The sequence below is a fragment of the Ranitomeya variabilis genome, chromosome 3 (assembly GCF_051348905.1).
Source record: "Ranitomeya variabilis isolate aRanVar5 chromosome 3, aRanVar5.hap1, whole genome shotgun sequence".
Lineage (NCBI taxonomy): Eukaryota > Metazoa > Chordata > Amphibia > Anura > Dendrobatidae > Ranitomeya > Ranitomeya variabilis.
In genome coordinates, this window is record NC_135234.1 from 40,710,603 (window position 1) to 40,854,781 (window position 144,179).

Consider the following 144,179-nt stretch of genomic DNA (forward strand, 5'->3'; position numbering starts at 1 on the left):
GACCGAGGTACCCAGCACCAGATCAAAGAAGTCCGTCTCTTGAGGGGGGATGTCACTAGTGGCTTGACCCGGTGCTGTGGCCTCAGGCGATGCACAGTGCAAGGGATATCATGAAGGAACAGACACTTACTTGATCAGCAGCAGGTCCTCTCAGCTGTGATGACCCCGATCCTGGATTGATGGCTATTGTCCAAATGAAAGACTGAGGCGTTGAAACGTTTAACCAGTTTACTTCAACAAAAAGGGATTTGCAACCAATACTGTCACCGGAGTCTGTATAAGAACTCTGAATTACTTTGACCCTGTCAGGATTTCCACCTCTTATTATGCGCAGTTTTTGTATGGCCCTGCTGCTGTATGTGAACTGGCTGCCGACCCAATCTGTCTCTTCTGTGCTCTGGTTCGACGGACAACCCGAGTCCTTTTTGTCGGCTTACCCCCTTTGGGAGTACCGCTGAACTCTGTGTCTGTTGCTGCGTCTTACCCTGGTGAAGCTGATATCACCTCACTTTCTTCCGGTTGCTGTATTATATGTAACGAATATAGCCACGGATCCGGTATCCGTCTCTGCGCCTATTTTGGGTAGAAATTATTGCTACCCGGTTCTCACAATGTCCTTTTTCTCTATTCCTCTTTTACTACTATGGGTATTACGAGCCTATAATCCGTCATAGGGCTGTTAGGAGTTCAGTTATACGACCTCTCACTTTCAGCTCCTCAACCCAACTGCCAGTCCTTTTCTCAGACCAGAATAGATCAAGGGGAGTCTCTGGAGCTCCCCCTTCTGGCCGGAGATGGTAGTGCAGTCTTGCTATTTTAATATTTGTATTTGGTGTCAATAACTATTTTTGTGGCAAATACCTCTAGGGGCGCCACACACATATACAGTATATAAGAGAATTGTAGAGGTAGGCCTCATACGCATCCAGTAAAAACAATGAAGAAGGGCATTATACACACCCTGGATAAATTAAGAGGATGATGACCCACTAAGAATTTTAAACAAGGGCAGACTGTTTACATTCTAAAAATGATGAGCAAGGGCCAAAATATGACCATCTAAAGATTATAAGTGAGGGCCCCCTGATGACCGTCTAAAAATTATGACCCTGTTGATAGGATGGAGGAGGAAGACAAGAAAAAGAAGAAATCATGAAAAGTGTAACCTTTTTTTTACATACACAGTGTCTTCAATAAAATAGCACCGTAGTGCGGTATGCGCACATGCTGACTCCGGTGTCACACTGTGCAGACAACATATCAGTGTGCATGCGCCGTCATTGGGATAACGGCAACAGCTATTTTGAAATTGTAGTAGAATTTTTCAATAAAATGAGGTCGGAGTCAACGAGTGCGCATCCCGGGATATCCGGCGCTATTTTGGCGAAGACACTGTGTCTGGGAATTCTCATGCAAATTGTCTTTAATAAAATGGCGCCGTAGTCCGGTAGGAGCATGCATTGACTCTGACGCCACACTGTGCATGTGCCGCCCATTCCGGCTTTGGTCAGGAGTACGCATCCACCGTTAAATATAAGATCTGATCTGATCAGGCATAATGTTTTTAGCGATCTAGCTATAGTATGTCATATCAGTGCATCCACCCTTCTATCAGTTTAATATTACAAAAATATTATTGTGCCGTCTTAAGCATTTTTTTTCCAAACAAATCGACAAACACGAGCAGTTTCTTGCCAGTAAAGTGTCAGGGGCAAGGCGTGTTTTGCAGCACAGCTGGAATCTGATCTTCTGGCCTTTGGAAGATAAGCTGAAAGTACATTCTGGACTTTGTCCCTTATGTCATTCCACTGAAGTAATTCAATTAAGGAGAACTGTCTCACTGGGAAAAGGAAAGAATGACTGCTATGAATCGACTCACCATATGTTGTATTATTCAAATGCAGTGTATTACCAATCCACATTACAACAATTACTTTGCACTGTAGTTAGTCAAAGACATTTACATGAAAATGGATGTTGTAACAATTCATTATATTTAGGATGTGCTGTAAAAACAGATGGTAAATCATTGAAGGTCTTTAGACATTTGTAGTCAAAGCAGTATAATAAAATATGTTTTTTGCATATTATTAGCTAGTTCAAGTGAGCTGGGTTCACATACTTAATATACTGCAGTCCATTGGAGGGACCTTCAGCCTCAGCCGTCAGGGATCTGACTATCTATAAAGGCCTCAGGTCACCGAAAACAGGGCTGGTTTTAGACAAAGTGGGACCCTTGGCAAAATTAATAGGGGGTCCCAAATGCTAACATATTGAATATCACACAGTCACAGTGTCACGTGGATACATTTTGATTGTGGAAGTGGAACACCCGCCATGGCCGTGGGGTACACAGTACCGGATCCGGTACTTAAGGGGATGTCACGGCAGCGACCCGGTCCATGGCCCTGGGCGCCCATGTAAAAGGGATATTGATTAAAGTTTATGTTCATGACGCCACCAGTGGTATTCAGTCAGTAGGGACCGACGCTGCTTAAAAGGGTCCTCTGGGGTGATGTTATGGAAGCTAGATGGTATAACTTCCCACAGGGGAAGTAGGTCCCCAGGGTTCACGGTGTATAGGTGAAGATGGTGAGAAGTGCATGGAAGAACGAGGACACAGGTTGGCAGTCTTTTTACCTGGTTTACTGAAGCTTCAGGCAACCGCAGTCCAGGGCACCAGACAACAGGTACAGGCAGGGTCCAGCTGGCTTGTAAGCGAATCCAGAGTCTCCTTACCAGGTGGAAATAAATGCCTTCCTCCAAGCGCGGGGGTGTTGAAGTCCCTTACTGCCTAAGGCTTCTAATAAGGTCCTCACAGTTCCTCTCTGTCCCCCATAAAGGTTAGGACACAACCCGTATGACAGGTGTACTGGGTCTTTTTACAGGGTCTCTATCACGACCCGGGCCCTATATTTATCACTGTGTCTCCTAGGTATCAAGGCGGACAGGTGATTTACAATTGAGCTGTCCTGCCGGTTTCAGCTATGCCACTTTAGAGTTCAGCGTGGCCACGGTCTTCCGGCTACCGGAATCTGCGCTAGCCAGGGTGGTAGCCACTTCACTGCTCTGCTCCACTGGTGTCACTTCTCCTGTGCTTTCTCCCTCCTGCACTCTTTCTACAAGCTGTTCATTCTTTCGGTTCTCTTCCTCTAGGAGCAGTAGCAATTCCAGCTACATGGCCCCTTCAGACCTTCTGACACTCTATGTCTGTCTCCTCTCTCCTGGTCTCTCTGGACAACTCCTCTCTAACTTCCCCTCCTGCTAGAATATGTAAGGCAGCTCCCCTTAATCTGGGTTCAGAGCTCCCCCTTCTGGCCTGGAGTACGAACGTGTTGTATGTAAGTTATTACCTGGTGAAGGATATCCTTCATCGCTTCCAAGTGTGACATCACTCTCACCCATAGAGAAAGCAATGCCACTGTGACAACCAGGACCCTGGTTTGAGACATTTTTCTCAGTGTTCATCGACTGTATACAAGTCAATTGATGCTAATTTACCTTCTTCTTTACAGTCTCATGAGGAATGATGGGGACAGAATAATTGGTGCAATTTCTTTGTCCCCATACAGTATCACATTATCGGCAACACATCTTATGTTTACTAGTGATGAGCAAGTGTGCTCAGATAAGGTGTTATCCTCCATACTCGTTTGCTAATTGAGTGTCTTCAGCGTGCTCGAATACTATGTTCAAGTCCCCACAGCTACATGTCTTGTAGCTGTTCGACAGCCTCAACACATGGAAGGATTGCCTAAAAAATGAACAATCCCTACATATGTTGTGGCTGTTTTCAAGCACGCCGAAGACACTCTGTTAGCACCTCAGCATGATCAGATAACACCTAATCTGAGCACGTTCGGTGATTTTCTGCCGTGAACAATGATTTTTGTTCTAGCATAAGTTATCTAATCACCTGGCAAATGAGCGTTTTGCGATTGTCGAAATTTTAACACTTGCGAACACTCTTCTGCATTGCCATTTTTTATATGTGGATACTACACACACATACAGACAATCCTGCACAAACACTCAGTGTTAGGCCGGAGTCACACTAGAGCGTAATGCAGACAATTTTTTAGCGCATAGCACTCGGACCAATGTTAATCTATGGGGCAGCTCCGATCATCCGTTGGTTTCTCGGCCGTATTATAGGTGCGAGAGAAATCGCAGCATGCTGAGATTGTCACCGTATATTGGCCGAGAATCGCCAATACAAGTCTATGGGTGTGAGAAAAAAATGAACAAGACACGGACCATCAGTGTGATTTGCGAGAAATACGCACCAGTGTCCTTTAGAAAAGCCGGCAATTCAATGCAATGACAGCTTACAATAGAATAGATAGAATAAACATCTACATATAGTATATATATATATATATATATATATATATATATATATATATATATATATACACTCACCGGCCACTTTATTAGGTACACCATGCTAGTAACGGGTTGGACCCCCTTTTGCCTTCAGAACTGCCTCAATTCTTCGTGGCATAGATTCAACAAGGTGCTGGAAGCATTCCTCAGAGATTTTGGTCCATATTGACATGATGGCATCACACAGTTGCCGCAGATTTGTCGGCTGCACATCCCAAAGATGCTCCATACAAGGCAGGATGGATCCATGCTTTCATGTTGTTTACGCCAAATTCTGACCCTACCATCCGAATGTCGCAGCAGAAATCGAGACTCATCAGACCAAGCAACGTTTTTCCAATCTTCTACTGTCCAATTTCGATGAGCTTGTACAAATTGTAGCCTCAGTTTCCTGTTCTTAGCTGAAAGGAGTGGTACCCGGTGTGGTCTTCTGCTGCTGTAGCCCATCTGCCTCAAAGTTCGACGCACTGTGCGTTCAGAGATGCGCTTAGGCCTACCTTGGTTGTAACGGGTGGCAATTTGAGTCACTGTTGCCTTTCTATCAGCTCGAACCAGTCTGCCCATTCTCCTCTGACCTCTGGCATCAACAAGGCATTTCCGCCCACAGAACTGCCGCTCACTGGATTTTTTTTCTTTTTCGGACCATTCTCTGTAAACCCTAGAGATGGTTGTGCGTGAAAATCCCAGTAGATCAGCAGTTTCTGAAATACTCAGACCAGCCCTTCTGGCACCAACAACCATGCCACGTTCAAAGGCACTCAAATCACCTTTCTTCCCCATACTGATGCTCGGTTTGAACTGCAGGAGATTGTCTTGACCATGTCTACATGCCTAAATGCACTGAGTTGCCGCCATGTGATTGGCTGATTAGAAATTAAGTGTTAACAAGAAGTTGGACAGGTGTACCTAATAAAGTGGCCAGTGAGTGTATATATATATATATTTCATAGAGAGCCAGATAGCAGCATAGCCGATGATTCATTTGTCGGGTTCTGTAAAATCATTGCAGAACCCGACAGGATAAGACATGAGACATGGTTTACATACAGTAAACCATTGCAAACCCGTTACATTTATACATACGGAGGAATGAATGAAAAGCTGTCTACGCAGCCTCAGTCATGTCAGTGGTAGCCTGAGCCGCGGTGAACTGACAGCATGGGTAAGTGTTCAGAAACTTTCCCATGCTAATAAGTTCATGTCCAGTAAGGCGGGGAGGCTGCACAGGCAGCTTTTCATTCATTGCTCCCTGGTTTACAGCTCGGCCAGTAGCACTAGCATCGCTCCCGGTTGTAAACTATTTAACCCTTTGAGATGGATTGCAGCGTGGGACTTGACTGTACAGCGGACTGGTATGGGATATTGTTGGGGTTTTTTTTGGATTTTTTACAGATGAATGAGGGCTTTGCTTGGATTGAGAAGTGTAATAAAGATGCTAAACCTGTGTGTTTAAAAATAAAGTATTTTAATGAAATAATTAATGTGTGTGTGTATTTTTAAATCATTCATACTATTGGACTAATAATGGATAGGTGTCTTATTGACACCTCTCCATTATTAACCAGGCTTAATGTCACCTTACAATAGCAAGGTGACATTAACCCCTTAATACCCCTTATGCCACCCCTATCAAAAGTTAGAATTATAGGGGAATTATATACTTAACAAAAAAGTGTGAAACAACTGAAAATATGTTTTATATTCTAGGTTCTTCAAAGGAGTCACCTTTTGCTTTGATGACTGCTTTGCACACTCTTGGCATTCTCTTGATGGGCTTCAAGAGGTAGTCACCGGGAATGGTCTTCCAACAATGTTGAAGGAGTTCCCAGAGATGCTTAGCACTTGTTGGCCCTTTTGCCCTAACTCTTCACACCCCAAACCATCTCCATTGGGTTCAGGTCTGGTGACTATGGAGGCCAGGTCATCTGGCATAGCACCCCATCACTCTCCTTCTTGGCCAAATAGCCCTTACACAGCCTGGAGGTGTGTTTGGGGTCATTGTCCTGTTGAAAAATAAATGATGGTCCAACTAAACGCAAACTGGCTGGTTCAGTATGCCTTCAATTTTGACTTAATACCCAACAGTGTCACCAGAAAAGCACCTCCACACCATCACACCTCCTAGTCCATGCTTCACGGTGGGAACCAGGCATTTAGAGTCTATCCATTCACCTTTTCTGCGTCGCACAAAGACACGGTGGTTGGAACCAAAGATCTCAAATTTGGACTCATCAGACCAAAGCACAGATTTCCACTGGTCTAATGTCCATTCCTTGTGTTCTTTAGCCCAAACAAGTCTCTTCTGCTTGTTGCCTGTCCTTAGCAGTGGTTTCCTAGCAGCTATTTTACCATGAAGGCCTGCTGCACAAAGTCTTCTCTTAACAGTTGTTGTAGAGATGTGTCTGCTGCTAGAACTCTGTGTGGCATTGACCTAGTCTCTAATCTGAGCTGCTGTTAACCTGAGATTTCTGAGGCTGGTGACTCGGATAAACTTATCCTCAGAAGCAGAGGTGACTCTTGGTCTTCCTTTCCTGGGGTGGTCCTCATGTGAGCCAGTTTCTTTGTAGCGCTTGATGGTTTTTGCTACTGCACTTGGGGATACTCAAAGTTTTCCCAATTTTTCGGACTGACTGACCTTCATTTCTTAAAGTAATGATGGCCACTCATTTTTCTTTACTTAGCTGCTTTTTTCTTGCCATAATACAAATTCTAACAGTCTATTCAGTAGGACTATCAGCTGTGTATCCACCAGACTTCTTCACAACACAACAGATGGTCCCAAACCCATTTATAAGGCAAGAAATCCTACTTATTAAACCTGACAGGGCACACCTGTGAATTGAAAACCATTCCAGGTGACTACCTCTTGAAGCTCACCAAGAGAATGCCAAGAGTGTGCAAAGCAGTCATCAAAGCAAAAGGTGGCTACTTTGAAGAACCTAGAATATAAGACATATTTTCAGTTGTTTCACACTTTTTTGTTAAGTATACAATTCCACATGTCTTAATTCATAGTTTTGATGCCTTCAGTGTGAATGTACAATTTTCATAGTCATGAAAATACAGAAAAATCTTTAAATGACAAGGTGTGTCCAAACTTTTGGTCTGTACTGTATATGTCTCACTGACATATATATATATATATATATATATATATATATATATATATATATATATATATACACTGTATATATATATATATATATACTAGATTGTGGCCCGATTCTAACGCATCGGGTATTCTAGAATATGCATGTCCCCGTAGTATATGGACAATGATGATTCCAGAATTCGCGGCAGACTGTGCCCGTCGCTGATTGGTCAAGGCAACCTTTATGACATCATCGTCGCCATGGCAAACATTATGACATCTACGTCGATACTGTGCCCGTCGCTGATTGGTCGAGGCCTGGCAGCCTCGACCAATCAGAGACACGGGATTTCCAGGACAGACAGACAGACAGACAGAAAGACAGACAGACAGACAGACGGAAAAACCCTTAGACAATTATATATATAGATACTGCTCTAAAAAATAAAGGGAACACTAAAATCCCATATCTTAGATATCACTGAATGAAATATTCCAGTTGTAAATCTTTATTAATTACATACTGGAATGTGTTGAGAACAATAAAACCTAAAAATTATCAAATTATCAAAGTAAATCAAAACTAATATCCCATGGAGGTCTGGAGTTGGAATGATGCTCAAAATCAAAGTGGAAAATGAAGTTGCAGTCTGATCCAACTTCAGTGGGAATGCCTCAAGACAAGGAAATGATGCTCAGTAGTGAGTGTGGACTCCACGTGCCTGTATGATATCCCTACAATGCTTGGGCATGCTCCTGATGAGGCGGCGGATGGTCTCCTGAGGGATCTCCTTCCAGACCTGGACTAAAGCATCCGCCAACTCCTGGACAGTCTGTGGTGCAACATGATGGTTGATGGTGCGAGACATGATGTCCCAGATGTGTTCAATCGGATTCAGATCTGGGGAATGGGCGGGCCAGTCCATAGCTTCAATGCCTTCATCTTGCAAAAACTGCCTTCGCACTCCAGCCACATGAGGTCTGGCATTGTCCTGTGTTAGGAGGAACCCAAGGCCAAACGCACCAGCATATGGTCTCACAAGGGGTCTGAGGATCTCATCTCGGTACCTTATGACAGTCAGGCTACCTCTGGTGAGCACATGGAGGGCTGTGCGGCCCTGCAAAGAAATGCCACCCCATACCATTACTGACCCACTTCCAAATCGGTCATGCTGAAGGATGTTGCAGGCAGCAGATTGCTCTCCGCAGCGTCTCCAGACTCTGTCACATCTGTCACATGTGCTCAGTGTGAACCTGCTTTCATCTGTGAAGAGCACAGTGGCAAATTTGCCAATCCCATCTGTGGATGTCGGGCGCTCAGACCATCCTCATGGAGTCAGTTTCTAACTGTTTGTGCAGACACATGCACATTTGTGGCCTGCTGGAGGTCATTTTGCAGGGCTCTGGCAGTGCTCCTCCTGTTCCTCCTTGCACAAAGGCTGAGGTAGCGGTCCTGCTGCAGGGTTGTTTCCCTCCTACAGCCCCCTCCATGTCTCCTGGTGTACTGGCCTGTCTCCTGGCAGCGACAGACACAGCAAACATTCTTGCCACAGCTCACATTGATGTGCCATCCTGGATGAGCTGCACTACCTGAGCCACTTGTGTGGGTTGTAGAGTCTGTCTAATGCTACCACGAGTGTGAAAGCACAACCAACATTCAAAAGTGACCAAAACATCAGCCAGAAAGCATTGGTACTGAGATGTGGTCTGTGGTCCCCACCTGCAGAACCACTCCTTTATTGAGTGCGTATTGATAATTGCCAATAATTTCCATTTGTTGTCTATTCCATTTGCACAGCAGCATGAGAAATTGATTGTCAAACAGTGTTGTTTCCTAAGTGGACAGTTTGATTTCACAGAACTTTGATTTACTTGGAGTTATATTCTGTTGTTTAAGTGTTTCCTTTATTTTTTTGAGCAGTGTATATAGACTGTATAAATGTTTTCACGAATATTTGAGCCCATGGAACCATTATATGTCCATTTTGCAAGTCGGCGAGAAAATCTCACCATACGGTTGTCACACGGATGCTTACATGCGAGCAAATGCACACGGATGACATACGGATCACTGTGCAGGGAACATTTCTGTGATTCTCGTCCGTGTAAAACGGACCATTTTTTTTATACATTGTGTGTGACTCCAGCCTTACACACACACGCACTGAATGCTACACACACTGTATGTAACATGCACATCCACACTGTATGTTACATTTACACACATTGCATGCTACACACATACTATATTTAGTACACAAGCAAACTCTTTGCGACAAACACTGTATGTCACACACACATATACACTCAGTGCAATACACACTGTATGTTACTCACAGACTCCATGCTACACACACTCTACCTTACACATATATACAAACACTCCATGGTGTACACACATTGCACATTACACACACATTGTAAGTTGCAAGCATACTCCATTCTACACATACACTGTATGCTACATAAACGTGGTCATGAACTTGTAAATAACTCATGAAAGAATAAAGATACGTTAAAACCAAGCACACCATTGTTTTTCTTGTGAAATTCTCAATAAATTTGATATGTCACATGACCCTCTTCCCATTGGAAAAAATAAAGCTGAATCCAAAATGGCCAACTTCAAAATGGCCGCCATGGTCACCACCCATCTTGAAAAGTTTTACCCCTCCCATATACTAATGTGCCACAAACAGGAAGTTGATATCACTAACCATTCCCATTTTATTTAGGTGTATCCATATAAATGGCCCATCCTGTAGTTTGTCTTTTTATCCTTAGTCCTATGACAAGTCTTGTTTCGAGGTCGATATTGACTTTTATGATTGCTTCTTCCAATAGGTGGCACTAAAAATTAAATCAAGTCATCATTCTCTCTGAAGAGGCAATTTGCATAATTCCTGGGGAAGACATGGCACCACGATGAACTACGGGACTAAGATATATCGGAGGTGTACAGTTCTTTGCAATGATTTGCTACTTAGAGATGAGGAAAACTCTTGACATTTTAGTCAAAGTGGCTTCATTTGGACAGTTTTAAAAAATTTGGGTAATATTGAAAGTGCCCCTAAAAGACATGTACTTTGCTCTGAGGTTTTTCCTTCTCCATAACTCAAAACAAAGGGTAATGAACGAATTAAAAAGAAATAAAAGATTATACGTACTTATCTGTCCCACTGCCGTTCTCCACTCAGTCCTCCGCTTGTTTCCTCCAGTCCAGTTGGTGGCAGTTGAGTGCTTGTCCTCTTTGTCTCTGAAGAGGAAATTTGCAATTTAGTTTTCCAGAGGATCATTGCATGGCCTATAAGTCTCCTAACACTGGCATGTCAGGCATGTCATTCTCCACAAATAGAAACGTTACCACTTAGATCAAAGTTTCTTATATACACCTGCACTATTGAATTATACAAAGTTTGTTGAAAGTACAGTTTCCTTTTATCTAAACCCTTAATTAACTAACATGAAGAAAATTTAGAATCAAAGAAAGAGATGCAATGAATCCGATTGATCTTAATTGCCAATTTTTCATGTTAAAATGATGATCAAACCAGGATCTGAAACAAACCTGGGGCTTTAGTGCAAGAATAACATATAGACCACATGTTGGCCAACAGCTTATCATAAATCACCTCCTTGATACTGTATATTTCTAATGTACCATTGGGAGCCAAAAAGTAATTTTTTTCAAGTGCAATCAAAAGAGAGTCGAAGAAGCTTTAAGAATAACATTTTTCTCATCAGTATAGATTAGCAAATTGATTGATTTCAAGTAACAAATTCACAAAAAAATTTGGATTCACCTTTCTCTTCCATCCAGCAAAACAGTAATAGCCTGCACACAGTCCATGCCATTATAGGATTATTATGCAGGCAGCCAATCATGTCCAGAGGGCATGATTAAAAGATGCAAGTTAGGACGCAGGGGAAGAGAGGTCCCTCTGGACTAGTCCTGCCTCATTAGAATATGCAAATGCAGATTAAAGGCTGATTCTTCAAACACTTCAGCATTAGGAAGAACCTAAAGCACCTTATTAGAACACATAAATCTGCACCCATACCTCAATAGTAGTGATTTTAGACAATTGGAGGTCCTGAATGTTTCCTCCTAACTCTATTTTAATTAGCCTCTGGATTGTGGGTGTGAATTCAATTTTGGCAGAATTTGCTCCTCAATTCCGACCACCGATCTTATCTCTGTAACTTCTGATGAGCATTCTAGTATATTCACCCCTGTATCAGAACAGCACGGCAGACATAATGACGAAGGTGCAGATAATATGAAATACAGTATATATTATGACAAAGAAAAATTTACAATGGTATAATTGTTCTCTGCTCCCAATAGTGAATATCTGAAATCTGTGGAAAATAAAAACCGTTCAATTTCCTAACAGCGCTACCACAGGGCAAAGTATTACACATTTATTACAGTGCTCATTCAAATCAATAGGTCATCTGTGTAAGCAGATGTCCTCCAGATCGCGTTCTGTGTCCCAGCTGGGGCTCTCGTTTGAAATCCCCTGCAAAATAGGGTTTAGATGCATGCACCGACGGAGCTATAGACTTTTGTGGTGACAGCACAGCGAATGTGAGCTCTGTTGTGCATCATTTTTGGGAGTGCATGCCTACTGGAGGTGGGTACTTAGATGTATGGACACTCGGACACTCAGACACTCAGGCAGACACTTCGGATGTATGTCCCGACGGGCACACAGAACATGATTTGCTCAAAATTACTCACCTAAAGTGGCTGGGGCAATTTTACCATTAGCCGAATATTGAATCAGCTAAATAAGACTCAAATGACATTGGATCCCCATAATGCATTGTAACTATCTCATCACCTGGTATAGCACAGCCAAACAGGTATAGACTGTATAAAAGCAGAGGCAGGAAATGCAGAAGCCATTTTGTGGTGAGTCTGTGAGATAATGAGAAGACGTCACTGCTCACAGCTTAGCGGCTAGCACCCTACACATGAGATAGATGTTGGCTGAACAATGGTTCTGCTGGCAACTACCTCAGCCATCTTTCACATGTGCAGGAGTGCTCACTCTGCCAAGTACTCCTGTGTTATTTATGAGAGTGCTGCTGTCAGACATCTCTGCTTGTGGTAGGTTATCTGTAGTCCAAAATCAGACATGGCAGCTCCTTATCTTCACCAACAATTTTCTGTTAGGGACCCTCTATTGGAATGTTGGATGAACCCGCAGGTGATGTTAGTCTAATGTGTATGGGCACCTTTAACTAGGAAGTTAAAGCCATAAAACACTGAAGAAACTGTACAGATAGTGTGTGACAGTACATCAATGAAGAAAATTAGTGTGCAAGGCTTAAATAAAAACAGTGCTATGTATATTTTTCAATTAGAGGTGTTTTCAATTCACAATGTTTTTGTAATGCTGCTGCAGTGTAGTATAGCGCAACCTCCACCAGGGAATGCTAGTGAGTGAAGAGAGGTTGCACACACAGCGCACTAAGCAGCAGCACAAGCACCACCTAGTGGCAATAGAGTGGTTAGACGAGCCGAGTCAGAAACAGTCAGGACAAGAAGTACCAGAGGTCACAGCCATGCACGTGGTCAAATACAAAAGAAGTCAAAGCCACATGGGAGCAGATATAACCAAGACGAGAGACAGAAAACATGTCAGAAGACAAGACAGGTAACATACCAAAAAGTCCAAGAACAGGGAGAGAAAACTTAAGACAAGTGGGGTAGCATGAAAGGAAAGTCACAGGAACAGAGTAAATGGGCAGAGGACAAAGCACAGAATCAAGGGGTCAGCTGTAGGGTTGAGCGACTTTTGCTTTTTTAGGATCGAGTTGGTTTTTGTGAAACCCGACCTTCTTGAAAGTCGGATCGCGTGAAATCGGCCGATTCTACTGTAAAGTCGGGTTCCGGACCGGAACACGAAACCCAATGCAAGTCAATGTGGATTATATTTTTTCTCTCTCTCTCTCTCTCTCTCTCCCCTCCGTGCAAAGCATATGTTGTGTTTGACTGCGGAAATCACTGCAGCCCAAACGGTAATATGGCTCTATGACACCGCAGAAACCAGACCGGAACCTATGTCATCACGCTGCCCACACTCCTTAATTGGCTGAAAAAATGGCGGGGAAGGCGTCATACAAAACGCGACTTTGGCGCCAAGATCGCCGACCACGTGGCCGATCCCACGCTGGAGTCGGGTCGGGTTTCACGAAGTCGGCGACTTTTGAAAATGAACGATCCGTTTCGCTCAACCCTAGTCAGCTGCTCTAGCCTGTGAGCATGAACTATCACTGACATTGGTCTGCAGGCCACAGCAGACTAAAATAGTCACACAGAACCCAAAACGAGGCAGAGAAGGTTAACCCCCGCATGAACAGACCGGGGAGAGAATAACAAGAAGCAAGCGCCGGCCTGGATCATGACAGTTTTGATTTGCCACAAATAAAATTTCCTGGGAAAATTTGTTGAATGTACCGAATCCAAATTTCAAAAGATTTGCTCATTTCTGTTGGGCGTGCAGATTAGCTTGTCTACTTGCATACCTTTTTTTCCTAGTAGAATTGGCACGTCCTTAAAAAATTTCCCTATGGTAACCAGAAATCTAGGCCAACTGCGTGACTACCCACACTGTGGTGAGAGAGGATGAGGCACCAAACTCCTTCTCTTGCTTCTTGATACACAGAACATTTCTAGAGAGCCCACCCTAGTGTTGGCTTCAGGCACCGAGTTTTGTCATCTGCTATGCAAAGAAAAAAGGTGTGAGAACTAAAACTCCTTCCCCCATATCGGTACATTTAGGAAAAAAGTAGACTTTAGCTGTAATAAAAAAAAATGAGTTGTAACTTTTTGCGGTGGGGTAGGTCCCCAAGTTTTTGAGAACTGTTGAACTCATCTAATTGATAAATTCTGAGCAAAATATTGGAACTTTTGGGCTGAAATGGTCTACTAAGCAGAAGCAGAACATTATTAGGCACAGTGTATATTTCCGTGCTTATCCTCATATGAACACCACTATAGTGAGAGATTTAGGAACTGGCTCATAACTTTGTCTTCGGCTGCCTTATGAGAACATGGAGGGAAAGTGTGTATCATATAGAAGGAAAAAGGAAATGGCCTGGAAATGTTTAGCGTTATTGATTGATGAGACAGATAAAGTTTAGTACTAAGCTATTACCTGGCAGCATGTCCAAGTCTGTATTGACCAACTACTGATGATACTCAGCCAATTTCATCTTGACTTGCTTTTCTTTCTCAATCCTTAAATGGGTTATCTAATTTGGTCGATTTCTTTTTGTTTGATTGATGAGTCATTTAAAAATAGAAAATAAATCCACCGGTCACCTGAAATTTGTGAGAAAAAGTGTTCAAATTTTCTGCAGCGCCACCATGGAGAAATTAAAAATTCATTGTTACTCCTCCTGCACAAGTCCTGTTGATATCTGGTCCATGTCCATGTGCCATCCGTGTGTACATATGTGACATCCGTGTGCTATCTGAGTGTTCGTGTGCTGTCTATGTCCGTGTGTCCATGTGCTGACAGTGTGACACCTATGGAATTAAATGCAGCATAGAAATGAAATAGTTTTATGTATTAAAGATATTCAAGGATAGAGATGGATAGTGATGAGGAACATGATAGAAGATAGATAGAGTTTAATAGATTGATAGACAGAGATTAGTAGATAGATAGCGATTAATAGATAGATAACAGATAGATCGATTGATGCTAGATAGATAGATACAGTGGGGCAAAAAAGTATTTAGTCAGTCAGCAATAGTGTAAGTTCCACCACTTAAAAAGATGAGAGGCGTCTGTAATTTACATCATAGGTAGACCTCAACTATGGGAGACAAACTGAGAAAAAAAAATACAGAAAATCACATTGTCTGTTTTTTTATCATTTTATTTGCATATTATGGTGGAAAATAAGTACCGTATTTTCCGGCGTACAAGACGACTTTTTAACCCCTGAAAATCTTCTTAAAAGTCGGGGGTCGTCTTGTACGCCGGGAATCGCCTTGTACGCCGGGTGTATATGGTGGGTGGGGGGGGGGGGAGTGATCCTGATGACGACGAGGGGGCGTCTCACAGGAAAGTGAGTATCCCCCATTACCTTATCATAGCGCTGCAGCGTGGGGTCTCTGTGCTGGGAGCGGCGGCGGCTGCTGTGCTGTGGCGGCTCCTCTTCTGCAGTGTGGGGCCTCTGGTGCGGTGGCGGTGGCGGCGGCGGCGGCGTATCTTCATGCAGTCGGGGCTCCTCCGGCATCTCAGCCTGGAAGCCCCGCCGGCAACTCCATCGGTACAATGCGCTGGCCTCCGGGAAAATGGCCGCTGCTTAGATTCAGATCTCGTTGAGATCTGAATCTGAGCATGCGCAGCCCCCAGCGGCCGGGCCACCGCATCGCACCTATTGAGCTGCCTCCGGGAAAATGGCCACTGCTCAGATTCAGATCTCGTCTCCCGAGATCTCGGGACGAGATCTGAATCTGAGCAGCGGCCATTTTCCCGGAGGCCACCTGACCGCATTGTACCCATGGAGTTGCCGGCGGGGCTTCCAGTCTTTGAGATGCCGGAGGAGCCCCGACTGTATGAAGATACGCCGCCGCCACCGCCCCACAGCACCAGAGGCCCCACACTGCAGAAGAGGAGCCGCCACAGCACAGCAGCCGCCGCTCCCAGCACAGAGACCCCACGCTGCAGCGCTATGATAAGGTAATGGGGGATACTCACTTTCCTGTGAGACGCCCCCTCGTCCTCATCAGGATCACTCCCCCCCCCCCAAAAGGCACATATTCACCGGCCCTATAAGACGACATAGGGTGTATAAGAAGACCCCCGACTTTTAAGAAGATTTTATTTTTTAACTGGTAAAGTTGGGGGGTCGTCTTATACGCCCAGTCGTCTTATACGCCGGAAAATACGGTATTTGGTCAGAAACAAACAATCAAGATTTCTGGCTCTCACAGACCTGTTTCTTCTTCTTTAAGAGTCTCCTCTTTCCTCCACTCATTACCTGTAGTAATGGCACCTGTTTAAACTTGTTATCAGTATAAAAAGACACCTGTGCACACCCTCAAACAGTCTGACTCCAAACTCCACTATGGTGAAGACCAAAGAGCTGTCAAAGGACACCAGAAACAAAATTGTAGCCCTGCACCAGGCTGGGAAGACTGAATCTGCAATAGCCAACCAGCTTGGAGTGAAGAAATCAACAGTGGGAGCAATAATTAGAAAATGGAAGACATTCAAGACCACTGATAATCTCCCTCGATCTGGGGCTCCACGCAAAATCCCACCCCGTGGGGTCAGAATGATCACAAGAACGGTGAGCAAAAATCCCAGAACCACGCGGGGGGACCTAGTGAATGAACTGCAGAGAGCTGGGACCAATGTAACAAGGCCTACCATAAGTAACACACTACGCCACCATGGACTCAGATCCTGCAGTGCCAGACGTGTCCCACTGCTTAAGCCAGTACATGTCCGGGCCCGTCTGAAGTTTGCTAGAGAGCATTTGGATGATCCAGAGGAGTTTTGGGAGAATGTCCTATGGTCTGATGAAACCAAACTGGAACTGTTTGGTAGAAACACAACTTGTCGTGTTTGGAGGAAAAAGAATACTGAGTTGCATCCATCCAACACCATACCTACTGTAAAGCATGGTGGTGGAAACATCAGGCTTTGGGGCTGTTTCTCTGCAAAGGGGCCAGGACGACTGATCCGGGTACATGAAAAAATGAATGGGGCCATGTTTCGTGAGATTTTCAGTGCAAACCTCCTTCCATCAGCAAGGGCATTGAAGATGAAACATGGCTGTGTCTTTCAACATGACAATGATCCAAAGCACACCGCCAGGGCAACGAAGGAGTGGCTTCGTAAGAAGCATTTCAAGGTCCTGGAGTGGCCTAGCCAGTCTCCAGATCTCAACCCTATAGAAAACCTTTGGAGGGAGTTGAAAGTCCGTGTTGCCAAGCGAAAAGCCAAAAACATCACTGCTCTAGAGAAGATCTGCATGGAGGAATGGGCCAACATACCAACAACAGTGTGTGGCAACCTTGTGAAGACTTACAGAAAACGTTTCACCTCTGTCATTGCCAACAAAGGATATATTACAAAGTATTGAGATGAAATTTTGTTTCTGACCAAATACTTATTTTCCACCATAATATGCAAATAAAATGATAAAAAAACAGACAATGTGATTTTCTGGATTTTTTTTTCTCAGTTTGTCTCCCATAGTTGAGGTCTATCTATGATGTAAATTACAGACGCCTCTCATCTTTTTAAGTGGTGGAACTTGCACTATTGCTGACTGACTAAATACTTTTTTGCCCCACTGTATATAGATAGATGATAGATTATTATTATTATTTATTTATATAGCACCATTAATTCCATGGTGCTGTACATGAGAAAGGGTTATATATATATAGATATCGTTTACAGTAAACAAATTTACAGTGACACACTGGTACAGAGGGGAGAGGACCCTGTCCTTGTGGACTTACATTCTATGGGACAATGAGGAAGAGACAGAAGGTAGGGGGTGCGGCAGCTCTGGAGGTTGTGAGGCGGCAGCTCTGGTGGTGGTGACGCGGCTGCTCTGGTAGTGGTGAGGCGGCAGCTCAGGTGGTGGTGAGGCGGCAGCTCGGGTGGTGGTGAAGTGGCAGCGACTCAGGTGGTTGGTGGGGCGGAAGCTCGGGTGGTTGGTGAGGCGGCAGCTCGGGCAGTTGGTGAGGCAGTAGCTCTGGTGGTGGTGAGGCAGCAGCTCGGGTGGTGGTGACATGGCAGCAGCTCGGGTGGTTGGTGGGGCGGAAGCTCGGGTGGTTGGTGAGGCGGCAGCTCGGGCAGTTGGTGAGGCGGTAGCTCTGGTGGTGGTGAGGCGGCAGCTCGGGCGGTTGGTGAGGCGGTAGCTCTGGTGGTGGTGAGGTGGCAGAATGGTTATTGCAGGCTGTAGGCTTTCCTGAAGAGATGGGTTTTCAGGTTCCGTCTGAAGGATCCGAGGGTGGTGGATAATTGGACGTGTTGAGGCGTGGAATTCCAGAGGATGGGGGATATTCGGGAGATAGATAGAAAATAGATATATAGATAATGGATAGATAGATATGAGGCCAAAGTAAATATTCTGGGAATATTGGCCAATAGCCATAAAGGTTCCCAGAGCATGAGAACACCGCTGCACATAATGGTGACATCCTTAAGTTTACCGACGGTCACACGCATGCTCTGCTCATTGTGTTCCAGCTGGCATTGTGAGAGGTTGCAGACAAATAACGCAGCAAAAAAGCAACGTGTGAACATAGCCTAACACATAGATGTGCAAGGACCTCCAGAGCTTCTCTTTACAGAAACTCTCCTCTTTGGCTAATTGAAGAATATCCCTAATAAGTAGAGTATAATGTACAGTTACATAAATTGACCACTCGTTGGTCCATAAATTCTGATAGTTTTCTGAAAGTATTCTATGGTTGGAGAGTGTTAGATGGAATGAGGGAGGGAGTTTATAAAAAATAGGCGAAGCACAAGAGAAGTCTTATATTTTGAGAATATCAATAGATAACTAAAATTATTTTCTATAACTGGGATGTTAAAATCTGTCCTTAGGAAAGATCACTAATATCAGATTAGTGAAAATCTGTCACCAGCAGACCTATCTATCAGCTCCTACCAGGATCTGTGCTAAGTACACAGTGTAAAGAGCCGAAACAGCACAGCTCCATAGACTGTGTAGTGGCCATTCTTGGGTACTGCAGCTCAGCTCCTATTGAATGGAGTAAATGAACTGCAGTACCCAAGAATGTTCAATAGACAGTATGAAGCTGTGCTGTTCCCACTCTGTACATTATATTTTCTCTAACTTTTTCCTTTTTTATACTCTTCTCAACACTGAGCTACCCTATAGAAATGTAAAGTATAGGTTGTTCAATTTATTGGGACACCCAGAACATGGCGGCCATAATATGTAATTTGTATTTTATTAAAATTATTTTGCTTTATTTTCATAAAAACATATTATTTAGATATTCAGTCCCATGGAAGGATTTTGACTTTACACAATGTGTTTATTCTTCTGCAGGAGCCTATTATGGACCTCTACAACTGTCGGAATAGGAGATAAAGCCCGAGGGTGATTTGTCAGGTTCTGGGCTGTTTCTATGGATATGCCGAATGGCGATTAAGCTACCATGACGAGCAATCATCATTACAAGAGGGGGCTTCGTCCCCCGTACAGGGCAGTGATCAGCTCTGATTTCTGCCTGTTTGTCATGAAGTGTATCCCGCCCGGATGTTGTCTGTGTACATGGAGTATTTACTGTAGAACATCCATTCCTCACTGACTGATGCCGCGCAGAGCGAGCGATGATACCGTAACCCAGCCGGTAACAGGTCTCTTCCAGTTTATTTTCCATATGGGAACAGAACAAAGTGCGATGAATATGTCAGACAAACACTGAATACGTTAACCTTTCCATCTGTACAGCAATCCGGCAGCTGCACTCACATATTAATTATGGAAGTCTAGATTGTACGAGGAGAGAGCCGGACAGCGAGACCCTCTGCACCCACAGTACAGAAGACAAGTGGCAGATGACCTTTTCTCTTTTATGGAGAAAGTGTCTAATGCGGAGAGGTGAGAATTTCAGGGAATAGTACAGTATAGTGTGTTAACTCATTACCAGGAGCCGGCCACGATGCAGAGGCAATATATAAAAATTTATATTAGAAATATCTGTGTCTATCTATCTATCTATCTATCTATCTATCTATCTATCTATCTATTAATCTATCTATCATCTATCTATTATCTATCTATCTATCTATCTATTAATCTATCTATCATCTATCTATTATCTATTATCTATCTATCTATCTATCTATCTATCTATCTATTTATCTTCTATCTATCTATTATCTATCTATCTATCTATCTATCTATCTATTAATCTATCTATCATCTATCTATCTATCTATCTATCTATCTATCTATCTATCTATTTATCTTCTATCTATTATCTATCTATCTATCTATCTATCTATCTATTTATCTTCTATCTATTATCTATCTATCTATCTATCTATCTATCTATCTATCTATCTATCTATCTATCTATCCATCCTATATCTATCTATTATCTATTATCTATATATCTATTATCTATCTATCTATCTATCTATCTATCTATCTATCTATCTGTCTATTATCTATCTCTCTATCTAATCTCATATCTATCTTCTTTCTTTCTCTCATTTTCCATTTTTTTCCTTCTTCCTCTTTTCTTCCTCTTTCATTCTCTTCCTTTCTTTTTTCCCTAATCTTTCTTCCGTCTTCCATTTTACCTTCTTCCTTTTCCGTTCTTCCTCCTCTTTCTTCTTTCTACCTTCTTCCTTTTCAATTTCTTTCTTCCTTCCTTTCTCCCTTCTTTTTTTCTTTCCTTCTTTCTTTCTTTCTTTCTTTCTTTCTTTCTTTCGTTGTGAAGATCTTTGGGCCCAACATACAGTGGCATGTAAAAGTTTGTGCAGGTCAAAATTACTGTTCTTGTGAACAGTTAAGCAAGTTGAAAATGAAATGATCTCTGAAAGACCTAAAATTAAAGATGAGACAATTCCTTTGTATTTTAGGTACATATATATATATATAAACATATATATATATATACACAGTTGTGGCCAAAAGTATTGACACCCCTGCAATTCTGTCAGATAATACTCAGTTTCTTCCTGAAAATGATTGCAATCACAAATTATTTGGTATTATTATCTTCATTTAATTTGTCTTAAATGAAAAAACACAAAAGAGAATGAAGCAAAAAGCAAAACATTGATCATTTCACACAAAACTCCAAAAATGGGCCAGACAAAAGTATTGGCACCCTCAGCCTAATACTTGGTTTCACAACCTTTAGCCAAAATAACTGCGACCAACCGCTTCCGGTAACCATCAATGAGTTTCTTACAATGCTCTGCTGGAATTTTAGACCATTCTTCTTTGGCAAACTGCTCCAGGTCCCTGATATTTGAAGGGTGCCTTCTCCAAACTGCCATTTTTAGATCTCTCCACAGGTGTTCTATGGGATTCAGGTCTGGACTCATTGCTGGCCACCTTAGAAGTCTCCAGTGCTTTCTCGCAAACCATTTTCTAGTGCTTTTTGAAGTTTATTTTGGGTCATTGTCCTGCTGGAAGACCCATGACCTCTGAGGGAGACCCAGCTTTCTCACACTGGGCCCTACATTATGCTGCAAAATTTGTTGGTAGTCTTCAGACTTCATAATGCCATGCACACGGTCAAGCAGTCCAGTGCCAGAGGCAGCAAAACAACCCCAAAACATCAGGGAACCTCCGTCATGTTTGACTGTAGGGACCGTGTTCTTTTCTTTGAATGCCTCTTTTTTTCTCCTGTAAACCCTATGTTGATGCCTTTGCCCAAAAAGCTCTACTTGTGTCTCATCTGACCAGAGAACATTCTTCCAAAACGTTTTAGGCTTTTTCAGGTAAGTTTTGGCAAACTCCAGCCTGGCTTTTTTATGTCTCGGGGTAAGAAGTGGGGTCTTCCTGGGTCTTCTACCATACAGTCCCTTTTCATTCAGACGCCGATGGATAGTACGGGTTGACACTGCTGTACCCTCGGACTGCAGGGCAGCTTGAACTTGTTTGCATGTTAGTCGAGGTTCTTTATCCAACATCCGCACAATCTTGTGTTGAAATCTCTTGTCAATTTTTCTTTTCCGTCCACATCTAGGGAGGTTAGCCACAGTGCCATGGGCTTTAAACTTCATGATGACACTGCGCACGGTAGACACCGGAACATTCAGGTCTTTGGAGATGGACTTGTAGCCTTAAGATTGCTCCTGCTTCCTCACAATTTGGTTTCTCAGGTCCTCAGACAGTTCTTTGGTCTTCTTTCTTTTCTCCTTGCTCAATGTGGTACACACAAGGACACAGGACAGAGGTTGAGTCAACTTTAATCGATGTCAACTGGCTGCAAGTGTGATTTAGTTATTGCCAACACCTGTTAGGTGCCACAGGTAAGTTACAGGTGCTGTTAATTACACAAATTAGAGAAGCGTCACATGATTTTTCGAACAGTGCCAATACTTTTGTCCACCCCCTTTTTTGTTTGGTGTGGAATTATATCCAATTTGGCTTTAGCACAATTCTTTTTGTGTTTTTTCATTTAAGACAAATTAAATGAAGATAATAATATCAAATAATTTGTGTTTGCAATCATTTTCAGGAAGAAACTGAGTATTATTTGACATAATTGCAGGAGTGTGAATACTTTTGGCCACAGCTGTATATACGTATATATATATATATATATATATATATATATATATATATATATATATATATATATATATATATATATATATACAGGAACATCTGGATAGCATGTTGTGAATTTGCTTTTTGCTCCCTCTAGTGGTTACTAGTTTTTTGACTCTGGTTTTTCTGTCATTCCTTTTATCCGCACCTGGGTCGTTAGTTAGGGGTGTTGCTATATAAGCTCCCTAGACCTTCAGTTCAATGCCTGGCAACGTAGTTATCAGAGCTAGTCTGCTGTGCTCTTGTCTACTGATCCTGGTTCCAGTTATATCAGCTAAGTCTGCCTTTTGCTTTTTGCTATTTGTTTTGGTTTTGTATTTTTGTCCAGCTTGTTCCAAATCTATATCCTGACCTTTGCTGGAAGCTCTAGGGGGCTGGTGTTCTCCCCCCGGACCGTTAGACGGTTCGGGGGTTCTTGAATTTCCAGTGTGGATTTTGATAGGGTTTTTGTTGACCATATAAGTTACCTTTCTTTATTCTGCTATCAGTAAGCGGGCCTCTCTGTGCTAAACCTGGTTCATTTCTGTGTTTGTCATTTCCTCTTACCTCACCGTTATTATTTGTGGGGGGCTTCTATCCAGCTTTGGGGTCCCCTTCTCTGGAGGCAAGAAAGGTCTTTTGTTTTCCTCTACTAGGGGTAGCTAGATTCTCCGGCTGGAGCGTGTCATCTAGAATCAACGTAGGAATGATCCCCGGCTACTTCTAGTGTTGGCGTTAGGAGTAGATATATGGTCAACCCAGTTACCACTGCCCTATGAGCTGGATTTTTGTATTCTGCAGACTTCCACGTACCTCTGAGACCCTCGCCATTGGGGTCATAACAGTTTGCCAGGCCAGTATTAAATGTTTAATGCGTTGCAGAAGAGGGATTATAAGAAAGAAGATTCTGAGTTTTTTTTTTTTTTTTTCTTTCTTCTTCCCCTTTACCTCAGAGTGGCTATGCTTGCTGCAGACATGAATGTCCAGACCTTGATTACAAGTGTGGACCAGCTGGCTACTCGTGTGCAGGGCATACAAGACTATGTTATCAGAAATCCTAGGTCAGAACCTAAAATACCGATTCCTGAACTGTTTTCCGGAGACAGGTTTAAGTTTAGGAATTTTGTGAATAATTGTAAATTGTTTTTGTCCCTGAGACCCTGTTCATCTGGAGACTCTGCTCAGCAAGTAAAAATAGTTATTTCGTTCTTACGGGGCGACCCTCAGGATTGGGCTTTTTCGCTGGCGCCAGGAGATCCGGCATTGGCTGATATTGATGCGTTTTTTCTGGCGCTCGGTTTACTTTATGAGGAACCCAATCTTGAGATTCAGGCAGAAAAGGCCTTGCTGGCTATGTCTCAGGGGCAGGACGAGGCTGAAGTGTATTGCCAAAAATTTCGGAAATGGTCCGTGCTGACACATTGGAACGAGTGTGCACTGGCCGCTAATTTTAGAAATGGCCTATCTGAAGCCATTAAAAATGTTATGGTGGGTTTTCCCATTCCCACAGGTCTCAATGATACTATGGCACTGGCTATTCAAATTGACCGGCGGTTGCGGGAGCGCAAAACCGCAAATTCCCTCATGGTGTTGTCTGAACAGACACCTAATTCGGTGCAATGTGATAGAAAAACCGCAAATTCCCTCATGGTGTTGTCTGAACAGACACCTGATTTAATGCAATGTGATAGAATCCTGACTAGAAATGAGCGGAAAATTCATAGACGCCGGAATGGCTTGTGCTACTACTGTGGTGATTCTACACATGTTATCTCAGCATGCTCTAAACGTATAGCTAAGGTTGTTAGTCCTGTCACCGTTGGTAATTTGCAACCTAAATTTATTCTGTCTGTAACTTTGATTTGCTCACTGTCGTCTTATCCTGTCATGGCGTTTGTAGATTCAGGTGCTGCCCTGAGTCTTATGGATCTGTCATTTGCTAAGCACTGTGGTTTTACTCTTGAACCATTAGAAAATCCTATTCCTCTTAGGGGTATTGATGCTACGCCATTGGCAGCAAATAAACCGCAGTATTGGACACAGGTTATCATGTGCATGACTCCTGAACACCGCGAGGTGATACGTTTCCTGGTTTTACATAAAATGCATGATTTGGTTGTTTTAGGGCTGCCATGGTTACAGACCCATAATCCAGTCCTGGACTGGAAGGCTATGTCAGTCTCAAGTTGGGGCTGTCGTGGTATTCATGGGGATTCCCTGCCTGTGTCTATTGCTTCTTCTACGCCTTCGGAAGTTCCGGAGTATTTGTCTGATTATCAGGATGTCTTCAGTGAGTCTGAGTCCAGTGCACTGCCTCCTCATAGGGACTGTGACTGTGCTATAGATTTGATCCCAGGCAGTAAGTTTCCTAAGGGAAGACTGTTTAATCTGTCGGTACCTGAACATACCGCTATGCGTTCATATATCAAGGAGTCTCTGGAGAAAGGACATATTCGTCCGTCTTCTTCCCCCCTTGGTGCGGGATTCTTTTTTGTGGCAAAAAAGGACGGATCTTTGAGACCTTGTATTGATTATCGGCTTTTAAATAAGATCACTGTCAAATTTCAGTATCCTTTACCGCTGTTGTCTGACTTGTTTGCCCGGATTAAAGGTGCCAAGTGGTTCACCAAGATAGACCTTCGTGGTGCGTACAACCTTGTGCGCATTAAGCAAGGTGATGAATGGAAAACCGCATTCAATACGCCCGAAGGTCATTTTGAGTACTTGGTGATGCCTTTTGGGCTCTCCAATGCGCCTTCAGTTTTTCAGTCCTTTATGCATGACATTTTCCGGAAGTATCTGGATAAATTTTTGATTGTTTATCTGGATGATATTTTGGTTTTTTCTGATGATTGGGATTCGCATGTGGAGCAGGTCAGGTTGGTCTTTAAAATTTTGCGTGAAAATTCTTTGTTTGTCAAGGGCTCAAAGTGTCTCTTTGGTGTACAGAAGGTTCCCTTTTTGGGGTTCATTTTTTCCCCTTCTGCTGTGGAGATGGACCCAGTCAAGGTCCGAGCTATTCTTGATTGGACTCAGCCCTCGTCGGTTAAGAGTCTTCAGAAGTTCTTGGGTTTCGCTAACTTCTACCGTCGTTTTATCGCTAATTTTTCTAGCATTGTGAAACCGTTGACGGATATGACCAAGAAGGGCTCCGATGTAGCTAACTGGGCTCCTGCTGCCGTGGAGGCTTTCCAGGAGTTGAAGCGCCGGTTTACTTCGGCGCCTGTTTTGTGCCAGCCCGATGTCTCACTTCCCTTTCAGGTTGAGGTGGATGCTTCAGAGATTGGAGCAGGGGCCGTTTTGTCGCAGAGAGGCCCTGGTTGCTCTGTTATGAAACCTTGTGCCTTTTTCTCCAGGAAGTTTTCGCCTGCCGAGCGAAATTATGATGTGGGCAATCGGGAGTTGTTGGCCATGAAATGGGCATTTGAGGAGTGGCGTCATTGGCTCGAGGGTGCTAAGCATCGTGTGGTGGTCTTGACTGATCACAAAAATCTGATGTATCTCGAGTCTGCTAAACGCCTTAATCCGAGACAGGCCCGCTGGTCATTGTTTTTCTCCCGCTTTGATTTTGTTGTCTCGTATTTACCAGGTTCAAAGAATGTGAAGGCCGATGCTCTTTCTAGGAGCTTTGTGCCTGATGCTCCTGGAGTCGCTGATCCTGTTGGTATTCTTAAAGATGGAGTTATCTTGTCAGCTATTTCTCCGGATCTGCGACGTGTGTTGCATAGATTTCAGGCTGATAGGCCTGAGTCTTGTCCACCTGACAGACTGTTTGTCCCGGATAAATGGACCAGCAGAGTCATTTCCGAGGTTCATTCCTCGGTGTTGGCAGGTCACCCGGGAATTTTTGGCACCAGAGATCTGGTGGCCAGGTCCTTTTGGTGGCCTTCCTTGTCTAGGGATGTGCGGTCATTTGTGCAGTCCTGTGGGACTTGTGCTCGAGCTAAGCCTTGCTGTTCTCGTGCCAGCGGTTTGCTCTTGCCCTTGCCTGTCCCGAAGAGACCTTGGACACATATCTCCATGGATTTCATTTCTGATCTTCCGCTATCTCAGGGCATGTCCGTTATCTGGGTGATATGTGATCGCTTCTCCAAGATGGTCCATTTGGTTCCTTTGCCTAAGCTGCCTTCCTCTTCCGATCTGGTTCCTGTGTTTTTCCAGAACGTGGTTCGTTTGCACGGCATCCCTGAGAATATTGTGTCAGACAGAGGATCCCAGTTCGTTTCTAGGTTCTGGCGATCCTTTTGTAGTAGGATGGGCATTGATTTGTCGTTTTCGTCTGCTTTCCATCCTCAGACTAATGGACAGACGGAGCGAACCAATCAGACTTTGGAGGCTTATTTGAGGTGTTTTGTCTCTGCTGATCAGGACGATTGGGTGACATTCTTGCCGTTGGCTGAGTTTGCCCTTAATAATCGGGCTAGTTCCGCCACCTTGGTTTCGCCTTTTTTCTGCAACTCTGGTTTCCATCCTCGCTTTTCTTCGGGTCATGTGGAGCCTTCTGACTGTCCTGGGGTGGATTCTGTGGTAGATAGGTTGCAGCGGATCTGGAATCATGTGGTGGACAACTTGAAGTTGTCACAGGAGAGGGCTCAGCGCCTTGCCAACCGCCGCCGCGGTGTGGGTCCCCGACTACGCGTTGGGGATTTGGTATGGCTTTCTTCCCGCTTTGTTCCTATGAAGGTCTCCTCTCCCAAATTTAAACCTCGTTTTATTGGGCCTTACAAGATATTGGAAATCCTTAATCCTGTATCTTTTCGTCTGGATCTTCCTGTGTCGTTTGCTATTCACAATGTATTTCATAGGTCCTTGTTGCGGCGGTACATTGTGCCTGTAGTTCCTTCTGCTGAGCCTCCTGCTCCGGTGTTGGTTGAGGGCGAGTTGGAGTACGTGGTGGAGAAGATCTTGGATTCTCGCCTCTCCAGGCGGAGGCTTCAGTACCTGGTCAAGTGGAAGGGCTATGGTCAGGAGGATAATTCCTGGGTGGTCGCCTCTGATGTTCATGCGGCCGATTTAGTTCGTGCCTTTCATGCCGCTCATCCTGATCGCCCTGGTGGTCGTGGTGAGGGTTCGGTGACCCCTCACTAAGGGGGGGGTACTGTTGTGAATTTGCTTTTTGCTCCCTCTAGTGGTTACTAGTTTTTTGACTCTGGTTTTTCTGTCATTCCTTTTATCCGCACCTGGGTCGTTAGTTAGGGGTGTTGCTATATAAGCTCCCTAGACCTTCAGTTCAATGCCTGGCAACGTAGTTATCAGAGCTAGTCTGCTGTGCTCTTGTCTACTGATCCTGGTTCCAGTTATATCAGCTAAGTCTGCCTTTTGCTTTTTGCTATTTGTTTTGGTTTTGTATTTTTGTCCAGCTTGTTCCAAATCTATATCCTGACCTTTGCTGGAAGCTCTAGGGGGCTGGTGTTCTCCCCCCGGACCGTTAGACGGTTCGGGGGTTCTTGAATTTCCAGTGTGGATTTTGATAGGGTTTTTGTTGACCATATAAGTTACCTTTCTTTATTCTGCTATCAGTAAGCGGGCCTCTCTGTGCTAAACCTGGTTCATTTCTGTGTTTGTCATTTCCTCTTACCTCACCGTTATTATTTGTGGGGGGCTTCTATCCAGCTTTGGGGTCCCCTTCTCTGGAGGCAAGAAAGGTCTTTTGTTTTCCTCTACTAGGGGTAGCTAGATTCTCCGGCTGGAGCGTGTCATCTAGAATCAACGTAGGAATGATCCCCGGCTACTTCTAGTGTTGGCGTTAGGAGTAGATATATGGTCAACCCAGTTACCACTGCCCTATGAGCTGGATTTTTGTATTCTGCAGACTTCCACGTACCTCTGAGACCCTCGCCATTGGGGTCATAACATAGCATATGGGCTAAGTCTCCTTAAGTCCAGGTGGGAGACCCCAGAAAAAGTGGTGGGGAGTGAAAGGGCTAAAATCCTGTTTGACTTCAAGATCCAGACAGATAAGCAGATGTTGGCTAACCAACCAGACATTGGGATAGTCGACAAGGATCAGAAGACAGCAATGATAATAGATGTGGCAGTGCCAAGTGACAGCAACATCAGAAAGAAGGAACATGAAAAGCTGGAGAAATACTAGGAGAACTGGAGAAGATGTGGAAGGTGAAGGCAACAGTGATTCCAGTGGTGATAGGAGCACTTAGAGCAGTAGTGACCCCTAAGTTGGAAGAACAGATCCCAGGAGCAACATCTGACCTCTCTGTCCAGAAAAGCTTGATGCTGGGAGCAACAAAGTTTTTGAGGACCCCGGGAGAAAGAGTCTCACAGCCCATGTAGCATATAACACAGCCCATGCAGTATATAGCACAGCCACGTAGTATATAGCACAGCTACGTAGTACATAACACAGGCCACGTAGTATATAGCACAGCCACGTAGTATATTGCACAGCCACGTAGTATATAGCACAGCCCACATAGTATATAGCACAGCGATGTAGTATATAACACAGCCCACGCAGTATATAACACAGCCCACGTAGTATATAGCACAGCCCACGTAGTATATTGCACAGTCATGTAGTATATAGCACAGCCCACATAGTATATAGCACAGCGACGTAGTATATAACACAGCCCACGCAGTATAACACAGCACACGTAGTATATAACACAGCCATGTAGTATATAGCATAGCCACGTAGTATATTGCACAGCCACGTAGTATATAGCACAGCCCACGTAGTATATAGCACAGCAATGCAGTATATAATGGAGCCCACGCAGCATATAACACAGCCCACGCAGTATATAACACTGCCCACGCAGTATGTAACACAGCCACGTAGTATATAGCACAGCCCATGTAGTATATAGCACAGCAACGCAGTATATAATGCAGCCCACGCAGTATATAACACAGCCCACGCAGTATGTAACACAGCCACGTAGTATATAGCACAGCCCACGTAGTATATAGCACAGCCCACATAGTATATAGCACAGCAACGCAGTATATAACACAGCCCACGCAGCATGTAACACAGCCACGTAGTATATAGCACAGCCACGTAGTATATAGCACAGCCCACGTAGTATATTGCATAGCCACATAGTATATAGCACAGCTCATGTAGTATAGAGCACAGTGACGTAGTATATAACACAGCCCACGCAGTATATAACACAGGCCACGCAGTATATAACACAGCCCACGTAGTATATAGCACAGCTCACGTAGTATATAGCAATGTGGGCACCATATCCCTGTTAAAAAAAAGAAGTAAAATAAAAAATAGTTATATACTCACCTTCCGGCGGCCCCCAGATCCATCCCAGGCCTTTCGCAATGCTCCTCACGATGGTCCATTCCCAATAATGCCTTGCGGCAACAATTTGTGATCATGTAGCGATCCTGGACTCACAGGTATTACAGGGAGATGAGGCAACGGCCGGACTCCCCACCACCCATTAAATAACCATGTGATTCTTTTCTGCAGCGCATTTCAAACCGCAATTAGTTGCCCCTTCTGACGCGGAAAATTTGCAACATCCAGGAGTTACCATGTAGATGGCACACTCACACAGGTTCCTCTGCCAGTACCCTTTTATCTCTATTTAATAGCATAGTACAGTCACGGGCTGCATGAACGCTCCTTTGCCCATATAGAGCGTGCCTCTATATCCAGGTACAACATATATCCACAGGCTCTATTCAACATATCACTGTCGCCTCTCTCTGCTAACCAACATATCTTATAGTTCACTGATCTACTTGCTTCTATATGTCCTAGCATTGTTATCATTTGCTCAATGACGGTGTCACCTGACGCCTTTTCTTTACAGCACAGCACACACGTCTGCATGTATGCATAGTGCAATTAAGTACTCAATGTGTGTGTATATTTTACCCCCAGGTACCCACCTTATAGCCACTCCTATAATCTTCATAGATCTTCTCCCAGTGCATCCTTCAAGTGCCCTGGAACACTTTGCAAAGTCGATATATTAAGTATCCTTCACCTTCACCACCACGGTTCATTTTATATATATGGTTTTCATGTCTGTATCTCTATTCTTTCTCCCTTAACGATTTATATAGCACAGATCGTACCTCCATTGGAACCATTATAGCTCACTGAGCTTGTTTGGATACAATTTCTGCTGTCATTACTTATGCTTTATGCTATATGCTACTTTTGTGATTCATAAATTTGCATTATGTGACATATTCTTTTTTCACATATTTTCATTAATTTTATGCATATTTCAGTTCTTATCAAAGATTGTTCTGATGAAGGTCCTATGACGGACCGAAAACGTTCAAAAATGTTTTTTTATCTGGTAGCACAATAAAAGGAACTTCATTTTTTTCACATTACAAATGCCAAGTTTATTACAAGGAATTGATAATGCCCGTCAGCAGCGTTCAAACTGTGATTACCAAATGTAAGTTCAGGGGCTCTGTAAAAAAAAAAACCACCATCAGGTGGACCAACAAAAATGTCGTCCACAACTGCCAGGAAAATTGTTCAAGATGCAAAGAAAAACCCACAAATAACATCAGCTGAAATACTGGACTCTGAAACCTAGCAGTGTGGCTGTTTCAAGATGTACAATAAGGAGGCACTTGAAGAAAAAAGGGGCTGCATGGTGGAGTCGCCAGAGGAAAGCCATTAGTGCGCAAATACCACAAAGTATCTCACCTACAATACGCAAAACAGCACAGAGACAAGCCTCAAAACTTCTGGAACGAGTAATTTGGAGTGATGAGACCAAAATTGAACTTTTTGGGCACAACCATAAACGTCACCTTTGGAGAGAGGTCAACAAGGCCTATGGTTAAAGGAGCACCATTCCTACTGTAAAGCATGGAGGTGGATCACTGATGTTTGGGGGATGTGTGAGCTACAAAGGCATAGGAAAATTGGTGAAAGTTGAAGGAAAGATGAATGCAGCATGTTATCAGCAAATACTGGAGTCAAATTTGCACTCATCAGCCCGGCAGCTGCGCATAGGACGTACTTGTACGTTCCAACATGACAACAATCCAAAACACAAGGCCAAGTCGACCTGTCATTGGCTACAGCAGAACAAATTGAAGGTTCTGGAGTGGCCATTTCAGTCTTCTAACCTCAATATCATTGAGAAGATCTCAAGCACACAGTTCATGCTAGACAAACCAGGAATTTACAGGAACTGGAGGCTTTTTACCAAGAAGAGTGGGCAGCTTTACCATCTGAGAAAATAAAGAACCTCATCCACAACTACCACAAAAGACTTCAAGCTGTCATTGATGATAGAGAGGGGCAATACACGGTATTAAGAAATTGGGTATGTAAATGTTTGATCAGGGTCATTTGGATGTTTTGGGTTGTCATTATGATTTAAAAAGAGAAAACACAGTAGTTTGACAATAAATGGCTTCACTCAACTACTAACCATGAGTGGAGAAAAAGTTTTGGTGTTAGCATTCATATTCTCTGAAAAAAGGCCAAGAAAGCTAAAATTCTGCCTGGGTATGTAAACTTTAGAGCACAACTGTATACCAATTAATAACTTCAAGCAGAAATATTAAAAAAACATTTACTGTTGATATCGAGAATGTGGTGACCAAACTTCCTGCAAAGGGTAATTGCATTTACTGTAGTAAAATTTGCAGATATTGAGAAAGTTTCCATGGGATTGTATTTTCACATATTTTTTTCCTTTTTTCGTCATATGATATTACAATTCCTGGCAGCTCGCACATCAATGATTTTCTGGGGTTAACCTGTCATCAATCCCATGCATGTGGTTTTGACTCAGCACACAAGTGACATTATTCAATATTTAAAAAGGATTAACTAAGTACTCCTCTCCCTCTTCATTATGACCTGTAGCCCAATTTACCAGCCAGACACTCATGAGATTTCAGCAGCGTTTCCCAACTGGCATTGTCTTTATGAGCAATCCATTTGGACATGTCATCATCACTCTTACCAGAATGTTTTGCAAACTTGGATGTTTTTTTGTGTGGTTAAGTGTATTAAAAGCATCACTTATAGAATAATAAAAAGAACGGAAAATATCACTTGTGGCTGCGAGAGGTGACAGAGAACGTCTAAATCACTTTTTTTATTCTTTACTTTAGCCTAATGGACAAAAGAGCACAATAAACTTGAGTGTAAAAATGTTCAGGTCATCTTAGTAACCTGTTATTCTGTTAGTTGATAAAACACAGTTTAATGAAATATTTTGCAATTGTGTCTTTCCTTACTGTTCGTCTTGGATTGAGGAGTCTGAAATATGAGATGACCAGCTTTATTTTCTTGAGTACAATGTATACAATCTATCTCTTATTAAAATCCCTCTCTATTCTCAAGAACAGAGGAATTCTTACATTTTTAATTTTATAGTTTATTGCTAATTGCCTAAGTTATTAGCCGCGACTGCAGTCTTTCAGTAGTGCCCAGTCTCAAAGGCAAACAGCCCGACGAATGCAAGATCTCACCAACAACTCTAATTGCTGGATCTGCCCAACTTAAAATTGTTGTCTAGGACTTTTTTTTAAATATGGGCCTAAAAACTGACAGGCAGGTTCTTACCAACTACCCATCTGTTGTACCCGGTGCTGACTTAAAGCGATCACTGACCGTTCCTGCCAGCGGTTTAGTTGCTCCATTCTCAGCAGAGCAGATCTTCCTCTTTTGTCTGCTCTGTTGACTGGGCGTGACTGTCGACATCATGCCAGTAGTTAACGGTTAGCTAGCTGTGAACCAGCGCAAAGTCAGCAGTCAGACCCCATCAACAGAGCAAAGTATAAGAGAAGCTGCTGCTCTGCCAATGTGAAATTAGTGGATGCCGCTGAATTACCGACAGTCTGTGACCGGAAGGGATTGGCATCGGGCACAACAAGCAGGTAGTTAGCAATTACCTGCCTGTTGGTTCTTAGGCACATTGTAAAAAAAAAAAAGTCCTGGATAACCCATTAAAGTGCCCCTACGCTTTCAAGTCAAAGATGCCTCATACAAAAGTATCAGGACAGCAAGTGCATAGTTTGGGCCAGTAGCACTTTAAGACTGTTGATCCTCAGAAATACACAATTCCCCCCAAAATTCTCCATCTTCTCCATTCTGTCAGTCCATGGAAATCAGACCACACTCGGATGTCATCCAAATGCTGTCCGAGGGTCTCCACAGACTCAATGACTTGCATGGTCAAGTGCAATTCGAATATTAGACCAAAATTGGGCATGCATTGATTTTTTTCTTCTGACATACTTTGTCTGAGAAAAAATTGGACATGTGAAAGGCCCCTTAGAATAACATGGGGGTGAGTACTATCCATAAAAACCATGATCGTCGGGGACAGATCCTACCAGTAAAACACCGATAGTATAAAAATAGGCCATCATTGATTTTGTAATGGACATCTCTCAATATTCCCTTCTTGTTCGGTTTGTCATTTTCTACTTTTGGGAAGGAACAATTAATTATATTATTCTATTAATAATAATCCTTTGTTCTAATATTTATTAATGTTTATTATTTTTATTATTTTGCCACATACATACTGGTAATATTGCTAAAAATAACCTGAAAGTCGTATCATATCAGACTTTTTAAGAGCTGTCTGTCCTTTTACATTCTAAAAGTTGCGTTGTGTTCTAATATTAGAAAACTTTTACCAGCCACAATCCACACCTTGGACATAGTGTTAGAGTCACCAAGCCTCCGTAGTGCATCGCATTGACGTAACATGTTACTCATTTCTTTGAAATTGTGTTTTTCTAAGTTTTTTCCTGTTCTTTCGCAACGCTACTTCCTTGAAGTCACTGGGACATAAATAATAGAAGTGCAAAACAACTTTTCTAATATTAGTTTCAGCTACTCAGGAAAGTTTATAAATGTCTGCAGACTTCTTTTTTTTTCTTTAACACAGTCAATAAAAATAATTTCAATGTCAACTACTTGAAATTGCAGATAAGTTCCTCTGTTCCTTTTGCAGTCCATTACCACTAGGCATACACATTTAGTCGTGACTTCTTATAAAGCCATTTTTCCCCCCTTTGGTTTTGCTAAAAGTAAATATACCAATAACTTGGATTTGCCACATTATGATGTCTACAACTTTTTTTGATGGCCTGTTGAGTGAAAAATATTGCTGTTACTCTTAGTCATTTTGCTTCATTTTATGCTTTGTCGAGACATAAAAGCTAATGTGATGGTGGTATTTTAAGCTGCATGATCAAAATGTGTTCCCTTTTTGCTACAGAATGTCTACACCACATGGGTTTAACATAATGGAGATTAGGGATTATAACCTCTCGACCTAAGTCAGCAGTAACATCTCAGCTCTCTGGAAAAATTGCACTTATTATGAATTTGACATAAATAATTCTCATTTTTCTATTTTCCTTTTAATGATAGAAAATACGACAAACTTTAGAAAAGGTGAGACTCTTGTTTGTGTTAATGTATACAGCGACCAACTTATTCTACTGCACAATAGGCTTAACTACCACAACATGCATAATGGTCCAACAGACAAGGGGTCCATTTATCTGAAGGTTGCATTTGCAGTAGGACCCTGGAGCCTAGGGTTGCCTAAATGGTCCATTTTGGGCCATGTTAGAAGATCAGAACTATTACAAGCTCATGATAATTAAGGAGCATGTTGAAGAACATGGACAAAATCATCACCACCATCACTCGGAGGTGAAATGAAAAAGATAAAGGGGCAATAAAAAATAAATAAAGTAGATTGTCGAGAGGTTAAAGAAATTGACAGAAGACAAATGTGAAGGAGTGTGGACCAAAATAATGTTAGTGTACACTTTTTTGGAGTTCTAGAATCTCTTGAAGGGGCTTCCATTAACAGACTTTACACTAGACATTCCGCATAGCATGTCTTAAGGAATATGAGTGCCACTGAGTGGAGCAAGTTGGAACTAGTTAGTTAGCTAGTCAGGTCAATATCATAGGGACAGGACCAAGGACTAACTCGGGAATGTAGACAGGTGACTAGTTGAGATCACAGTCCATGTTCAAAGCTGTCAGATAAATCAGGAGCAATAAATCAGTGTCAGGCTGTGCTAATAACTGGCACAAATCCAAAGTCAATGACGACTTTGAATAGAGTATATTCCATAATGATTGATCTGTTTACCCAGCACTTTGCCAATCAGTATGACATTATGTGCATCATATAGAGGAATAACAGATGGTCAGTAATACACACTGCCCACCAAAAATTGTTAACTATTTACTTGCCTTTTTAACTGACAGCATGTGTGCCACCAAACAACAGAGGATTAAGCTCCTATCGATTTTTGACAAGATTTGAAGCAAACTCGTAACTAGAGATGAGCGAATTTGCTCAGGTACCCTCTTATTCGGCAAGATGTAGCGCTTGCCAAATAAGTTGCAGAGGAAACCAGGCTTCCTGGATCGCGCCGGCCGATTAGCTGATCGGCGCCGCAGTTGCATGTGTTGCGGCTGTGTCACAGTCACGACACATGCATGGAGAGCTTGTTTGTTGGGTTCTCTATGCATGTTGCGTGACTGCCACACCGCCACGACACATGCAGCTTCGGCGCCGATGAGATGATCGGCCGGCATGATCCAAGAAGCCAAGTTTCATCTACAGCTTATTCTGAAAGCGCTATAGCTTGTCGAATAAGAGGGAACCCGAGCAAATTCGCTCATCTCTACTCGTAACACCATATAATACATTGCTACTATCTTCATACACTGCAGAAATAAAATACTGTAATGGAACTGCTAAAGTATCCTGTACGACAGCAAAGCTTGCTACCTCCCTGTATATTCGGTAGTGCTTGACAATTCCAATTATCCCCAACATGTAAAGGTGCAAATTTGTTAACATACCATTGGGAAAATAATGACAGCAAATCCATACAAGATGACCATCTGTATATTCCCTTGTGAAATTAACTATTGGGTACAAGAAACATTGACAGAAAGATTGCATTGCTATATGTCAGTCTGCTTGGAATACCTGGCAATTATAGTCAATAAAGACGATTTGTACATGGGAATATGTAGTATTTCATAGTTCATGTTTCATCACATGGTCCTGACCAACTCAAGATGATGTCATTAATGGTCAGTCCATTTTTAGAGACATGGTAGCACTAGAGACCAGCCGATCACTGGGTCAGACTTTTCAAACCCTCTCAATCAGCTAATATTTTTCCTACAGTGGCATTTCATTAAATAGTTGTCACATTAAATAGGGTCATGTCATGAGTCCAGAGGGGCAGGAGAAGCTTCTTTCATTGACTTACCTCTCTGGTTCTTAGAAAGGGAAACCAAGAGAAGATAGTATGGAATTTACACAAGATTTACCCAGATGAGATAACATTTTAAATGACCAGAAAAGCTAGGGAGCTTTTTTAGTTGATATTTTGGGCTAAAAAGAATGTTTGCAAAGTGTCTAATTTACAATTGTGGACTGTTTGTCTCCTGCAGCCTTTGTGTACCACAGTACATAGCATAGTGCAGAATGAGTTGCCACTGCTAGCGAATGTTCTACCCTGATTTATGACCGTTAGAACAGAAGATGGTTCAAGAGGAAAGGGATAAGGGCTACAGACATTACAGTTAGAGGTTCTCACTGACAGTTGTATTGTTACAGTAGTCGCCATCCATAAATGACAAAGATCTCAGTATCCAGATCCCGGCAGGGAATAATTTATTTTAACACCGAACAATATAAATGAATTTTTTTTATTGTGTTAGATGAACTTTTTACATGTCATATCTTTCTTGAGTGTTAGTTTAACAATGGCCACATGTACAATTCATTCCGCAGCCAGTTATGTACTGTGATACCTAGAGGCTGTAGAAGCTAAATGATCTAAAAATGTGAATAAAAACTTACTACCATATTGCTTCTCCGTCAAAATACTTTCATTTAGATTGGTTGGCTGAAGTTGATTACAACCTAAACAGTAGAAGACTATTAGAGACTTTAGATGGCCATACACCATACACCAGATCATTTGGCCGACTCCCCCCAAACACTGCATCAGTCATTTGGCCAAGCTTCTTTATTTTTTATGAGAAAGTTGTAATCTAAGGCTGGGGTCACACTGCTTTATGGCAGTCCGTTAGAAGGACTGCATTACACCGCTGCATAACGCAGTCCATTACCGCTGCCATTAACCCCATAATAGGCATGCGCTAGTGATGTGCCATCATTCAATGATGGAGGCTCGGATGCAGGCTGCAGTGTCTGAGGCTCCGTCACCGCTAGCTCAGATGAATCATCTGCGCTAGCGGTATAGCATAACGTGATAGCGTGTATGCTATAGGGTTAAGACAGCCCTTCAATGCTTTGCATTAAACAGGCTGCATTCACGCAGTATGAACCTGGCCTAACATATTGACTGGTGACTTATCTCAGGGAGAACAATGCGATCAGCAGTCCAAAATCGTACATACCGGATCAACATCTCTTCTGACAATCATTTGGCCGGTGCTCCATAGCAGTTAGACCATCGTCCGAACCCGTTGATATCGGCGGGGAATGTTTATTAATCCAATCTACCAACAATATGTCTACTAAATTTGTCTTCCGCCCTTTCTGATTTCTAAGTTATTCTGTAACTGCCAGATAATGAGTAATAAATGACAATAACAAGAAATATTAATGAAAATTGAGCTATCAGAGCCCCAAATGTAGAAAAAACTCTAACAATAAGGAATAATTAATTTCAATATCTGTCAATAAGACTTTCTTTAGGCATAAATTGTAATTCCATGGTTTACCTTGTTTCTTTTAGCTTACCAGCTCTGTGAATTCTTGACTCACATTTAATTTAGTTAATTTTATCTATTGTCAGATTCAACATTGGTCAACGCTTTTTCTGATCCTGAAGATGTGCAGTTTTCATTAGTTATGCCATGTTACATGGGAAGAGGCTGGAAGCCGTTCTTGACGTTTCATACTTCTTTGGTCTGCTCCAAGTTCTCGGATTCAGTTCATACAGTTAATGAACATTGGTTATAACATCAATAAATCTTCACACATGTCTAACATGACATGGAACATACTAACAATTCAGTGGGGAAAAAGTATTTAGTCAGCCACCAATTGTGCAAGTTCTCCCGCTTAAAAAGATGGGATAGGCCTGTAATTGACATAATAGGTAGACCACAACTATGAGAGTCAAAATTGAGAAAACAAATCCAGAAAATCACCTTCTCTGATTTGGTAAAAAAAAAATTTCAAATTATGATGGAAAATAAGTATTTGGTCACCTAAAAACATGCAAGATTTCTGGCTCTCACAGACCTGTAACTTCTTATTTAAGAGACTCCTCTGTCCTCCCCTCATTACCTGTAGTAATGGCACCTGTTTGAACTTGTCATCAGTATAAAAGACACCTGTCCACAACGTCAAACAGTCACACTCCAAAATCAACTATGAAGACTAAAGAGCTGTCGAAGGATGCCAGAAACAAAATTGTAGCCCTGCACCAGGCTGGGAAGACTAAATCTGCAATAGGCAAGCAGCTTGGTGTGATGAAATCAACTGTGGGAGCGATAATAAGAAAATGGAAGACATACAAGACCACTGATAATCTCCCTTGATCTGGGGCTCTACACAAGATCCCACCCCATGGGGTCAAAATGGTCACAAGAACGGTGAGCAAAAATCCAAGAACCAAATGGGGGGACCTAGTGAATGACCTGTATAGAGCTGGGACAACCGTAACAAAGGCTACCATCAGAAACACACTATGCTGCAAGGGACTCAGATCCTGCAGAGCCAGATGTGTCCCCCTGCTTAAACTAGTACATGTCTGGGCCCGTCTGAAGTTTACTAGAGAGCATTTGGATTATCCAGAAGAGTATTGGAAGAATGTTATATGGTCTGATGCAACCAAAGTAGAACTGTTTAGTAGAAACAAAACTCATCACATTTGGAGGAGACCGAATTCTGAGTTGCATCCAAATAACACCATACCTACTGTGAAGCATGCGAGTGGCAACATCATGCTTTGGGGCTGTTTCTCTGCAAAGGGACCAAGACGACTGATCCATGTACATGAAAGAATGAATGGGGCCATGTATCGTGAGATTTTGAGTGCAAACCTCCTTCCATCAGCAAGGGCATTGAAGATGAAACATGGATGGGTATTTCAGCATGATAATGATCCCAAGCACACCGCCAGGGCAACGAAGGAGTGGCTTCTTAACAAGCATATGGATTTCCTGGAGTGGCCTAGCCATTCTCCAGATCTCAACCCCTTAGAAAGCCTTTGGAGGGAGTTGAAAGTCTGTCTTGTCCAGCAACAGGCCCAAAAGATCACTGCTCTAAAGGAGATCCGCATGGAGGAATGGGCCAACATACCACCAACAGTGTGTGCCAACCTTGTGAAGACTTACAGAAAACGTTTGACCTCTGTCATTGCCAAGAAAGGATATATAGCAAAATATTGAGATGAACTTTTGTTAATAACCAAATACTTATTTTCCACCATAATTTGAAAAAAAAAATCTTGCCAAATCAGAGAAGGTGATTTTCTGGATTTGTTTTCTCATTTTGACTCTCATAGTTGTGGTCTACCTATGATGTCAATTACACGCCTCTTCTTTTTAATTGGGAGAACTTGCACAATTGGTGGCTGACTAAATACTTTTTTTCCCCACTGTATGTACATAAGGTTTTATTCCCCCATAATTACTTGGGTATTCCCATCTTGTGCTAAGATATGTCATCACTATATAATCAGTGGTAGAGATGAGCGTATTAGGCAAAATTCTAATCAATTCGCCCACTTGTGATTTTTTTTTCCCAGGAAATTCGATTTACTGACTAGCTATTCTCTGTGAACTTAATGCCCCTTATTATGCTCTGGGGTCTCACCAGAATGCAAATCATAATAAATGCAATATGCAAAAATAATGAAAGTCCTTATATTTACCTCACCGCTCAACTTGCTGGCTCCTCCACTACTCACTGCCATCCTGCTGGTCCTTGTCACATTTCAGCGCCGTTGACACTGATACAACGATGTGACGAGAGTAGTATTCATGGCGGTGAGGAGCAGAGATGATTATATTATATTTTTTTAGACTTTTCAATATTTTTATTGTGACTCAGAAAAATGATGTCCGACAGCAGTCATTTAGCTCACTCTGCCAGGAAGCAAATTATGAAAAGTCTAAATGCAGATTTTTGTAGAATTCGATTAAATTAATTTCCACTTGAATTTATTCATTCCTCTCTAATCAGTAGAAGTTCAAACTCTGCAACACCCATTGATCCTCCTGAAAATGGCCTTCTTCACTTGTTTCCGAATAAATGGGCCAGACAGCAGTTCCTGGCACAGTTGGCTGGCCAGGAGCACCGATGGTAATAAAAAATCACAGATTTACTCTCAGAATCTATGGGTATCCCAAATGTTGGTCACCCAGTGATCAAAAAAGGATGGCATATTTTTTACATATTATTTTACTTTATGGGAAACAATTACATTGCAAACAGCATACACACTGTTTTGATTCAGATATGCAAGCTGGTCAGAATAGTTTTAATGTGGCCATTTGCACACTTGTGGTCATGGGCCTATAGGCATCTTATTCGCTTCTCTCAATAGAATATTGAGTGAAACAGACATGCAGCCGTAAGTATGTCTGCCCAAGCCGGCTAGCAGTCGAATCCTCACAGTGTATATGTTATTCCCTGCTAGCAATCAGCAAGCTACGTTGCTTGCCAGAATTTTGCCCTGAGTTGAGAAACTCTTTAACGTTCTCATTTGTGGATACATTTAATTAAAGTTATTGATCTGGCCCAAGACTACTACAATAATGAATGAATATAATTAATTAGGACCATGATGCACATAATATTGTAATGCCTAAATTGGTGTTTACTGACTAGTGTTGAGCATTCCGATACTGCAAGTATCGGGTATCGGCCGATACTTGCTGTATCGGAATTCCGATACCGAGATCCGATATTTTTGTGATATCGGGTATCGGTATCGAAACAACATTAATGTAAAAATGTGTAAAAGAGAGAATTAAAATAAAAAATATTGCTATACTCACCTCTCCGACGCAGCCTGCACCTTACCGAGGGAAGCGGCAGCGTTCTTTGTTTAAAATTCGCGCTTTTCTTTCCTTTACGTGAGTCCCGGCTTGTGATTGGTTGCGTGCCGCCCATGTGACCGGGACGCAACCAATCACAGCAAGCCGTGACGTAATTTCAGGTCCTTCAGGATTTTAAAATTACGTTCCGGCGTTGTGATTGGTTGCGTCGCAGTCACATGGGCGACGCAACCAATCACAGCAAGCCGTGACGTAATTTCAGGTCCTTAAGGATTTTAAAATTACGTCCCGGCTTTGTGATTGGTTGCGTCGCAGTCACATGGGAGACGCAACCAATCACAAGCCGTGACGTCACGGGAGGCTGGACACGCGCGCATTTTAAAATGGGCGCGTGTCCAGCCTCCCGGCTTGTGATTGGTTGACCGCGGCGCACAAAATGAGTGAGGATGAACTAAACCAAACAAGGGGAAACTGCCAATGTTGTCAAAACATCAATTATTGCATAATAAGTTTGGTCGAATTTGCAGGATGTGTCTCACATTCCCATGTATCACCTCTCAGCTGATGTATTATACAAGCCTCCCGGCTTGTGATTGGTTGACCGCGGCGCAACCAATCACAAGCCGGGACGTCACGGGAGGCTGGACACGCGCCCATTTTAAAAAGCGCGCGTGTCCAGCCTCCCGTGACGTCACGGCTTGTGATTGGTTAATGGCGGCCATGTTGCCGGGACGCGGACCAATCACAGCAAGCCGTGACGTAATTTCGTCACGGCTTGCTGTGATTGGTCCGCGTCCCGGCAACATGGCGCCGTGACCAATCATAAGCCGGGACGTCACTGGAGGCTGGACACGCGCGCTTTTTAAAAAGCGCGCGTGTCCAGCCTCCCGTGAAGTCACGGCTTGTGATTGGTTAATGGCGGCCATGTTGCCGGGACGCGGACCAATCACAGCAAGCCGTGACGTAATTTCGTCACGGCTTGCTGTGATTGGTCCGCGTCCCGGCAACATGGCCGCCCTGACCAATCACAAGCCGGGACTTCACGTAACCAAGTAAAAGCGCGAATTTTAAACAAACAACGCTGCCGGTTCCCTCGCTGAGGTCCAGGCTGTGTCGGACAGGTGAGTATAGCGATATTTTTTATTTTAATTCTTTCTTTTACACATTTATATGGATCCCAGGGCCTGAAGGAGAGTTTCCTCTCCTTCAGACCCTGGGAACCATCAGGAATACCGTCCGATACTTGAGTCCCATTGACTTGTATTGGTATCGGGTATCGGTATCGGATTGGATCCGATACTTTGCCGGTATCGGCCGATACTTTCCGATACCGATACTTTCAAGTATCGGACGGTATCGCTCAACACTATTACTGACTAAATGTATCCCTGATGTGCTGAGAGATTATCTTATTTGGTGCTCCAGTACACTAAGACCAAGATTCATCATTCCTTTTGCTTATTTTTGAAACAAGGGCTTGAACTCGAGAAAGATGAAGAGGATACAGACAGCAGAAGAGGGAAGAAGCTTCTTCTATGTTTGTAAACTGTAGCTTAGAAAATGTAATTGTAGGTGGTAAGCATTTCTTAAAAGGGGCGTATTGTGGGTGTTTTTGATGGTTTGGATGGTGGGAAGGTGTCTCATGTGTGGCGGTAGTGAGTTCTGGAGTATTGAGGAAGTGTGGAAGAAATCCTGGACACAATAATGTTTTGAAGATTAAAATTAGACAAATCTCCTAAAATTCTAATAGGGCAGAATTGGTCAATTCTTGGTGACCCTCTGATTGACTCCTCTTCAACTTCATTTTTCAGTGACTTTCAGGACTTCTATGTCACTGTGATGCCATTTACAAGGCCCCTCATGGCAATTAGAAAAGATCTGAATGTGGCAGTAAGAAGAAGTCAAGAAGGTCCAAGGAAAGTGAGTGTAAGGTTTGGTTTTCAATCCCTTCCCAGCCCTCAGAATCCAGCAAATAAATTTGGGGAGGGGGAGAAGAGGAGAAGAGGAGAAGAGACTGGAGATTGTGCAGAATAGGCACATGCAGGATACATATGCATATGTTTTATATATATATATATATATATATATATATATATATATATATATATATATATATATATATATATATATATATATATATATATATATATATCCAGTAAGGGAAACACATATTTGATCCCTTGCTAATTTTATGTTTGCCCACTGACAAAGACATGATGAGTCTATAATTTTAAAGATAGCTCAATTTTAACATTGAGGGGTAGAATATAAAAAATAAAATCCAGGAAAATAGCATTGTATAAATGTATTTGCATTTTGCAGTGAGAAACAAGTATTTGTCCCTCTGGTAAACAAGACTTAATACTTGGTGGCAAAACCCTTGTTGGCAAGCACAGCAGTCAGACTTTTTTGTAGTTGATGATTAGGTTTGCGCACATGTCATGAGGAATTTTAGTCCACTCCTCTTTGCAGATCATCTCCAAATTCACTAAGATTTTGAGGCTGTCACTTGGCAACTCGGAGCTTCAACTCTCTCCATAATTTTTCTATGGAATTATGGTCTGGAGACTGGCTAGGCCACTCCATGACCTTAATGTGCTTCTTTTGAGACACTACTTTGTTGCTTTGATTGTATGTTTTGGGTCATTGTCTTGCTGGAAGACCCAGCCACGACCCATTTTTAATGTCCTGACAGAGGGAAGGAGGTTGTCACTCAGAATTTTACGGTACATCCTCCATGCTTGTCAGTGGGGACGGTGTTCTTTGGGTCATATGCAGCATTTCTTTTCCTCCAAACACAGCAAGTTGAGTTAATTCCAAAGAGCTCAATTTTTAGCTCATCTTACCACAGCACCTTCTCTCAATCACTCACAGAATCATCCAGGTGTTCATTGGCAAACTTCAGATGGGCCTGCATATGTGCCTTCTTGAGCAGGGGGACTTTGTGGGCACTGCAGGATTTTAAACCTTTACAGCGTAATGTGTTAGCAATGGCTTTTGTTGGTGACTGTGGTCCCAGCTGCCTTGAGATCATTAACAAGTTCCCCTGTGTAGTGTTAGGCTGATCTCTCACCTTCCTCATGATCTAGGACACCCCACGAGGTGACATTTTGCATGGTGCCCCAGATCAATGTCGATTGACAGTCCTTAACTCTGCTGCCCGACTAATTGATCTCTCTCCTCGCTACTCCTCCGCTTCCGCCTCTGCAAATCTCTTCACTGGCTCCCATTCCCTCAGTGTATCCAGTTCAAATTACTAATACTAACCTAAAAAGCCATCCATAGCTCCATAGCCTGTCTCCTCCATAATCTCCGGTCCTCCCAAGCCCTCCTTCTCTCCTCCACAGTTATTGGCTCCTCACCCAGCCGCCTCCAAGACTTCTCCCGAATATCCCCCATCCTCTCGAATTCTGTGCCCCAACACGTCCAACTATCAACCACATTCGGATCCTTCAGACGGAACCTGAAAACCCACCTCTTCAGGAAAGCCTACAGCCTGCACTGACCCCGCTGCCTCCTCACCACTACTGAAGCTACATCCTCACCAACACTCCTGCAACCCTCAACCTATCGTCTCCTTCTCCACCATCCTGTAGAATGTAATCCTGCAAGGGCAGGGTCCTCGCTCCTCTGTATCATTCTGTAATTGTTAGTTTGCTTACTGTAAGTTATATCTGTATTTGTATGTAACACCTCCTCATGTGCAGCACCATGGAATCAATAGTGCTATATAAATAAATAATAATAATTTTGTATTTCTTCCATTTTCTTACTATTGTAACCAACTGTTGTCTCCTTCTCGCCCAGCATCTTACTCATGGTTTTGTAGCCCATTCCAGCTTTGTGCAGGTCTATGATCTTGTCCCTGACATCCTTATAACGCTCTTTAGTCTTGCCCATGTTGTAAAGGTTAGAGTCTGACTGATTAATTGAGTCTGTGGATAGGAGTCTTTTATAAAGGTGACTATGTAAGACAGCTGTCTTTAATGCAGGTAATGAGTTAATTAGGAGTGTCTAACTGGTCTGTAGGAGCCAGAACTCTTAATGCTTGGTGGGGGATCAAATACTTATTTCTCACTGCAAAATGCAATTAAATTTATACAAGTTATGCAATGTGATTTTCTAGGTTTTATTGTCACTGGTTTGAAATTAATTTGTAGGAGAGCTTATAAAGAATTGAGCAGATAGGCAGATTTTCCAGACAGAAAAATTGAGGTGAATTGGAGGGGTGTTAGAATTTTGGGGGCTGCTGTAGTGCTACACACCTGTCCAGAATATCCAAGACTAGGATTCCTTCACCGCGGTTCATTGCCTTATGTTGTGCTCCATGTCAGATTTGCAGGTTGTCTGGTATGACTCAGTGATATCATCTCCATGATCTTAATTAAGGCCCATTAGGGCACACATCTGTATCTTAGGATTGTGATTCAAGATTCTAATTTGGTGTACTCCACCTCCGGTGCACACCGTTCTAACCTGCTTCCGCACTTGCTAACTTCATCTGTCCTGCTGCTCCCAAGAGCAGATTATCGCTCCCAACATGCCACCCTGCCAGGTACCAACCATGTGCACCCACCTCGACCTGGGGCCTTCACTTCACAAGGTGAATCTAACATTTAATAGAATAGAGCCGATTATTGTGCCATTCTGAAGTCATCGGAAGTCTATGTCCAATTCTGTATATGAAGATAGGGTGTATTGTTTCTGCTTATCCCCAATGTAACCGGGGATTAGTGGGGTTTGGGAGCGTCTACGTGGTGAGCTGAGTTTATGCACAGGAAGGGGCTATTAGTTGGTACATACAGATGTATCGGAACTGAGTTGCCATTTACAGACTCAAATAAAAATGTCTATGCGGCATAAATAGGGCTAAGTATGTGGATAAGTAAGCAGACAGCATTTTATAGGATCAGCTGAGGCTATTACTATAAGTCCTGCTATATTTAGGCATAACATGCTTTCTGTATGCCCTAAGGCATCCAATCTATGGGCAGATTATCTGCATGGACCTCCAGCAGTCAGGAATTTCAAGTAATACTTTCCCATCTAAAAAAAAAAGAACCACTTTTTAGAGCTGGTAAACAAGATCAGCCTTGGGTTATAGTAAGATGGATGTTCAGGAATGCAGCTTTAGCATAGGCAGCATTTTTTTTTTCTTTTTATTCTACTTTGTGTTTTTAATAATAACCCAGACGCTTCTAAAATTAGATGGAATTTTTTTCCCTCTACGTTCTATATTTGGTAACTGCCGACCCTCGGGGTGAGTTACGCTGCTAAACATTTCTTGTTTATGCTTCGCAATTAGAACCCTTGGCATTGATTTGGAAACCTCTGTCTGAGAACGTTCTTTATAGATCATTCTGTCTATCAGCGCACATTGCTCAATGCAGATGATTAAGCAAAGGCTTTCACGAAAATCAAAAACACCAACCACATCATTCCGGCTGCACTGAGGACATGGATTTTGTGTTTCTTGATCATGCAGGAAAAGGGTAAAAATAACACGTATGCCAAGATGCTTTTGAAAGTTAAGCTTTCCCAAGACAGGAAAAAAGTGGTCAGGTGGTGACATTTAATACCGAGGTTAAGAATTACAGTCACTTGTGGACTGACATTCACCTTGAAAATATCATAATTGCAGTTGCAGCTTTTCATCTCGCCCTGGAAGAAAACTTGTTAAAATGTAATTCCCTGAAATCCCATAAAGGGAAAAAAAATTACTGCTTAATGCGAACTTTGTAAAATTCCCGGATATGTATGCAAAAAGTTTTCCGTTAAGTAGAAGTATGGTGCTGTAATTGTGGAAAAAATGATTCTCGGCTAATTCCCAATTATTCTTTAGAAATGGTAGAATTCGTTCTTTACAAAATTGGACTAATGTTGAATTGTAGACAATTGTCTTGTGAGAAAGGGAATTTTAGAGATTCAGCCATCTTTTGAGTTTGCCTGAAAGTCGTGTAACTTTTAGCCTCTGCCCCGCAATCCAAAATGTCACAAGGCCCCCTACCCATCATGTACCACTTACAAAATTGGTTTCTTTTCATGTGGCAAAGTGGCTGTTATCCCCTCTCTATCCCTGAGTCGTCAGGACCAAGATAGTACTGGAATCGTTTTATTCTTTATAGATACCTTACTTCCCTGTCTGAATGTAGTTAAAAGGAGTCTGTGAGTCAGATCAACCCAATTAAACCATTTATATGGGCATGTAGTTTCTGGGAAACTGAATAAATTGATATGGTTATATCTGCAACCCAACTTTTTTCAGGAAAAAACCCCCACTTTTTTCATAATATGCAAATGAGCTGTTAGGATCTGTGGATCGGACATAGATCTCCTCGAAAATGTGCCTCCAGAGCTTATTATAAATGAAAGGGGACGTTACCAGGGTGAGACATGTAAAAACTGACAGTCTTATATCCGGATCTACATGCTTCATACTGATATTGCCTCTTTTATTTAAAATAAGCTCTGGAGGCAGATTCTCAGGGAGATCTATGTCCGGCCCATAGATCTTACCATCTCATTTACAAAGGAAGAAAAAAGATGTCTTCCAAGTGAAGTCTGGACTCATGGACTCATGGACTTGCATGGCCAAGTGCAATCTGAATATCTGATCAAACTTGGGCATGCAGTGATTTTTCAGACAGACACTTTTCAAGTAAAAAAAAATGATGTGTGCATAGCCCCATAGCATTGGTCCAAGTGCAATCTGATATTTTAGCAAATTGAACTCAAACTCATAATACTGTCATGTGCATGAGCTCTTAGATTTACCGTGAATCAATTTTGTTTATTCATAATACAAACAGTATATAATAGAGGATTGTCAATTCATAACAAATTTTGTCACAGCTCACCTCCTCCTCCAGTACAATGACTGATAACACCTTTATATACAGTAGATAACACAGGATCCACCGTTCACAGTAGGTGATGTCACAGCTCACTTCCTCCTCCTGTACAATGACTGATAACACCTCTATATACAGTAGATAACACAGGATCCACCGTTCACAATAGGTGATGTCACAGCTCACCTCCTCCTCCTGTACAATGACTAATAACACTTCTATATACAGTAGATAACACAGGATCCACCATTCACAATAGGTGATGTCACAGCTCACCTCCTCCTCCAGTACAATAACTGATAACACCTCTATATACAGTAGATAACACAGGATCCACGTTCACAGTAGGTGATGTCACAGCTCACCTCCTCCTCCTGTACAATGACTGATAACACTTCTATATACAGTAGATAACACAGGATCCACCATTCACAATAGGTGATGTCACAGCTCACCTCCTCCTCCTGTACAATGACTGATAACACCTCTATATACAATAGATAACACAGGATCCATCATTCACAATAGGTGATGTCACAGCTCACCTCCTCCTCCTGTACAATCACTGATAACACCTCTATATACTGTAGATAACACAGGCTCCACCATTCACAATAGGTGATGTCACAGCTCACCTCCTCCTGTACAATGACTGATAACACCTCTATATACAGTAGATAGCACAGGATCCACCATTCACAATAGGTGATGTCACAGCTCACCTCCTCCTCCTCCTCCTGTACAATGACTGATAACACCTCTATATACTGTAGATAACCCAGGATCCACCATTCACAATAGGTGATATCACAGCTCACCTCCTCCTCTTGTACAATGACTGATATCACCTCTATATACAGTAGATAACACAGGATCCACTATTCACAATAGGTGATGTCACAGCTCACCTCCTCCTCCTGTACAATGACTGATAACACCTCTTTCTACAGAAGATAACAGGATCCACCATTCACAATAGGTGATGTCACAGCTCACCTTCTCCTCCTCCTGTACAATGACTGATAACACCTCTTTCAACAGAAGATAACAGGATCCACTATTCACAATAGGTGATGTCACAGCTCACCTTCTCCTCCTCCTGTACAATGACTGATAACACCTCTATATACAGTAGATAACACAGGATCCGCCATTCACAATAGGTGATGTCACAGCTCACCTCCTCCTCCTGTACAATGACTGATAACACCTCTATATACAGTAGATAACACAGGCTCCACCATTCACAATAGGTGATGTCACAGATCACCTCCTCCTGTACAATGACTGATAACACCTCTATATACAGTAGATAACACATGATCCATCATTCACAATAGGTGATGTCACAGCTCACCTCCTCCTCCTGTACAATGACTGATAACACCTCTATGTACAGTAGATAACACAGGATCCACCATTCACAATAGGTGATGTCACAGTTCACCTCTTCCTCCTGTTCAATGACTGATAACACCTCTATATACAGTAGATAACACAGGATCCACCATTCACAATAGGTGATATCACAGCTCACCTCCTCCTCTTGTACAATGACTGATAACACCTCTATATACAGTAGATAACACAGGCTCCACCATTCACAATAGGTGATGTCACAGATCACCTCCTCCTCCTGTACAATGACTGATAACACCTCTATATACAGTAGATAACACAGGCTCCACCATTCACAATAGGTGATGTCACAGATCACCTCCTCCTGTACAATGACTGATAACACCTCTATATACAGTAGATAACACAGGCTCCACCATTCACAATAGGTGATGTCACAGATCACCTCCTCCTCCTGTACAATGACTGATAACACCTCTATATACAGTAGATAACACAGGATCCATCATTCACAATAGGTGATGTCACAGCTCACCTCCTCCTCCTGTACAATGACTGATAACACCTCTATCTACAGAAGATAACATGATCCACCATTCACAATAGGTGATGTCACAGCTCACCTCCTCCTCCTGTACAATGACTGATAACACCTCTATATACAGTAGATAACTCAGGACCCACCATTCACAATAGGTGATGTCACAGCTCACCTCCTCCTCCTGTACAATGACTGATAACACCTCTATATACAGTAGATAACTCAGGACCCACAGCGATTCTGGCCAGATTAGAGCATGCTTAGACAAGGCTTCTATACCAAAAATAGGGACAGAATCAGTCTATGACTGCTGATGCTTAATAGTAATAGTAATAATAATAATAATAATAATAGAAATAGTGACCTTTGTAAAAATATCATTAATTTTTTTATTAATTGATTGATTTTCAAATGGGGATATAGAAAATAAAAATAAAATAAAAAACATGGCAAATACTTTTAGAGAATACACTTAAACTATTAAACTTAAACTCAGGTTTTTATGTTATCATTCTCTGACAGGTTTTCTTTGAAATATAGGATTTGCACTTCACTAAAAAAAATGTAAAAAATACCCCAGTTACATAATTTGAGTTTCAATCATATGTACAGACACTTCCAACCAGTAACAGATGGGAATTATACATTTTTGCTTTGTACACTTTGAACTCTGCTTAGTCTATGGGCTGAAAGAAATGAGAATAACGCTGACAGATTGCAGGTTCAGTAAACATTACGCCATTCTGACAGTCTAGAACAAAGCAAATGAATTAGTTATTAAGCTAATATTTAGAATACTAAATATTCTGTCAGCTATTTACATGGCTTGTTTATTCAGCTGAACAGAAATCGCTTTCGGGCATGCAAATAATAAACTTGGTACTTTGTCAGGCTGTGTCACGTCGACGTATATAATAAAACATAAAAGGGAAGACAATGCTTGTTAACTTTCACAGGAACAATTAACTTGTTCAACATGTCTAATATATCTGACTAATGGATGATTTTCGAACGGGACAAGGAATTGATGATGTCAAATGAACCTGCTCTAAGACCCGTAGAGAAGGGCAACAAGCCCAAGGGTTACTTTGTTCTTATGTGACCTGAGATAGATGGTGAAACAAATTTGAGGCGGCCTTACCTTGGATGACGACGCATACAATGGCGCTCTACTACACAAACCATTGTCATAGTTTATATATAGGAAAATTACAAAAGTTTTTGCCATCCCATTTATCTCAGATGGTAGCTACCTGTTGACCTGTCCAACGCTATGATCGAATGTTATGATATGTTATTAAATATTATTTCCCAGAGGAGCATTGCAGTTTGAAAGCCTCCTCATCTCGGCATGCTTGACATGTCAGTCTCCGCAAGGAGAAACAATACCCCTTGGTTCCTTGTCTGACTCCTGTCATACAGCCAAACCAGATCTCATAATTTCCACTGATGATGGGTAGTAACCCGAAACACAGTGTCTGCAAATTGAGATTCTGGTTTTGGCTTTTATTTTAAGTCACATGACAAGGCTCGTTAAAGGGTCGACATTGACATCTAGGATTGCTACTTCCTATAGGTAACACTAGAGTTCTTGTCCTCTTCCTTTGCATTAAATGTAATGCAATGCTTTATACTATGCCAATTATTTATAGATACATTGCTGTAAGGTTTGTATGGGCCGAGGTGTTGCATCATGACCCTAAGAAGTCATCAGAAAAACTAGTTCTTCTGGGCATCGGTCCCTTCAGATGTCTCGCACTCAGTCTGTAGACCTTAACAAGACAAAGGAACCCCAGATGTAATCAATAGCAAGGAAGAATTAAGACTAATTCATAAAAATAAAATAAACTGTACTGTTAGAAAAGATGAAACATGTAGACAGTGTGTAGCAGGTACCAAGCTTGTTGTTCACATCTTCTGTTTTACACCGAGACAGAGGCTAAGGGTGAAATATGGTGGCACATTACTTCTTACAAACATTTCAGCAGTAGCATTGAGCGATACCTTCCGATACTTGGATCGGTATCGGATAGTATCGGCCGATATCCAAAAAATATCGGATATCGCCGATACCAATACCCGATACCAATACAAGTCAATGGGATACAAGTATCGGAAGGTATCCTGGATGGTTCCCAGGGTCTGAAGGAGAGGAAACTCTCCTTCAGGCCCTGGGATCCATATTCATGTGTAAAATAAAGAATAAAAATAAAAAATAGGGATATACTCACCTGTTATGATCCTAGTGGCAAGGATCGCAGGTCGGACAAGCTAAGTAACTGAACAGACTACTAGCTCTGGGGAAGTGGTAACTAGATTGACCGCAACCTGATCCTATCCGCAAACAACTATAGGCAGCCGTGGAACGTTACCTAAAAAATCCTAGACGTCTCGTCACGGCCTGAGAAACTGACTATTCCTGAAGGGAAAGTAAGTCCTCACTTGCCTCAGTGGAAGACCCCAAAGATATAGAATAGCCCCCCACAAATATTAACGGTGAGTTAAGGGGAAAGCACAAACGCAGAGATGAAATCAGATTTAGCAAATGAGGCCCGCTAATACTAGATAGCAGAAAATAGGAAGGAAACTGTGCGGTCAATAAAAAACCCTATTCAAAATATCCACGCAGAGATTGCTCGAGCCCCCGCACCAACTAACGGTGCGGGGGAAGCAACTCCGTACCCCAGAGCTTACCAGCAAAAAGAAATCACATGTTAGCAAGCTGGACTAGACTCATCATACACAGAAATCATATTGCAGGCAGATGAGCAAAAAATATTCAAACAGAACTTAGCTTATCCTGAAGAGGCAGAAAATGAGATAATCAGGAGTAATCAGAATAGCACTGAATACATTGACAGCCGGCAACAAGTGGAAGTGAAGCAGAGCTAAATAGGAGCCTCCCTGGTGAATAACGAGGCAGCTGATCTAGCAGACCCACAGGATAATAAACCAAACCACCAGGGGGAGCCAAAAAACCAAAGTCACACAATGCCATCTGTGACCACAAGAGGGAGCCTGAAAACGGAGTTCACAACAGTACCCCCCCCTTGAGGAGGGGTCACCGAACCCTCATCAAAACCCCCAGCGCGATCAGGGTGAGCCACATGGAAGGCACGAACCAAATCGGCCGCATGAACATCAGAGGCGACAACCCAGGAATTATCCTCCTGACCATAGCCTTTCCACTTAACCAAATACTGAAGCCTCCGTCTAGAAATACGAGAATCCAAGATCTTCTCCACCACGTATTCCAATTCTCCCTCAACCAGCACAGGGGCAGGAGGCTCAACCGAAGGAACCACAGGCACCACATACCTCCGCAACAACGACCGATGGAACACATTATGAATAGCAAACGATGCCGGGAGGTCCAAACGAAATGACACAGGGTTAAGGACTTCCAAAATCTTATAAGGACCGATAAACCGAGGCTTAAACTTAGAAGAGGAGACCTTCATAGGAACAAAGCGAGAAGACAACCACACCAAATCCCCAACGCGAAGTCGGGGACCCACACAGCGACGGCGGTTGGCAAAGCGCTGAGCCTTCTCTTGTGACAGCTTCAAATTGTCCACCACATGATTCCAAATCTGATGCAACCTATCCACCACAACATCCACTCCAGGACAGTCAGAAGACTCCACCTGACCCGAGGAAAAACGAGGATGAAACCCTGAATTACAAAAAAAAGGCGAAACCAAAGTAGCAGAACTAGCCCGATTATTAAGGGCAAACTCGGCCAATAGCAAAAAAAGTCACCCAGTCGTCCTGATCAGCAGAAACAAAACATCTTAAATAGGTTTCCAAAGTCTGATTAGTGCGCTCGGTTTGGCCATTCGTCTGAGGATGGAAGGCCGACGAAAAAGACAAATTAATGCCCATCTTAGCACAAAAGGTCCGCCAAAATCTAGACACAAACTGGGATCCTCTGTCGGAAACAATATTTTCAGGGATCCCGTGCAAACGAACCACATTTTGAAAAAACACAGGAACCAACTCGGAGGAGGAAGGCAACTTAGGCAAGGGCACCAAATGGACCATTTTAGAAAAACGATCACACACCACCCAAATGACAGACATTCTCTGAGAGACAGGGAGATCTGAAATAAAATCCATGGAAATGTGCGTCCAAGGCCTCTTCGGGACAGGCAAAGGCAAAAACAAGCCACTGGCACGAGAACAGCAAGGCTTAGCCCGAGCACAAATTCCACAAGACTGCACAAAGGAACGCACATCCCGCGACAAGGAAGGCCACCAGAAGGACCTAGCCACCAAATCTCTGGTACCAAAAATCCCAGGATGGCCTGCCAACACCGAAGAATGAACCTCGGAAATAACTCTGCTGGTCCATCTATCCGGGACAAACAGTCTCTCTGGTGGACAACGGTCAGGTCTATCCGCCTGAAACTCCTGCAGCACTCGTCACAAATCTGGGGAGATGGCAGACAAAACCACCCCTTCTCTGAGGATACCAGCTGGCTCTGAATCACCAGGAGAGTCAGGCACAAAACTCCTAGAAAGAGCATCAGCCTTCACATTCTTCGAACCAGGCAGGTATGACACCACGAAATCAAAACGAGAGAAAAACAACGACCAACGAGCCTGTCTAGGATTCAGCCGCTTGGCCGACTCGAGATAAATCAAATTCTTGTGATCAGTCAAGATCACCACACGATGCTTAGCTCCCTCGAGCCAATGTCGCCACTCCTCAAATGCCCACTTCATAGCCAACAACTCCCGATTACCAACATCATAATTCCGCTCGGCAGGCGAAAACTTTCTTGAAAAGAAAGCACATGGCTTCATCACAGAGCCATCAGAGCTTCTCTGCGACAAAACAGCCCCCGCTCCAATCTCAGAAGCATCAACCTCGACCTGGAAAGGAAGGGAGACGTCTGGCTGACATAAGACCGGAGCCGAAGAAAACCGGCGCTTCAGCTCCCGAAAGGCCTCCACAGCCGCAGGAGACCAATTAGTAACATCAGAACCCTTCTTGGTCAAATCCGTCAATGGCTTAACAACACCAGAAAAATTAGCGATGAAGCGACGGTAAAAATTAGCAAAACCCAAGAACTTCTGAAGACTCTTAACAGATGTAGGCTGAGTCCAGTCATGAATAGCCTGAACCTTGACTGGGTCCATCTCAATGGCAGAAGGAGAAAAAATGAAACCCAAAAAAGAGACCTTCTGGACTCCAAAAAGACATTTTGAGCCCTTCACAAATAAAGCATTGGCACGCAGGACCTGAAACACCATCCTGACCTGCTTAACATGGGACTCCCAATCATCCGAAAAAACCAGAATATCATCCAGATACACAATCATAAATTTATCCAGATATTCGCGGAAGATGTCGTGCATAAAGGACTGAAAGACAGAAGGAGCGTTAGAAAGTCCAAAAGGCATCACCAAGTACTCAAAATGGCCTTCGGGCGTATTAAATGCAGTTTTCCATTCATCACCCTGCTTAATACGCACAAGGTTATACGCACCACGAAGATCTATCTTGGTGAACCAAGTAGACCCCTTAATGCGAGCAAACAGATCAGATAACAATGGCAAAGGATACTGAAATTTGACCGTGATTTTGTTTAGAAGGCGATAATCAATACAAGGTCTCAAGGAACCATCCTTCTTAGCCACAAAAAAGAACCCCGCACCAAGAGGGGAGGAGGAGGGGCGAATAAGTCCTTTCTCCAAAGACTCCTTTATATAACTCCGCATAGCAGCATGCTCCGGCACTGACAAATTGAAAAGTCGTCCCTTAGGAAACTTACTACCAGGAATCAAATTTATAGCACAATCACAATCCCTATGAGGAGGTAGAGAACTGAGTTTGGGCTCATCAAATACATCCTGGTAATCTGACAAAAACGCAGGGACCTCAGAAGGAGTGGATGAAGCAATTGACACCACAGGAGCGTCGCCATGAATTCCCTGACAACCCCAACTTGACACAGACATTGCTTTCCAATCCAGGACTGGATTATGAGTCTGCAACCATGGCAGGCCCAACACGACAACATCATGCAAATTATGCAATACAAGAAAGCGAATCACCTCCTGATTAGTGTTGAGCATTCCGATACCGCAAGTATCAGGTATCGGCCGATACTTGCGGGTATCGGAATTCCGATACCGAGATCCGATACTTTTGTGGTATCGGGTATCGGTATCGAAACAACATTAATGTGTAAAATACAACATTAATGTGTAAAATAAAGAATTAAAATAAAAAATATTGCTATACTCACCTCTCCGACGCAGCCTGGAACTCACCGAGGGAACCGGCAGCGTTGTTTGCTTAAAATGCACGCGTTTCCTGCTTCCCGCGACGTCACGGCTTATGATTGGTCGCGTGCCGCCCATGTGGCCGCGACGCGACCAATCACAGCAAGCCGTGACGTAATTTTAAGGTCCTCGATGCCTAATTCTAGGCATTCAGGATTTTAAAATTACGTTCCGGCTTGTGATTGGTCGCGTCGCGGTCACATGGGCGACGCGACCAATCACAAGCCGTGACGTCACGGGAGGCAGGACACGCGCGCATTTTTAAAATTACGTCACGGCTTGTGATTGGTTGCGTGCCGCCCATGTGGACGCAACGCGACCAATCACAGCAAGCCGTGACGTAATTTCAGGTCCTGAATGCAGAAATAGGCATTCAAGACCTGAAATTACGTCACGGCTTGCTGTGATTGGTCGCGTCGCGGCCACATGGGCGGCACGCAACCAATCACAAGCCGTGACGTAATTTTAAAAATGCGCGCGTGTCCTGCCTCCCGTGACGTCATGGCTTGTGATTGGTCGCGTCGCCCATGTGACCGCGACGCGACCAATCACAAGCCGGAATGTAATTTTAAAATCCTGAATGCCTAGAATTAGGCATCGAGGACCTTAAAATTACATCCCGGCTTGCTGTGATTGGTCGCGTCGCGGCCACATGGGCGGCACGCGACCAATCAGAAGCCGTGACGTCGCGGGAAGCAGGAAACGCGTGCATTTTAAGCAAACAACGCTGCCGGTTCCCTCGGTGAGGTCCAGGCTGCGTCGGAGAGGTGAGTATAGCAATATTTTTTATTTTAATTCTTTATTTTACACATTAATATGGATCCCAGGGCCTGAAGGAGAGTTTCCTCTCCTTCAGACCCTGGAAACCATCAGGAATACCGTCCGATACTTGAGTCCCATTGACTTGTATTGGTATCGGGTATCGGTATCGGATTAGATCCAATACTTTGCCGGTATCGGCCGATACTTTCCGATACCGATACTTTCAAGTATCGGACGGTATCGCTCAACACTACTCCTGATGAACAGGAGTCATGCACATGGTCACTTGTGTCCAGTACTGAGGTTTATTCGTAGCCAATGGTGTAGCATCAATTCCCCTTATTTTAATTTTAAAGGCTCCAAAACAAAACCACAGCGCCTGGCAAATGACAAATCCATCAGACTCAGGGCAGCACCTGAATCCACAAAAGCCATAACCGGGTAAGATGACAGGGAACAAATCAGGGTAACAGACAAAATAAACTTAGGCTGTAAAGTACCGATGGTGACAGATTTATCAATCTTTTTTGTGCGCTTAGAGCATGCTGAGATAACATGAGCTGAGTCACCACAGTAAAAGCACAACCCATTTTGCCGTCTATAATTTTGCCGTTCACTTCTGGTCAGAATTCTATCACATTGCATAGACTCAGGTGTCTGTTCAGAAGACACCGCCAAATGGTGCGCAGGTTTGCGCTCCCGCAAACTCCGATCAATCTGAATGGCCAGAGTCATTGACTCATTCAGACCTGCAGGCGTAGGGAACCCCACCATGACATTCTTAATGGCTGCAGAAAGACCTTTTCTGAAATTTGCAGCCAGGGCACACACATTCCATTGAGTAAGCACCGACCATTTCCGAAATTTCTGGCAGTACACCTCTGCATCATCTTGCCCCTGAGAGAGGGCCAACAACGCTTTTTCAGCCTGGTTCTCAAGATTAGGTTCCTCATAGAGCAATCCAAGGGCCAGAAAAAACGCATCCACACTGAGCAATGCAGGATCCCCTGGAGCCAATGCGAAAGCCCAATCTTGAGGATCGCCACGCAAGAAAGAAATAATAATCTTAACTTGCTGAACAGAATCCCCAGAGAAACGAGGTTTCAAAGAAAGAAACAACTTGCAATTGTTCTTAAAATTCAGGAACCTAGATCTATCTCCAGAAAACAACTCCGGAATAGGTATTCTAGGCTCTGACATAGGACTGTGCACAACAAAATCCTGAATACTTTGTACCCTTGCAGCAAGAAGATCCACACTGGAGGCTAAACTCTGGATATCCATATCCAGAACTCAGAGCCACACCAAGATTAAGAGGAGGAGGGAAGCCAGACACACAGCAGCTAGACACACGGCAGCAAAAAAAAAAAAAAAAAATATCTCCAAGCTTCTTTTCTCCTGCTTCTGCCATGCAATTAACACTTTATAGGCTGGCTGTACTGTTATGATCCTAGTGGCAAGGATCGCAGGTCGGACTAGCTAAGTAACTGAACAGACTACTAGCTCTGGGGAAGTGGTAACTAGATTGACCGCAACCTGATCCTATCCGCAAACAACTATAGGCAGCCGTGGAACGTTACCTAAAAAATCCTAGACATCTCGTCACGGCCTGAGAAACTGACTATTCCTGAAGGGAAAGTAAGTCCTCACTTGCCTGAGTGGAAGACCCCAAAGATATAGAATAGCCCCCCACAAATATTAACGGTGAGTTAAGGGGAAAGCACAAATGCAGAGATGAAATCAGATTTAGCAAATGAGGCCCGCTAATACTAGATAGCAGAAAATAGGAAGGAAACTGTGCGGTCAATAAAAAACCCTATTCAAAATATCCACGCAGAGATTGCTCGAGCCCCCGCACCAACTAACGGTGCGGGGGAAGCAACTCCGTACCCCAGAGCTTACCAGCAAAAAGGAAATCACATGTTAGCAAGCTGGACTAGACTCATCATACACAGAAATCATATTGCAGGCAGATGAGCAAAAAATATTCAAACAGAACTTAGCTTATCCTGAAGAGGCAGAAAACGAGATAATCAGGAGTAATCAGAATAGCACTGAATACATTGACAGCCGGCAACAAGTGGAAGTGAAGCAGAGCTAAATAGGAGCCTCCCTGGTGAATAACGAGGCAGCTGATCCAGCAGACCCGCAGGATAATAAACCAAACCACCAGGGGGAGCCAAAAAACCAAAGTCACACAATACCATCTGTGACCACAAGAGGGAGCCTGAAAACGAAGTTCACAACACTCACCCTCTGACGCGCCCTGGTAGTAACCGCTGTAACCGGCAGCCTCCGTTCCTAAGAATGAGCGCCTGAAGGACCTTCGATGATGTCGCGGCTTGTGATTGGTCGCGTGAGCGCTCATGTGACTGCTCACGCGACCAATCACAAGCCGAAACGTCATCGAAGGTCTTTCACCCCGGCATTCTTAGGAACGGAGGCACCGCTAAGAGCAAGGGCCGCCGGACGGGTGAGTATATCAATATTTTTTATTTTTATTATTTATTTTATACATGAGTATGGATCCCAGGGCCTGAAGGAGAGTCTCCTCTCCTCCAGACCCTGGGAACCATACGCACCGCATACTTCCGATTCCGATTTCCGATATCACAAAAGTATCGGAACTCGGTATCGGAATTCCGATACCGCAAGTATCGGCCGATACCCGATACTTGTGGTATCGGAATGCTCAACACTATTCAGCAGTAAGACATACCTGACTTGAATACTACATTCCTTTTAACAGTCCTTCACTGATCTCATCCTACTTCCTTGCGGTACCCATTCCCCAGCCTGTGATGTTCAATATTTCTTTACAGAAAGTAAGAATGGCAGAGGATCCCCAAATCCAGGTGTGAAAAACTTGTTGCATCATTCTCAATAAGAGTCATGGCTGTACTGGCTCAAAAGGTGCTTCTACTCAATACTGAGCAAAGGGTCTGAATACTTATGACCATGTGATATTTCAGTTTTTCTTTTTTATTTAATTTGCAAAAATTACTACATTTCTGTTTTTCTTCAGTCAAGATGGGGTGCAGAGTGTTCATTAATGAGAAAAAAAAATCAACTTTTTTGAATTTACCAAATGGCTGCAATGAAACAAAGAGTGAAAAATTTAAAGGGGTCTGAATACTTTCCGTATCCACTGGATATAGTGGAATCATGACATACAAAGCCATCCACAACCCGTCTCCTCCATAAATCTGTGACATGGTCTCCCGCTACTTACCTACACGCAACCCCCGATCCTCACAAGATCTCCTTCTCTACTCCTCTCTTATCTCTTCTTCCTACAACCGCATCCAAGACTTCTCCCGTGCTTCCCCATACTCTGGAACTCTCTACCCCAGCACATCAGACTCTCGCCTACCATAGAAACCTTCAAAAAGAACCTGAAGACCCACCTCTTCCGACAAGCCCACAGCCTGCAGTGATCCTCAACCTACTGAACTGCCGCATGACCAGCTGTACCGTCTCCTAGTGTATCCTCACCCATCCCCTGCAGACTGTGAGCCCTCGCGGGCAGGGTCCTCCCTCCTTCTGTACCTGTGTGTGCCTTGTTTTTTGCTCATGTTTATTGTATTTGTCTATATTTACCCCCTTTTCACATGTAAAGCACCATGGAATAAATGGTGCTATAAAAATGTATAATAATAATAAATATAAGAATAATTGCCAAGTTTCACAGGAGGTATGAAATAGTTTAAGTTCTGGAGCCGGCTTCACCTTTTGCTTATCACCCATATTGAAAAATTACACTACCGATCGTTAACCAGTTAAAGTGAGCAGGATCAGTCAAGAGTTAGTCAGGTGGAGAGTGGCTGAATCTATTTAGATATATCAGAGTTGAGGTAGTAAGTACCAGAGCAGAGGATATTACAAATACAGGTACAGAGATCTGGACATAGGCAGAGGTCCAGATGCCCACCATGTTGAATATTATTTTGACAGTGAAACAGCATCTACGGCAATGTTTGGGTGCCAATGGATCATACCCAGGATACAAGACACAAGCTCAGATCCAAGGGTTTCATACTAGGATTACAGGCAACAGATACGGTATGCAGCCTCTGACTACAGAGTATTCATGTTTTGGAAGCCCACAATTCAGGTTGCAGGCTAGATCACTTGGTTCAGGATATTGGACATGGGTTAAACATCAAAGCTGAGTCTGTGGAAAGCAGCATGATTGTAGCAAGCTCATCCCCAAGATATAATGACACAGACATAGATATATATGGGCCTGGATTAGAGTACAAGTACAAGTACATCACTTTTGAGCCAAATTGTCATACAGTCAAAAAACTTTAGGATGCAAAAGACCAATATATATGTGGAAAAGTGAAGAACCAAGAAGATGACAACAAGGCAATTTTCTTTCTTAGGTTCTCAAAATGCTGAGAATTTGGAGCACTGAATACGGCAGATACCCAGCCACTTGTTACAGTTTACAGGATACCCCAACACAGTTTACAGAGTGCAGGATGCCCTACCACAGGACACAGGGTACAGGATATCCCACCACAGGTTAAAGGATACCTCTCCAGTGGTTACAGGGTACATGATATCCCACCACAGTTTCAAGGATACCTGTGTTAGGCATCGAGTTCCTTCCGCTGCACAGGGGGAATCTCGAGCCATGTCCGCTGCGGTCTCCCATTCTTCTCCAGCTGCAGTGGAGCCTGCTCAGTGGAGACGTCGGTCCCAGCTCCTGGCCAGGATAGATACTGCATTATAACTAGTGCTGTTCGGCGGTGAGCAGGCGCTCCTGGGACTAAGTCCTGCTTTTCCTCTCCTGAGCATGCCCAGGGGAAGACCTCACATTGGAGGTTGGGGTCACACGCTCAGGTCCTGTAGCAGCTCCTATTGGTCCACTAGGAAAGTCCTGAACTGCTACAGCTATAAATGGTTCGCATGGCCACACAGCCATGCGCTAGTATCACTTGTGTTTGGCAGTTGCCAGTGGATACTCTGCCACACTGTATGTAAGTGGTGTGAGTCTCCAGATATAGACTCCCACCGGAGAGATGTTTGCAACGTCTTCGACCTCCTACGGACAAATTCCCTCTATGCCAAGTTGGAGAAGTGTGTGTTTGAGCTGGAGTCTTTGCCTTTCCTGGGCTATATCATCTCGGCCCAAGGATTGGCTATGGATCCTGCCAAGCTACAGGCTGTGATGGACTGGCAGGAACCCCATTCTCTCAAAGCGGTGCCGTGCTTTATGGGGTTCATCAACTATTATCGCCAGTTCATTCTTTGCTTCTCAACTTTGGCAGCAAATCTGGTTACCCTCACCAACCTCACCAAGAAGGGTGCTAATCCCAAATTGTGGTCGGAGGAGGTCTCCAAGGCCTTCCTCTCTATCAAGTCACACTTTGCTGGTGCTCCCATTTTACATCGCCCCAGTGTTGATAAACCATTTATCATGGAGGTGGATGCCTCTTCCGTCGGTGCTGGAGCAGACCTCTTCCAAAAGGATGCTCAAGGTCGGAAGCATCCTTGCTTCTTCTTCTCCAAGACCTTCACACCGGTGGAGAGGAATTATTCCATCAGGGATAGGGAGTTGCTAGCCACGAAGTTGGCCTTTTTGGATTGGAGACACCTCCTGGAGGGGGCTCGTTTTCCCTTCCAAGTTTTCACCGACCACAAAAATTTGGTGTATTTGCAAGCCGCCCAGCAGCTAAACTCTCGTAAGGCCAGATGGTCCCTTCTCCCAGTTCCACTTTTCCCACCATTTTCTCTCTGGGGAGAAGAACACTCATGCCGACACTCTCTCCCACTCCTTAGTGTCATCAGAGGAGGAAGAGAGGCCTCGACTTATTGTCCCTTCAAAGAGCCTGAGAACTGTGGCTCCGGTTTCACTAGAGTCTGTGCCCCCAGGCAAGACTTTTGTTCCATCTAATTTGCAACCGTAGGTTCTCTCTTTTGCTCACTCGTCCAGGGCTGGTGGACATTTTGGGACCAAGAAGACATCAGAACTTTTGGCGAGGACGTACTGGTGGCTGCATATGGCCCGTGACGTTGGGGACTATATTCGGGCGTGTGTCTCCTGCGCCAAGAATCGGTCTCATCGGCAATGGCCTGCTGGGTTACTTTACCCCCTGCCGGTGGCAGACAGGCCCTTGGAGATGGTCGGGATGGACTTCATGGTAGGCTTACCCAAGTCTAGTAGCTGCACAGTTATTTAGGCAGTCACTGACCATTTTTCTAAAACCGTGCACTTGGTTCCACTTCCACGGTTACCTTCTGCATGGGCCTTAGCGGCGTTGTTCATTAAACATGCTTTCCGTCTACATGGCAGGCCTGACAAAACTGTCAGTGACCGGGGTCCTCTGTTTGCGTCTCGGTTCTGGAGAGAGCTCTGTCGTTTACTCAGCAATGAGCTTAATCTCTCTTCTGCATACCATCCCGAGACGAATGCGTTGGTAGAGAGGGCCAACCAGACTCTGGTCACATATTTGCGAAATTTTTTCTCCGCCAGGCAGGATGACTGGGCATCTTTGTTACCTTGGGGGGAATTTGCATTGAACAACGCCGTAGCCGACTCTACCGGGCAGACTCCATTTCTCCTTAATTACGGCCAGCATCCGCGTGTCACTGTGCCTATGCCTGTGGCTCCGCTGCTCATTGCAGTCTTAGAGCATAGTGAGGCCCAAGGGGGGGTCCTAGGAGGGGGGTAATGTTAGGCATCAATTTCCTGCTGCTGCACAAGGGGAATCTCGAGCCATGTCCGCTGCGGTCTCCCATTCTTCTCCAGCCACAGTGGAGCCTGCTCAGCGGAGACGTCGGTTCCAGCGCCTGGCCAGGACAGATATTGCATGTTTGGTTACTGCTGCCCTTCCAGGTTCAGCCATTATAACTAGTGCTGTTCGGCGGCGAGCTGGCACTCCTGGAACTAAGTCCTGCTTTTCCCCTCCTGAGCATGCCCAGTGGAAGACCGCTCATTGGAGGTCGGGGGTCACACACTCAGGTAATGTAGCAGCTCCTATTGGTCCACTAGGAAGGTCCTGAACTGCTACAGCTATAAAAGGTTTGCATGGCCATGTGCTAGTATCATTTGTGTTTGGCAGTTGCCAGTGGATACTCTGCCACACTGTATATAAGTGGTGTGAGTCTGTTTAGCCTTGGGACTGTACACTCAGGCAGGCAGATAGCGTTAGTGGGGGCAATTAGCCTTGGCTTAGCAGCTGGTTCCTTCATAGGTGTGGTTAGCACAGAAGAGTTCCAGAGCAAGCACAACTTTGAGTTGGGGTTTCAGTCCCTGTGTACAGCGCGACTCTGTAAGGCAACAGAGCTCGCTTTCATTTCACACGGGGTGAAGTTTAACCCACGTGTGAGCTCAGTGTCCATCCGCCATTACTTGCAGCAGGTATCTCTGCACGGTGGACACCGGGCTGCGAACGCACCTCGTATCTATCACCCTATTACTTGTTGCATTCTGCTAGCCCTAACAACCTGTCCACAGGTTACAGGGTACAGGATATCCCACCACAATTTAAAGGATACCTCTCCACAGGTTACAGGGTACAGGATATCCCACCACAGGTTAAAGGATACCTCTCCAGTGGTTGCAGGGTACATGATATGCCACCAAAAGATTAAGGGTCAGGATATCCCAGCACAGGTTATGGGGTGCAGAATACTGTGCTCACAATTTACAAGGTGCATGATGCCCCACCACATGATACAGGGTATAAGATACCCTGCCACAGGTAAAGGATATCCCCCACTGGTTACATGGTGCAGTATATCCTGTCACAGGTTACAGGGTATAGGGAATCTCACCAAAGGTTATGGAGTACATAATACCGTGCCACAGGGTAAAGGAAATAGCATCAAATTCAAGAAACAGTCTTCACATGGATGCCATCAGCAATATACTCACACATAATTTGTACAGAATTTTTTCTGAGCATGTTCTAATCTGGATAAGGTCATTGTGAATGAAGGGAAAGAAAGCTGGATGTAACATCACCTATTGGGAATGGTAAATACTGTGTTATCTACTATGTATACAGGATTTGTCAGTAAATTGAAATCTTGTCTGGAATGATAATGAGACTTTTGTTAAGTTATTTCTACACCTGCAGGTACAATTCGCAGATTTACACTCTGGATCCTCAATTATCTTTGTGTACATAGAGGTCACATACAAGAGTCCAAAGCAGAAAATTCCAAGTGCAGCACAAACCAATCGCTTTTACAAACTCTGGTCAATGGACATGTGATTTAAATTTGTTGCCCACTGCTTAAAGAGGCCCTATAACCAGGTCCAAAGTGGCCAGTTTGTGCTCTCATATTATTCCCGCTATACCTGAGTATGCCGATTTTCTTTTTTTTCACCATACAATTCCAGATATAGTATCTGTTTAATTTATGGTTAATTTATATGTTCTTTTCCATGGTGTCGTGGTCCACAGGATCCTCTGGGGCATGTCTTTGGACTGCTGTACATAATTATCATGTGAGCCACACCCCCATCATAAAAATTACCACTAAAAAGGACCATATCTCTAGAACCATATGAAGGATTTATGAAAACCCAAGAACCTATATACTCAGGGGAGCAGCCGAAAAAAGATTTGAAGACATGAACAAAAACTGGACATTTTGTAACTGATGTCAGGGCCTTTTTAATGCATGGTTAAAATGCAAGCTGCCACATTTTCAGGCCACTCCATGAGCAATGTAGTCTTCTACCCTAAAGTCATACCTTATGGCTCTAGGATGGAGAGCCTGTGAGAGCAGGATGGGGGTCTCATGGCTTCCTGGCAGCAGAGAGGCAATACTGCGAAATCGCTCTTAACAAAGTCTGAAAAATTATTTTACCTTATGGCATAGGAAAAAATGTGATGTACAAAGTAATTGAGAAAGTATGTTTTTTCCCCATTGCCTCCAAAAAATGTGTCTGATTTATCAGATTCTAGGTGTAGAAGTTTTTTATTCCCCTAGAATCATTGCTATAATGTGAAGCCTATAGCCCAGCTGCACATTCAGGCGTCACTTCTGTATATATGAGTCCTCCATGTTTGGTCTGCACCAGCAAGCCTGAACATTTACTCCTCATTGTGTCCAGATCACTTCTTCTCTGTGTCAGACAGGTGTTTTTACAATATAACTCCGGATTCTTGCAGTCCTGCTGTGTTTGCCCAGCAATGAACGTCTGATACTTTTTTTTTATTAAACCTTCCACAGCAGCTGAGGTTCATCTGATCTGACAGTATCGAATATGTAACTTAATGCTTTCCCAACTAAAAATATTGTCCGCACCATTGTGGAAAAATAAATGTTCTTCGCCTGGGCTGGACCACACACACACATCTGGGGCTCATGATTTAAGGGAGTCCAAGACAATTTCAAGGTCCTTTTGTTTTCTGCAATGGTTTCCGAGGAGTGTAAAGATGAAAGACACATCTTTTTCCGCTGACACTTTAACTCCATGTCTGTTATATTTTCCCTTCCAGTAAAAATGGAAATAAGACAAAAGTTTAAAGAAATAGTAGGGGCGCCAATATTTATTATCCTCCATTTTATATTTTTTATTGCCAATAGCTATCTGTAGCTGTAGAGGCTAGATAGTCTGGTACAGAGTGTTTTCCTCAGGATATGTGCACACATAAAGTATTTGGTGCAAGCATTTCTGCATTTCTATGCAGCTGCCGAAAAGCACGTTTTTTTTGTTGCATTTTTTTACTTGTGTTTTCAGTGCAAATTTTTCCCCACTTATTCATATGGGTGAATTCTGCAACAAAAATGATGAAAGAATTGGCATGATGCAGATTTAAATCTGCGCCAAATCGGAAAGGAAAAAATAAGAAACGTGTGCAGGAGACCTCAAGAATATCTGGTACTACAAAATAATTCAGGTTTTGCAACAAATCTGTTTAGAAATAGAAAAACGTGACAAATCTGAAACGTGTGTACAGACTCTAAATCAGAAAACACTTGCAATGAAGCTACTTGCTCCCAATTATGTACAGGTGACCTTTTTTTTATAGGTTGGATGGTGTTCCTTATGCAAGAAACAAAGGGGACACAGCGCTATGAATTAGGCCGGGATCACACATACGCGAGATACATCTGAGTCTCGCAGGTGAAAACCAAGCTCTGGCGCCGGCACTCCGGAGCAGAGCGTGCAGCCGCACAACAATACATGGAGCTGCAAGCTCCGCTCTGAAGTGCCGGCACCAGAGCTGGGTTTTCACCTGCGAGACTCGGCCATATCTCTCGTATGTGTGATCCCGCCCTTAAAAAGAGTCTTCTGTGGATATTTTTGGTTTAGTGAATCCTTGTAGTATCTATAAGGCCAGTCTCACACGTCCAAATAATTCCAGTAGTGGAGAAAACGGTACCGGAGTTATCCGTGTCCGTGTGCTCACGTGGCACATCAGTGTGGCACACGTGCAGCAGCCGTGTGCCGACTGAGGACCACATGGACCGTGCAGGAGACAGCGCTACAGTTAAACACTGTCCACTGCTTTTGGTGCTGAAGTCGGCATTCATTCCTTCTCCCCAGCAGCGTTCGCTGGAGAGAAGGAATGAAAAATCAAGGTTTTTTTAATTTTTTTGTTAAAAAATAAAGTTTGGGGTCACCTGCCGCCTCCCACCCCCCGTGCGCCCACCCGCTTGCAGAGAAATACTCACGGGCGGTTGCACGGGGGGTGGGAGGCAGGAGAAGGAATGAATGCCGGCTTCAGCACCAAAAGCAGGGGACAGTGCTTAACTGTAGCGCTGTTTCTCCTGCGGTGGTACGTGCACACGGAGGAGAGTGCACACTGTTCTCTGTGTGCACGTGTGCGGGAGGCTTTGCGGACCGTGGTGCCGGAGAAAAGCAGACATGTCTCCGTGTTTTGCACACAGACACACGTTCCGTGAAAACACGCTGACATGCAGAGACACATTTATTTTAATGTGTCTACGTGAGTCAGTGTCTCTGGTACGTGAGGAAACTGCCACCACACGTACCGGAGCCACTGACGTGTAAAACCGGCCTAAAATAAAGATCCAAAGGAATCTTCTTTTTCTCTTCTCTGCTTTGTACTATACCTTTAATATTTCTTCGGGAAATATATGAGTTAACTGACAGACTGGATTTTATCAATAGTCTCTTGTATTGGACATGTCCCTTTATAGATTTTACACTGTTCAATATACAAATATATAAAACTTTATACGATCCCCTTTTCCCTATTTGAAATTATAATTAAAAAAAGTAAAACTCATTTGGAATCGTTTCCAAAAAAGTCTGATCTATCAAACTATAAATGATTAAAACTGTATTTTAAATGTCAAAAAGAAATAAAATTTAAATGACAGAATTACAATTATTTTATTGCCTTGCTTCCCAAATAAGCGATCCAAGTAGCAAAAAAAAGGTATCAATATAAAGTACATCTCACCAGGAAAGAAGCAAGCTTTCACACAGGTATATGGATTAAAAAAATAAATAAATGTAGTTATGGATCCCAGAAAATAGCAACACAAACAACATTTTTTCTAAAAGGTTCTGAAATTTTTATAGCACTAAAATATATTAAAATTATTATTAGACATGGGTGTACTCGAACAGCAAAGTTTGGGGTCTGTACCGAACACCCTTTGTTCAGTCATGGACCCCAAACAAGACTTCAAACATCGGGTGTTTCCCATGCTGTTATCTGCAGCTATGATCGGCGGCAAGATTATTATTTTTATTAACCCTCAGCTGTCAGCTCTATCATGGCTCTATCATGGCTAGTTATTAAGAATAGAGGGGATCCTCATGTTTTTTTTATCATTTAAATAAATTATAAATAAACAGCATGGGGTCCCTCCATGGATAATGGCTCCCAAGCCTAAAAATAGAAGCCCGCAGCCACCTCAGAAAAGGTGCATCTATTAGATGTGCCATTTCTGGCACTTTCCCCAACTCTTCTTACTTTCCTTGTGGTGGTGGCAAATAGGGTAATGGTTGTGGGGTTGATGTCAACAGTTTTATGGCCGCTAACATCAAGCTTACAGGTTAGTAATGGAGAGGCATCTATAAGACGCCTCTCCATTACTAACTCCATAGTAAGATTGTATAAAAACCACAGCCAGAATAAAATCCTCTATTTAAAAGACACAGACTCCTTTATTTGAAATAAAAATAAAAAAGCTAAGTTATATTAACCTTATGCCCATTCCATTGAAGCCTATGTTCCCTGTAAAAAAAATAAAATAATAAACAACCTTATCCCTCACCTGCCCAACGTAAAGATGTCCCATGCCATAATCTATGTCAGCAACCTGTAGTAACCTTGATGATGTCACCACTAGTCACTGAGGCTGTGCTCACAGCATCTCATCCTCCCATGGTTTTCAGCTTGGACAGTCACATCATGGCACTGTCTAGATTGTAAACCACATGGATTATGGCATGGGACTTTTTCACTTCGGACAGGTGAGGGATATGGTTGTTTACTATTTTTGAGTTTTTTACAGGTGATTAGAGTTTCAATGGATTAGGTGTAAGGTGAGTATAACTTTGTTATCTTTAAATATATTTGCAAACAGTATGGATACGGTATGGATTTTTATTTCAAATAAAGGACTTCATAAAAGGTGTTTTTTATTTACAATATGACTATGGGGTCATTACCCTTGGGCTTGATGTCATCTGATAATGCAAAGGTGACATCATCCCCACAAATATAACCTCACTTGCCACCGCCACAAGGCAAGTGGAAAGAGCTGGGCAAAGTTGCAGAATTGGTGCATCTAATAGATGCCTCTTTTGTGGGGTGGCTGAGGGCTACTCTTTTTAGGCTGGGGGGAAATATCCATGGCCCCATTACCAGACCAGCCTGAGAATAGGAGCCCCCAGCTGTCTGCTTTAACTTGGTTCATTGTCAAAAATTAAGGGGACCCCATGCCATTTTTTTAAATTATTAAAATAAATGGTGTAAGGAGTCGGGACCCCTCTATTCCTGATAACCGACCATGATAAAGCTGACAGGTAAGGGTTACAACCCCCAGCTGTGAGTTTTGTCTGTGCTGGTTATTAAAAATAGAAGAGACCCCAAGTCATTTTTTTTAACATATCTATTTCTAGCGCAGGCACCAGCTGATGAGTACTGCCATTAGCGGCGTCTGCTCTGCCTGTTATCAGTGACAGCAGGCATAGACTGATGGGAGTAGTACTCAAATCAGTCTATGCCTCTGTAAGGCTACGTTCACATTGGCGTTCTGCACCGCAGCATCGGGCGCTGCAGCGTCGCCGCATGCGTCATGCGCCCCTATGTTTAACATGGGGATGCATGGACATGCGTTGCACTTGCGTTTTGTGACGCATGCAGAGGACGCAGCAAGTTGCAGTTTTTTCTGCGCCCAAAACCATGCAAAAGAGGACGCATGCGTCACAAAATGCTGCGTTGCGCATGCGTTTACATTTGCGTTATGCGTTGCGTCGCCGACGCTGCGGCGCAGAACGCAAATGTGAACGTAGCCTAACTGACAGTAAACTTTTTACCACTGATCACAGCTGCTGGCTCTCACTGTCATCTGACAGCATGGGAACCGCAGCTCTCTGACTGGTGGTAATGATTTCACCATCTATCAGAGGAAGTGTTTGCCATGCTGTAAAGCAGATAACAGTGTGGCAAACAATGGATGTTCGGGCCCCTCGTTCATTTGAATGGGGTCCAAGTTCGTGTCAGGGTATATGAACTGAACTTTTTTTAAATGTTTGGAAAAACCTGCCAGACCCAAACATCCAAGAGTTTTCCCATCACTAATTATTAGAAAAGCCTTATAAAACCCATATTTTTAAAAAATCATTTTAACCCGTTAACCGCAGGAGGTATTTTCATTTTTGCGGGTTTCTTTTGCTAACCTTCTACCCAGAGCCATAACTTTTTTATTTTTCCATCAATATGGCCATGTGAGGGCTTGTTTTTTGTGGGACGAGATGTACTTTTGAACAACAGCATTGGTTTTACTATGTCATGTACTAGAAAACAGGAAACAAATTTCAAGTGCGGTAAAATTCCTAAAAACGTGCAATCTCACACTTTTATTCTCAGGGTCTCAAGGAGTTCATAGACACCAAACATACCTAGGTTCTTTTTTATCTAAGTGCTGAAAAAAATTCCCAACTTTGTTAAAAAAAAATTGCGCCATTTTCCGATGCCCGTAGGGTCTCCACTTTCCGTGATCTCGGGATGGGTGAGGGCTTATTTTTTGCATGCTGAGCTGACATTTTTAATTATACCATTTTGGTGCTGATGCAATCTTTTATTTGTCCATTATTACATTTTAATGCACTGTCGCAGCGTAATTCTGGTGTTTTGACTTTTTTCTCGCTACGCCGTTTAGCGATCAGGTTAATCCTTTTTTTTATTGATAGAGTGGGCGATTCTGATACCAAATATGTGTATTTTTTATTGTTTTATTTTGAATGGGGTGAAAGGGGGGTAATTTGAACTTTCACAGTTTTTTATTGTTTTTACATTTTTTTTTAAATTTTTTTTTACTTTTGGCATACTTCAGTAGTCTCCGTGGGAGACTAGAAACTGCCATAACTTGATCGGCTCATCTACATACAGGCGATGATCACTTCGCCTGTGTGTAGCTGAATTATTCACTTACTATGAGTGCCGACCACTGGGCGGCGCTCATAGCAAGCCGACAGTGACAACTAGGGTTGAGCGAAACGGGTCGGCCATTTTCAGAAGTCGCCGACTTTTGGCAAAGTCGGGTTTCATGAAACCCGACCCGACTCCTGTGTGGGGTCGGCGATCTTCTGAATCTGGTATCGGAATTCCGATACCGAGTTCCGATATGTTTGCGATATCGGAAATCGGCTTGTGATTGGTCGCGGCCGCCCATGTGACCGCTCACGCGACCAATCACAAGCCGTGACGTCACCGCAGGTCATTCACATGCTCATTCTTAGGAAGGAAGGCTGCCAGTTAGTACCAGGGCGCGTCCGAGGGTGAGTATATCAATATTTTTTATTTTGATTCCTTATTTTACACTTAAATATGGATCCCAGGGCCTGAAGGAGAGTTTCCTCTCCTTCAGACCCTGGGAACCATAGTATCCCATTGCACTGCATTGGGTTTCGTGTTTCGGCTGACCCCGACCCCGACTTTTTTATAGGATCGGCCGATTTCACTCGACCCGACTTTTGAGAAAGTCGGGTTTCGTGAAACCCGACCCGATCCTATAAAAATAAAAGTCGCTCAACCCTAGTGACAACCATGGAGGTCTCCAGGAGACCTCTGGTTGTCATGCCACGTGTAGGGGGTCACTGGTGGGCGGATTTCCAGCATGATTGCCGAAAGCGCATGCTAAATGACACTGTCAGCATTTGACAGTGGCATTTAAAGGGTTAATGGCCGTGGGTGGATCGCGATTCCACCTGCGGCTGTTCCAGGCACATGTCAGCTGTTCAAAACACCTGACATGTGCCAAAAAAGATGTGGGCTCACCGCTGGAGCCCACATCAGAGGGAGGGAGTCCGACATCGGAGTGCTATTATGCCCGATGTTGGAAAGGGGTTAAAAGGACCTGTAACTTGTTAAATAACAGTGCTCATCCCCAGAGAAGCCTCTGAAGAAACACTCATTTGGTCTGAAAGCATAGAGTTCATATATCATGCCCCAGAAGCAATAAATATGAATGCCTCTGCAATTACATGACTCTGAGCTCAGGGAGTTTTAGAAGTTATTTATCACAGATTTTATGAGAAAGCGATAGGTGTTCTTAAAATAGAAAGGTTGTATGCAAGTTTGGCATCTCCATAACTGTACTGGAAAATCATGTTGTCATGTCATATTTACCACATAATAAATACCAGAAAAGCAAAGACCAAGAAACAATGGTAAAATTATGCTTGGTTCTTTTAACCATTTCAACTCATTTGGAAAATTTTCTTATTTTTCAGTGTAACTTAGTTGGCAAAAAATAAGCCCTCATTTGGCTCTTATAACAAGAAAAGGAAAAAATAAAAGCAGCAAAGCAAAAAAAATAAAAATGGAGTACTTAATGTGTTAAAAATAGGTTACTTGCAGATGAGACATTTTCTTTGAATAGTGTTGTTAATGTAAGTATATATGATGATATATACTAGAGTTTTTTTTAGGGGGGGGGCATTAAAGGGAGTAATTTAGCAGTAGCCTAAAAACCAGAGGCATCTCCATGGTCCCCTCACTCAGAGGTGCCCACCCGGAGAGACCGCTATGTCTAACTAACTGTATCAACATACATATATAGTATATACACTGTGTTCCAAATTATTATGCAAATAATATTTTCTCATATTTTCTCTAAATTACCTATCTGAATTGCAGTCATTGTTATTTTCCAGTCATCTACTATTCTAGTATAATTGCAATGTTTTGGAACAAACTGCCTATGAAAACAGTATCTTTTTAAAAAAAAATAAACACTCAGAATGCATGTTCCAAACTATTATGCACAGCAGAGTTTTCAACCTTTTTTTTATTTTGAACAAAAAAATGGTCAATTGTGAAGTTATAAGCATTATCAGCTTATTACAAAATGAAATCAAACAGTTTTCAAGTGAAAACTTTATTCTAGGTGATGTTACATTTGCACACAGGACCCCTTGTTCAAAAGAAGCTTCTGAACTCTCTCGTCCATTGAATTTGTGGACAGAATACCCTCCCAGAGCTGTTGCTTAGGTGTGAACTGCCTCCCGCCATCATAGACACTCCTTTTGATGATGCTCCAGAGGTTCTCAATGGGGTTGAGGCCAGGGGAAGATGGTGGCCGCACCATAAGTTTGGCCTCTTTTATGCCCATAGCAGCCAGAGATGCAGATGTGTTTTTTGCAGCATGAGACGGTACATTATCATGCATGAAAATGATCTTGCTTCGGAAAGCACGGTTCTTCCTCTTGAACCATGGCACAAAGTGTTGTTTTAGAAACTCCACATAGATTATGGAGTTCATCTTTACCCCTTCAGGGATCATAAAGGGGCCGACAAGCTCTCTCCCCATGATTCCAGCCCAAAACATTACTCCACCTCCTCCTTGTTGGCGCCTTAGCCGTGTTTTCATGGGGTGTCCATCAACCAGCCATCCTCCACTCCATCCATCTGGACCATCTAGCGTTGCACGGCACTCATCGGTGAACAAAACAGTTTGGAAGTCAGTCTTCATGTATCGTTTGTCCCACTGGAGCCATTTCTGCTTGTGTGCAGTGGATAGAGGTCGTCGACAGGATGGCTTACGCATCTCTGAAGGACCCTGCATCTTGTTGTTCTGGGGACGTTGGAGGCACCAGCAGCTTCAAAAACTTGTCTGCTGCTATGACAAGGTATTATTGCAGCTGCTCTTTTAACCTTATGCAATTGCCTGTTGGAAAGAGTCCTCAATTTTTTCCTTATCAGCATGCACACGTGCATGCTGAGAATCAGCTACATACTTCTTGATTGTGCAATGATCACGATGAAGTGTCTTGGCAATGTTGATTGTAGCCATGCCTTGACCTAAATACTCCACAATTTGTTGCTTCTCAGCAGCCGACACATCCTTTTTCTTTCCCATTTTGGCAAAAAATGTAGGCTGCTTAATAATGTGGAACAGCCTTCTTAAGTAGTCTTGCCTTTATTTGGAAACACCTGCCAAACTAATTTTGCACAGGTATCTGCAATTGCTTTCAGTGATATAAAGAGCCCTGACACACATCACCATCAATGAGTTTAAATGACAAACAAAAAAATTCTCACCTTATCGCTCCTAAACTCTTTGTGCATAATAATTTGGAACACAGTGTAAGGGGCACACTCTGTATAAATGCAATGTGGTGCTCAGAAGGAAAAAATCATGTAAAGTTTAAGTAAGAACCTTCGGCACTCATATGAGAATAATTTATTGATCAGTGTTCAAAAAATGAGAAAAAAAGAGGCGAAACATCCACCAAATGCAAAGGAACAAGCAAAACGTTAGTATATACAGATATACTTCAGCCGTGACGTTTCGGCAACACAATGCCTTTTTCAAGCAAAATCTGTATGGGGAGGTTTAGGAGAGTGGGAATAACCATGGCTGTGAAGCCTATAAATTATGTACGCTCCAGCGTGGTGGTGGATGGCGGGAGACCCTCTGCGGGCATCGCGTATCAGAGGGTCTCCCGCCATCCACCGCCGTGCTGTAGCGTACATAATTTATAGGCTTCACAGCCATGGTTATTCCCTCTCTGCTAAACCTCCCCATACAGGTTTGGCTTGAAAAAGGCATTGTGTTGCCGAAACGTCCCAGCTGAAGTATATCTGTATATACCAACGTTTTGCTTGTTCCTTTGTATTTGGTGGATGTTTCACCTCTTTCTTTCATTTTTTGAACACTGATCTATAAATTATTCTCATATGTGTATCAACATACAGTCAGCATATTGTGACCATCAAAGGGGCATTATTATGTTGGACAGTAAGTGGAACCCTGTTTTTGCACCACACAGCAGATGCAGTAATAGGGACACATACCGTAGCATTGGTTCAGTACTGGGGTATCAACAGGATAAGGCTTTTGAAACAGGCTAGGAATAAATGGGGATGGTGTTGGAATCGTCAGAAGTCAAATGAATATTTGTTGTTATCTCTGCAGATGACTCGTGGTCAGAGAAATTGTCATGTCGGTCTGGGCCAGATGTAAAAGATTGGAAAAGTGAATGACTCTATCAGAAAGAATGTCCTCTGAAAGTCATCTTCTATAACTGCACTATACTGTCCCGATCAGAGTTGCCTTGACGCGGTGGGATGGCTTTTGTGCTATTTTTTGATCAAAAAACAGTATTGCTAAAAACTCTGTATTAATTAAATGCACTTTTGCTTTTGTACTTATTTATGTCAGGGTTTTTGCTTACTTTTTTCTCTTGTAGGTTTTAATGTTTTGTGGCCAATGTGAACATGCGTTTAACTTCTGCATGTGAACCAACTCAAGTTAAGCTCAATTTTTGTGCCTTTTTTTCTGTACTATCTTAATATTTTGGCATTCCTGATCAAAATTACTGTTATTGTGAACCTTTAACCATGTTGAAGAATAAATGACCTAAAGTTAAACATGACACTTTTCCTTTGTATTTTAGGCCAAAAAAAAAGAAGTCATTTTTTATATTTTAAAAATTACAAAAAGTAAATTGGGTCAATGCAAAAGTTTGGTCACCCTTGGAGATTGTGGGCTCAGATAACTTTGACCAAGGTTTCAGACCTTAATTAGCCTGTTAGGGTTATGGCATGTTCGGCATTAGGAAAGGCCAGGTGATGCAAATTTTCTAGATTTATTAAAACCCAGCCTCCTCTAGCCTTGGGCCAAAAAACTACAGCCATGGGTTTTTCTAACCAGCTGCCTAGCACTCTGATAATTGTGGAGGCCCACAAAGCAGGAGAAGGCTATAAGAAGATATCAAAGTAAACAGTTGACAGGAACAGTGGAGGTCAAGAAAATTCTGGAAATTCAGAGAGAGCTGCTTGTAGGATTGTTAGAAAGACAAATCTGAACCCCCACTTGACTGCAAAAGACCTTCAGAAAGATTTAGCAGACTCAAGAGTTGTGGTACATTGTTCTACTGTTCAGTGACATCGGCACAAATATGGCCTTCAGGGAAGAGTCATCAGAAGAAATCTTCTCCTGCATTCTCACCATAAAATTCAGCATCAGAAATATGCAAAATATCATTTAAGTAAGCCTAATGCATTATCGAAATGCGTCCTGTGGACCAATGAGGTTCAAATAGAACTATTTGGCCACAATGATCAAAGGTATGTGCGGAGAAAAAAGGGCACAGAACTTCAGGAAAATAACATCTTGTCAACCATTAAGCATGGGGGTGGATCAATCATGATTTGGGTTTCTGTTGCGGCCAATGGTGCAGGGAACATTTCACCGGTCAAGTGAAGAATGGATTCAATGATATTTCTACAAATTTTTTATGGAAACATAACAACATCTGTAAAAAGAGCTGAAGTTGAAAAGAGAATGGCTTCTACAAATTGATAATAATCCTAAACACATGTCAAAATCCACAGTGCACGATCTCAAAAGGCGCAAGCTGAAGGTTTTAAAATGGCCCTTGCAGTCCCCTGATCTGAACATCATTGAAAATCTGTGGCTAGACCTCTAAACAGCAGTGCATGCAAGATGACCCAGAAATCTCACAGAACAGGAAGAATTTTCCAAGGAAGAATGGATGAAAATCCCTCAAACAAGAGTTGACTTCTCTGGCTACAAAAAGCGTTTACAAGCTGTGATACTTTCAAAAGGGAGTGCTACCAGGTGCTAACCATGCAGAGTGCCCAATCTTTTGCATTGGCCATTTTCATTGTTTGTATTTTTTTAAAGTAAAAAAATGACATGTTATTTTGCCTAAAATACAGAGGAAATATGTAATTTTTAATTTTAGCCCATTTAGAGCTTGCTTACCTGTTCATATTAACTGGGGTGATCAGGAGTGTCCAAACTTTTACATGCCACTGTATATGTTCTGCAGGACTAGTATCTACCACTATATGGTCACCATAAGATGGTAATATCAATGTTAGTCTTTGTATAATGATTTATTTTAAGGAATTGTGTCATCTGCTGAGTTTTGCCTATATTTATGATTAGGGTGCACCACCGTACTTGTAAACGTGGCTATTTATTTCATCCCCCCCTCAGCCTGTACCCCTAACTAAGTCTCTGACCCATAGTAAAGGTAATCAATTTGACATCAGCAGGGATCTTACTCATGGCACTGCCACAATAGGCTAATTAAAGAGGCCGCGGCCCACTGCAAGTGGTCATTCACTTGTAATGATGAGAGCTTGCAATAGTATTCATGCCCCCTATACAGTGTATGGAGCAGTGCCACTGCAATCAGGTGACTGCTGACCACTAATTAGATCAAAATACCAGAAAAGCCCTTTAATATAATTTCTCACTTTTTATTACTCAAAACAATACATTAGTTTAATTAAAAGTTTAGCATAGGACTTTGACTATTACTCTTGTAATTAATTTACTTTTTGTAATTTTTTTAACAATTTACATAAATATGTCATCTTTTTTCAATAGCAACACCAAATGTTGCAAAACAAACACCCTAGACTATATTCTAATTATCACAATTTTCTTTTCTAAAACTCAGAATATTTGTGTTGAGCGTTCGGCCATCTGTATGCCCGGCTACAAGGTTTTATTAGAAGAACTTGTCAACTTCTGTTAATGATTAATGGCCTCTGGTCTGGAATAGTACGAGATGTCTTGCCGCATAAACATTACTGTTTTTTAAATTTAAAGTAGAATGGAATTAAACATGATAAGAGTAAAGTTACCCATTACGGTGCAAATCCATCTTGTAATAAGGAACCAAACAGCCCGGTAATCAACATCATGTCAAGTGTGGATGCTCCGCTCTAAAATGTTTATGTATCGCTCAAAAAATAGACTCTGATTAATATCAATTTCTATTGTGTTTGTTTTATATTTATTTTTGGGGTATGTATAAGTATCATGAAATTCAAAAGGGTCAGAATTTTTGCAACATTTAGTAGATGTAGATTTAGAGGGCACGGGATGTGATAAAGGGTTGATTAATGATAAAAGGCAGCAAGTAAGCTGAAAATTATTCGAAGGGCAGGTGCAGACGAGCGTGTTTTCGATCTGAGTGTGATCTGTCAAAACATCGCACTCGGACCAATGTCATTTTATGGGCCATTGCATATGTCAGATTTTTCCGTAGTACTATGCCAACTAAAAAATGCCCGAGGTTGATCCGATATTGGGATCACATTCAGCCATTCAAGTCAATTAGACCGTGGAAACCACTGGACTGTACTCGGATGATATCTGAGTGAAGTCCAATTTCCACGGACTGACAGAATAGAGAAGATGGAAAAAAAATGTTCCTCCATCTTCTCGTCCAAGAAAATCGAATTACACTGTGATTACATTCTGATCAAAGTGTGTCTAGCATAATTGGACCAAATCTCTCCGATAAGAAGATACACAGTCCTCTACACCTGGCCTTAGAGGATAAAAAAGTCCTCTGCTAAGCTAAGCTAGGAGAGGCCAATTGGAGGGGTACAGACATGGGTGCCTTATTAATGAGGTGTTGGAGCCACTGTTTCTCAAGTTTGAGGCCAAGATCTACAGCACTGGTCATCAGGAATTGGGCATGGAAAACTGGTAAAAATGTTTGATTCCCTTTGATAGTAAATGGGCAATGGATGGTTACTGGGCTACGGTTCCTGAAACGGACCAGTGGCGCCTTTTTAGCAAAACAAAAAAAAAACCTCATGCAACTCCTTTAGCCCTTTCACAACATTGGACATATTGGTTAGTCCAAGATCAGGTCCCCATGGAAGAAGCTTTGCCTGCATTATAAACAGTATCTTCCACTAACAGCAGCGAATCGAGCAGAGCTCTCCTTGCTGCTATTGATTCTAGGAATGCAGCTGTCAATCTCTGGCATCTGAACTGAGCAGTGCTGTGATGTCCATTGGCCCTCATATGATGCAATTGTGAGGTTCTGATGGTTTCACATGGCAGCCGGGGGTCATTTGGTGACAGTGATGGTGCCACAGACTGGGATTGATACTGCAACGCTATGGTATTACAGTGCATAGAAAAAAATTAGAATTACATCTTGACCCCATACTGCTTACTTGTCAGGAAAATAAATGAATGCATGGCTTTAATAAGATAGGGGGAAAAAATAAAAAACTACCTTGTTAGGGGTTAATCAGGTTATAATCGATTGATAATGCAATTCTTCAGCATGGACAATGCTGGGATTTTAATTTCCAGTAACGAAATACATAAAAATAGTCATTAATTCTATATATTTTTTTGCTTTTATATACTGTATATATATATATATTGATTAGGAGTAAAATGTTTAGGAGTAAAATGCATGTTGTTCTAACCACTACTTCTACAATCTTCAGAAATAGTAAAAAGTTAAAGTCAGAAAAAGAGCACAAAAAGTCAACGCTTGGATCTTCATCACAAAACTTGGCAATGAAAGAGTAGGAATCTTCTTCCATGGGAGATATGAGCTAATTTGAAAACTATGTAATTGGGTCATTGTGATGTTATTGTTATGTTTTCAATTTTGATGAAGATCATGGCTGACTATTTCATTTTGTGATTTTACAATATTACAGTAAAGACATATGTGTATTAGTATTCACATTATTTTTAATCTCTCAGCACTTCTTTAAAGGAAACCTATAATTTGAAATATGCTGAATAAAATGGCTGCCTTATTGCAGACGTGCATATTTTACGCTGCAATGCTGCAACAATTCAGAGAAAACTTACTTTGAAAAGTTGGCAGGGAATCGGGTCTGATTCCTTTTTAGGGGTTTTCCCCATGAATAAAGTATATTTTAATCAATAAAATACAAAAAAAATGTTTATGTGCTTAGATAATCTTATTAATGTGCCTCTGCACTGTGTAATGACTTTGTTTCACTGTGCAGGAACATGGTTCGCACATACCACAGCTCCTGTCCAAGGGAGGAAGAATAAGTGGGTAAACATATGACATAGCAGTGCCTATAAAACAGGCAGTGTGATTTCCCTGCCTGTTTTATCACAGGAGCTAGTGTTTCTGACATGTCTCCAGCACTGTGAGCTCTTCATCAATCAATCAGTCATATTTGAATTCAGAGTCAGCCAGAGCTCCTACTGCACTGACTTGATCTGTGATGAGCTCAGGGGAGTGGTGACATGTTGGAAACAATGCTCCTGTGATAAGTCATTTTTACAGGAGAAACACTCGTCCCTGTGATAAATCATTTTTGCCACAAACACAACTGTAAAAATGAAACCCAAAACACAATGGCGGAATTGCATTTTTGCCTCCATTTCACCCCATTTGGATTTTTTTTCCTCGTTTACAGTACATTGGACGGTAAAGTGAATAGTACTATTCGAAACTACAACTTATCTCGTAAAAAGTGAATTCTCATATGGCTGTGTCAATAGAAAGAAAAGCAAAAAGAGATTATGGCTCTCGGAAAAGGGATAGGAAAAAAAAGTGCAAAAGCAAAGCTAAACAAAACATTTCCCGGCAGTGAAGGAGTTGAGTTCCCGTATTACTAAGAATTTGCACAACAATATCTACTTTTGGATTCCAGTAGTGTTCCATTTCTTCTTTGTACTACATTGAGTAAAACATAATGTGATCACTGTATATCTGTGTATGTCACACGCCACACTCTGTCTGCTGTAGCCCTTCTAATGACTATGACCCATATTTGACCCAGAAGAACTTTGTGAAGGACATCACACCATTCAGTGACAAGTCTGACACATAATATTGATTTCCATTTTCCTCTCTTTTTCCAGTAGCGGCATAAGTAACTAGACCATGGTTAATATTTTCCAGTTCTATTCTTTTGTGTATGTTTTCTTTCCTGATTAACATCTCAATGCCTCTTGCACTTGAGTGAAGAAAGCCATTCACCTATATCCCAAGGTTTAGATCTGTCCCTTAGGTAAAATCTGTTTCCATTCTAAAATTACATTACAAAAAAAAGTCGAAATGAAGAATAATTTTTTGAAGTAGTCTTCTGGGGAATGCTTCAATATTTGATTTATAGATCAAGACTAACAAGATGGAAGATGGATGTGTAGAAGAAAAAATACAGTTTTTAATATTTGTTTGTATTGAGGGTTCGATTGTTAATGATGAATCATAGAAAGGTAAAATTGAGTATTTTCTGCTTAAAAAAACTTACAAGGCATACTAAACCATAGGCACAATATAGAATAAATTATTATTTTTATTGTATAATGTAATTTGGAAGTTTTTTCCAACAGCTTTTTGGTTTCCAAGATGGCGATCAAGACCTCTGCGTCTACTGATGAAGGTGTCAAAGGTAAACCGTGAATCAGATCAAATTTATTTTTTCTCTACTGACAATATATTAATCAAAAACAGAAGGACAATTTTGGCTAGAAACACTTTGCCACCCTAATTATACCCCTCAAGCCAAGGATTGCATTAGACCAATCAGGTAAGACTTGGGTCAAGGTGTTAGTAAGCATACTGCCTAGTCAGAGGGCCATCCAATTCTGTTCTGTATTTTATCTTGCTTGCAACACAAAATACTAATTTGTTTATGCTTACATTTCTCTACTAGCTTTGAAAAAAATATGCCACCCCTCTACTCAACAAGCAGAATTCTAGCATTAATTTGTTTGAAATATTTTCACATTTTTCCAGAATTCGTAGTTGCGCAAACATTTTGCATCTTTTAGTGTTTTAACGGCTCTCTATCAACTTTTTGCTGTAAATAACAACTGAGATATACTCCAGCATGTGACTAATAGTGCAAAATAACTAAAAGATATGCCTCTTGAAAGGGTGCTCGGACATACAAAAGATTTTTTTCCGAAATCCCTTGCGCATGCAGCACCGGGTATTCTGACAACAGTCTGCTGCCGGCTCGTTACTGCTGATCTGAGCCGACAGCAGAAAACATATCACAGGACTAGCCCAGCCCTTGAAATGAGTGTCACTGATGATGCTTTGTTTCAAGGAGTGGGCAGAGGATGCAGAAGTGACCGCAGCATATCCTGGAACAATGCAATGAAAAATTAGAGTGTTATTATAATGCCCTGTGCATAAAAATATCTTTCTATACAATTCTTATTGAAAAAATGACAATGCTACTGTTAAGTGGATTCATAGCTGACTCAATGATGGTATTCAAAGAGTGGTAATAAATAGTTGCACATCTAATTGGAAGCATGTTTCAAGTGGGGTATCACAAGGCTCCATCCTAGCCCCAGTGTTGTTCAACATTTTTATAAATGAGCTAGATAAGGGAACTGAAAGTAAACTAATCAAATTTGCAGACGATGCAAAGCTAGGACAGCTACCACTAGAGAAGATGAAAAGGATTCAGAAGGATCTAGATAAGTTTGAACAATGGGCAGCGACAAACAGAATGGTATTTAACAGGGAGAAATGCAAGATTCTACATCTGGGCAAGAAAAAATTACATCTAAAGAATGTGAGGAATAGAACTAAGCAACAGCACATGTGAAAAAGTCTTTGGTATACTAATAGATCACAGACTGCACATGAGTCAACAGGGTGATCAGTAGCAAAAAAGGCAAACACAGTTCTAGTATGTATCAAGAGAATCATAGAGTCTAAATCACATGAAGTAATTATCCCCCTCTACTACTCCTTGGTCATGCCTTATCTGGAATATTGTGAAAAACTGGAGCAATTTCAGAGAAGAGGTACCAGGATTGTGAGCAGACTACAAAGTATGTTCTACAAGGAGCAGTTAAAGGATCTGGGAATGTTTAGCTTGTAAAAGAAGCTCAGAGGAGACCTAATAGCTGTCTACAAATATCTGAAGGGCTGTCACAGTGTAGAGGGATCATCATTATTCTCATTTGCACATGGAAACATGAGAAGCAATGGAATGAAACTGAAAGGGAGAAGATACAGAGCAGATATTAGAAAACAACTTTTTGACAGTGAGAGTGATTAAGAGTGGTGATGAATTCTCCTTCAATGGAAATCTTTAAACACAGGCTGGACAGACATCTGTCTGAGATGGTTTAGTGAATCATGCGCTGCATTGAGCAGGGGTGGGAAACAAAGACCCTGGAGGTCCTTTCCATCTCTAACATTCTGTGATTCTGTGCACCCTAAATAAGCCTCTTATGGTATATGTCCACCATTATGAGCTACAACTGCCACATTTTCTTCCCTGATGAGCTATAACTGCCACACATCTGGTCTTATCGGCTATAACTGCTACAGCATCCACCCTTATGAATTACAGGGTGTTCCATTTATATAAATACACCCAAATAAAATGGGAATGTGGTATTGCTATCAGTGTGTCAAGAGTGGGAGAAGAGGGTTGCATTGACAATCCAACACAATGGACAGCACTTTGATCACATTTTATAAGTGGTCATAAACTTGTAAATAACTCATGAAAGAATAAAGTTATGTTAAAACCAAGCACACCATTGTTTAACTTGTGAAATTCTCAATAAGTTTGATGTGTCACATGACGCTGTTCCCATTGAAAAAAATAAAGCTGGATCCAAAATGGCCTACTTTAAAATGGTCACCATGGTCACCACCCATCTTGAAAAGTTTCCCCCTTCCCATATACTAATGTGCCACAAACAGGAAGTTGATATCACCAATCATTCCCATTTTATTTAGGTGTATCCTTCAAATGGCCCACCCTGTATAACTATCACACTGTCCACCCTTATCAAAAATGGCCTATCTATAGTTATCCTTTCTCCACTTATGATTTCAATATCTGTGCTCTGTCTCACCACCATGCTAAATCCTACTCATACTGTATTCCGATTTCACATTGCCCTCTCTTCATAATTATGCTGTACGTCCTCTTTAACCCCTTCAAGTCGCGGCCCTTTTTCGTTTTTGTGTTTTTGTTTTTCGCTCCCCTCCTTCCCAGAGCCATAACTTTTTTATTTTTCCGTCAATATGGCCATGTGAGGGCTTATTTTTTGCAGGACGAGTTGTACTTTTGAACGACATCATTGGTTTTACCATGTCATGTACTAGAAAACGGGAAAAAAATTCCAAGTGCGGTGAAATTGCAAAAAAAGTGCAATCCCACACTTGTTTTTTTTTTTTTTTTTTTTGCTTTTTTGCTAGGTTCACTAAATGCTAAAACTAACCTGCCATTATGATTTTCTAGGTCATTACGAGTTGATAGACACCTAACGTGACTAGGTTATTTTTTATCCAAGTGGTGAAAAAAAATTCCAAACTTTGCTTAAAAAAAAAAAAAAAGTGCCATTTTCCGATACCCGTAGCGTCTCCAATTTTCGTGATCTGGGGTCGGGTGAGGGCTTATTTTTTGCATGCCAAGCTGATATTTTTAATGATACCATTTGGGCGCAGATGTGTTCTTTTGATCGCCCGTAATTGCATTTTAACGCAATGTCGCGGCGACCAAAAAAACGTAATTCTGGCGTTTCGGATTTTTTTCTCGCTACGCTATTTAGCGATCAGGTTAATGCTTTTTTCTAATTGATAGATCGGGCGATTCTGAACGCGGCGATACCAAATATGTGTAGGTTTGTGGTTTTTTTATTGTTTTATTTAGGATGGGGCGAAAGGGGGGTGATTTAAACTTTTATATTTTTAATATTTTTTTCACATTTTTAAAAACTTTTTTTTTCACTTTTGCCATGCTTCAATAGCCTCCATTGGAGTCTAGAAGCAGGCACAGCCCAATCGGCTCTGCTACATAACAGCGATCATTAGATCGCTGTTATGTAGCTGAAATGCAGGTGTGCTGTGAGCGCCGACCACAGGTGGGCGCTCACAGCAGGCCGGCATCAGTAACCATAGAGGTCTCAAGGACCTCTATGGTTACCATCCTGATGCATCGCCGACCCCCGATCATGTGACGGGGGTCAGCGATGACGTCATTTCCGGCCGCCCGGCCGGATGCGGTAGTTAAATGCCGCTGTCTGCGTTTGACAGCGGCATTTAACAGGTTAATAGCGGCGGGTGAATAGCGATTTCACCCGCCGCTATTGCGCGCACATGTCAGCTGTACAAAACAGCTGACATGTCGCGACTTTGATGTGCGCTCACCGCCGGAGCGCACATCAAAGCAGGGGACCCGACATGCGCTGTACATGTACGGCGCATGTCGCGAAAGGGTTAAATTATGCATTCATACTTCCCACCATGCTGCACTCTGTAAACTGTGTCCCCTCCCCACACTTATCCCCCACACAATATGATAGTCACCATAGCCTCCATACAGTATGGTCACTGCACCCCACCACACAGTATGGTATTTTTTTTTATTGCATTTAAATGAATTGTCCCTCCCCTGCATGCATCTCTGTCTTCTCTTTTAATTAACCAGCCTAGTGCAACATAATTGTGTCGGCGTGACCTATACAGTAGGGGAAATAAGTATTTGATTCTTTGCTGATTTTGTAAGTTTGCCCACTGACAAATGGTAAAAAACTGATACTTCCCCCACTGTTCACCTTCGCCACTGCCCCACTATGGCCCTTTATTTTCCGACATTGCACTCCGCATATCACTGTAAGCCATGGCGTGTGCCACAACTTTACAACAAGCAGTTACCGGGTCGGAATAGTGGCTTATAGTAAAATAGACTGAGATGTGGTGCTCAATGCCAAAAAGAAGAAGACCAGACAACTGGCAGCGAGGGGCGGAGCGGCTGGATCGGTGAGTGATGAGTTGAGTAATATTTTTTTAATATTTTATATTTGTTATGTTCTAGGGTCTGGAAAGGGCCCAAATCATAAAAAGGAACATTCAATTTGCAACATATCTATCTTTGGTGAAATCTGACGAAGCCGGCGAATTCGAGTCCCAAATGACCTGATCATCACCAGTTCTAACGATAGATGCCTTCACATCAGCATAAAATGTATGAGAATTGAAGCAAGCATATTTACGTGAATTCATCCTTTAAGGAAAAGAGTAAAAGTTTCAATTCTCAATGGACAACTGCCTCTACATCCCCGGAGTCATGAATACAAAATAGCAAATGTTATCTAGATAAATGGCTGCTGCGTACTCTTCTTCTAGTAAGTTATATGATAGCTGAAGTGCATAAGGCTGGAAGGTGATATAAATAAGAAGTGCAGTGAAGTCTGCGGCTGGGTGATGATGATATGCTGTAAATCGATTTTTGGCTGACTTTTAATATCTTGTGTTATTTTTAATATGCTTTAGAGAAAAACGGAATTATTTATCCCTGCCATTAAAAGTGCAGTCTATGCAAAAAAGAATAAAAACCTGAATGGTCTGAATTACACTTGACTCAGCACTTCAGATCACACTACCAAGATGCCTCCGAGGATCCAATAAAGTATCATTTTATATGTGGACGTTATTATCTCAGGTTTCCAGAGGAATAGAACGATATTAATAATGGCAAAAGCCATTATTATTTCACAAATGACAGCCAAGATTGCATGAAATATCACCAAATATCTGTAGTACTTTGTTAAGGAACGCTTGTCACAGAGCAGCATATGAAACAAGTCTCTGGGGAGACAATCTAGAATTAATGTCCTTAAAAAATGTTTTCAGCTATTTGGAAATGAGTTCAGCTATTTGGAAATATGCCCAAATTTTTGTGAATTACTGAACGCTACACTCAGAATCTCCTTGATTTGTCTTTACCGAGCGCTGACTGAATAGCCATACAAATCACACAGATTAAAGATCGGTGGTGGTTCATCATCTGAGCACCTCCCAGGGCGTGATGCATTCACCAGTGGCACCACTTGCCCAGATGAGAACTTTGTTCATCAGGAATGAATAATTTTGGGAAACTTTGCTGAAAATACTTGTCACAATGTATTATTGGAATCCTGGTAGCTCTGGTTCTGTTATTATTTATATGTTGCTTTTTCCTTTTGGTCCATCAAGGCTTGATGTCAGTATCCTTGCTGGCAGATGCTTTTTGACTGGTCGTCCTTTAAATAGTCACATCACTCATCAGCTGACTGCCGTTAATAGAGTTATTCTATGAAGACCAGCCAGCAATGAGGAGCTCACTTGTATCAGTGGTGTTTCTGCTGCTGTTGGAGTTTAGAATCCTGATGCTGTACTCTTTGCTACTATAGAGACTGAGTATTTTGTTTCTGTATCTGTGTCTGTCCAGTGTTTGTCACTTCCCCTATGTTTTTACCATCTACAGTTGCGAGGCTAGTGTCCTTGTTGGCCAGTGCAGTAGCCAGGGTATATTGAGGTGACCATCAGGGACTAGGCACGTTATGGCATTGGGGGAAAGGACCTGCATAGGGCGCCAGAGAAGATTAAGGACAGGCACAGGTTGGAGTCAGGAGGTGTCTCATCCCTTGTTCCCTACAATTTGGGCCTTCCTGTCCCTTTTCCATTCCATCATTGTTGTATGCTGTTGCGTCCGCCGGACCTACCCATGTCGGAGCGTGACAATACATATACAGTAGTAGCAAATGCAAGTACAGCCCAATTAATATTTGCATTAAAGCAGAAAGATCCTAGGCTCTATATTATGCTAAATCTGCTCTAATATCCCCTCTCAAGGTGTATGACATATATTACTGGTGTCTTTCTTGGACTCCGTCAGGCACTATTGTAATGGTGTGACTTTTACCTCTGCTTTCCTTAGCTTTAGATATTTTAAGTGGCAAACAAATGCTCATTAAATACCATGGAAAGCTACGATATTTGTGTAGCATGGAAGCAAAACACAAGGTTATTGGTCTTGCTACCAGAGTTGGTGCAATAAGATTTGCAGGATCTGGTCATCAGCCATAGCAGTAATCTGTGGCTGCTGACTAGTATCCCTGAGAACCACCACCTTCTTCCTGGCAGAAGGAAGGCGTCAAGCCAGGATGGCTAATCAAAAAATGAGCCGGAGTTGTCATCAGAAAATAGGTATTTCTCAAGGATCCTCTCCAGCAGCCACAGATTAATGTCGTGACCGATGGACTGGGTCCTGCAAATTGATTTACACCAGTACTAATAACTGTACTAATAGAATAAGTGTGAGATGACGGATCTGGGTGTGGTTGTAACAGTTGGCTTGTGTGTGAGAGCGAAGCATAACCTGCAAATTTACATCTATTTCACTTAGTTATTAGATGCTTGTCAATTTCTCGTTGAGTGATGACCTCCATATTGTTACGTTCTCGTTCCATCAGTACAAGGATGTTTTATTTAGAGGCTACTTTTGTATTTCTAGGCTTAGGCTCCGGAAAGGAAAGCCTGATAATGTAATGTTTCCATCTACAGGGGTCACTTTATTGTTCATTTGTTTCGTCAGTTTATTTTTTCCCATATGATTGCTTTTTAAGAGCGTAATGTATGTTCATTTGTCACTTGCTGCATCTGTATGCTCATAGCTAAGTAAAGGTGAGAGCAATGTAATGTAATGTAAGGAGCAACACCCAACCTTGATTCTTTAGGCCCAAGTAACAGAGACGGATGACCATCATGTTAAAGCACTTATGTTAATGAGAACTAACATTTAATGGGAAGGGATTGGGCACAGCTGTGTTACTATTGCCTCATACATCCAAACATGGTAAACTTTCTACCACCATGGGTTGAACGCCCGCCAGGGTACCAAAGGCATGTGTCAGGACTCAAACCCAGTAGCTCTTATGCATCAGGTGGCAACTCTTCCCTCCGAGCTATTCAGCTCGCTGGACAGTTCTTTGCTAACCCAGATACTAGTATCTGTGTGGTTCCTGATTGTCTCCACCCATAGTTAATGATTGACTTCACCCTGATTGAACACTCTACTTAAACCCGGCAATGCACTCCCTTCCTTGTGAGATTATTGAGCTTCCAGCCATTAGTCTAGCTTCCTTTTCACCTGCTGCTTTCATTACAAGATTGTACTGCTTCTCTATGTACTGACCACTGGCTATTTCTTGACTACGCAACTTGCTGATCCTTAAACTACATTTCTTCTCCGTGTACCGATCCCTGGCTATTTCCTGTCTACACTGCCTTCCGCTTGCTCCCCCTAGTGATTGCAATACCACTTCTCCAACCCAGGTCAGTCTATAACGGAGTGATTTGTCTGGTTACCATATTTCAGATACAAGACTGGAGAGCAAAATTTTCGTTGAGTTAGATCTGACACTTGTTTTTCATTAACTTTTGGCTTCTGAATTCAAAAGTATTCTCTCCAAAACTATACAAAATGATACAAAATGTACATACAATGGAAAAAAATTCAAAAAATGTCTTGAATTTAATGTTTATTTAATGCTATTATGTTCATAAAAAGGATATTTTGTTAGTGTACGTCAAATTTTATCCAAGAAGTAAAGTTAGGTAGCAGTTAAGTAAAATTGTACGCTTAGGGTGCTTTTACATTGCGCTTTGGCACCAGTTCAGTTGCCCACTTGGGCTTACATCCGAAAACCCCTGAAAAATGGTATTGGCACGTATCTGCTGACGGGACTGTAGACTATGACGGTGCCAACAGAGCGGACCTGCACTCTGCTGTGCCTCATGTTCGAGCATGTTCGCCTACTGGAGGGGAACACTCAAACGCAGTCTACTGTGGCACAGGCATGTTTTTTCTTACCTTTTCTCGTGTCTCAACATAATCTGACTCTTACGAGACTGTGTCAGTGGTCGCCTTGCAGCTCTAAGTAGGAGCTGAAAGCACTAGACTGAACCAAAGTGGATGGGCTTTTAACTGGCAGTGGGAGTCAGAGGTTCAGGCGTGTCAATAGAAGACAGCCCTGCCCAGGGCTCACAGAAAGGTGCCATCTAAATAGCCATGAGTTTACCCCATATCTTCCTGACTGAGTAGCACCAAAAGTCCCAGGAATTAATCAGGACTGCCGTGTCACTGTCCATCTTATCTGCAAAAAAATGTGATGCCACCTTGCAACTAAAGTGGAATACAGAGGGAATAAGTACTGGTCTAGCTGTTACACTGACATTTCAGATGATTATAGGCTAAAAGCACCGGACCTGCAGCCGATAAGGAGAATTTCAGATAAAATTAACCTTAGCTTCATCATCAGCACATCAAAATCATCTTGGATAATAAAATGTAATGCAACATGAACCAAGATAGAGAACAATTATTTTCACAAAGGAGCCAATGTTGCCACATTTGCAAACATCGGTATCAATGAAAAATAGTGCACTTGACTCCACATCGCACTTATCTCGTCTAATATTACATTATCAATGATAGATTTTTTTCTTAAACTCTCATTTTTATTGACTGTTTTCCCTAGCATAAAATAAGGTCATTTCCCCGGGTTTTTCTGCTTCAGTAATTGCAGAAAAAAAAGAAAAAAGTCTACATATATTTATAGCAATTGTATAGCAAAAGGCAAAATCATGGTCCCTATGTGATCTGATATGGATTAAAATACAGTTTAGAAATGTACTTTAATTTCCCTGGAGGATCAGAGCGATCGTAGCCGCGCGAGCTGTAAGCAAAGATTATGTAGATATTGACAGGGTGGAAAACAATAAATGGCTCCATAATATAGCAATGTGGGAAGAATCTAATTTTACCTATTATAAAATATTTAATATGAGTTCTCTTATAGGCATAATGCTCTGAAACGTCTTATTGAAGGCGAAGAATGGGAGCTGGACACATAAATTATCTTGTTGCTTCCTTTGGCGTTTGCTAATTTATCAGTGATGGAAACACTGCACTTTATATCCATTAGCTCTGAATTCTAGAAATGATGCTATAATGCAATTACTATTATAGAAATTGGGACTAGGCGGCACAGGTGCTGCATACTGAATATGCTGTACACTGACCTCAAGGTTACCGATGCGGAGAATACCACTAACCACCAGGGACTGCATGTTATCTGCTCTCATAACTCCGACACTGGGTCATTAAGGTCTGCATCTCCAATACTTTCCTGCTAATGGAGTTATGTAGTCTTATGTTCTAGATAAAGGATAGAGCAGGTAAATCAATGTGCCAGACTTACATTTCTCTGAGCCTGTGTTTGGGCTCTATCTGGTGAGTAAAATCTGATTAGATCTCTTTATACCCAGATAAGACCCTATAGCACCTTTACTTTCCTTCCAGCTTTTTATTGATCTTGAAGGACTTGTCAATTTGCCGTTAGCATGTAAAAAGGCTGTGATTATTCACCCCAAGATCATGATCCCGGGGCTATTTCTGCCTATCAGCATACAATTCCCCCTGCTACAAGAGATAGCTAGCAAAGGATAATTGAGTGATGTTATCGTTTGCGGAGCATAGCTAACCCCTTACATGCTGCGGTCAATAGCGATGGTTGCATGTAAGGAGTGTGACAGAGGGAGATCGCTTCCTCTGTCACTTCCTCAGCTCTGAGGAGGAAAAAAAAAGTGTTATGTTAGTTGTGGTTCTAAAAAAGAAAACATTAAGGCCCCCTTCACAGTTTCCACACACACCGGAGACATTTATTATTAATATTTATTATACACATATTATTTACACATGTACAACCGTACAAATCTATGGGTCAGCGCACATGTCAGTGTGTCAATGGAAAATGTGACCATGCGCAAAACACGGTCCGCAACAAGTCTCGCACACGTGAACCTTGATGACATACAGATGACATAGCGCCTATTAAATAAATAATTAACTAAAAAAAAGGGTCCCTCTTAATCTTCTTAACCAGCTGAGGGAAATCCAACAGATGGGTGCTGGTGTTAATATTCTAGGAAAGGTCCAATAGCCATATATTTCCCTGCATATTAATAACATCTCACAGCTCGATTCAGGCAGTGACTCCCCTTCTTCTGACTTCACTTCAACACTGCAGCTCTTCCTCTTTGCTCTGTTGCAGGGCATCATTACTGACGTTGTGCTGATTGACAGCCAGTTCCCAATAGTAGTGGGGAAACATCGACTGTCACACCCTGTTAACAAAGCAGAGCGGAAGAGAACAAGCTACTCTGTCAATGTGACATCAAGACTGCAGGAGCAGTCTCTGAACCTGAACAGATGGTCACTAGGCAGGACAGGCAGACAGTTAGTAACTACCTGCCTTTATGTTCTTAGCCCAATCAGAAAAAAAGACCCCATTAAGTCCTGTATAACCCCTTTAAGGCCAAATTAGGCATTAAAGGATTAAGGTATGCTGACAGATCTACTTTAAATTCAATTAACATTTTTTTTATCTAAACCTTTAGCCATAGTTATTATGTGCACAGAGCCTACTTACCAGTCGCTCCCTTTTTCTGTTCCCTACGCCATTCTGCACACATGACTGGTGTTCTGACTAGCCGCTCATAGGGCCCTATGTGGAGTGGAATTAACTTTCCAAATGTAAGTCTATGAGAACCTCAGTAAGTCACTTTGCTAAAAGTACAACACTCCATAATTACTATTACAGGACCTGTCTGAGGCACACATTTTTAAGATATCAGACAAAAAGAGTTTTTCAAGCTTAGTATTTGTACACAATATTTGCCGTCCGGTGATTGTACTGCTCCACTTATTCTCCGGCTTTTCCAGTTCTGCTGCATCAACACCTCTGGTCCGTGCTGCTCACACTGTCTGATCTACAGATTATCAAAAGCACCTCAGCAGGTAAACAAATAGCAAAGACGGGGTTAGGGTTTAAGGAAAAGTATGGAAGATTTCTAATACAGTTGTAGCGCCCCCACTGCCGCAGGGCCGAGGGGTACCCGGTACCGGGCCTCTGAGTCTCTGCTCTGGGGTTGTCACGGTGGCTAGGCCCGGTCCGTGACCCTGCTGAGGGGCGTACAATAATAGATGTGGATGGTGGTGGAGGTGCGGTGCAGTAAATAACGAGGACACCAGGTTGCAGTCTCTTTACCTCTTTACTGAAGGCTTCTGAGTCCTCAATCCGGAATACGGTTAACAGGGCTGCGCAAGTCCGGCCGGTCCGATGGCACCTTCAGAGTTTCCTTCGCAGGTGGAAATCTGTGCCTACCTGCTAGCGCTCGTGTGTTGTGGTCCTTCCCTGCTGTGCTTACGGAATAGTACCCCACAACTGTTGTGTCTGTTTCTCGTGTTCCCTCACAACTCGATTCTGATGTTCTTCTACGTCCCCCTGATCTTACGGTTAGGACGCACCCGTATGACGGGGAGGCTCGGAGGTTCTTCCTGGGCTCTATCGTCACCCCTCTCCTGTTGTTACCCCCCTGTGTCTTCCTGGGTCTGTGTGAGACAGCCCGCCTGAGACTGACTGTCCTGCCGTAGGTTCGAAGTTTGGCTTGGAGCTCTATACTTCCTCGGCGTTCCGGCCACCGGTTATGCGCCTCAATAGGATGTTGCCTCGTTCTTACAGCACGACTCCTACTGGTATTCTCCTAGTTGCGTTGATCTCGTTTCTCACTCAGCACAATAAATCTCGCTTCTTGTCCTTTCTTGGGGTACCGCCGCTATATCGTGCAGGTGCGGTCCCGTAACGTTCTCTCTGATTGCTAGGCCTCTGTCAGGATCCCACCCCTGACAGGGACCCCTCCGAATCTTCCCCTACAACACCCTCTGCCACAAGGTGTTGCCTGGTTCCAACCCAGTCAGCTTTCTCTCTAACTTCCTGCCTGACCCCCAGTTTTACCAGCATGTGAGGAGTGGCCTAATGAATAGTACCCTTAGCTCCCCCTGGAGGCCCGACTGTGAAATGTATTGGTGTATGTGATACCTGGTCAGATGAACTCCTTCAGTGCCATCAAACGTACCATAGCCCCCCTTAGCGGCGGAGCCACAGTACTGCAACGACCAGGACTCTGGGGCGCTGCACAAACAATGCCACATTTGTCCATGGGTTGTACCTGGTATTGCCGATAATATTCATTAGTCTATATAAAGTGGAACTGAAAAACTAGACACTATCTGTGCACAGGTGTGGGGCTGGAAGAAAGCCACTATTTCTTTCCAATCTTTGACAACTCATTTACCATCAGACCTACCTGCATTTTTTGTATTTATGGAGATATAAAATACTCCTCGTGTTTTTAAACGTATACACAACTGTATAGAAAAATATGGAGAACGGGTCTATAAGGCTTCAATTATCCACATGTTAAGTATATAAAATGTGCATCGCAGATGTTTGATAGAACTGACATCATTTACGCAGGAAAGCTCTGATAAATTGTATCCTGGCATTCCGAGAGATAACATCTGCAAAAACATTGTGGTCGGGTGAGACATTGTATTGACAGGGTATCATGTCGGAGAAATATCTGACTGGTTCGGTCACTGTGCAGGGATTCCACGCTAAGTCCGGACTTGTGATTAGTAGTTTATTTTTGGTTCAGATGTGATTCCTTCATTACGTTGATCACAGTAAACCAATACGATCCAATCAGTGCTTTACTCAAAAAAATTCTGTGATCTTCACTATAGGGAATGATGACACAAATTTCTAAGATATCAGAGTAAACGAGGTTGCTAATTTTGACCTTTCTGTAGCAAAACTTGGGGTTACCTGGGACTTAAAGTGTATGACCTATTGTTTGGATCCACCATCTATATGAGATCAATGGTGGGTCAACACTTGGCTTTATCCACTTATCAACTTTTAACCACTGGCCAGCATCCCATAACATTTATATTTTGTATTTTCAATGGTGGCTCAGATATACTTAGCACATTAACTGCTTATAGCTTAAAAATAGTGGTGTGTATATTAAACCTAACACAATCTGTTCAAGCTGTTGACACATGTATGCAAATTTATAACCACCAAGCATGTTACTATCAGATACACTACAACCACAAAGCATGTTAGTCTGAGATATACTATAACCACCAAGCATGTTACTCTCAGATATACTTTAACCACCAAACATGTTACTCTCAGATATACTATAACCACCAAGCATGTTACGCTCAGATACACTATAACCACCAAGCATGTTAGTCTGAGATATACTGTAACCACCAAGCATGTTGCTCTCAGATATATTATAACCACCAAGCATGTTACTATCAGATACACTATAACCACCAAGCATGTTAATCTGAGATATACTATAACCACCAAGCATGTTAGACTGAGATATACTGTAACCACCAAGCATGTTACTCTCAGATATATTATAACCACCAAGCATGTTAGTCTGAGATACACTATAACCACCAAGTAGTTAGTCTGAGATATACTATAACCACCAAGCATGTTAGTCTGAGATATACTATAACCACCAAGTATGTTAGTCTGAGATATACTGTAACCACCAAGCATGTTGCTCTCAGATATATTATAACCACCAAGCATGTTACTCTCAGATATATTATAACCACCAAGCATGTTACTCTCAGATATATTATAACCACCAAGCATGTTACTCTCAGATATACTATAAGCACAATGCATGTTTGTCTCAGATATACTGTAACCACCAAGCATGTTACTCTCAGATACACTATAACCACAAAGCATGTTAGTCTCAGATACAATATAACCACCAAGCATGTTACTCTCAGATATATTATAACCACCAAGCATGATACTCTCAGATATACTATAACCACCCAGCATGTTACTCTCAGATACAATATAACCACCAAGCATGTTACTCTCAGATACAGTATAACCACCAAGCATGTTACTCTCAGATATACTATAACCACCAGACATCAGACATGTTACTCTCAGATACACTATAACCACCAAGCATGTTACTCTCAGATACATTATAACCACCAAGCATGTTAATCTCAGATATACTATAACCACCAATCATGTTACTCAGAGATACACTATAACCATCAAGCATGTTACTCTCAGATACACTATAACTATCAAGCATGTTAGTCTGAGATACACTATAACCACCAAGCATGTTACTCTCAGATATACTATAACCACCAATCATGTTACTCAGAGATACACTATAACCACCAAGCATGTTACTCTCAGATACACTATAACCATCAAGCATGTTAGTCTGAGATATATTATAACCACCAAGCATGTTACTCTCAAATATTCTATAAACCACCAAGCATGTTACTCTCAGATACACTATTACCACCAAGCTTGTTCCTCTCAGATACACTATAACCACCAAGCATGTTAGTCTGAGATACACTATAACCACCAAGTATGTTACTCTCAGATATATTATAACCACCAAGCATGTTACTCTCAGATACACTATAACCACCAAGCATGTTAGTCTGAGATACACTATAACCACCAAGCATGTTAGTCTGAGATATACTGTTACCACCAAGCATGTTACTCTCAGATATATTATAACCACCAAGCATGTTACTCTCAGATACACTATAACCACCAAGCATGTTAGTCTGAGATACACTATAACCACCAAGCATGTTAGTCTGAGATATACTGTAACCACCAAGCATGTTACTCTCAGATATACTATAACCACCAAGCATGTTACTCTCAGATATATTATAACCACCAAGCATGTTACTCTCAGATACATTATAACCACCAATCATGTTAGTCTGAGATATACTGTAACCACCAAGTATGTTACTCTCAGATATACTATAACCACCAAGCATGTTACTCTCAGATACACTATAACCACCAAGCATGTTAGTCTGAGATACACTATAACCACCAAGCATGTTAGTCTGAGATATACTGTAACCACCAAGCATGTTACTCTCAGATATACTATAACCACCAAGCATGTTACTCTCAGATATACTATAACCACCAAGCATGTTACTCTCAGATATACTTTAACCACCAAGCATGTTACTCTCAGATATACAATAACCACCAAGCATGTTACTCTCAGATACACTATAACCACCAAGCATGTTAGTCTGAGATATCCTATAACCACCAAGCATGTTACTCTCAGATATACTATAACCACCAAGCATGTTACTCTCAGATATACTATAACCACCAAGCATGTTACTCTCAGATATACTTTAACCACCAAGCATGTTACTCTTAGATATACTTTAACCACCAAGCATGTTACTCTCAGATATACTATAACCACCAAGCATGTTACTCTCAGATATACTTTAACCACCAAGCATGTTACTCTCAGATATACTTTAACCACCAAGCATGTTACTCTCAGATATACTTTAACCACCAAACATGTTACTCTCAGATATACTATAACCACCAAGCATGTTACGCTCAGATACACTATAACCACCAAGCATGTTAGTCTGAGATATACTGTAACCACCAAGCATGTTACTCTCAGATATACTTTAACCACCAAGCATGTTACTCTCAGATATACTATAACCACCAAGCATGTTACTTTCAGATATACTTTAACCACCAAGCATGTTATTCTCAGATATACTTTAACCACCAAGCATGTTACTCTCAGATATACTATAACCACCAAGCATGTTACGCTCAGATACACTATAACCACCAAGCATGTTAGTCTGAGATATACTGTAACCACCAAGCATGTTACTCTCAGATATACTTTAACCACCAAGCATGTTACTCTCAGATATACTATAACCACCAAGCATGTTACTTTCAGATATACTTTAACCACCAAGCATGTTATTCTCAGATATACTTTAACCACCAACCATGTTACTCTCAGATATACTATAACCACCAAGCATGTTACGCTCAGATACACTATAACCACCAAGCATGTTAGTCTGAGATATACTGTAACCACCAAGCATGTTACTCTCAGATATACTATAACCACCAAGCATGTTACTCTCAGATATACTATAACCACCAAGCATGTTACTCTCAGATATACTTTAACCACCAAGCATGTTACTCTCAGATATACTATAACCACCAAGCATGTTACTCTCAGATACACTATAACCACCAAGCATGTTAGTCTGAGATATCCTATAACCACCAAGCATGTTAGTCTCAGATATACTGTAACCACCAAGCATGTTGGTCTCAGATACACTATAACCACCAGAATGTTTCTCTCAGATATACTATAACCACCAAGCATGTTACTCTCAGATACACTATAACCACCAAGCATGTTAGTCTGAGATATCCTATAACCACCAAGCATGTTAGTCTCAGATATACTATAACCACCAAGCATGTTGGTCTCAGATACACTATAACCACCAGAATGTTTCTCTCAGATATACTATAACCACCAAGCATGTTACTCTCTGATATACTATAACCCCCAAGCATGTTACTTTCAGATATACAGTACAGACCAAAAGTTTGGACACACATTCACAGTGAAGGCATCAAAACTATGAATTAACACATGGGTAATTATATACTTAACAAAAAAGTGTGAAACAACTGAAATTATGTATTATATTCTAGGTTCTTCAAAGTTGCCAGCTTTTGCTTTGATGACTGCTTTGCACTCTCTTGGTATTCTCTTGATGAAATTCAAGAGGTAGTCACCGGGAATAGTCTTCCAACAATCTTGAAGGAGTTCCCAGAGATGCTTAGCACTTGTTGGCCCTTTTGCCTTCACTCTGCGGTCCAGCTCACACCAAACCATCTCGATTGGGTTCACGTCTGGTGACTGTGGAGGCCAGGTCATCTGGTGTAGCACCCCATCACTCTCCTTCTTGGTCAAATAGCCCTTACACAGCCTGGAGGTGTGTTTGGGGTCATTGTCCTGATGAAAAATAAATGATGGTCCAAGTAAATGCAATCCGGATGGAATAGCATGCTGCTGCAAGATGCTGTGGTAGCCATGCTGGTTCAGTATGCCTTCAATTTTGAATAAATCCCCAACAGTGTCACCAGCAAAGCACCCCCACACCATCATACCTCCTCCTCCATGCTTCACGGTGGGAACCAGGCATGTAGAGTCCATCTGTTCACCTTTTCTGCGTCGCACAAAGACACAGTGGTTGAAACCAAAGATCTCAAATTTGGACTCATCAGACCAAAGCACAGATTTCCACTGGTCTAATGTCCATTCCTTGTGTTCTTTAGCCCAAACAAGTCTCTTCTGCTTGTTGCCTGTCCTTAGCAGTGGTTTCCTAGCAGCTATTTTACCATGAAGGCCTGCTGCACAAAGTCTCCTCGTAACAGTTGTTGTAGAGATGTGTCTGCTGCTAGAACTCTGTGTGGCATTGACCTGGTCTCTAACCTGAGCTGCTGTTAACCTGCGATTTCTGAGGCTGGTGACTCGGATAAACATCCTCAGAAGCAGAGGTGACTCTTGGCCCTCCTTTCCTGGGGCGGCCCTCATGTGAGCCAGTTTCTTTGTAGCGCTTGATGGTTTTTGCCACTGCACTTGGAGACACTTTCAAAGTTTTCCCAATTTTTCGGAGTGACTGACCTTCATTTCTTAAAGTAATGATGGCCACTCATTTTTCTTTACTTAGCTGCTTTTTTTTGCCATAATACAAATTCTAAAAGTCTATTCAGTAGGACTATCAGCAGTGTATCCACCAGACTTATGCACAACAAGCATGTTAGTCTCAGATACACTATAACCACCAAGCATGTTACTCTCAGATATACTATAACCACCAAGCATGTTACTCTTAGATACACTATAACCACCAAGCATGTTACTCTCAGATACACTAACCTCCTCACAATCCAGATGTTAGAATCACTATTACAACGAATACCAGGCACCAATTTCAAGAATCAGATACTTTTTAAAGTGGGGATTTAATGTTTCCATAAATGTGTTGACCCAGAAAAAAATAAGGCTTCTCATTAGGGTTGAGCGACTTTCATTTTTTTAAGATCGAGTAGGGTTTTGGGAAACCCGATTTTGTCCAGAGTCGAGTCGAGTGCAGTCGGCCGATTATCGCTAAAAGTCGGGGATCGACCGAAACACGAAACCCAATGCAAGTCAATGGGGAAGCATAGTCGGCAGTGAGTGGAGGCCAGGAAAACACCTACAGTGCCCATTTTAATGCCAAAAACATCCATTCTTGTTTCTGAAGCTTGCCAATCTTAATTAACTGTATAATAATAGTTGGGCATAGGGAATTGGGGGAAAGTTGTGGGGGGAGTAGGGCTGGCTCAAGTTTTTCGTGGGCCCAGGAAATGCCGACTACGTCACGGCGGTGTTGCAGGGAAAGGTAAGTATTTAAACGTTGCAAGTGCTGTGATCCTGAGCAAGCAGGGGGGGGCCCACTCGTTCGCATTGGCACTGGCACAGGGCCCCTCAAAGTACGGCGGTGTGTTTGCATGGCGGGGGCGCCTCCCACCAGCAGCGACACTTTTGCGTACTCTGAGGGGCCCTGTGCCAGTGACGTCGCCAACGAGTATGCCCCCCCACCTGATGAAGGAACCTGCACTTTCATCTGCACCTTCCTCTTTGTCCCTGTGTAAGGTGGTATAACATGCGGGAAGGGGAACCTTACTTTCAGCAGGGTCAGATTCTGGCTGTGTAGAGTACAAGGGGAATGTAGTGGTCTAGGTCAATGTACCAGCAGACTCATTTAGCAGTGGCTGGGCAATGGGCAGGATGAGGAGGAAACAGATATAGGGCCAAAGAATAAAGTAGGCTAAATGCAGTTCAAAATTGGTAACAGGACTAAACAGGCGGCATTGCTTTGTTCAGTGGAGTAGCAAACCCAAGAGCAGCAGACACTGTTTCAAGGGCCTAACCACACTAGTAGGCCAAATGCAGTTTAATATCTGATAGTATAGGGCGAAAGCCAGAATGTGGAAGCTCAGCTTTGTTCAATTGAGGACAACACCAGGGAGGGGCAGACACCTTTAGTAGGCCGGAAAAGCCTATTGCATTTTTTAAAATGGTAATTTGGAGCAGAAGGTTGAAGCTCAGCTTTATTTAGTTGAGGACAACACCAGGCAGGGGAACACAGACAGACACCTTTAGTAGGCCGGAAAAGCCTATTGCATTTTTTAAAATGGTAATTTGGAGCAGAAGGTTGAAGCTCAGCTTTATTTAGTTGAGGACAACACCAGGCAGGGGCACACAGACAGACACCTTTAGTAGGCCGGAAAAGCCTATTGCATTTTTTAAAATGGTAATTTGGAGCAGAAGGTTGAAGCTCAGCTTTATTTAGTTGAGGGCAACACCAGGGAGGGGCAGAAGCCGTTAGTAGGCCCTAACCACCATTTTTTTTTTTAAAAACCACTTAATGAGAGCCGGAAGGTTGAAGCTCAGCTTTATTTAGTTGAGGACAACACCAGGCAGGGGCACACAGACAGACACCTTTAGTAGGCCGGAAAAGCCTATTGCATTTTTTAAAATGGTAATTTGGAGCAGAAGGTTGAAGCTCAGCTTTATTTAGTTGAGGACAACACCAGGCAGGGGCACACAGACAGACACCTTTAGTAGGCCGGAAAAGCCTATTGCATTTTTTAAAATGGTAATTTGGAGCAGAAGGTTGAAGCTCAGCTTTATTTAGTTGAGGACAACACCAGGCAGGGGCACACAGACAGACACCTTTAGTAGGCCGGAAAAGCCTATTGCATTTTTTAAAATGGTAATTTGGAGCAGAAGGTTGAAGCTCAGCTTTATTTAGTTGAGGACAACACCAGGCAGGGGCACACAGACAGACACCTTTAGTAGGCCGGAAAAGCCTATTGCATTTTTTAAAATGGTAATTTGGAGCAGAAGGTTGAAGCTCAGCTTTATTTAGTTGAGGACAACACCAGGCAGGGGAACACAGACAGACACCTTTAGTAGGCCGGAAAAGCCTATTGCATTTTTTAAAATGGTAATTTGGAGCAGAAGGTTGAAGCTCAGCTTTATTTAGTTGAGGACAACACCAGGCAGGGGCACACAGACAGACACCTTTAGTAGGCCGGAAAAGCCTATTGCATTTTTTAAAATGGTAATTTGGAGCAGAAGGTTGAAGCTCAGCTTTATTTAGTTGAGGGCAACACCAGGGAGGGGCAGAAGCCGTTAGTAGGCCCTAACCACCATTTTTTTTTTTAAAAACCACTTAATGAGAGCCGGAAGGTTGAAGCTCAGCTTTATTTAGTTGAGGGCAACACCAGGGAGGGGCAGAAGCCGTTAGTAGGCCCTAACCAAAGTTGAAGGCCAAATGCAGTTTAATTTCTGATACTATAGGCCGAAAGCCAGAAGGTGGAAGCTCCGATTTAGACAGTGGAGGACAATTTGAATTAGGGACTGCAGACAGACTTAGTAGGCTGTCCCCTGTGGACCATGCATCCACCACATTAACCCATTGCGCCGTAATGGACACGTAATCTTCCGTGGCCATGCCTACAGGTCCATGCGTCTGTTGTCAGGTGCACCTTTGTACTCACAGATTGCCAGAGTGCATGGACAATGCGGTCTTCTACATGCTGGTGGAGGGTTGGGATGGCTTTTCTCGCAAAAGAAGTGTCGACTGGTTAGCTTGTAGCGTGGTACAGCGTAGTCCATCATGGCCTTATTAATAGTAAATAAAATATATAACTAGGCTCTATGAACTTTTAAATAGGTTCCAGGGGTACACGGGCAGCATTGGTGTGGTCAGTGGAGGAGTATTGCAAGTAGGGGCTGCAGACAGGCTATCAAAGGCCTAAAATACCAAACAGTAGGCACTCATGGCAGTTTTACATCGGTTACATGGATACACAGGCAGGCACTCCAGGCAGCATTGTGGTCAGTGGAGGAGTATTGCAAGTAGGGGCCGCAGACAGGCTATCAAAGGCCTAAAATAACAAACAGTAGGCAGTCATGGCAGTTTTACATCGGTTACATGGATACACAGGCAGGCACTCCAGGCAGCATTGTGGTCAGTGGAGGAGTATTGCAAGTAGGGGCCGCAGACAGGCTATCAAAGGCCTAAAATAACAAACAGTAGGCAGTCATGGCAGTTTTACATCGGTTACATGGATACACAGGCAGGCACTCCAGGCAGCATTGTGGTCAGTGGAGGAGTATTGCAAGTAGGGGCCGCAGACAGGCTATCAAAGGCCTAAAATAACAAACAATAGGCTCATTGCAGTTTTACAGCGGTTACATGGATACACAGGCAGCTAGGTGGTGAGTGGAGGAGTATTTAAAGTAAGGACCGCAGACAGGCTATCAAAGGCCTAACATAACAAACAATAGGCTCATGGCAGTTTTACAGCGGTTACATGGATAGACGGGCAGGCAGCTTGGTGGTGAGTGGAGGAGTATTTAAAGTAGGGACCGCAGACAGGCTATCAAAGGCCTAACATAACAAACAATAGGCTCATGGCAGTTTTACAGCGGTTACATGGATACACGGGCAGGCAGCTTGGTGGTGAGTGGAGGAGTATTTAAAGTAGGGACCGCAGACAGGCTCCAAAGGCCTAACATAAGAAAATGGGCTGGCTGTAGGCACTTTATAATTGGTTCCAGGGGTACACGGGCAGCAGTGGTCTGGCCAGTGGAGGACTAGTGGAAGGAGGGACCGCAGACAGGCTTCAAAGGCCTAACATAAAAAAATGGGCTGGCTGTAGGCACTTTATAATTGGTTCCAGGGGTACACGGGCAGCAGTGGTCTGGCCAGTGGAGGACTAGTGGAAGGAGGGACCGCAGACAGGCTTCAAAGGCCTAACATAAAAAAATGGGCTGGCTGTAGGCACTTTATAATTGGTTCCAGGGGTACACGGGCAGCAGTGGTCTGGCCAGTGGAGGACTAGTGGAAGGAGGGACCGCAGACAGGCTTCAAAGGCCTAACATAAAAAAATGGGCTGGCTGTAGGCACTTTATAATTGGTTCCAGGGGTACACGGGCAGCAGTGGTCTGGCCAGTGGAGGACTAGTGGAAGGAGGGACCGCAGACAGGCTTCAAAGGCCTAACATAAAAAAATGGGCTGGCTGTAGGCACTTTATAATTGGTTCCAGGGGTACACGGGCAGCAGTGGTCTGGCCAGTGGAGGACTAGTGGAAGGAGGGACCGCAGACAGGCTTCAAAGGCCTAACATAAAAAAATGGGCTGGCTGTAGGCACTTTATAATTGGTTCCAGGGGTACACGGGCAGCAGTGGTCTGGTCAGTGGAGGACTAGTGGAAGGAGGGACCGCAGACAGGCTTCAAAGGCCTAACATAAAAAAATGGGCTGGCTGTAGGCACTTTATAATTGGTTCCAGGGGTACACGGGCAGCAGTGGTCTGGTCAGTGGAGGACTAGTGGAAGGAGGGACCGCAGACAGGCTTCAAAGGCCTAAAATAACAAACAATAGGCTCATGGCAGTTTTACAGCGGTTACATGGATACACGGGCAGCTTGGTGGTGAGTGGAGGAGTAGTGCAAGGAGTGTCTGTCCCAGTACTCCCAAAATATAAATAGATGTTAATGTCTCGCAAAACAACCAAAACAAAAAAAAAGGTGGCATACTTAGGTACAGGGGTGGGCTCATCTGCTGAGTTTCTGACATAGTAATTTGGCAGTAACTATTTAATGGTGCCAATATAGGACACAGACACAGACTACTTTAAGTTGCATCATAGATGTCTACAAATTTGTATTGTCAGTGCCAGACATTGAATGATGTCAGCGAATAGACTAAAGATTGGTGGAGCTGTGCGACATAATTTTGCACGTGGTAGAGCACATTTTGAGCTGGGGTAGGGGGGAACTCTCTTGAGGCCGGCGGGACCGCCCCAGGGCCCCTCATGTTACAACGGTGTGTCTGACGTTGGGTGCGCACCACCACCGCCAGAGACACTACATTGTACTATGAGGGACCCAGTAGCAATGCCGTCAACCAAAAGCGAGCACACCCACCTCTTCAGACAAACAGCAGTCTCACGGGTGCTTGCGCCAAGTCGCGATACCACGGCCCCGTGTGGGGAGTTTTGCCATTTAGGGAGGTGTAAACATGTCGTATGCTGTACAATCAGCTGCAGCAAATTAGACATTAGAAAAGTAATTCACAGGCAAGAGCTTTTCATAGGAAAGCTAGGTGTCGGCCGGGCAAGGTGGGGCAAAAGATTTCGAAATCCAGTTGTGGTTCATTTTAATGAATGTTAGATCGTCAACATTTTGGGTAGCCAGACGAGTCCTTTTTTCGGTTAATATTGAACCTGCAGCACTGAATACTCTTTCTGATAGGACACTTGCTGCCGGGCAAGCAAGCTCCTGCAATGCATATTCTGCCAATTCTGGCCAGGTGTCTAATTTGGAGGCCCAGTAATCAAATGGGAATGACGGTTGAGGGAGAACATCGATAAGGGATGAAAAATAGTTAGTAACCATACTGGACAAATGTTGTCTCCTGTCACTTTCAATTGATGCAGCAGTACCTGTCCTGTCTGCGGTCATAGCAAAATCACTCCACAACCTGGTCAGAAAACCCCTCTGTCCAACGCCACTTCTGATGTGTGCACCCCTAACACTCCTAGTCTGCTGCCCCCTGGAGCTCGTGTGAGAACGATCACGTGCGCTGTGTGCTGGGAATGCCTGAAGCAAACGGTCAACAAGAGTTGATTGTTTGGTTGCTAATATTAGTTCCAAGTTCTCATGTGGCATAATATTTTGCAATTTGCCTTTATAGCGTGGATCAAGGAGGCAGGCCAACCAGTAATCGTCATCGTTCATCATTTTCGTAATGCGTGTGTCCCTTTTTAGGATACGTAAGGCATAATCCGCCATGTGGGCCAAAGTTCCAGTTGTCAAATCTCCGGTTGTGATTGGTTGAGGGGCAGTTGCAGGTAAATCTACGTCACTTGTGTCCCTCAAAAAACCAGAACCCGGCCGTGACACGCAACCAATTTCCTGTGCCCCCGGGAAAGGTTCGGCATTAAAAATATACTCATCCCCATCATCCTCCTCGTCCTCCACCTCCTCTTCGCCCGCTACCTCGTCCTGTACACTGCCCTGACCAGACAATGGCTGACTGTCATCAAGGCTTTCCTCTTCCTCTGGTGCAGACGCCTGCTCCTTTATGTGCGTCAAACTTTGCATCAGCAGACGCATTAGGGGGATGCTCATGCTTATTACGGCGTTGTCTGCACTAACCAGCCGTGTGCATTCCTCAAAACACTGAAGGACTTGACACATGTCTTGTATCTTAGACCACTGCACACCTGACAACTCCATGTCTGCCATCCTACTGCCTGCCCGTGTATCCTCCCACAAATAAATAACAGCACGCCTCTGTTCGCACAGTCTCTGAAGCATGTGCAGTGTTGAGTTCCACCTTGTTGCAACGTCTATGATTAGGCGATGCTGGGGAAGGTTCAAAGACCGCTGATAGGTCTGCATACGGCTGGCGTGTACAGGCGAACGTCGGATATGTGAGCAAAGTGCACGCACTTTGAGGAGCAGGTCGGAGAACCCAGGATAAGTTTTCAATAAGCACTGCACCACCAGGTTTAAGGTGTGAGCCAGGCAAGGAATGTGTTTCAGTTGGGAAAGGGAGATGGCAGCCATGAAATTCCTTCCGTTATCACTCACTACCTTGCCTGCCTCAAGATCTACTGTGCCCAGCCACGACTGCGTTTCTTGTTGCAAGAACTCGGACAGAACTTCCGCGGTGTGTCTGTTGTCGCCCAAGCACTTCATAGCCAATACAGCCTGCTGACGCTTGGCAGTAGCTGGCCCATAATGGGACAACTGGTGTGCAACAGTGTCATCTGCCGATGGAGTGGTTGGCAGACTGCGTTCTGTGGAAGAGCTGTAGCTTCTGCAGGAGGACGAGGAGGAGGAGGAGGAGGGGGTGCGAACGCCTACAGCCAACTGTTTCCTAGACCGTGGGCTAGGCACAACTGTCCCTAAATTGATGTCGCCTGTGGACCCTGCATCCACCACATTCACCCAGTGTGCCGTGATGGACACATAACGTCCCTGGCCATGCCTACTGGTCCATGCATCTGTAGTCAGGTGCACCTTTGTACTCACAGATTGCCTGAGTGCATGGACGATGCGCTGTTTAACATGCTGGTGCAGGGCTGGGATGGCTTTTCTGGAAAAAAAGTGTCGACTGGGTAGCTCGTATCGTGGTTCAGCGTACTCCATCAGGGCTTTGAAAGCTTCGCTTTCAACTAACCGGTAGGGCATCATCTCTAACGAGATTAGTCTAGCTATGTGGGCGTTAAAACACTGTGTACGCGGATGCGAGGATAAGTACTTCCTTTTTCTAACCAGAGTCTCATGTAGGGTGAGCTGGACTGGAGAGCTGGAGATCGTGGAACTTTCGGGTGTGCCGGTGTACATGGCAGACTGAGAGACGGTTGGAGACGGTATTGTTTCCGCCGGTGCCCTAGATGCAATATTTCCTCCTACAAAACTGGTGATTCCCTGACCCTGACTGCTTTTGGCTGGCAAAGAAACCTGCACAGATACTGCCGGTGGTGCGGAAAATGGTGTCCTTACAGTGACGGAAGGGATGTTGCGTTGCTGACTAGCTTCATTGGCCGAGGGTGCTACAACCTTGAGGGACGTTTGGTAGTTAGTCCAGGCTTGAAAATGCATGGTGGTTAAGTGTCTATGCATGCAACTAGTATTTAGACTTTTCAGATTCTGACCTCTGCTTAAGCTAGTTGAACATTTTTGACAGATGACTTTGCGCTGATCAGTTGGATGTTGTTTAAAAAAATGCCAGACTGCACTCTTCCTAGACTCGGATCCCTTTTCAGGGATTGCAGACTGAGCTTTAACCGGATGGCAACGCTGTGCTCCAACAGGTTTTGGCTTTGACACGCGTTTTGGGCCAGATACGGGCCCGGCAGATGGAACCTGTTGCGATGTTGATGCCTGCTGCGGCCCCTCCTCCACCTCCGCTTCTGAACTACTGCCGCCTGCACCCTGTTCCCCCAATGGCTGCCAATCGGGGTCAATAACTGGGTCATCTATTACCTCCTCTTCGAGCTCGTGTGCAACTTCGTCTGTGTCACTGTGTCGGTCGGTGGTATAGCGTTCGTGGCGGGGCAACATAGTCTCATCAGGGTCTGATTGTGGATCTGTACCCTGAGAGGGCAATGTGGTGGTCTGAGTCAAAGGAGCAGCATAGTACTCTGGCTGTGGCTGTGCATCAGTGCACTCCATGTCAGAATATACTTGTAATGGGCATGGCCTGTTAAATGTTTCACTTTCTAAGCCAGGGACGGTATGTGTAAAGAGCTCCATGGAGTGACCCGTTGTGTCGCCTGCTGCATCCTTCTCTCTTGTTGTAGTTTTTGCTGAGGAGGACAAGGAAGCGACTTGTCCCTGACCGTGAACATCCACAAGCGACGCGCTGCTTTTACATTTACCAGTTTCGGAAGAGGAGGCAAAAGAGCTAGAGGCTGAGTCTGCAATGTAAGCCAAAACTTGCTGTTGCTGCTCCGCCTTTAAAAGCGGTTTTCCTACTCCCAGAAAAGAGAGCGTTCGAGGCCTTGTGTAGCCTGACGACGAAACTGGCTCCACAGCTCCAGACTTAGGTGGAATATTTTTATCCCCACGACCACCTGATGCTCCACTACCACTACCATCATTACCAGCTGACAATGAACGCCCACGACGACCTCTTGCACCAGACTTCCTCATTGTTTTAAAATCTTAACCAAAGTAACTTTATTTGTTGCTGTCAAACAACTTACACGGTGAGCTATAACTTCAGTATGATTTCAATATCCCTTAACAGGTTGGTGAGACCACAAGGAAAATCAGGCACAATGTTACACACTCTGTTTTCTGTGGCACAAAATCACAGAGATGACACACACGCAGGACTGTCACTCAAGCACTAATGTCAATATTAATCTCCCACCTAATTTATTTTTTTTTTTTTCTCAGGAAGACTTTAGAAACCAAATAATATTAAAAAAAAAAAAAAAAAAAAAAAGGCTTTCTATGGCCCACAATTAGAGAGAGAGAGGTGGCACACCCAGGAGTCAAGACTGGCGCACAAGCTGAAAGGGCAATATTACTCTCCCACTGTTTTTTTAATTTTTTTTTTTATTTCAGGGAGACTTTAGAAACCAAATAATATTAAAAAAACCAAAAAAAAAAATAGCCTTTCTATGGCCCACTGAATGAGAGAGAGAGGTGGCACACCCAGGAGTCAAGACTGGCACACAAGCTGAAAGGGCAATATTACTCTCCCACTGTTTTTTTATGTATTTTTTGTTTTTTAAGGGAGACTTTAGAAACCCAATAATATTTAAAAAAAAAAAAAAATAGGCTTTCTATGGCCCACTGAATGAGAGGGAGAGAGGTGGCACACCCAGGAGTCAAGACTGGCACACAAGCTGAAAGGGCAATATTACTCTCCCACTGTTTTTTTATGTTTTTTTTTTTTTCAGGGAGACTTTAGAAACCAAATAATAAGAACAAAAATAAATAAATAAATAGGCTTTCTATAGCCCACTGAATGAGAGATAGCACACACAGCAGTGGCACACAAGCCCTGACTGAGGCCAATATTTTTCTCCCACTGATTGATGTAGTGTTTTTGTGTTGAGGTAGATTTTAGAACACAAATCAAGGAAAAAAAAAAAATGCTTTCTATGGCCCACTGAATGAGAGAGAGGTGGCACACCCAGGAGTCAAGACTGGCACACAAGCTGAAAGGGCAATATTACTCTCCCACTGTTTTTTTATGTTTTTTTTTTTTTAAGGGAGACTTTAGAAACCCAATAATATTTAAAAAAAAAAATAAATAGGCTTTCTATGGCCCACTGAATGAGAGGGAGAGAGGTGGCACACCCAGGAGTCAAGACTGGCACACAAGCTGAAAGGGCAATATTACTCTCCCACTGTTTTTTTATGTTTTTTTTTTTTTTAAGGGAGACTTTAGAAACCCAATAATATTTAAAAAAAAAAATAAATAGGCTTTCTATGGCCCACTGAATGAGAGGGAGAGAGGTGGCACACCCAGGAGTCAAGACTGGCACACAAGCTGAAAGGGCAATATTACTCTCCCACTGTTTTTTTATGTTTTTTTTTTTTTTTTTCAGGGATACTTTAGAAACCAAATAATATTAAAAAAACCAAAAAAAAAATAGCCTTTCTATGGCCCACTGAATGAGAGAGAGAGGTGGCACACCCAGGAGTCAAGACTGGCACACAAGCTGAAAGGGCAATATTACTCTCCCACTGTTTTTTTATGTTTTTTTTTTTTTTAAGGGAGACTTTAGAAACCCAATAATATTTTTTTTAAAAAATAAATAGGCTTTCTATGGCCCACTGAATGAGAGGGAGAGAGGTGGCACACCCAGGAGTCAAGACTGGCACACAAGCTGAAAGGGCAATATTACTCTCCCACTGTTTTTTTATGTTTTTTTTTTTTTTTTTCAGGGAGACTTTAGAAACCAAATAATAAGAAAAAAAATAAATAAATAAATAGGCTTTCTATAGCCCACTGAATGAGAGATAGCACACACAGCAGTGGCACACAAGCCCTGACTGAGGCCAATATTTTTCTCCCACTGATTGATGTAGTGTTTTTGTGTTGAGGTAGAATTTAGAACACAAATCACGGAAAAAATAAATAGGCTTTCTATGGCCCACAATTAGAGAGAGGTGGCACACCCAGGAGTCAAGACTGGCACACAAGCTGAAAGGGCAATATTACTCTCCCACTGTTTTTTTATGTTTTTTTTTTTTTTTTTCAGGGATACTTTAGAAACCAAATAATATTAAAAAAACCAAAAAAAAAATAGCCTTTCTATGGCCCACTGAATGAGAGAGAGAGGTGGCACACCCAGGAGTCAAGACTGGCACACAAGCTGAAAGGGCAATATTACTCTCCCACTGTTTTTTTATGTTTTTTTTTTTTTTAAGGGAGACTTTAGAAACCCAATAATATTTTTTTTAAAAAATAAATAGGCTTTCTATGGCCCACTGAATGAGAGGGAGAGAGGTGGCACACCCAGGAGTCAAGACTGGCACACAAGCTGAAAGGGCAATATTACTCTCCCACTGTTTTTTTATGTTTTTTTTTTTTTTTTTCAGGGAGACTTTAGAAACCAAATAATAAGAAAAAAAATAAATAAATAAATAGGCTTTCTATAGCCCACTGAATGAGAGATAGCACACACAGCAGTGGCACACAAGCCCTGACTGAGGCCAATATTTTTCTCCCACTGATTGATGTAGTGTTTTTGTGTTGAGGTAGAATTTAGAACACAAATCACGGAAAAAATAAATAGGCTTTCTATGGCCCACTCAGTGAGAGATGGCACACACAGGGATGGCACTGTAGCAGAAATGCCAATCTTAATCTCCCACAAAAAAAACAAAAAAAAAACAGGGACTGTCCTACAATTACTATCTCCCTGCAGTAATCTAAGCCAGGTATGGCAGGCAGCAATAGGAGTGGACTGATGCACAAATTAAATAAAAAGTGTGGACAAACAAAAAAGATAGCTGTGCAGAAAGGAAGGAACAAGAGGATATGTGCTTTGAAAAAAGCAGTTGGTTTCCACAGTGGCGTACACACAGCAATACAGCTATCACGGAGCCTTCTAGGGCAGCCCAATGAGCTACAGCGCTGAGGGGAAAAAAAAAAAAAAATAGCTTCCACAGTCCCTGCACACCGAAGGTGGTGTTGGACAGTGGAAATCGCTACAGCACAAGCGGTTTGGTGGTTAGTGGACCCTGCCTAACGCTCTCCCTGCTTCTGACGAAGCGGCAGCAACCTGTCCCTAAGCTCAGATCAGCAGCAGTAAGATGGCGGTCGGCGGGAACGCCCCTTTATAGCCCCTGTGACGCCGCAGACAGCAAGCCAATCACTGCAATGCCCTTCTCTAAGATGGTGGGGACCAGGACCTATGTCATCACGCTGCCCACACTCTGCGTTCACCTTCATTGGCTGAGAAATGGCGCTTTTCGGGTCATTGAAACGCGACTTTGGCGCGAAAGTCGCGTACCGCATGGCCGACAAGCACAGGGGTCGGATCGGGTTTCATGAGACGCCGTCTTAGCCAAAAGTCGGCGACTTTTGAAAATGATCGACCCGTTTCGCTCAACCCTACTTATCATATAGTAAATTGACATATTTTTAAGTAGCACTTATTGCAGTGAAGTAGCGACTCGCGTGCGAGATGTAAGTTTGGATACTAACCAAATGATAAAAAAAGGGGTGGTGTGCTACATGGGAAAAAGTGTGAAAAATAGCTCTCTTTAAGAATATTACCAAAAGGGTGGCACTAATGAGACGTTTTTCTTCCTTCTGGAAGAAAACCACTTTTATACTATTCTTATATTAAATGGATGCTAAGTGACCTGTTATCCTTTCACATACACACTCCTGACTGTGACGCAGATCCTACCATCTGTCATCTGCGTCTTAACCCCTATTCTTCACTATAGTTGAGGTTTCTATTTCCCAATGCGCAATATGCAAGAAAAATAGACTAATTAGCAATTCAATAATTATATTATTCTTTATTAAACTGTGATGTAGCACAGACTTTAAAGACAATTAATGATGCATGCATGTATGCAGATATCTATATTGTTAGAGACAAAGCAACTAAGATCTCAAAAAGATGAAAAAATGGTACCAGTGTCTTCAGTGTTTTAATTAGTATGTCATCAGTGAATTTTTACCATTAGTGTCATTTGCATTTATCATGGATGAATGAAGAAAGAAATGACAAACTTCTCCCATACTTTGCAACGTTAAACATGGACAGCACACTTACGATACTCAGACTGCACTCGGAAGCCATCTGAGTGCTGTGCAAATTCTTCACGGACCCATAGACTTGCATAGACCATTGTCATCCATGCTGCTGGAAAGATTTGACTTGTCTCCTTGTTTTTTGCATGAACACACAGTCTGTGAATAAATGCGGACATGTGAATAGCAGCATAAATAATAACGTGTATGTGTTGTGTAAAACCCTTACAGAATACATAATACGTAATGTAGGGATTTCTTTCACAATTTCCATGGCTAATCTGTAAGCTGCTGCAGTGCCCCAGAGTCCTGGTCGTTGCAGTAATGTCGCTCTTCCACCAGGGGGAGTGATGTTACGTCTGATGGTACTAAAGGAGTTCACCTAACCAGGTATCACAGTCACGCACTACACTTCACACTCCAGTCCACCAGGGGGAGCAAAGGTCCTATGTACTGAGCCACTCCTCACACACGGGTAAAACAGGGGGTTGGATAGGAAGTTAGTCAGAAGCTACCTGGGTTTGACCCAGAGAGGACCTGTCAGGCAACAGGGGAAGAAGGAGGAACATCTGAGCTGCAGACAGAGGGTCCCTGTCAGGGGTGGGATCTTGACAGAGGACAAGCACGAGATAGAACGTTACGGAGCTGTGCCTGCACCTCATTGCGGCAGCATCCTAAGAAAGGACACGAAGCGAAGTATATTGTGGAGAGTGAGAAACGAGATCACAGCACAAGGAGATAATACCGGGAGGAGTTCTGACTTAAGACCGGCAACATCCTTCTGAGGTGCGTAGCCGGTGGCCGGAACACCGAGGGAGTAATAGACTCTACGCATTACTTCAGAGACCGGCAGGACAGTCAATTCCAAGTTGGCTGCCCGACCTTAATACCTATGAAGACATGGAGGCAAATTGTTTGAGAGGGGGCATCTCTAGGGTCCCTATAAAATAGCTCCAGGCCTACCCCGTCAAATGGGTTGTCCTATCCATACCATCTGGGGACAGAGAGAGAGAGAGAACATCAGAAACATCAACGAAGGTTGTGAGGACTATCCCGTGGTGCTCAGCAGGGAGGTACTACAACACACAGGCGCTAGTAGGAAGGCTACTGATTTCCACCTGGCTAAGGGAGCTCTGGATGTGCCTTCGGACCGGCCAGATTCAGCAAGCCCTGTGAGCGGTACTCTGGACTGTGGACGCTGAAGTCTTCAGTAAAAGGTAAAGAGACTGTAACCTTTGTGTCCTTGTTATTCACCGTGCCTTACATCGTCCACCATCATCATCTACACATCTTGGGAAGCCCTGGGGACATACTGCACCTGTGGGAAGGTATACCATCTAGCTGCCATTCCATCACCCCAGCGGACCCCTAAGCAGCGTCGGTCACCCTGACCGAATACCACAAGTGGCGTCACGAACACCGTACAAACACCTACACCTTTAAGTGGACGCCCCTCAGAAGGGCCACGGACCGGGTCGGGCCACCGTGACATCCCCATAACCGAGAGAGAGATAGACCCAGTGCCAAGTATTCCATTGCCCTTACGCGCAGGGGCGCTCCACTACAATGTCCTCTCACTATTCAGATTTATCACAGAATGGTTGTTGCATTTCCCACTTCTGCTTTTACACAGGCTGGTCACTAGTGTTGAGCATTCCGATACCGCAAGTATCGGGTATCGGCCGATACTTGCGGGTATCGGAATTCCGATACCAAGATCCGATACTTTTGTGGTATCGGGTATTGGTATCGAAACAACATTAATGTGTAAAAGAAAGAATTAAAATAAAAAATATTGATATACTCACCTCTCCGACGCAGCCTGGACCTCACCGAGGGAACTGGCAGCGTTCTTTGCTTAAAATGCGCGCGTTTACTTCCTTCCGCCCATGTGGCCGCGACACGACCAATCACAGCAAGCCGTGACGTAATTTTCAGGTCCTGAATGCCTAATTCTAGGCATTCAGGATTTTAAAATTACGTTCCGGCTTGTGATTGGTCGCGTCGCGGTCACATGGGCGACGCGACCAATCACAAGCCGTGACGTCATGGAAGGAAGTAAATGCGCGCATTTTAAGCAAAGAACGCTGCCGGTTCCCTCGGTGAGGTCCAGGCTGCGTCGGAGAGGTGAGTATAGCAATATTTTTTATTTTAATTCTTTATTTTACACATTTATATGGATCCCAGGGCCTGAAGGAGAGTTTCCTCTCCTTCAGACCCTGGGAACCATCAGGGATACCGTCCGATACTTGAGTCCCATTGACTTGTATTGGTATCGGTATCGGATTAGATCTGATACTTTGCCGGTATCGGCCGATACATTCCGATACCGATACTTTCAAGTATCGGACGGTATCGCTCAACACTACTGGTCACTCCTGACTGTCTGTGCTACAATAAAGGGAATCAGTCAGCAGCTTTTTGCTTTGTAATGTGACAACAAAAAATTTGGAAATTTTGATGGGTCGGGTCAATTCGACATTCGTAGGCACCTTACCTGCATGTCCAGAGGGGTTGTATATCATGCTCTTTGCCCATGCGGGAAGGTGTATATAGGCCTGACCACGAGGGAACTGAAAATTCGGGTCAGAGAACATGTTTTAGATATAGAAAAAGCTGCTATAGCGAAGGACGATCTTTTGTTAAAAACACTCCCTAGGCACTTTAAAAGATATCATAAGTAGTGTTGAGCGATACCGTCCGATACTTGAAAGTATCGGTATCGGAAAGTATCGGCCGATACCGGCAAAGTATCGGATCCAATCCGATACCGATACCCGATACCAATACAAGTCAATGGGACTCAAGTATCGGACGGTATTCCTGATGGTTCTCAGGGTCTGAAGGAGAGGAAACTCTCCTTCAGGCCCTGGGATCCATATTAATGTGTAAAAGAATATGCAAATTGCCTCTTCTGAGAAAAAGAGGACTTAAACTCTACAGCGCCACCTATTGGAAGTAGCGATCCTACAAGTCACAATCAACCCTTTAACGAGTCATACAATATGACTTAGGATAAAAGCCAAATCAGTATCTCAATTCGCAGACACGGTGTTTCGGGCTGTTGGCCCTCGTCAGTGCGAAGCATGAGAACTGATTTGGCTAGGTGAGAGGCTCTGGACATGGGGTCTAAGGGGTATCGTTTCTCCTTATGGAGAGTGACATACCATCTCTGGCTTGACCGCGACGCAACCAATCACAAGCCGGGACGTCACGGGAGGCTGGACACGCGCGCATTTTAAAATGCGCGCGTGTCCAGCCTCCCGGCTTGTGATTGGTTGACCGCGACGCAACCAATCACAAGCCGGGACGTCACGGGAGGCTGGACACGCGTGCATTTTAAAATGCGCGCGTGTCCAGCCTCCCGTGACGTCACGGCTTGTGATTGGTTGCGTCGCCCATGTGACTGCGACGCAACCAATCACAAAGCCGGGACGTAATTTTAAAATCCTTAAGGACCTGAAATTACGTCACGGCTTGCTGTGATTGGTTGCGTCGCCCATGTGACTGCGACGCAACCAATCACAAAGCCGGAGCGTAATTTTAAAATACTGAATGACCTGAAATTACGTCACGGCTTGCTGTGATTGGCTGCGTCGCCGCCACATGGGCGGCACGCGACCAATCACAAACCGGGACTTCACGTAAGGAAGTAAACGCGCGAATTTTAAACAAAAAACACTGCCGCTTCCCTCGGTAAGGTGCAGGCTGCGTCGGAGAGGTGAGTATAGCAATATTTTTTATTTTAATTCTCTCTTTTACACATTTTTACATTAATGTTGTTTCGATACCGATACCCGATACCACAAAAGTATCGGATCTCGGTATCGGAATTCCGATACCCGCAAGTATCGGCCGATACCCGATACTTGCGGTATCGGAATGCTCAACACTAATCATAAGTGCAACCCTCATGGCCTGCGAATCAAAGCCATTGATCAGGTGGATTTGGGAGTGAGAGGTGGAGACATCAAAAAATCTTTGGCAAAACTTGAATGCCGCTGGATCTACCCATTAGGCACTTTAAGTCCGGCTGGACTTAATGAGAACATGGGCTTTTCTGCGTTTTTATGATTGGCATCCTTTTTAGTAAGGGGAAGGGGAGTCCATTTATATCTGGTTTATTAAATGTTTATACATGCTGATTTTAACAATTTTTCTTTTTCATTCCTATCATTTTTAGCCCTATTTGTGTGAGCGGTTATCCATGCTAATGGAGGGTTGTAAGAAGATATATGGATTAATCTTCTGGCCATCATATTATTATCTCTGTGTCTTATGGAGGAAGAATGAAATATGGAAGAGGATTTTGGGACTCATAATTCAATTTATATTTTGTTTTTTTGTATATATAAGTCGCTTTTTTGAGTTAGTATTATTGGGTGTAGTTTAATCACATCCAGCCAAGGTGTCAGGTGGGCATAAGTTGTTAATTTGCCTCCCCTTGAGGGTATAATTATGTAGCGCCCCCACTGCCGCAGGGTCGAGGGGTACCCAGTACCGGGCCTCTGAGTCTCTGCTCTGGGGTTGTCACGGTGGCTAGGCCCGATCCGTGACCCTGCCGAGGGGCGCACAGTCAGTGGTAGATATGATGGATGATGGTAGTGGCTGTAGCGGTGCAGTTGTGGGGTGCAGGTCGCGGTAAATAACGAGGACACCAGGTTGCAGTCTCTTTACCTCTTTACTGAAGATCTCTGGGTCCTCAGTCCGGAATAGGGTTCACCAGGCTGCGCAAGTCCGGCCGGTCCAATGGCACCTCCAGAGTTCTCTTCACAGGTGGAAATCTGTGCCTTCCTGCTTGCGCTATGTGTTGTGGTCCTTCCCTGCTGTGCTTACGGAAAGTCCCCACAACTGTTGTGTCTGTTTCTTAAGTTCCCTCACAACTCGATTAGATGATGTTCTGCTAATCCTCCGTCCCTCCCTGATGTTCTGGTTGGGACGGCACCCGTTTGACGGGTAGGCTCGGAGCTCTTCCGGGACCCTAGAGTCGCCCCTCTCCACAAGTTGCCCCCCAAGACTGCATAGGTGATTTAAGTTAGACAGCCCGCCTTAGACTAACTGTCCTGCCGCTGTTTAGAGTATTGCTTGAAGCTGGATATTATGATACTCCCTCGGCGTTCCGGCCACCGGTTATGCGCCTCAGTAGGATGTTGCCTCGGTCTTACAGCACGACTCCTACTGGTATTCTCCTGTTGCTATGATCTCGTTTCTCACTCAGCACAATCTATCTCGCTTCTGGTCCCTCCTTGGACACCGCCGCTATGCTGAGCAGGCACGGTCCCGTTACGTTCGTTCAAGTTGCCAAGCCTCTGTCAGGATCCCACCCCTGACAGAGACCCTACTGTATCTTCCCCTGCAACACCCTCTGCCACAAGGTGTTGCCTGGTTCCAACCCAGTCAGCTTCTGATCTAACTTCCTGCCTGACCCCCAGTTTACCCACTATGGTGGGGAGTGGCCTAGTGAATAGAACCCTTAGCTCCCCCCGGAGGCCCGGCTGTGAAATGTATTGGTGTCTGTGATACCTGGTTAGACGAACTCCTTCAGTGCCATCAGACGTACCATAGCTCCCCATAGCGGCGGAGCCACAGTACTGCAACGACCAGGACTCTGGGGCGCTGCAATTATAATTAGGCTGGTAGAATATAATGTGCATATATTAGTAATGGTGGGGTTTTTTAACACACATGGCACAGTAATTGTTTTTAGGTATATCACATGGACTATGTATAAGGGTAGTATTATTATTATTATTATTATTATTTATTGTTATAGCGCCATTTATTCCATGGCGCTTTACAAGTGAGGAGGGGTATACATAATAAAAACAAGTACAATAATCTTGAACAATACAAGTCATAACTGGTACAGTAGGAGAGAGGACCCTGCCCGCGAAGGCTCACAATCTACAAGGGATGGGTGAGAATACAGTAGGTGAGGGTAGAGCTGGTCATGTAGCGGTTTGGTCGATCGGTGGTTACTGCAGGTTGTAGGCTTGTCGGAAGAGGTGGGTCTTCAGATTCTTTTTGAAGGTTTTGATGGTGGGAGAGAGTCTGATGTGTTGTGGTAGAGGGTTCCAGAGTAGGGGTGATACGCGAGAGAAATCTTGTATACGATTGTGGGAAGAGGAGATAAGAGGGGAGTAGAGAAGGAGATCTTGTGAGGATCGGAGGTTGCGTGTAGGTAAGTACCGGGAGATGAGGTCACAGATGTAAGGAGGAGACAGGTTGTGGATGGCTTTGTACGTCATGGTTAGGGTTTTGTACTGGAGTCTCTGGGCAATGGGGAGCCAGTGAAGGGATTGACAGAGGGGAGAGGCCGGAGAATAGCGGGGGGACAGGTGGATTAGTCGGGCAGCAGAGTTTAGAATAGATTGGAGGGGTGCGAGAGTGTTTGAGGGGAGGCCACAGAGCAGAAGGTTGCAGTAGTCAAGGCGAGAGATGATGAGGGCATGGACTAGGGTTTTTGCAGATTCTTGGTTGAGGAATGAACAGATTCGTGCAATATTTTTGAGTTGAAGTCGGCAGGAAGTGGAAAGGGCTTGGATATGTGGTTTGAAGGAGAGATCAGCGTCAAGGATAACCCCGAGGCAGCGAGCTTGTGGGACTGGGGAGAGTGGGCAGCCATTTACTGTAATGGATAGGTTCGTTGGGGGGGTCACGTGAGATGGGGGAAAGATGATGAATTCTGTTTTGTCCATGTTAAGTTTCAGAAATCTAGCAGAGAAGAAGGATGAAATAGTGGACAGACATTGAGGGATTCTGGTTAGTAGGGAGGTGATATCTGGTCCAGAGATGTAGATCTGTGTGTCATCAGCATAGAGGTGATACTGAATGCCATGAGATTCTATGAGCTGTCCCAGGCCAAAGGTGTAAATGGAGAAAAGCAGGGGCCCAAGGACTGAACCTTGTGGGACTCCGACAGATAGGGGGCGAGGTGAGGAGGTGGTGTGTGAGTGGGAGACGCTGAATGTCCGGTCTGTTAGGTATGATGAGATCCAGGATAGGGCCAAGTCTGTGATGCCAAGGGATGAGAGGGTCTGTAATAATAGGGAATGGTCCACTGTGTCAAAGGCAGCCGACAGGTCGAGGAGGAGGAGAACAGAGTAGTGTCGCTTGCTCTTGGCGGTTAAGAGGTCATTGGTGACCTTAGTTAGGGCAGTTTCAGTGGAATGGTGTGACCGGAAGCCAGATTGTAAGCGGTCAAAGAGAGAGCAAGAAGAGAGATGGGAGGACAGTTCAAGGTAGACGTGTTGTTCCAGTAGTTTTGAGGCATAGGGGAGAAGTGATATAGGGCGATAGCTAGATACAGAGGATGGGTCAAGAGAGGGCTTTTTGAGGATAGGTGTGATGGAGGCATGTTTAAAGCTTGAGGGGAAAACACCAGTTGTTAGTGATAGGTTGAAGAGATGGGTTAGGGTTGGGATGAAGATTGTGGTGAGGTTTGGGATGAGGTGGGATGGGAGCGGGTCAAGTGCACAGGTGGTGAGATGCGATCTTGAGAGTAGAGTGGCGAGTTGATCTTCTGTAATGGTGGAGTAGTTGGTTTTGGAGGTGGAGGGTAGGGAAGTTGGGAGGAAGGGCTCTGGGGCTTGTTGACCAAAACTGTCTCAGATGTTATCAATCTTCTGCTTGAAGAATGAGGCAAAGTCTTCAGCAGAGATAAGTGGGGAGGGAGGAGGTGCTGGGGGACGGAGGAGAGAATTGAAGGTGTTGAATAACTGTTTAGGGTTGTGAGACAGGGAGGAGATGAGAGATGAGAAGTAGGTTTGTTTAGCTGTGGCGAGTGCGGTCGTGAAAGTAGTGAGGGACTGTTTGAATGCGATTAAGTGGTCGTTGGAGTGGGATCTTTTCCATCTGCGCTCAGCAGCCCTGGAAGCTCGCCTCAGTTCTTTGGTCAGGCTGGTGTGCCAGGGCTGTCTGTTGATCTTGCGAGCTTTGGTATGTGTAAGTGGGGCAGCAGATTCCAAAGCTACAGCTATTGTGGTGTTATATAGAGCGGCAGCGTCATCCGCATTGTGTATGGAATTTATGTCTGTGAGAGGTAGGAGGGATTCAGAGAATGAATGTAGGTCAAGATGTTTAAGATTTCTGCGAGGGTGTGAAAGTTTGTGGGGTGGGGACTCTAGACATGGAGTGGAGAGAGATGAGAATGTGAGAAGGTTGTGGTCAGAGAGAGGAAGAGGTGAGTTAGAGAGGTTAGATAGGGAGCAGAGGCGGGTGAAGATGAGGTCCAGTGTGTGACCATCTTTGTGAGTGGCTGCAGAAGACCATTGAGTGAGGCCGAAGGAGGAAGAGAGAGATAGAAGTTTAGTGGCAGCTGAGAGGGAAGTGTCAATGGGGATGTTGAAATCGCCCATGATGATAGTGGGGATGTCTGCAGAAAGGAAATGAAGTAGCCAGGTGGTGAAGTGGTCAAAGAAGATGGTGGCTGGCCCTGGGGGGCGGTAAATGACAGCCAGTTGGAGGTTGGAGGGGGAGTAGATGCGCACAGAGTGCACCTCAAAGGAAGGGAGGGTAACAGAGGGTGGCAGTGGGATTGGGGTGAAGGAGCAGTTATCTGTCAGGAGAAAACCAACTCCTCCACCATGCTTGCTGCTGGGGCGGGGTGTGTGAGAAAGGTGGAAGCCACCGTAAGAGAGTGCAGCAGGAGAGGCTGTGTCAGAAGGGGTGAGCCAGGTTTCGGTGATAGCGAGGAAGGAAAGTTTGGTAGTAACAAAAAGATCATGGATGTAGGAAAGCTTGTTACAGACAGAGCGAGCGTTCCACAGAGCTCCTGTTAGTGGGACTGGGGAAGCGGGGGCTGGGCGAATGGGTATAAGGTTAGAGAGGTTACGGAAGTTTGTGATGGAGCGTGGGTGGGAGGCAGAAATGACTGTGGGAATATGGTGAGGAGGACCAGGATTTGGAGAGATATCACCAGCAGTGAGAAGGAGCAGAGATAGTGTTAGCAGGTGGGAGCAGGAGAGGGCATGAGGGGGCTGCCTGTGTTTTGAGACAGAGGATTGTATGTTAAGGAACAGTTCTGAGGAGGAGGTGAGATGGATGGGGAGGATTGAAGAGGAGATGAACAGTTCCTTACTTGGTGTGGGGATTGGGGGAGGTAGCAGAAAGTGAAAGATTATAGGGGTAAAAGTGACATATAATATACCATTATAATTTTAGTATTTAGTATTGTATTTATATGTATCATATTGATTTTATATAGGGGTTGGATATGATGGAGCCCCTTATGTATGTATATATGTGTATGTATATGTATATGTGTGTATATATATATATTTTTGGCACTGTATTAGTATTCACTTTTAGTACCTTATTATAATAATTTTATTGGGAATTTTTAAGGAAGTCACTGAGATATTATGGTACTTCGTTATCAAAATATAGTTTTGAGATACATCAGTATGATATAGCACACATGCACTTTTAAGATAGGTTCACTTTAATTTAAATTTTAATTTTAATAATGCTTAATGGTATTATAACATCATGACACTTAGTTCACAAATATAGTTGTGTGCTATATTATAGCAATAAGTAGCACTATATGCACTTAATGCACATACATTTGCACGTTTCATGAGGTACTAAAATGATATGGAATGTTATAGTACTATATGCACTTTAGACACATGGATTTGCACATTTCGTGAGGTACTAAAGCGATATAGAATATTATTGTAATAATTAGCACATTATGCACTTTATACAAATGGGTAGGCACACATTAATGAGGCACAAAGCGATGTAGAATTAATTTCTTTTTCCATTCTCCTCCATCTCTTTTTCCTGTATAGCGTTGTTCCTCACAGATCTTTTTTCAAAGTGCCGGTGGGTGGTGCGCATGCGTGCCGGCCCCGGACTCCGTCACTTCCGGTAGACGCTCTCACACTGACACTGACACGCAAATGATAGCGTGCGTGTCATTGAGCGTCGTCATGGAAGGATGACGTAGGAGGCGGGGAGGACACGTGATGCGCCGTATTACCTGACCGGCGCTGGACATCGCTGATAGGATATAGCTCACATAAATACCCGGCCTCCCCTCACTTTGACACGCCCCCGGAAGAAGCTGGCGGCAAAATGCGCGTCGGGATGAGGGGACGCCAGGACCAGCCACGCTATAGGTAACCACCAATTTTCTAAAATTTTCTACCTTATGTTATAGTCCATTATGTTTCAGTTCCATGCCTTACATTACTCTTTCATACAGAGAGGTAGCATCTGCAGATATTGGTCTGTATGTTAATTATAACACAGGCTTTTCAGGCTATTAATAGTGCATGGCTTTTTAGGACTTACAATTGTTCCTGACCATTCTATATTGGTTAATTTTTGTGGGGAATTTTTCTTGATGTATACCTGGCGTCCTCTAGACGGTATTTTGCTTTTTTATTGTGGTTTTATATATTGTCATATGTGACTTAATAAAAATATTGATTTTATACTTATGTGGGATCTCTTCTTTGTCCCTGGAATGATTAGATGAATTAGGATTTGGTGTGTATACTAAAAATACCACCAGATAGGAGTCCGAGGAAACTGTTTAAATATATAAGTTTATGTATATTCTTAGCAAGAAGCAAGACCAAGAAGGAAAAGTTTTGATTCCCACTTGCCCCAAATTTACAAGTAAGCTAAAGGTGGTCTATTTTCCCCAAGACACTTTGCATGGCTGCTTCACAATGACAACCTCTTCTCTTCTTCTGAGCCTAATGTGAATAATGACCTACTTCATCCAGGCATCTGACTATATAACAGAGATGACTCTGCTGACTGTCCCAGTAAACATCTACGGATGTCCACAGGCCATATAAAGTGTCGCTCAAATGCATCTGAATATATAGAAGACACCAATATAAGAACATGCAAGCCAATAAATCAATATATGCTTGTGAATTCCCCACCAGGGCAGTGGGGATACTCGGTTCCGGGTCCAGTCACAGTTAAAAGGGTGGTCACAGTGGCAGCGACCCGGTCCGTGGCCCTGGGTGCTCAAGTAAAATTTGAAAGGTCTTAAAAGGGGTTTTGAAAAAAGTTTGTTTTCGTGACACCATCTGTGATTCTCGCTCAGAGGGGACTGACGCTGCTTAAAGGGGTCCTTTGGGGCGATGTTCCTGCAGCAAGATGATAACGCTTCCCACAAGTGAAGCGGGGTCTCCAGGGCTCCCAGTGTAGTGGGCAAGGATGGTGGGTTGCCGGTAAATAAACGGAGGACACAAGGTTGCAGTCTTTACCTGGTTTACTGTTGTAGTCAGCTTCAGTCCAGGGTACCGGCAACAGGTGTAGATGAAGTCCAGGCAGCCTGAATACAGGTGGAAACCCCTTTGACAGGTCAGTTTGGGAGCTTTCCACTGCACTGTTCTATTAGTCCCTTGCTGCCTGTAGTGTCCAAACAAGGTCTCGGTACACGGTGACTCTGGGCTCTAACTGCTGCTGTACCTCAGGTGTTATGTGGGCAGGTTACTTTCAGTTCTCTGCCCTCCGGTTCTGCTGTGGGACTTGCAGTTCCACACAGCCTCGGGCTCCGGGTGCCCGGTTTCTGCGCTCAGCTTTCAGGGGCCCAATCGCAGCATCCTCTAGCTGTTCTGTTTTTTTCTGCTCCTTCACTGTCTCTTTTCTCTACCAGACTAACTAACTCCTCCTCCAGACCAGGATGTATAGATCAGGGAAGCTCCCCTTAAACCTGGTTTTGAGCTCCCCCTTCTGGCCTGGAGTCAGAATATGTTGCATGTAAGATTACCTGCCAACGGGATCCCTCCTGTCTCCAGGCATGGCATTACCTTCCCCGAGAGGAAGGCAGCACCACTGTGGTACCTGAACTCCTGGGGTGCCACACTTGATTAATAAAAAAATATAAAACCACATACACAGAGAAAAACAAATGAAAACGGAGAACGCAGTCACTGAAAACTCGGATGGGAGGAAATATCACCAAAAGACAAATAAATGCATAATTGAGTGCGTCATTAGCATCAGGCTGGATAAACATATACAACATGAGGAATATAGACAAAAAATATATATCAAATGTGTACCATGGGTTGGTAGGTAAATGGGTAATTAAAGGGACAAAGTAGAATTGGTATGTTAGATGTAATAAATTCCCCAACTATTGCTGAATATGATGTACTAATATAAGGTAAGTAAATACAGCATCCTATAATTAAAAAAAACAAAACAACAACCAGTTTTGTATAATAATATGCTGTGTAAGTTAATCAGTGGCACTAAAGAGTAAAACAAACAAGTGTATAAGGGCTCAATAGACCTAATCAGCAAAATAAACCAACACACATGCCCCCAAAAGGTACACAGTTACATGGAATATTAAAGAAATAAATAATTCAATCATGCCGCCACATAGTTGAAGTAATATTACTATGCCAAGATGAAAGGTGATATCCCACCGCATGTTTCGCAATAGCAGCTTCATCCAGGAGTTTACCCTAAGCCCCCTGAAGACGTCTTTCACAGAAGCAGTACAGCATATAGTTAGAGAGATAGAAGCAGAGTGCCGGCGCTGCACTCACTTCTCCCACAGCGTCCATCACCCAGGATCCAGGACATCTCAGAGGGAGCGATAATGAAAAAAACTAATAAGTTACTGCAGAGATACCCTTTGTGACATCCTGTTCCAGGAGGGGCGAATGATGCTGCAGGGACTGAGTGCAGCCCCAGCATCCAGTAACATGTTCTGTTAGACTCCTCTCAAACAAAACATCACAGGAAGAAGAGTAAAAAAAAGGCAATTATGCATTAGAAGGATGGGGATAAGTGTAGAGTGTTGAATATTAAAGCAAATTACAAAAGTGGTTAAATGTGGGAATAGACAGTTTGAAAATATGTTTCAGGTGCTAGACCAGCCGTTTAGCCCTATTAGGATTAAACTGTCCTATATATCATGAATCATGTACTATGATGAATTTTGTAATACAGTCAAGTCAGCTCCGCTAAATTCATGAATCTTGCTTATTCTTTTTTTCATGTACCTAGACTATTACCTACAGTGGGGCAAAAAAGTATTTAGTCAGTCAGCAATAGTGCAAGTTCCACCACTTAAAAAGATGAGAGGCCTCTGTAATTTACATCATAGGTAGACCTCAACTATGGGAGACAAACTGAGACAAAAAAATCCAGAAAATCACATTGTCTGTTTTTTTATCATTTTATTTGCATATTATGGTGGAAAATAAGTATTTGGTCAGAAACAAAATTTCATCTCAATACTTTGTAATATATCCTTTGTTGGCAATGACAGAGGTCAAACGTTTTCTGTAAGTCTTCACAAGGTTGCCACACACTGTTGTTGGTATGTTGGCCCATTCCTCCATGCAGATCTCCTCTAGAGCAGTGATGTTTTTGGCTTTTCGCTTGGCAACACGGACTTTCAACTCCCTCCAAAGGTTTTCTATAGGGTTGAGATCTGGAGACTGGCTAGGCCACTACAGGACCTTGAAATGCTTCTTACGAAGCCACTCCTTCGTTGCCCTGGCGGTGTGCTTTGGATCATTGTCATGTTGAAAGACCCAGCCACGTTTCATCTTCAATGCCCTTGCTGATGGAAGGAGGTTTGCACTCAAAATCTCACGATACATGGCCCCATTCATTCTTTCATGTACCCGGATCAGTCGTCCTGGCCCCTTTGCAGAGAAACAGCCCCAAAGCATGATGTTTCCACCACCATGCTTTACAGTAGGTATGGTGTTTGATGGATGCAACTCAGTATTCTTTTTCCTCCAAACACGACAAGTTGTGTTTCTACCAAACAGTTCCAGTTTGGTTTCATCAGACCATAAGACATTCTCCCAAAACTCCTCTGGATCATCCAAATGCTCTCTAGCAAACTTCAGACGGGCCCGGACATGTACTGGCTTAAGCAGTGGGACTTGTCTGGCACTGCAGGATCTGAGTCCATGGTGGCGTAGTGTGTTACTTATGGTAGGCCTTGTTACATTGGTCCCAGCTCTCTGCAGTTCATTCACTAGGTCCCCCCGCGTGGTTCTGGGATTTTTGCTCACCGTTCTTGTGATCATTCTGACCCCACGGGGTGGGATTTTGCGTGGAGCCCCAGATCGAGGGAGATTATCAGTGGTCTTGAATGTCTTCCATTTTCTAATTATTGCTCCCACTGTTGATTTCTTCACTCCAAGCTGGTTGGCTATTGCAGATTCAGTCTTCCCAGCCTGGTGCAGGGCTACAATTTTGTTTCTGGTGTCCTTTGACAGCTCTTTGGTTTTCACCATAGTGGAGTTTGGAGTCAGACTGTTTGAGGGTGTGCACAGGTGTCTTTTTATACTGGTAACAAGTTTAAACAGGTGCCATTACTACAGGTAATGAGTGGAGGAAAGAGGAGACTCTTAAAGAAGAAGTTACAGGTCTGTGAGAGCCAGAAATCTTGATTGTTTGTTTCTGACCAAATACTTATTTTCCACCATAATATGCAAATAAAATGATAAAAAAACAGACAATGTGATTTTCTGGATTTTTTTTTACTCAGTTTGTCTCCCATAGTTGAGGTCTACCTATGATGTAAATTACAGACGCCTCTCATCTTTTTAAGTGGTGGAACTTGCACTATTGCTGACTGACTAAATACTTTTTTGCCCCACTGTACATGTCTTTTGCGCAAACAATAACTTTCTAATGATAATTGACCTTACAGAGAACAGTATGGAAGAACAACAGTACACTATAATTAGAACAATAGCTGTGTAAGATGTTCTGCTACCTGTATACAAGACACAGAAAATCTCCTGGAAATTAATTCACATAGAAAGTCAATAGATCTGGACCCCAATCAATTAGCTGCACCAAGAACTACAGCAAAAGCACTCACAATTTTCTTAGAAAACACTAAAGAAAAAAGCTTTTAGACAGTGATTTATGGAGATCTACTTTAGAAATTAACCCTTTTATAATAGTCATATAGAAAGATTTCTATACAAAAAAGTTAATAAAGGTTTAGCAAAGTGTGATCAGTGGGGGTCTGCCCTACACAACTTTCATCGAAAGAAGTTGGTTGTGACAACGTTCTGACTAAATGCAGTGGCCAAAAAAACTCAATATTTATGTTTAAATTTTGTATCATTACGACAGTTACAATTTGGGTTAATTAATTAATATTATATTTTGATAAAATGGACCTTTATAAACATGGTGAAACTTTAAATTATTTCTTATTACTGAGTTATGAGCAGGTTGCAAGATGCAGTAACGAACAGGAGGCAGAGCAAACGTTAATGGGTGATTTACTAAAACAGGAAATACTCCACGCAGGGAGACGGTAATGTTACGCAGGTGTGTAACGGATTATGCAAAATGGGGTACAACAGGAATAGAAAATTTTAAAGAGGAGTTCAGTAACGATAAACTTATCAGTCCTACAATGTCCAGAATGTGGAATCCCAAGTTCAAACGGTGGCACCAAGACAGTAGTTCGTAAGGGGTCCGGCGTGGTCCTGAAGCAGATGGGGATCTGGTTCCCGGCAGCGGCGGTGAGTCCTCGGTGACCTGAAGGGAGTCCTGAGTATAAAGGCTGCTGTGCAGGAACGTGGATAGTCTCTAGCTCTGCTGGAGCTTAACGTTACTCAGCAGCTGTATACAGGTGAATCAGGATACAGTTCACAGCAGGTCACCCGAGTTCTCTGTCTCAGCACGCACACGTCTATTCTCTGACTGGAGATTTTGGCACTCCCGATCACGGGTGCCAATTGGCACTTAACAAGTCTCTTTTGACAGACTCTGCCTGAGGATATTGGGTCCCTGTGGTATGGGCCTGCTCCATCTGGACGCTCAGGGGATGGAGCACCAAATCTGTCTGTCTGCGCGCCACGCATTCCCACCAAGTCTGACTGGTTTCCCACGCGCTGCGGCTTTTTAAGCTTATCTGCGCCCCCTGCCACTGAGTGCAAAGGTCGGTCTGGGGTTTTAAGCTTTCCCTGTACAACATGGGTGACAGCCTCGACAGTTCCGGATCCGTCACAGAAAAGGTACGTCCTGTCGGGTCTTTTTTGTCCTGCTACTTACACTCCCCCTCTCTCAGTGCTCGCCATTACACGGGCAAGAGTTCTTGTAGTATGCGTTGACATTCTCCTATTCCATGATTGATTTGTTGCCAAATAAAGTGATCTTGATCATATCGATTAGGAGGTTTTCATGATGTCGAACACACAGAACATCGTAAATCAGAAGTAGCCGTCGAATCAAGTTGGGTAGTTGAGTCTCCAATACAAAAAGGATACTCATAAATTATATAATCATTACAAACAGAGTGATCTTTTTCAAGTGTTTATTTCTGTTAATGTTGATGATTATGGCTTACAGCCAATGAAAACCCAAAAGTCATTATCTCAATAAATTAGAATGCTTTATTGCACCAGCTTGAAAAATGATTTCTAAATCCAAAATGTTGGCCTACTGAAATGTATACTCAGTAAATGCACTCAATACATTGTCAGGGCTCCTTTTGCATCAATTACTGCATCAATACGGTGTGGCATGAAGGCAATCAGCCTGTGGCACTGCTGAGGCATTATGGAAGCCCAGGTTGCTTGGTGGGTCTGGTGTCTCTCATTTTCCTCTTTACAGTACCCCATAGATTCTCTATGGAGTTAAGGTCAGGCGAGTTTGCTGGCCAATCAAGCACAGTGATACTGTTGTTTTTAAACCAGGTATTGGTACTTTTGGCAGTGTGGACAAGGGCCAAGTCCTGCTGGAAAATTATATTTCCATCTCCAAAAAGCTTGTCGGCAGAGGGAAGCATGAAGTGCTCTAAAATTTCCAGGTAGACGGCTGCGCTGACTTTGGTCTTGATAAAACAAGGTGGACCTACACCAGCAGATGACATGGCTCCCCAAACCATCCCTGATTGTGGAAACTTCACACTAGACCTCAAGAAGCTTGGATTGTGGCCTCTGCACTCTTCCTCCAGACTCTGGGACCTTGATTTCCAAATGAAATGCAAAATTTACTTTCATTTGAAAACAACACCTTGGACCACTGAGCAACAGTCCAGTTCTTTTTCTCCTTAGCCCAGGTAAGACGCTGCTGGCATTGTCTATTGGTCATGAGCGGCTTGACACAAGGAATGTGACACTTGTAGCCCATGTCCTGGATATGTCTGTGTGTGATGGCTCTTGAAGCAATGACACCAGCAGCAGTCTACTCCTTTTTGAATCTGCCCCAATTTTTTAAATTGCCTTTTCTTAACAATTCTTTCAAGGATGCAGTTATCCCAGTTGCATGTGGACCTTTTTCTACCACATGTTTTTTTCCACTCAACCTTCCATTAATATGCTTGGATACAGTACTCTGTGAACAGCCAGCTTCTTTAGCAATGGCCTTTTGTGGCTTACCCTTCTTGTGGAGTGTGTCAATGACTGCCTTCTGGACATCTGTAAAGTCTGCAGTCTTCTCTTTGATTGTGGAGCCTATTGAGACAGACTAAGGGACCTTTCTAAACACTTAGAAAGTCTTTGCAGGTGTTTTTTTGTACAGGAACAGAACTGATTTTAGTACATAAATATGGGAACTGAACCAAGCTTACTACATGTATATAGGATCAGAACCGAGCTTACTACATAGATATGGGAACAAAATAAAGCTTACTACATAGATACAGGAACTGAACTAAGATTACTACATAGACATAGGAGCATACCAAAGCTTATTACATAAATACAGAAATAAAACCAAGTTTACTGCATAGATACAGGAACTGAACTAAGTTTACAACTTTCATATGGGAATAGAATCCAGCTCACTTCATAGATACAGTAATAGAACTAAGGTTAATGTGTATGAACAAGAATGGAACTGAACTTACTACATCGCTATTGGAACAGAATCATACTTACTACATAGATACAGTAACAGAACCAAGGTTAAAATGAATGAAAAGAACATAACTGAGCTTACTACATATATATAGGAACAGAGACAAGATTACTGCATAGATTCACACAGAACTAAGTGTAATATCTATGAACAGGAAATGAACTGAGCTTACTGCAAAAATACACAAACAGGGCTAGACGTTGGAAATAATTTAAAAGTTATCCTCATTGATTTGCCTAATTAATCAAAGAGCATGATGTGGTGACAAAAACATTTTTCAAAAAATATTTAGTAAGGCACCTTTGCAAAGCACCTATTCATATAAACTTTTAGAAACTATTGGATTGTGATGCAATGTTATGACACAGTTAGGATTTAGCTATTTTCACACTCTGCATTTGCAGATGACAAATTTGTTTGCAGATGTCTGCATACAAATCGCATATGGAGCGATCATGACCTGAATGCTGGGAATGTGAAAACAGCCAAACCGTAACAGTACATTACACAACAGTAGGATTGTATGTTATAGTCATTGTGAAACTTTATAAATATCGCAGAAAACCCTGGTAAGAGGTAACATTGTAAAGTATAAAAAAAATATATGTTAAAACTAGCTGAAGAGCTCAGCATTGCCCAGGCATAGTAACTAACTGTGGCTAGTTATAGCAAATTATAATGATTATATTGTACATAAAAACATTTCACATCATACAGTATATTCAACACTACAGATTTGCAACACATATAAACAAATAAACCCCTCTGCTTTCAAACATGCCACAATCACACCTATCCTCAAGAAGCCATCCCTTGACCCGAGCGCTATGTCCAGCTACCGCCCCATGTCTTTGCTCCCATTTGCTTCCAAAATACTTGAGCAGCATGTCCACGCTTAACTTTCCTCTCACCTTGCATCTAACTCTCTCTTCTACAACCTACAATCAGGCTTCCGTCCCCACCATTCCACTGAGACTGCCCAGATCAAACGTATGAACGACTTACTTACAGCCAAAGCTAACAGACAATTATCTATATTTCTCCTTCTAGACCTGTCCTCTGTCTTCGACACAGTTGACCACGGCTTCCTACTACAGATCCTCTCTTCCTTTGGTGTCAAAGACCATGCCCTATCCTGAATCTCCTCATACCTCACCAACCGTACATTTAGCATTTCCTACTCCCATACTACCTCTTCATCTCACCCCCTCTCTGTTGGTGTCCCTTAAGGCTCTGTCCTAGGACCTCTTCTCTTCTCAATCTATACCCTTGGCCTGGAACAATTCATAAAGTCCTATGGCTTCCAGTACCATCTATATGCTGATGACACTCAGACCTACCTCTCTGGCCCAGATGTCACCTCTCTGCTCTCCAGAATCCCAGAGTGTCTATCAGCCATATCTTCCTTCTCCTCGCCTCAAATTCAATGTGGACAAAACCAAACTAATTATCTTTCCTCCATCTCGCATACCTTCCCTACCTGATCTATCTATCATAATAAATTATTTCACACTTTCCACCGTCCCAGTAATCCGCTGCATCGGAGTAACCCTTGACTCTGCCCTGTCCTTTAAAATGCACATCCAAGCTCTCGCCTCCTCCTGTCGCCTCCAGCTCAAAAATATTTCCAGAATCCGTCCTTTCCTCAACCCTCACTCTACCAAAATGCTTTTGCATGCCCTAATCATCTCCCGCCTCGACTACTGCAACATCTCTCCAGAGGGACCTGGCTTCCAGAGTCACCAGACCTGAACCCAATCAAGATGGTTTGGGGTGAGCAGGACCGCAGAGTGAAGGCAAAAGGGCCAACAAGTGCTAAGCATCTCTGGGAACTCCTTCAAGATTGTTGGAAGACCATTTCCGGTGACTGCCTCTTGAAGCTCATCAAGAGAATGCCAAGAGTGTGCAAAGCATTCATCAAAGCAAAAGGTGGCTACTTTGAGGAACCTAGAATATAAGACATATTTTCAGTTGTTTCACACTTTTTTGTGAAGTATATAATTCCAAGTGTTAATTCATAGTTTTGATGCCTTCAAAGTGAATGTACAATTTTCATAGTCATGAAAATACAGAAAAATCTTTGAATGAGAAGGTGTGTCCAAACTTTTGGTCTGTACTGTATATATAGAAGATATAAAACAAAATGCAAACAAATCCATGTTGTTCAATAATAAAATGAATCATTAAAATACAATATTGCCAAATAATTGTACACAGTGTAAAATAAATGTTTATTTTCATTACATGACAATCTCAGAAACATCAAAGTGAAAACATGTGAAAAAAATACAAAAAATGTATTCAAAGTTAGCGCTCTGCAGAGCCCTAGATTGAAATAGCCTCATATAGTGCGAATATGCTTGAGCTCCATCATATTTGCGCAGAGTGTATGTTTTTTCAAGCGTAAGGTATATGCTGTGCTTACTTTTTAAAAAAATGCATACCCAGAATAGAGAGGGTGAAACATAAGCAGTGGTGACTATGTCCGACCATTAGTGTCTTTGGCTGAGCGGAGCAGCGCTTTTGAATACCTCCTTTGTGCTTTTTTAAATGCTCGGCCATTGCGAGATTGCAATGTAAATTACACTAGATGTGTGCCGATTGGCGCTCATTTAACCTCTCTCCTCTACAGCCATTTTTTACATTTTTCATTCCCATTCTTCTAAGGGCTATTTTACTGTTTTTTATTTTTCAATTTTACTTTCCCTTTTCCATTTACATTCCCATATTAAAACTTGTTTTCCATGAGATGAGTTGCAGTTTTGAATGGCGCCATTCATTTTATAATACACTGTACTGCAAAACGGGGAAAAAAATTCACGTGGACTAAATTGGAGTAAAAATTTCTGCAATTGTTTTTATTGGTTTTGGTTTTACACTATTCATAATATGGTAAACTATGATGGTGAAATATGATTCTTCAGGTCAGCTCAATGACATAACTTATATTTAAGTTTTAAAATTACCGGTAGTTTAAGGAAAAACATTTTTAGTTTATGTTGCACAGACCCGTAACATTTTGGAAAACATCAGTAGAGCTGTGTGAGTTTATTGCATGGCCATTGACTATTGCATTGTTTTAGCAACATTTTTTATTGACCTGCCATGGTAAACCATTGATCATGACATGGGAAGTTGGTGGGAACTGTTGTGCTTTTGCTGGCAACTGTTACAATTCATTGCCACTCAGAGATCGACAGCAGCATTTTAATGGTTAATAGCAAGAAATGGAGCTCAACTTTGGCTGCTGCTGTTAGCGACATATGTTGGTTATGTATCATATTCATTGGCCATCTGAAAATTCTAAATACAGATGTCCAAGTCTGGTAGTGGGCAGTGGGTAGCATCGGCCTGCAAAACGTCCAAGAAAAACAATTGTAACGGAGCAGAGAGCCATTTGCTCCTGTGCTTCACCATTTGCACTAATAGCTTGCAGGCTGCTTCCGGCATTCAAGAGGCTGGATCCATGCAAGGGATGCTGGGTGGCACAATGTGATCACTGCATCCAGCTGCCTGCGCAGACCCCAAAAGGAGTGTAGTGAGGAGGAGCGATTCACGGCTTGACATGGGAGTAGGTTGATTGAGTATTAACATCTTTGTTTTACCTTTTCCTGGTAGAGAGGGCTATTATTATTATTACTATCAAGAGGCACAATTGTGCCCCTTTGTGGCTTATACTAAAGCCCTCCACTGCGTCTCATTATAATGCCCCCTATCATACCACTTTATAGTGCCCCCAATTGTGCCTCTTTATTATAATGCACCTCATTGTGTCACCTTATGATAATGACTAGTGTTGAGCGATACCGTCCGATACTTGAAAGTATCGGTATCGGAAAGTATTGGCCGATACCGGCAAAGTATCGGATCCAATCCGATACCGATACCCGATACCAATACAAGTCAATGGGACTCAAGTATCGGACGGTATTCCTGATGGTTCCCAGGGTCTGAAGGAGAGGAAACTCTCCTTCAGGCCCTGGGATCCATATAAATGTGTAAAAGAAAGAATTAAAATAAAAAATATCGCTATACTCACCTCTCCGACGCAGCCTGGACCTCAGCGAGGGAACCGGCAGCGTTGTTTGTTTAAAATTCGCGCTTTTACTTGGTTACGTGAAGTCCCGGCTTCTGATTGGTCAGGGCGGCCATGTTGCCGGGACGCGGACCAATCACAGCAAGCCGTGACGAAATTACGTCACGGCTTGCTGTGATTGGTCCGCGTCCCGGCAACATGGCCGCCATTCACCAATCACAAGCCGGGACGTCACGGGAGGCTGGACACGCGCCCATTTTAAAAAGCGCGCGTGTCCAGCCTCCAGTGACGTCCTGGCTTGTGATTGGTTGCGCCGCGATCAACCAATCACAAGCCGGGAGGCTGGACACGCGCGCATTTTAAAATTTTAAAATGGGCGCGTGTCCAGCCTCCCGTGACGTCCCGGCTTGTGATTGGTTGCGCCGCGGTCAACCAATCACAAGCCGGGAGGCTGGACACGCGCGCATTTTAAAATTTTAAAATGCGCGCGTGTCCAGCCTCCCGTGACGTCACGGCTTGTGATTGGTTGCGTCTCCCATGTGACTGCGACGCAACCAATCACAAAGCCGGGACGTAATTTTAAAATCCTTAAGGACCTGAAATTATGTCACGGCTTGCTGTGATTGGTTGCGTCGCCCATGTGACTGCGACGCAACCAATCACAACGCCGGAACGTAATTTTAAAATCCTGAAGGACCTGAAATTACGTCACGGCTTGCTGTGATTGGTTGCGTCCCGGTCACATGGGCGGCACGCAACCAATCACAAGCCGGGACTCACGTAAATGAAAGAAAAGCGCGAAGTTTAAACAAAGAACGCTGCCGCTTCCCTCGGTAAGGTGCAGGCTGCGTCGGAGAGGTGAGTATAGCAATATTTTTTATTTTAATTCTCTCTTTTACACATTTTTACATTAATGTTGTTTCGATACCGATACCCGATATCACAAAAATATCGGATCTCGGTATCGGAATTCCGATACAGCAAGTATCGGCCGATACCCGATACTTGCAGTATCGGAATGCTCAACACTAATAATGACACTCATTGAGCCCCCTTATTATTATTCCCCTTATTTTACTTCTTTATAACGATGTCCCCATTATCCTTTTCGACGTTCACCATATGGAATAGATATGATATTGTGCAAGTTCCTATAGGTAGTTTTTGATATTTACATGTAAAGAAAAATTAGCTAACTTTATATGCATATGGTCTTTTTTCTATTAGTCTTGACTAAGCTTAGACGTGAACCTGATATTTTCGGTGCAGCAGGTACTGTCAGGTCCCGAGGCTACTTGAGTCTGATCCATGCTTCTATTGCACACATTGGCTGTGAATACACGGCAGATGTCACCATGTGGTTCAGCCAGTGGTTAAATTACTTCTTTTTACTGTTTATATCACTAAATTGGAAAAAGAAGTTTAAAATTCCCATATTGCATATCATGCTCCTTGCATAACTGACAAAATCTGAGAAAATCAGGTATTAAATGAGTTTTCAAGGCACAGGTTATGAAAGCACTGCAAATCCTGTTCTGTCCCAGAGCTGTTGCATTTGATAATGTGACCTTCAGCTCCTCCCTGATACAGTCTTTTTAAAGCACAAGGCACAAAGATATCATGTCGATGTTTTGAATCCAAGAATTGTTTCTTGGATATTGGCCGGACACCTCTCACACAGCCAAACCAGATCTCCACTTTGCACTGACGAGGGGCAGTACCCCAAAACACAGTGTCTGCAAATTGAGAATATGGTTTGGCTTTTATCCTAAAGGTACCGTCACACTAAACGATATCGCTAGCGATCCGTGACGTTGCAGCGTCCTGGCTAGCGATATCGTTTAGTTTGACACGCAGCAGCGATCAGGATCCTGCTGTGATATCGCTGGTCGTTGAACAAAGTTCAGAACTTTATTTGGTCGTCAGACCGGCATGTATCGTCGTGTTTGACACCAAAAGCAACGATACCAGCGATGTTTTACACTGGTAACCAGGGTAAACATCGGGTTACTAAGCGCAGGGCCTTGCTTAGTAACCCGATGTTTACCCTAGTTACCAGTGTAAAATGTAAAAAAAACAAACACTACATACTCACCTTCGCGTCCCCCGGTGTCCGCTTCCCACACTGACTGAGCGACGTAAAGTGAAAGTGAAAGTACAGCACAGCGGTGACGTCACCGCTCTGCTGTTAGGGCCGGCGCTCAGTCAGTGCAGGAAGCGGACGCTGGGGGACGTGAATGTAAGTATGTACTGTTTGTTTTTTTTACATTTTACGCTGGTAACCAGGATAAACATCGGGTTACTAAGCGCGGCCCTGCGCTTAGTAACCCGATGTTTACCCTGGTTACCCAGGGACCTCGGCATCGTTGGTCGCTGGAGAGCTGACTGTGTGACAGCTCTCCAGCGATCAAACAGCGACGCTGCAGCGATCGGCATCGTTGTCGCTATCGCTGCAGCGTCGCTTAATGTGAAGGTACCTTAAGTCATGTGACAAGGCTCGTTAAAGGGTCAACATTGACTGTTAGGATTGCTACCTTCCAATAGGTGGCACTAGAGTTCTAGTTCTCTTCCTCTCTCAAGAGACAATTTGCATAATTGGTGTTTTGAATGGCACAGTGAGTGCTTTGCAGTGATTTGGGCATGGCCTGTGATCATTGGCAAGTTTAGAGTGGCTGGGGATGTCCACAGGTAGGGAGAGCAGTGTGCGTCTGCATGTGTGTGTTTGGGGGGAAGGGCACATTACTTGTTCTTTAAGGGGACTGTATTCGTATCAACTTGTAAGTTTAGCCAAAGAAAATTGAGATGAACTAATAGAGTGCTGGATTACACTTTAATAAATGACTGCTTTATATAGTATATAGTATAGTTATAGCCCTAACATGTTGATCCAGAGAAAGGCAAAAAAAAACCATGTGGCAAAGAGTAAGCTCCACATTGGGGAAAGAATGATTCATTGTTCCTCTGCAGCACACTGAGCCAGTCAGTGTCAGAATATGTAATCAGGAGAGTGTCGAGATAGCATATATTAGGTGAAGTAGGAGGAATGTTATGTAAGAGAGACTGATTGCAGTGATTTATATATCTTGAGACTGTAGAAGTCTCAGGATGGTGCTTTGTAGGAGGAGTGGGCAGGCACAGAGGGCAGGAATGAATGACCTTTGGGACAGATAGAGCTTTGATCTTGGGAAATGAAGTCTAGAGACATAAACAAATAGCTGGCAAGAAGTTAAGGATGTAAAAAATAACAAACCACAATAATGGGTGTAACGGGGCATGAGGGGAACAAAATATGAAAATAAAGATAACACTAAGGAATGTGGAGGACAGACAGAATTTTTTGTGATGCCTTGAAGACAAAATGGCATCACAAAATGACTAATGACTAGTGATAAAAATTCCCCATTAAATGTCACCTGCTTAACCCAGCAGGAAGTACAGCGGCGTCTAAAAATAACTAAAATTGACAAATCTCCGGGCCCGGATGGGATACACCCCCGAGTACTGCAGGAACGAAGTACAGTCATTGATAGACCATTATTTTTAATCTTTAAAGACTCAATAATAACAGGGTCTGTACCACAGGACTGGCGTATAGCAAATGTGGTGCCAATATTCAAAAAAGGGGCAAAAACTGAACTCGGTAATTATAGGCCAGTAAGTTTAACCTCTACTGTGGGTAAAATCCTGGAGGGCATTCTAAGGGATGCTATGCTGGAGTATCTGAAGAGGAGTAACCTCATGACCCAGTATCAGCACGGGTTTACTAGGGACCGTTCATGTCAGACTAATTTGATCAGCTTCTATGAAGAGGTAAGTTCAGGACTGGACCAAGGGAACCCAGTGGACGTAGTATATATGGACTTTTCAAAAGCTTTTGATACGGTGCCACACAAAAGGTTGTTACATAAAATGAGAGTAATGGGGATAGGGGAAAATATGTGTAAGTGGGTTGAGAGCTGGCTCAGGGATAGGAAACAAAGGGTGGTTATTAATGGAGCACACTCGGACTGGGTCACGGTTAGCAGTGGGGTACCACAGGGGTCAGTATTGGGCCCTCTTCTTTTTAACATATTTATTAATGACCTTGTAGGGGGCATTCAGAGTAGAATTTCAATATTTGCAGATGACACTAAACTCTGCAGGGTAATCAATACAGGGGAGGACAATTTTATATTACAGGATGATTTATGTAAACTAGAAGCTTGGGCTGATAAATGGCAAATGAGCTTTAATGGGGATAAATGTAAGGTCATGCACTTGGGTAGAAGTAATAAGATGTATAACTATGTGCTTAATTCTAAAACTCTGGGCAAAACCGTCAATGAAAAAGACCTGGGTGTATGGGTGGATGACAAACTCATATTCAGTGGCCAGTGTCAGGCAGCTGCTACAAAGGCAAATAAAATAATGGGATGTATTAAAAGAGGCATAGATGCTCATGAGGAGAACATAATTTTACCTCTATACAAGTCACTAGTTCGACCACACTTAGAATACTGTGCACAGTTCTGGTCTCCGGTGTATAAGAAAGACATAGCTGAACTGGAGCGGGTGCAGAGAAGAGCGACCAAGGTTATTAGAGGACTGAGGGGTCTGCAATACCAAGATAGGTTATTACACTTGGGTCTATTTAGTTTGGAAAAACGAAGACTAAGGGGTGATCTTATGTTAATGTATAAATATATGAGGGGACAGTACAAAGACCTTTCTGATGATCTTTTTAATCATAGACCTGAGACAGGGACAAGGGGGCATCCTCTACGTCTGGAGGAAAGAAGGTTTAAGCATAATAACAGACGCGGATTCTTTACTGTAAGAGCAGTGAGACTATGGAACTCTCTGCCGTATGATGTTGTAATGAGTGATTCATTAATTAAATTTAAGAGGGGACTGGATACCTTTCTGGAAAAGTATAATGTTACAGGGTATATACACTAGATTCCTTAATAAGGCGTTGATCCAGGGAACTAGTCTGATTGCCGTATGTGGAGTCGGGAAGGAATTTTTTTCCCCATGGTGGAGTTACTCTTTGCCACATGGGGTTTTTTTGCCTTCCCCTGGATCAACATGTTAGGGCATGTTAGGTTAGGCTATGGGTTGAACTAGATGGACTTACAGTCTTCCTTCAACCTTAATAACTATGTAACTATGTAAGACCCTTTACCTCTTTGAGGACCAAGTGGACATTTTCATCCCCTAGTTTTACACTGAAAAAAAATTTGATTAAATAAACTTACAGCCTTCAAAGACTACATGCTTTATGTTACGTATGACCAGTAAATAGTGTTGAGCATTCCGATACCGCAAGTATCGGGTATCGGCCGATACTAGCGGTATCGGAATTCCGATACCGGGATTCCGATACTTGGCGCGTATCGGATACCGGAATCGGAAGTTCAATGATTCAAAATTCAGAAATTCAGCCAATGAGAAAGATTCCAAGTGTGGGCACATCCTGTTTAGCATGGAGGGCATGAAACTACTGGCAAGGCTGTGATTGGCTGCTGAAATGATGTCATGATGCAGTTTAAAAGTCGCTGGCGCCATTTTGCGATCACTCTGCTGTGAATTCAGTTAGTGACAGGACGCTGTTTGCTGACTGAGGGACAGTTTAGAGATAGCGATTTGCTTCTTTGTGCTTTCCAAAGGCTAATTTAGCAACCGCTGTGTTCACCTACTATTCACCTTCCTTTTGCCTTGTAGCGCTGTTTTCACAGCGATCTGCAAGGTCTCTCTGTGTGTGTGTGTGTGAGTGCAGCCCACTCTCTAGTCTGAGTGCAGCCACATAGGCCATCCATAGCTGGTTGTATTCAGTTCAGGGAGGGTGGTTCATTGCCTCATACTGTCCTTTTTTTTTTTTTTTTTGAAGTAGTGCAGGCTGCTGCACATTTTTTCCAAAAATTCCTATTAGTGTCTTTCCACCCGTCTCCAGCTAATTTGTGGAAAAACACTACATAGGATAAAGTAGAGGAGGGTTTTTGGGCCTTGCAGCGCCGTTTACGGCTGTCTGCACGGTCTCCGTGTGACTGCAGCTCGCCCTGTAATCTGTGAGCAGCTATAGCCTGGTTGTCTCCAGCTCAGGGTTTTTCACTGCGTCATACCGCCAAATCAATTTTCTTTTTTTTCAAAGTAGTGTAGTCTGCTGCTAATTTATTTTAAAAAATCCTATTAGTGTCTTTCCACCCGTCTCCAGCTAATTTGTGGAAAAACACTACATAGGATAAAGTAGAGGAGGGTTTTTGGGCCTTGCAGCGCCGTTTACGGCTGTCTGCACGGTCTCCGTGTGACTGCAGCTCGCCCTGTAGTCTGTGAGCAGCCGTAGCCTGGTTGTCTGCAGCTCAGGGTTTTTCACTGCGTCATACCGCCAAATCAATTTTCTTTTTTTTCAAAGTAGTGTAGTCTGCTGCTAATTTATTTTAAAAAATCCTATTAGTGTCTTTCCACCCGTCTCCAGCTAACTTGTGGAAAAACACTACATAGGATAACGTAGAGGAGGGTTTTTGGGCCTTGCAGCGCCGTTTACGGCTGTCTGCACGGTCTCCGTGTGATTGCAGCTCTATCCGTTGTCAGTTCAGCCCCCAAAAAATAAATAAATAATAAAGTTCACCAAACACACCAGTTACACACCACTTTACATTTGTGTAGGCCACATTAGCTCATATTCAAGTCTAGTCCACACTTTAGAAAATTAGTGTGTCTTATACCTGTTAGGAGGAGTTGCTCAGGAATAAGCACACAAAGCCGTTAGTACTTTTCTGCTTATCTTTATCAGTCAACCAAGATGAAGAAGGCAGTGAGTAAGGCACGTGGGCGTGGGCGTGGGCGCGGAGCAGGGAGGGGACGTGGGGATTCTGTGCCTGCTGCGGGCACCGGTGAGTCATCAGCACCCACTTTCACAAGGGAACAGTCGTTCATGCGCAGCTTTGTCGCCGAGCGCCGTACACCGCTGCTGCGTGAAGACCAAATTGAAGCCGTTGTGGGATGGATGGCAGCTAATGCATCAACTTCCATTAGTGCCACATCCTCTCAGACACAGAGCACTGGAGAGCAGCCATCTGTCTCTTCACCACCTGCAAAATTGCCCAGGCAGACAGAGATCCCAGGACAGGAGCAGTCTCTACTTCTGTTCTCTGAATCATCTCTTGGCTTGGAAACAGGGGGCCAGCCAAGCAGCATTGGAGAAATGGAAGAAGAGGCAGGGTGCAGTGATGCCCAACAGCTTTTTCTGTCTTCCTCTGAAGAGGCGGGTGGGCCAGTGGCTCCGGTCACCACCTCGCAGGCCGCATCAGCTGATGATGACACTCAGGTGCCACTTACTGGTGCGTGCTCTGCTGCTGAGACTACCCAGGAGGAGCAGTTGGGGGCAGAGGGTAGTGTAGATGATGAGGTCCTTGACCCATCTTGGCGTCAGGGACAGGAAGGTGGTGGGAGCAGCTCTGAGGAAGAGATTCCCCGTACGGCCCAAAGAGGGAGAGGGAGGGGGAAGACTGCGGATCCTGCAGCCTCCGCTTTGGCACCCGTAAGGAGCATGTCTCTTCCAAAAGTCAAAAGGGGGGCTCCCAAGACTTGCAGTGCCTGGTCCTTTTTTGACACAGTTGCAGATGACATTTGCTATGTCAGATGCAAGGTGTGTCATCAAAAAATCAAAAGAGGTCAAAAAGTCGCCAACCTCAATACCTCCAACATGTGGAAACATGTGCGCAACAGGCACCCGGCGGAGTTAGACAAACACACTGAAGAGCTAGGCCAACCAACAGCGGCAGCTACCACCTCTTCAGCTCGTGTTGCCTCTTCCTCTAGCTCACACGCAGCTGGTTCGGCTTCCTCCCAGGATCGCCGTGGAAGAACCTCTGGCCCTGTTGTCCAGAGACCCGCTGTCATTCCACCCGCAGCACCACTTTCCCAGTCAACCACACACTCCCAGCCCAGTCTACAGCCATCGGTAGTACAGGCATGGGAGAAAAGGCGGCCTTTCTCGTCAAACCACCCACGAGCACAGGCTCTGACTGCAGGCATTGCCAAACTTCTGTCACTGGAAATGCTGTCATTCAGGCTGGTGGAGACTGACAGCTTCCGTGACTTGATGTCATTGGCAGTCCCACAGTACAGTGTGCCCAGCCGCTTTTACTTCAGCAGGCAAGACGTCCCTGCCCTGCACAAGCATGTGGAGGGACACATAAAACACGCGCTACTGAACGCCGTCAGTAGCAAGGTCCACCTCACCACCGATGCGTGGACCAGTCAACATGGACAGGGGCGATACCTTTCCCTCACTGCCCATTGGGTTAATGTCGTTGAGCCGGGTACAGACCGTGCGAGTGGCGCAGGACGTGTCCTGCCCACTCCAAGGATTGCAGGAATCCATTCTGTACGCATTGACTCCTCCTCTTACACCAGTTCCTCAGAATCATCGCTGCAGGAGCCGTCACAGTCCACCTCCACATGGACCCGTGATGAACGTGTACCTGTTACGACTGACATGAGCACAGCCGTGGCCAAACGTCAACAGGCCGTCTTGAAATTAATTTTTTTGGGGAATCGTAGCCACACAGCGCAGGAGCTCTGGAATGCCATCAAGCAGGAGAGCGATGTGTGGTTTGAGCCAGCGAATCTCCAGCCAGGCATGGTAGTGTGTGATAATGGCCGAAATCTGGTGGCAGCCCTGGGCCTCGGCAACCTCACTCACATCCCATGTCTGGCACATGTGCTCAATTTGGTCGTGCAGAGTTTTTTGAGGGACTATCCGGATCTTGATGCTTTGCTGCACAAGGTCCGCCTAGAGTGTGC